We start from the raw sequence: 105,046 nt of genomic DNA on the forward strand, positions 1-105,046 counted from the left end.
CCCGACAACCCCCACCCCTGCCCTCAGGGCCCCCTCTCTCTCACAGCCCCCCTTCCCCTCAGGGCCCCGGTTCCCCCTCGCCCCCAGAGCCCAGCTCCAGCCCTGACAGGAGAGTCCGATGCCTCCTGCCTGGGTGTGCCCATACGCTCCTCATGGCGTGGGGTGCAGCCCATCGTGCACCACCCCCTGCCTCTGCCACTGCCCTTTTCCACCCGGGAGACACAGACCCCACCAGCCACAGCCGCCGTTTGGTGCCTGCTCATCACCTGCCCTGTGGGAAGTCCCCACGCAGGTTTCGTGCTGCAGGATGAGCCGCTCTGCCCGAGCTCCTCCAGGAAAACCACCTCTCTTGGCGCCAGCCAGCAGCTCTTCCACGCCAAGACCCTCCTTGCTCAGCTCAGCTCACCCCACTTTACCCACAGCCAAGCAGATCCTGGCCTGTGCCAGGGGCCTTTTCTACTGTTGGTTTTCAAGGCTCCTGCATCTTGCAATGGAGCTCATAACTGTGGATGCCAAGTCCTGGACACCGCTGCCAAACCTTTCCTATTTCGATGGTTAAAATCCCTTCCATGTTCCTTCTACCCTGAGGACTTGTTAGCAGCAGGTGGCCGGGCAAAGGTAACAAGACCACCCTCCTCTCCCCATAGAGATACCCATGAGGGTACCCTCACAGTTACTGGCCCAGGGTTTGCTGCAGGTAGCCCATTTCACACCACAGGCCGCGGCAGGAGCTTGGCTGTTGGAGCCGGCAGAGCTCAGCACACTCAGTCCCTCCCAGCTTCCCCACGGAGGGGGCTGAGGGAAGGCTGAGCTGGAGCTGGGAGCAGCCCCCCCTGCCACACCTCAGCCAGGCTCCCCTGCTCAACTTTGGGCAAATTGCTTAATACCTCATTTTCCCAATCCCCTGGAATTCCTGGGGCTGCTGTGAGCATCGATCACCAAGACCTAAAGGGCTGAGGTATTGGAGAAAGGCTTTGGACGGGGTGAGGGCGAGAGAGGAAATAAACTGCTCTGCCCAGAGCGGCGTTTGGAACGTGCGTGAGAGCAGAGCCCGGCCTCAACGAACACCACAGCTAAAAATAAAAGATGGAGCAGAGCAGGTCTCGTTTCAGTGAGCACTAACCACTTCCAGACAGAGGAGACGAGGGCCTTCAGGAGGGAACCGTGGCCGCCGAACAGAGACAGCTTTGTACCCCCCGGGCTCAGGGGAGCTCGCTGGAAAAGCTACGCGTGCAATTCGCTCCCGCTCGCAACTTCCCCTTGGGACCGCGCCGATCCACCGCTCATTTTTGGAACCCACCCCGGCCCCTCCTCGAGATTCCCTCTGCTGCGGCCAAAACCAAAACGGCTTCAGAGCCTGGTTCGAACACTCCCTTCCTCCTGCTGCGTTCGCTGCTCCGCCACGCCGCCGCACCAGAGCTCTTGTACCTGCTGCGAAGCACCCGCGGCCTCCACCCTGCGCTGCCTCACCCTCCTGCCTGGGTCCGCTCTGACCGCTGAAGCCATGAAGCGTGTTCCTGACTGCTCCGACGCGCTGCCGCACCGGAGCTCTCGTACCTGCTGCGAAGCACCCGTGGCCTCCACCCTGCGCTGCCTCACCCTCCTGCCTGGGTCCGCTCTGACCGCTGAAGCCATGAAGCGTGTTCCTGCGGGGAATGCTTGGGGACTGCAGGGGCCAGACCCTCTCCTCTCTCCAGGCTCGTTTCCATTATCCTGGGAACACACCTGGGGGTGGCTGAGATCTCCCCGTTCCTGATCTCCTGAGATCCTGATCCTGAGATCTCCACCTGTGTGCTCTGTTGCGCTCCCTCAGCTCCGCAGCGGCTTCTCGATCTTCACTGCTCCGGGAAAACCACGGGCTGTGATTGGCTTTGGGAGAAGCTCTTGGTGCACACCCAGATGACCTCGTGCGCTGTTAATTGCCTGCACTCGCTGCCGCCGACTCGAAGGAATGCTCTGCTGCTGCCTTCGGTCAGCGACGGGGCTCCTGTCCCCAGCTTTCTGGGCACCTGCTGTGCCGCCCCGCAGGAGGGCTCCTCTTCCTCAGCCCTTCGCTCTCACGAGTCCAGGTGGAAGAGCAGAGCAGGGAGCGCTGGCACACGTGCTGCAGGAAGATCTCTGGTGGGACAGCCACGAAGGTGAACCTCAGCTGGTGTGGTGGCAGCAAGGAGAAAGGCAGTGGCAGGCTGCTGGGGCAGCAGTGTTGGTGGAAGCCAGGACGGCCGGCAGCAGAGAGCAGAGCACGGTGGGCAGGAGAAGAGCAGAGGACGAAATTGTTCGGATTTAAGCACCTTTTCCCCCTCCAGAACTCAGTGAGGGGGAAGGTCTTTGCCATCCCCGCTGGCGATAACGATCCTGCAGTCACCTCCAGTGTGTTCTTGCCTTAGAAATTCTTGTGTTCCTGCGATGCCATTCCTTACGGACAGCACCTCCCCCACGAACACGGGCAAGGACCCCAGACATCAGACGCCCGTCCAGTCCTCAGACACACTGAATTTCCTACCAAAGCCCCCACGACTGCAGGGGCTTCGCACCGAGCCCGGCCCCTCCTCAGGTTGGACTTCAGCTTTGCATTTCCCTTTTCTTCCTGGTAAAACACCTCCTCTTACCTAAAACAACCGCTCCGTGGAGCTGGGATTGTCAGATCTAAACCTACCCCTTGCTCTGTGCTCTCAACCTATTTCAGCTTGTACTTAAAAATATTCCAGTGTTTGCTTCCCATCAGGTTTTTGTTGTTTTGGTTTGGTTTTTTCCACTTTTCCCCAGGAGCAGGAAGCCGAGGGAGCAGCAGCCCGGGCCACGCCACCTCTCCGTGCTCCAAAGAGGACTCGGCTTATCCAAATCCGGAAGCGGTGCCGGTGTTTTTAAAACAGACACTACTTAAAAGGTATTTACTTCAAAGGTATTAGCGAGATTGAGTGCGGTTGCCTTAACCTCGGGTGTCGGGCTGCGCCGATCCCAGCGGGCACCAGCCAAGGGGGAACCATCCTCCAATCCAAGCAGTTTTACCAGCTTTTATTAGAAACACCAGCACATTTCAAGTTTCCTCTTTTTGATCACAAATATAGTATTATTTTTTTTTTTTCTCCCCTCTTTTTAAGTACACAGCATGAGACACAGCATCAGGGCTTTCCATCTTTGTTTTGTTTTTTTTTTGTTTTCTTTTTATACAGCGATTTCTTTCGGACAAGCTTTGGGTTAAGTGTTCACTGACCTCACCCCACAGCCCCAAACTATTGACATCTTGAATTTGCTGAAGACGGTTGCGTGGGCAGATGAATCTGACGGCGGTGGAAAAAAAACCCCAAAAAACCAAAAAAAGGTACAATAGTTAAAAGTTTGCAAGAAAAAGTGTAAGCGGAGACCCTCTAACGAGTTAAAAAAGAAACGAAGCGGGCGCCGCAGCGCGCTCCCCTTTTCACAGAAGGGGGATAAAAGCTGAGATAAAGCCTTTGCTCCTCTCCCCCCTCCTGTCCCCCCCCAACGCCGTTCCTATGAAAACGTGAGGCTGGAGGAAGCGCTAATTTAAGGAAGAAGCCGAGGGTGCCCGGTGCTCCCCGCCGGGCAGGATCCCTTGCTGGGTTTTGCTGGAACCGAGAAGCCTGGAGGTCTGAGTTGATGGCGTTTTTTAGGTTAAATCGTGGGGTTTTAAGCTCACACCTATGCTGGGAAAAGTTTCCCTGGGCTTTTTAGCTCCCAGAAAGCGATTCATCGCGGGGCCGGGGGGAGGAGGGGCGAGTATCCCAGGAACAGGAGGGACTGGTGACAGGATATTAAAGGGAACATGTACATGATTTGTTATTTTTTATTCCACAGAAAACCCTCAAATCTAGACTCAGAGTTAACAGCAGAAAAATAGTGTTAAAGTCAATAGGTTCATATTTTACTGTAGACTAAATAAATTAGCCTAGAATTAACTCAATACTCTCTATTTTCCTTTCGTTGGTGATCCTTCTCTAAAGTAATGCAGTTTGTTTTTGTTGTTGTTTTTTTTTTTTTTTTTAAAAAGCGACGGCTATTAATAATTTATTCCAGTTAACCCTTTAGGGATGAACACCTGCAAAATAATTCCACGTAACGGGAACCATTCCCTCCCCCTTTTCTCCTCTCCCTCCCCGGAAAGGAAAACGATGGCTAAAAAGGGCGGTGTCGGACAGAGGTGCTACTACCTACAGTGCTCCAGGGATGGTGCCGCTCCTCGCGCTGCCTCTGGCTGCTCCGTGTCATGAGTGAATATATTCAATAGCCATGTCTTAAACAAAGAACATGATCCAAAAATATATAAATAAATAAAAACCTTAAACATTCTTACATGGATTTTTTAAAGAACAGAATACATGTTAAAAACTTCAGTAATTTATATCAATTTTTAAGCAATACTTTATATACAATGGAAAAAAAGACATGCATAGTCCAAATACAATGTTGAAAACAGCATTTTCATAACAAAAAAACCCAAACACTAAGTGTTAATACCATGTACATGAATTCAAGAAGGACCACCCTTTTTTGTCTGTTGCACACAGTTTATTTAACAATATGATATTATAAGTAAGAAATGAGTTTGTTTTTTTTTTTCTTTTTTTTCTTTTTACCATTCTATACAGTGATTGAATCTTCTTGGATTTTTTTTTTTTTCTTATTTATAGTAATTATAGCGCTTGCATGATTTACACTAGAATTGCTTTTCCTCATTTCAAGTTTCACACAGAAGAAAGAAAGAAAAGAATGCTTCTTCTCTATTCAAATCAGCACGGCCTAAGAGTGATCATCCCTAGTTTTCATCTAAAACCAGTTTTATCAGAGAAACAAAGCAACAATTTCTACATCTGCAAGACAAGGATTTTGGCATTGGCCAATGTGTGGTTTTTGTGTGCAAGAGTCAATTCCTATCTTTCCCGGGGTAATACTTCAAACGCCTGCAGAGTTCGCTATAGAAAAAAAAAAAAAAAAAAAAAAAAAAAAAAAAAAAAACTTCCCCCCACGAAAAATATCCAAGAACTTTGAACTGATATACATTTTTTCCCCAGAAGTATTTTGATTTATGTAATCTATATTTTGATCTATAAGTAAATAGTCGTTTCTCCTTGTTTATTGTCTGGCACAGTGTTCTCTAAAAAAAAAAAAAAAAAAAAAAAAAAAAAAAAATAATAATCTTCCCGCAACGTGTCAAAGTTACCGGGATACATTATAATGTTGCATTATTTCAGGAAACAGTTTCTGAATATTATTTTTTTGTTTTTTGTTGGTTTTTTTTTTTTCTTCTTTTAAACGCAAATGTTTAAAGTCTTGAAAATACAAATAAAAAATATGAATATAATGAACTTGTTTTCCCCGTTTAAAAAAAAGGTATGAGTCAACAGCAACAAAAAAATAAAAACCAAAAAAACCCACAAAAGAGACCAGATATTTTAACCGCCTGGCTTTAACAAAAAAATATATTCTTTGTATTGTTTTTGTGTTTTTTTTTTTTTTTTTTTTTTTTTTTAAACAGCAATTCATTCTTCCATGTGTAGGAAGCAGCAGTTCCATCTAGGATTCAAAACAACCCAGATGTCTGAAATTTTTCAGTACAAAACGTCCAAGAACACGAAAGGAAAAAAAAAAAAAAAAACAACAAAACAAAACAAAACCAAAAAAAGTGATGCTCCCATAATGCTACAAACCCTCCACAAATTTTTCTAATGTGTCCCCGGTGGTGTCACCGACCAGAGACAATTCGTTAGACAACGCACTCCTGTTGGGGGTGTTTAGTTGTGGAAGCATTGCACTCTGTTCTGGGTTGCCCAAGTGTCCCTGATCCATGGAGCTGGCCATTGTGACCGCGAGTCCCGGGTGGGGGGAACCAGTCTGGGGAGAGACGTGGTGAGGTGACGGTTGGGGCTGTATCCTGGGTGACGGGCTGGAATGTGGCGGCTGGGACTGGGGACGGGGAGACTGAACGGGTGCTGGGGACCGCACCTGGTTGCTGAGGGAGGTGGCGATCTGCTGGCCGGGGAGATGAGACGCCTGCGCTTGTCCTGAGAGCATGTGCTGCTGTGGGCTCATGGGGTTGGGCTGCCCGGGGGACCCTATCTGCTGTTTCATCTGCTGCTGCTGCAGGATGCGCTGCTGCAGGGCTTGCTGGATGTTGGGGGCCCCGTCCGCCCCCATGCCGGGCTGGCCCATCTGGTTGAGCTGTCCCATCTGAGCCATCTGTCCCATGGAACCCCCCTGTATCGATATGTGCTGCTGCATCCGCTGCTGCTGCATGGCTTGAGGGTAACCTCCCGGGCCTTGAGGCTGCTGGAACTGGTTGTGTCCTGCCATCCCCCCTGCCATGCCGGCCCCTCCTTGCTGCTGCTGCTGTTGCTGCTGCTGCTGCAGCAGTTGCCGCCTCAGGATCTCTCTGTACTGCGGGCTCATGTTGGCCATGCTGGGGTTGTGCCCGGGGTTCATGATGTTTATCGCTTGGCCCTGGGGATTCATGGCTCCTATCCCTTGCTGCTGGGGAGGAACGCTGGGTCTCTGCACTCCCGCTTGCATGGCGTTCATGTTCTGCAATCCTGCTTGGGCGTGCATGCCTGGCTGCTGCATGCCCGCCTGCGGCTGCTGCATCCCTGGCTGGGGCTGTATGCCCGCCTGCGGCTGCATGCCGGGCTGGTTAGCCACGTATTTGGCTGTTCTTTGCTTTATAAAAGCTGCCATAAGCTGAGGGTTGGATTTAAGAATATTAAGAACTTGCTGTTGCTGCTGGGGAGAACTCGGCGATTTCAAGGTCCTCAGTAAGTCCTGAAGTGCATTCGGGGGGATGCTGCGGGGCGGTTGCTGCACGCCCTGCATCCTTGGCCCAGCCACCGCTTGCGGCGTCGCCATGGGCATAACCGGCCTGGCCATTCCCGGCTGCATCTGCTGCTGCTGCGGCATCGGGGGCGACTGCCACTGCCCGGGCTGCATGTTGGACATCACCGGGCCGCTCACAGGGTTGGGCCGGGGTACATTCATGCTGACTTGCTGCATCTGGTTCACTGAACCCACCGTGGGGTTGACAAGTCCCGGGCGACCAGGAGGCAAACCATTGTTGATGTTGTTGACCCTGTAGAGCTGCTGCTGCTGCTGGGCAGCTTCTCTCTCGATCTGCCGAGCCGCTTCCACGGCGGCCGGCGGGGGCTGAGCGGGAGGAGGAGGTGCGGAGACCGGGTTTGCGGGTTTTCCCGTTGACACAGTAGTGGGGGGCTGAGTTCTGGACACGCTGGGGAAGCCGGCCGGTGACATACTTACAGGAGAAGGCTGGGGCTGGGGAGGAGGCTGCGGCGTTTGCGGTGTACTTGGCTGCTGCGTAGGGGTACCAGGCGTTGCTGAGGTAGGAGAAGGCAAACTTTGCTGAGGCACGTTTCGGGTGTTCATGGTGGCCATCCTTCTGCGCATGAGCTGAGCCTGCTGCAGGCGATGCTGGATCTGCTGCTGTCGGAGCTTGTGTTTGATATTGAGACAGAATGGCACGGGGCATTTGTTCTCTTGGCAGTGTTTGGCATGGTAGCAGCAAAGAGCTATGAGCTGTTTGCACACCGGACAGCCACCGTTGGTCTTGCGCTTGCAGCCCTTGGTGTGCTGGACAACCCGTTTCATCTTCTGGCAGGATGGCAAGGAGCAGTTTGCGTTGCGGCACTGACAGGCGTGGACAAGGGACTGAATGCAGCGCTGGATGCTCAGTCGGCGTGACTCCTGGGGGCTCTTGGACTGCTGCTCTCCTTGGCTGTTGCTCTCATCGTCCAGACCCAGGCCCCACTTAACCATCTTGTGGTCATGGCTCTTAGTGTTGTAGCAGTTAATGCAGAGGTCGTAATCCTGCAAAAGCAAAGAAAACCCGGGGTTCAGTTGTCTAGAGATCACCAGCCCAACCAGGAAAAGAGGAGGAGAGTAAGCGCGGTGCTGGATGAGCATCACGAGCCTGCTGTGGAAGCCCACTTTGGGTCTCAGTGGGTGCAAACACACAGCAGAGGAGAAGTAGGACAAGAGCCACACGCTGGGAAGAGCTGCCCCGTCACCACGGCAGAGGGAGAGGACCTTTGGGGCAGGGACCACCGGGCAGCCAGGGGCAGCAGCCACCTTGGCTGCCACAGCAAAGCGAGCCTGTGATCACAAGTCTTGACTATGGTGGGTAACAATGCAAAAAGGGGCTGTAATTGGGTCTTTTTTTTATTACATTAAAATATCTTGCAGGGTTTCACAGCAGAGGAGAAGCAGGACAAGAGCCACACGCTGGGAAGAGCTGCCCCGTCACCACGGCAGAGGGAGAGGACCTTTGGGGCAGGGACCACCGGGCAGCCAGGGGCAGCAGCCACCTTGGCTGCCACAGCAAAGCGAGCCTGTGATCACAAGTCTTGACTATGGTGGGTAACAATGCAAAAAGGGGCTGTAATTGGGTCTTTTTTTTATTACATTAAAATATCTTGCAGGGTTTGTTTGTTTTTTTTTTGTTTTTCCCTTTTGATAACAGGAACTGCTTACTCTTCTGTGATGTCTGGGGTACCTACACGAGGAGGGCCAAAACCTCCAGCAGACAAACCTACGCTGGTGCTTAAAGAACAGGGTTTGGCTCTCCATTTAGCTGTTCTTAGGGTAGTAATTATTAGTCAGTAATTACACTGAAATATGTATTTTTTTAGCCTCTAAAATGACCCTCAAATCGAGCGCGAGTTTCATGCTAAGACTGATCTGAAAACCTGCTCCAACACCCGCATTTTCACTGCCCTGACCTTTTTTGCTGGAGGAAGGGCACTCCTCACACAGAAGTACCCAGAAGACACCTAAAGCCATCCCTCCTTCCACCACTTCATTCCCCTGGTGTGTACGATCCGTTTCCTGCAGCCTTGCCTCAAGAAGCCCCGTTCAAGGCTTTCCTCGGAGGGATTAATTAAGACTCTTCCACCACAGACCTGGCAATAACTTGTGGTGTTAAAACTAGGCTGCACTTATTCACTATTTTTTTTTAATATTTTTTTTTGGGTTCAGCTGTAGCCAGGGGTCATTCCAAGCCCTGCAGAAGCTACCATATTTTTTTTTTTGGTTCAGCTGCAGCCAGGGGTCATTCCAAGCCCTGCAGAAGCTACCTCCTCCTCAGGTCCGCCGGTGTAACTCCGCGCATAATTGCTCTCTAGCACAGTTGAGTGGAAGTGATGGAGGCTGTAAAAGGACTGGTCGTTAAAAGCACTGAGCCGGGTTAGGAAGCAATTATTTGGGCTGATCTGAAGGGCAGGCACCCTCTAATGCTGGCCCGAAGAGACAATGATGAAGAGTCATGGCAGCCTCCTTGCCCAGCTCTGCGGCAGCCTGAACACGTGCCGGCTGCGCTCCTCATGACACAGACCACCACGGAAGAAAAGCCACCTTGCAGGAAGATACACTAACTTTTCTCCTGGACATCCATGAATGAGGACGAGACAGTGTCCTGCAGAGTCAGACCAGTCTGACACAGTCACACCTACTGCCCAGTCCTAAAGTTCTTTAATATTAAGTTCAAAACTTAGTAGAGGAGCCACAGTGGGACAGATAACACAGGAGTAGCCATTCCAGAGTACTGGTGTTTTCCATGTCAAGAAACTAAAGGCACTTAGTCTAGAAGAAGAGGTAGCCCACTGTGGTAGCCACCTTCCCTTCAGGCTTAGCAGCCCTTTTATCAGGACAGGCTTAATTTATTCCAAGCCCTGCAGAAGCTACCTCCTCAAATACTCAAATATGAGGAGAAACTTCTCACTCAAATATGAGGAGAAACTTCTTCACAGTGAGGGTGCCAGAGCCCTGGAACAGGCTGCCCAGGGAGGGTGTGGAGTCCCCTTCCTTGGAGATTTTCAAGCCCCGCCTGGATGCTCCTGAGTAACATGCTCTAGCTCTAGGCAATCCTGCTTCAGCAGGGGAGTTGGACTAGATGATCTCTATGGTCCCTTCCAACTCTAAAATTCAGTGAAATTCAGTGAAAATTTGGAGGAACTTTAGGCAACACCTCCCCGAAAAACCAATCAAGCTTGGCTGTAGGGCAAGAGAGAGCAGAAGCTTCCGGTGATATACACCTACCTCACAGACAGTGCAATGCCACCTTGTCTCCACGTGATGTTTGCACTCGTTGCACGTGTAGACAAAGCGATCCTGCCCTTGGGTGTGCAGTTCCACCAGCATGCAGAGCGTGGACCACTTGGATCGGCGCAGCGAGGAGAACTCCCAGTGCTTATCTCTGGCTAAGGTGAGGAAGGCGTCTCGCCCGTCCATCAAATCACAGCTAAGTAATGGATCAGGGTCCACAATGGGAGGCAGAGTGTTAATTACAGGCCCAGCGTGTAAATGAATCACAAAAAAGACCTGCAGATAAACGGGGGGGAAAAAAATAAACTTAAAAATCTATGAGGTTAGATAATCTTGCAGGAAAAAGCTCGTGTTCTGTTGCGGTAATGGTGTGCGCTACAAACGTTATCTAATTAACTTAGTTCAGGCTAATCCCTTCCAATACATCGTTATGCAACAGACCAAACTCTAGCGCCATCACAAGCTTTACTCCTCCTGATTTTTCAGTTCTGACTATCATCACGCCCGGATTTACAGGAACAACATCCTCTCTTTAGGCAGGGTATTTTGACAGTACCTCTTTATGCTTCTCCATGGTGGCGTAGAGCTTCTGAGACAGGTCGTTGGACACGTTTGGCATGCTGGGTTTCTTCTTGTTAGCTCGGCTGATGCTACTCTTATTCTTGTTGGTTTTTTTGTTGTTCTTTTTCTTGGCGTTTTTGCTGTCGCCCTGGCTTCCCTGCAATGAAGGCGAAGGAAAGGCGTTACACTGTATAGAGCCCTCTCCCATTCCCCGTAGCCGAGAGCGAAACGCTTCTGCTGGCAGTAAGAGAACTTTGTTCCAAGGCCTGCAAATCAGCCCTCCTGTGTTAAATATATCCTATCTTCCAGGAAAAAATCAAAAGCCAAACTGGCAAGGAAAGAAATTCAAATGCTGTTTAAAAATAGATTTTTAAAGTATGCATATACCTTAAATAATTCGTATCTTACATTTTTTTTTTCCCTTCTCAAACACTGTACTTCAGCTTCCACCGCTTGCTTTACAGGATCCTATAGATATTTGATGATAAAAGGAGTTACAAATCAAATGGACTGAAAAAAAATTCCAGGAGTGCAGTATTTTGCTTTGCTGTGCATTTGGGGTTTCACATACTTGAGATTTAATTTTTTGTTTGTTTTTATTGAACTAATGTAGGGCTAGCACACAGATAAGAACACGCAGGATTTGAAACTAACAGAATACATTATTCTCCATTCTGAAGACTTGCTCCAGGAAAATAAAATAAAATCCCTCAAATCTTCACTTGTGTTTAAGTTACACCACCATAGACCACGGTGACCATATACCAAGTACTAGAGGTAAGTAAAGAGAGTAAAAAATAGCAAATGATGCTATTTAGGTGACCTGTGAAAACAGAAATAACTTCGACTTCTCATGTCCTTGAAAAATAAAATCCCAAGCCCTCAGCAGGGAGCTTGGCGCTCAGGAAAAATCCACTCTCTAACTGCTAGAATGGTGGTTATCATGACATTAAATATAAGCTACTGAAATACTCTGATATATATATATATACACACACACACAGACAAGCAAGAAACTTTCATGAACACCGTGTACAAGAAAACCCAGGGTTTATCCACAAGCATATTCATCCAAAGAAAACAAAAATATTCCAACCAAAGAAAGCAATTCTATATATAACTGCTGCCATCATTCTATTCCATTAATTAGGCTTAGATAGAAACTCCCTGTCCAATCTTGGCTTTTCTGTAACTAATTTTATTTACTTTTTGACCAAACCTGTTTGGAAATTAAAATACTATTTTATGGGAAACCAGACAGAGCTCTACGTGATTTGACGAAATTAAAGAATGAGCTATTGTATATTCCTATCTTGACGACCCCCAAATTTTCTACCACCCTGATGGAATTAGGGCATGTTCTCCTTTGCTTCCATGTTCTAGTCCATCAATGTAGATTTAAAATTTAAAGAAATAGGTTTAAAACTTAAAGAATAGTTTGAAACTTAGCTGATAGTATAAATCTAAGTTTTCTTTCTACTCCACCTTTAACAAGGTTATATTTGGTCAATCCTACAAAGCTGTTCCAAGATGTTTTAAGCAGCTGTGAGATTGGTTTTGTACTGCATTATTTTGATGGCATTTAGCATATTCTGCCAGTTTTGCCAGAGAAGCTGACGCTACCATTACTCAGTGAGCCTTGTCCCTTCAGAGCCTTCTTCAAGAACTGCTGAACATTTATCACCTCTTTAGACTCTCTTTAACTGATACTGGCAGCACATGTTGACTTTTAAGAAGCTCTCTCTCCACATATACAAAGTTTAGGACTAAGAATTTAAGAAGAGATAGATACAATCAGTACCATCTCAATGGCAAATTGCAAAGATTCATTGCAAGAGGTCCATTGCTGGGCATAGTTTCCTCCCTAAAGTGACTGGACAAGTTCTCAGGCTTTTAATTTCACTCTCTTTTCTGAGCCCAGTGCCAAAGATCACACTGTTATGGTTTTTTTTGTTGGATTTTCAGATGGCATCTTAGCAATTTGGATGGAGATTTTGTTCCCCGACCCCCCCAAGCAATGTCAATGGCATTCAGTGGGAATGCAGGGATGTTACCAGCCAAGGCTGCATCCTCTCACTTTAGGCACACACGTTGGATGGGTTTCACAGTTAGCTGCTCTGGGCTTTTAAAAACACCTTTTTCCCCCCCCTTTTAGATGTAAATGTGTCACTGGAAGGCCGTGCTATGATTTATTGAAAGCAATGCTGTTAGCAAAAGATGACTGGACTTAAAACTCCAAACCTCGTCTTCCAGTTACTGTTACGCTGCTGTATTTGTTAAAATATTTCAATATTAAAAGTTACATTCAGAAGGAACAAGGTGAAAACTATTAACTTTATGATTCCATAAAAAAACCATAGCAACAAACTTATTTTCAAAACACCTTACTGCAAATCACAAGTAAAAGGGACAGTACCAAAGTGCCAAGGCCACTTGGATACAGATACAATCAAGACAGAAATAAAAATGAATATTAAGTTTCTCAGGAGCCTGAGAAAGTTTTGTTTTGTTTTAATAAACAAAGGGAGAACACTGGTGAAGGACCACCACCAACAGGACCAACATTTCACACCAGTGAAAAGCTTGCAATAAATACTTTTAAATTTTTAACCCCCTACCGTTGCAAACGACCGCAAGTACCTTTGCTTAAATAACAGCAAAATTGAATTCAGCTTTGAAAAATACAGCATCTTTCAAAATGCAAATACTGAAGGTGATTTGCAAAGGTGTGAAGCAGCAGCTCAGCCAAACGACTGCAAGCAAATGTAGCCGTCATGATGCAATCCAAAAGTAGCTGAACAGATTTCTCTGAGAACAGAGATGCTGAACTGACATAACTGACTTCTGATTCTATTAAAAAAACCCAACCCCAAACGAAGCCATCAGTATATTTGTTACCCAAGAAGAAAACCAGAAATTCCCATTAAAGGGAACCCTGATTTAACGTCTTGATGTGCATGACCTCCTTTCCTAGTTTTCTGCATCTGAACTCTCTAATTTATTGAAGCATTAATGGTCAACTTTGCGAGCCAGAAGGAAATGTAGCGCATAAAGTCTCCTCACCTCTGTTGTTTCACTCGCTGCAGTGCTTTCTTCCTTTTTCCTTTCCTCTTCCTCCTGCTCCAACTCCTTAATGCTTTCTTCCAGCACATTGGGCCAGAAATCACCTTCAAAGTAAGGCAGCTCCTTGGCACTTGTCAGCCTGTCCTCAGTTGCTTGTTTGAAGATGTCCTGTTGAGCGTATCGCACAATACCAAGAAGAAATAAATGAAGACCACTTAGGATAGAGAGGAGGACCAGAGACACGATGCAGGGCTGCTGTGCCTCCCTGACAGCCCAAGGCCTGCTCCTGGCAGGTCTCCTTTGCTGGGTGCAGCTCAAAAACCAGCCTGGCAATACTGATAACAGCCCACTCCCTGCTTCATCTTAGACAGACACCTGCTGAGCCTCTCCTGAACCTCCATCACACCATCGGTTCATGCTCCTGACATGATGGGAGAGACTAAGATACCCCTGGAAACCATAACAAAGCCCTCCCTGGTAATTACACCAATTAAAAATGAAGCCTACACCACTTAGCTTTTCCTACGCCGGTCCTAGACAAGCACAGGAGCTGTTCTAGTGACAGCAAGTGGGTCTCATCCACCCCTTTTCTTTATAAATTTGAAAGTCTACGAGCACTTCAGTGCACGTGTCTGGGCTGTGTCCCCAATGTGCAATAATCCCAGTATCTCCAGGAAGAATCGCTGAAGGCACCAGCCATTACAGACAGGAATATTAAGTAAAGTCTGGCTGTTGAAGGGGGACTGTGTGCAGCCCACACCCTTCACTGGCCACAGCTCTGTGGCCACCTGGCCACAAAGACTGGGAGGACCAGTGAGAGGAACAGGTATTCTGAAAAGGAACAGGTATTTTACCAGGAGGTGTTTTTTTGAGTGAATTGTGTTTAACAAGCAACACACAAGACTAGCTAATTTTCTTCTTCGGATCCATTTCAAGACCACCTTATTAGGAGAGACACAGATTTTCTAGCTCTTTGCTGCACTGGATGAGATGACAAGGTTTGCTATATGCTGTGCTGTTCCACACATTTAGTAACTGTCAGTTGCAATCAAAACATTAATTTTTTTACAGCACTGTCACTACCATTAAGAAATTCCTGTAAATTTTAGCATGTAAGGAGCAGCAAATGCTACCTTTACCATCTTTAACTTATTTCCTTGGGTACACGTGTGATATCGTCCAATTATGAAAATCATCCTTTTTCCTCTTCAAGTGAAAGAGCTGTTTATAAGCAGTTTTTTTGATTTCACACTGGTGGGGTCCAGTTCCACCTGGTCCTCCAGCATCACCAGAAGCAAACAGCTTCTATAAACCTTAACAAGTGCCATACTTCCTTCCCTCAAAGACTGCAGTGCAAGACAAGTACATGAAGGCAGGCTCTGGCACACTTCTATTAATGCAGAAACCAAACCTAAGGAGTTTTCAATCTGAAAATATAAGGAAATGAAGACACCGGCTGAGAATAAACCCCCTTGTACAACACTGCCACTGTTTCAGGTGTTATGAAACAGTATGAGCTACCTTCAAATTAAAAGCCTGTAAAAATTAATTTAGGAAGAGTAGCAAACCTTGTAGTCATGAATGATTCTCTCCGCAAACGCCTTGTCCAGCATCTTCTTATACCACTCTTGCAAACGTTTGGGTTTGGGTATTTTCTGATCAGGGGGGTGGCAATGAAAAATATAGTCATCTCCTTCGCTTGGGGGACAGGCCCAGATGTGTCCTGTCACATACCTGTGTTTCAAACACAAGGAAAAAACATCTTAACCATTTTGACTGCTATCTTAAAATTAACTCAAACAAATTGAGATATTAATTCAGACCTCTAGCTTTTGGGGGTTTTTTTCTTCTTCTTTTCATTTTTGTTTGTAACAAAGATGCCAAGGCAATGACCTCCCAAATTGAGATATTAATTCAGACCTGTAGCTTTTTGGTTTTTTTTTTCTTCTTCTTTTCTTTTTTCTTTGTAACAAAGATGCCAAGGCAATGACCTCTATTTATACAAGAGATGAGAAAAGGTCTGGGATATAATAATGAGGCTTTAACATCAAGTGAACCTCTGATAAAAAGAATGATACGCTGTCAGTTTAAGAATCCTAACACAGATAAAGCACCTTAGTGATAAAATCCAAATTTCTCTCTCTGCTGCAGAAGAGGCACATATTCCACGTATCTCAGAGAGGGCACAAGGAAAGAGAGACTATCCCCAGTGAAAAGCTATTTGGCATCCTGGATTAAAAAAAAAATGCTAAGAAAAAAGTTTTCTTTCTTTGCAAAGATCTCACTTACCCAAGTTTCTTCACGTATTCCAAGTATCCAATGAGGATTTCATGATAAACTGCAGTTCGGAGACAACGGGGGCGGAAGAAATGAATACTATCTAGATAGGATATGTACACACGCCTGCAGGGACCAGAGAAGAAGGGCAGAAAATCACGTACGGCTGAATGTTTTGCTTCCTGAGAACCAACTTCTACACTAGATACATCTACATCACACTGAACGAAGAAAAATTAACGATGACGTTATTTTAATGCATATTTAAGCATCTTAAAATGGTATAAACGATTCTCAAAAGCCAGCAATGGGTAGCATTTTTTTTTTAGACAGCAAGAACATACATTGAAAGGCAAAATTAAATACGTAATACGAAAAACTGTAACATTTTTGTTGTGCTATTTGTTATCCCGCTTCACAGTCACCTGCAGACCTAAAGTAGGACTTATTTGTGCCACAGAATTGAAATGTATCTCCTGTGTTTGAGAGGAATTGTCCAGTGAATGTAGCAAGCTGTTCTCTGCGCAGGCACCACCGACCCAGAAAGGAAAGAGTACCTTGTATTTGGAGGGGGGCAATCCGAGCCGTACTCCTGGACGTGCATGCCGAAGAAGCACACGTCTACTCCGTCTATCTCCTCAAACGCAAACAGAGCTTTGGTACGGTAAGGGAAAGACTCTGACATCTCCCCAGAATCCACAAATCTGTAGGAAAGGGTAGTAGGAAGGAGGGCAAAGAAACCCCACAAAAAGTCAATTATTAAACAAATGTCCTACCAGAACGAGGAAATCCTTTTCAACCTTATTTTTAACTAATTAGAAACATTTATGCAGCAGTTAAACAGGGTCAGATCACAGAATGAGATGAGGTTGGAAGGGACCTCTGGAGATCATCCTCCTGCCCAAAGCAGGGTCACCCAGAGCAGGTTGCACAGGAACATGTCCAGGTGGGGTTTGAATGTCTCCAGAGAAGGAGACTCCACCACCTCCCTGGGCAGCCTCTTCCAGGGCTCTGCCACCCTCACAGGAAAGAAGTTCCTCCCCGTGCTTAGGTGGAACTTCCCGTGTTCAAGTTTGTGGCCATTTCCTCCTGTCCTGTCCCTGGGCACCACCAAAAGCAGACTGGCCCCATCCTCCTGACACCCACCCTTGAAGTATTTATAAGCATTGATCAGATCCCCCCCTCAGTCTTCTCTTCTCCAGACTAAACAGGCCCAAGTCCCTCAGCTTTTCCTCCTAAGAAAGATGCTCCAGGCCCCTCATCATCTTTGTAGCCCTCTGCCGTCCCCTCTCCAGCAGTTCCCTGTCCTCCTTGAACTGGGGAGCCCAAAAGTGGACCCAGTGCTCCAGATGGGGCCTCCCCAGGGCAGAGCAGAGGGGCAGGATGACCTCCCTCCACCTGCTGGTCACACTCTTCCTGATGCCCCCCAGGATGCCATTGGCCTTCTTGGCCACAAGGGCCCATTGCTGGCTCATGGGCATCCTGTTGTTTACCAGAGCTGTATTATAACAGAGTCCTGTCAAAGCGTGGTCTGTTGGTATAAAACTCAGGGAAAGACAGTTTCTGTAATAGTCACCATACGACCAAACAGGCCACCATTGAGGGCAAGAGCGTCCTCAGCAACCACAGGCCTTTAAATATGGCTGCAGATTAGAAAACCTGATGCATTATGATGCAGTGATATCATGTAAACACTGTCTTTATGAATTAAAGCCAAAATACTTCATAGAATTAACCTTTTAAGCTTTTCACTCATGATGAAGCAAATAAAAAATAACTTCTGAAAGCTAAAGTATTGATAAAAACGCAGCAAAATGAAGGAACAGAAAAAACCCATAAGGCACAGAACCTCAGCAATGGTTTCAAACTAACTTCTGAATTCTGTAACGCTACCCAAAACGTGGCCAGACTCTCTCAAGAATTAGTAATGCAAAGTTATTATAACCCAAACGAGGATATTCCCATTACCCCTCTAAAACCAGTCCAAATACAACTGCATTTTGAATCTCCTCCCAGTTGATTTACTGCATACTGGTTTTCTTCCTTTCATAACTTTACTCATGCCTAAGTTTCAAAAACGTGCAAAGAGATTAAGGTGCAAATTGGCATAATTTTACAATATTTATGCAGGGAGACCTCAAAATAACAGATTCCAAGCTTGCATTTATTGTAATTAACAGAACTAACCTGGATTTCATTCCTGGTTTAACTTCTACTGTCTTATCTGAACTCGCTACCACTCTGACAAAGACCTCTCCAGCTTCAGGATGATTCTGTCGCCGCAAAAATTTATTTACTCTGTCTTCCAAATGGTTTCCTAAACGCGTCGTCTGTAGCCCTAGAAATGAAGGGGGAGAACGTGACACCAGAAACGTTAATACTGGAGAAATCATTGTTAAGTCTTACCTCCGTGTGAAAAATTGATGGTTTTATTTACGCAGCCAAAATTAAAAAAGCAAACCCATCTGTGTTTTCACCCGAGCCTTAAGTGTCTGTACCCCAGCACGGAAGCTAAAACCACTGCAGTGGGAAAATGACTTAGTAAGTGAACCAACAAAGGTGGCTTTACATAGCACTCTGAAATTTGCAGGCTTATTTTATGAACAGTGCAAACGTTTTCTCCTAACAAAACCACTATCTGGCTGTTTGACAAAGATTACATCACTTTATAGATCTGGCTCAACGCCACACCTTTTCAAGCAAAGCAAAGCAAATCAACAGAAATGAAAAGCCTTTTGACTTCAATGGCGATTTCATTGCTTTTTCTTTTCTTTTCAAGAGAGCTTTTAGATTGAACAGTTACAGTAATCTGCACATAAACCTTAAATAGTTCTTGCGCAGAGATAGAGGTCTTTAAAAGTTCAAGTCCACGTATTGTCCAGATGCCCCTCCCCAAGTCTTTACATTTACAATTAGCTTTTGTGGGGGACAGCAGCTTTTGTAGTATTACAGGATGTGACGGTTTTCAAATAAATCCACAACAAATTACAGAAATTAAGATGAAGATTTTGGTTTAAAGTCAGAAAACAGTAGTAGCACACTGTTTTGACCTGAAGATTTATGACGATGTCTCTCATCCTGCCGTAATTATTTTATCACCTAATATTTCTACTTCATTTTTATGGTCAATTTTCTATCTTTCCAAAGTGATGGTGCATTCTACAGACGTTCAGTTTACTAAAATCCATTTAATTTTCAGCTCTCCATTGCCTCAATTTTCAGTTGTTATTTGGCCACTGACACAAGGCTGTTGGGTTCTTCTTCCCGACTCCTGAGCTCAGACACAGAACACTGCAGTCAAATATTGATGCTAAAAATTATTTTAGGCTCCAATACTGGGGAAAAAAGCCACATATAATCGAAGGAGGATCTCATTTTCTAAGGGTTTATATAGTTAAAATTTAATTTTACAGCAGTTTATAGAAATTGCTCAACGCGGTAATTTTGTTTTACATCTTTTAGCCTGTCCCCTTGTCCAGTGAGATTCTATGGTTATAAACAGCACAGCATAATCTAAATATCATTTACCTGGGAGCTAATAATTAAATTTAAAGGCAGGTTAAATTAAAAAATACACCACGCTATGCCTTTTACCAAATACTGGCCTTTCCCAGTGTTTCCCAACCCAATACAATACATTGGGCTTTCCATATATAATAGAAGGCAGTTGATTTTCAAGAAAAATCAAATTTTAAAGGAAATTCACAGATACTTTCTGAAGGAATTATTTTGTTTTGTTGATTTCTCCAAACAGGAAAAAAAAACCAAAAACGAAACAGCTCAGTTTCAGCTAATGAGATGGTATATTTTTAGAAAGCCATTTTAGTTAACTCTACTGCCTTGTGTTTTCATTTTATCATCTTTCCAGTGCTAAGCAACCAAAGGATATCTGCTTCCTTCCTTATGCTGCAACGCTTTAAGACTTGAAAAACAAACAAACAAAAAGACCAGATAAGAAGATAAAAGAAATAGGCAGCATCAACATTATACACACTGTAAGTAAAGGATCTAAAACCTGCATATTTTGATATATTGGAATGCACAAATTCTTTTAGAAAGGAACTGGATTTTGGTTCTCGGACACCTCTAACTTATGTACTTCCAATAAAAGCTCAGGTCTCAATGAAAACTGCAGTGCAAATTCCTTAAAAGGCCTCCAAATCGATAACAACTCGAGTACAGAAGTTTTGTTGGGGCAGCAATGGCCAGATGCTTGTTACTGGATGAGAAACTGGACAGACAGTCAGACTTCTGGCTTATGGCTTTTTTGTCAGGAAACTACTTTAGGCGACTTATTAGTCAGGATATCTTGTGTCTTTGAATGTCTCTGCATCAGCTACTGGTTAAGTGATATTCGTAAATTTTCTTAGTAAGAAAAATACTTCAAAAGTTAGCAATTTCCCAGCATAATCCAGCTGTACACTGGTTTATAGGTTGTATTTGGCAAGCTGTCACCCAGCTTTACACAACTTACTTGTGATGTGGTTAAGATAACCAACTTTACTTAATATATACATTAGGAATATGAATGTTACCATCACAGCTGAGCAATAGCTCTCAGCTGAGGGACGTGCTATCTTGATTATCAGTAGTTGTGCCAGAATGCTTGAAAACATGTAGAAATATTGATGGCAACCCAGTAAGGGGTTTTATGGGGAGGGAGGGGGAGAGGAGAGGAAACATGTTAATGTTTTAAACTTTCATGGCTCATGTTTGGTTTTAGGTCAGTAGTAAGACCAAGGTTTTGACAACAAGAAGAGGTCTTTTCCTTCCCCATTCTTGTGATTCCACTAAAGAAAACTGGTCTCAAGAGCTGAGCCCACCAGGGGATTACAGCTGACAGCAGGACTCAAATCATCACAGGAAAAAGAAAACAAGATAACCAAAAACAGGGGAAGGAGGAGGAAAAGGAGATCAACGGGAAGGAAAAAAAGCAGTGTTATTTCCCCATCCAGATCCCCAAAGAACAGAACAGTTACCCTGAGTTAAATGTTGGTCACTCAAACTTTAAGCAACGTCACAGAACTGCAGACATCCAAGGAATCACATACTTATTTAAGAAAATTATATAGCATGTATGCTGTAAAGTCAGCATATAATGGAAGAGACATCTATTTAAAATGGTTCTCTGAAACTACATTTTTATTTCACCATTTTATTAATGTTCTCTTACAATCTTAATCTGTCTTTAATGAGGCTAGTTTTAATCTTTTAACAATACTTGCATGCGTCAGGTTACTCCAGAGACCGTTGTGATTGCTGTAACCTAATATGTCTCACACAGCGTTATCATCTCCAAATTATCCCCCTCCAAATCTCTCATTATGCAATCAACCACACACCAAGTTAGCAAGAAGTTAACATTTAATGCAAAAACCACTGCTTGATGACAATTTGGAAGATTCAAGCTTGCAAAGTCACAGTACGTGAGGGCTATGCCCAGAACTTCCCAGGACCAAAGAAGAACTAGGGAGGAATCAAGTGTAGCTGCAAGTTCCAGTTGTTCAAGTGTCTGAATCACCCTCTTGGCTTCTACACTCACTTTGTTTTTCTGCTCTTCTTTCTCCTCCACTGACGCTGCATTTCCAACGCTAACACCTACTCCCCCCGAAACGTGTATGAGTGAAAGTCATCAAATTATGTTCTTTGACACTTAAACGCGTGCAAAGAATTGCTTTGTGCAAGGATTGCTGAGGAGATGGAGACAACTCGACCTGGCATCTTTTTGGCTCTCTCTTTCGTGCACATTACAACAAGATCCTGACAATGGTTACTTCCAAGAAAATCTAGACACGCGGTACAATCGGTTACTCCTTCCAGCGGCCAGTTGTTATCACACAGCCCGCTCTCCAAGCAAGAAAAGCTCTTCAGCTACATTAGTACTTGGCACCACCTCAGCACACCTGAAACGCAGCGCAACTTGTCATTACACGTTATTTGAAGGGTGCAGAGGTGACAACAATTTACTAGAGTTTCAACGCTACATGGAAACATGGCTAAAATATAGCCAGTAAAGCGCAGGCAGACGTGTGTTTTCTCCTCTATTGTGTCCCCTCCTCTTTTTTTTTTTTTTTTTTAAATCTTAGAAAAATAAGGACAGAGATGCCAAATTCCTCAAGCGGTGTTAAAACTGACCACAAACACATACAGAGCAGGTCTTTAAAATGTTGATTAAAATTCTGACAGCTATGAAAGCCTTGGGCTACGCTACTCCCCATTTTGCAGATGTTCCTGTGCTGTCCATCGGGAAAACAGAAAGTCTCAATCAAAAAGCTATTAGGCATGGCAGGGAGAGGATGAAAGCTGAAGATGAAGATAGAAACAGAAATATAAAACTCACTTTTAGCACTGAATTTGTTCTCTTTGCGTGTTCTACCAGTTTTCTTCAGACAATTATCACAGACAAACCTATTGAGAAAAAAAGAAATTGCCAAAGATTTAGCATAAATCCATTATAGGCTTGCTTAAACCCAACCTCTGAACCCATAATTTAAATATCAGAGTATGAGATCTTTTTCTCTGTGTTTGAACAGTTTGTATTTTTTATTTTTTTATTTGTATTTTTAAGTCCCCATTTTTGAGGGACTTAAAGCCTCTGTGAGGTGATTTAATTCTGCCAAGCAGTTACACCTGGATTTGTGTCCTGAAGTACCCAACATTTACCTCCAACCAGCTGCCATTGTTCAGCAGGTCAAAAGAAACCACAAAAATCTGCGTATACAAATTGGTTTCACACATTTTCAGCTGCATATATTGAAATGAGACCCCAAACACCAAAAAATGTATTTTACTTAGAAAAACTTTGTCCTTTTATAATCAGTTCTTTAAGGGCAGTGACTACTTATTAAAGCACAAAGGTGGGAAGCCTTAATGATATAAACTACATTGGTCTTACTATAGAAGGGGTAAAAAACTAATAAACATCTTACCCTGAAGGCCAAATAATATCATAATGTAATACACAAATCTGGTGCATCTTCCGACCACATTCTTTGCAGTCAACAAACCTGAGAAGAAAAAACAGCAGCCAATCACTTCTGTTGGTAGGCAAGTCATTTTGCACAATTCAGCAAGAAAGAAGGACCTTCTAACCCTCTGCTAAGAACTGAATTGACTTCAGCAGCCTCAATTTATGTGCCAGTTAAAAAAAAAAAACCTCATTAGAATAGCTTCAGATATACATCTATCAATTTCATGTGCACATTATATATATGTATCTATATGAAATGTGAAACTTGTTTAAAAACGTGAAATGGGCTGTCACACACAACTTTTTCTGGGTCTTTTCTATCCTTTTCTAAGCCAAGTTTTATGTTTTCCCAGCTTCGCAGACTTTGCTCCAACAATACCTCCACAGATTGAGTTTTCAATTGTTGCACCAACCACGAGCTGACTAAATGGTTGCTCAACTTACTGTAAATGTAAAAACTAGTCACTCGTGAATCACTGTGCCCAGAAAACATGTATTAACTTGTTTTCACCTGCCCGGGTCTGCTATAGGTTTTGTTTTTTCGGTGGGGCTTTTATTTGGGTCAAAATAGTATGTCAAAATTCTTTTGTTGGATCAAGTCAAGACTGCAACATTGGTTTTGAAGCCCAGAGCACTGGGGTCTATCTCAGCCTACCTCTAAAGGTCTGGGGGAGGAGCTCTGGTGAGCATTTGCAAAGATGAGAAAAGGAAACAAGATGAAAAGATGTATTTGCAAAGATGAGAAAAGGAAACAAGATGTATTGCATATCAAACTGCCAGAGAACAAAGTAGGAGTAAGATAAAATCTCGTTTCAGCCAGTTAAGGACATTAGGAAATGTAGTGCATCGCTACTAAAGAAATGTTCAACTTGGCTTTTACTGAACTTCCTGAGGGTAATGAACACAAAGGAGAAGGACAGATCTTTCAGTGGGCCAAATACTCAAGTGAGGAGAAAAAACAGGTTTTATAAGTCTAGCTAAAGCAGCAGAGGAAACACAGAACTCGCCCACAGGTACTCAGAAAGCTCAGCAGAAAGACTCTGTACAACAGAGGGCCATTTTCAGACCACACCTTAGGAATTCCCCAAATCAACAGAACTGCCATGAAAACAGGCTGACATTTTCCTCTTGGATTATCAATGGTAGACATCAAATTCGTATGCTGTGCTATGAACTCTAGAGAATGATTCTGCAGCCCGTTTGGGCAGAGATGGGGGAAAGGAAAGTCTATTCACTGCCTGAATAATGAATTACACTGAAGTGTTGGCTAAAGGGCAAGATGAAAGAAAAACAAGGGTCTGGTACTTACGGCTCTGGATCTAGTGTATCGTTTTTCTTCTTTTCAAACTGATCCTTAGAGATGGTTCTAGAGACAAAGAGTTAATATGAAAACTCAGTAGTACCTTTATATCAGAGGCCAAGACAATATCATGCTTTTCTGAATTGCAGCAAATGAACAAACCTCATGTCTGAAGGAAGCATATCGGTATTTATTTTCTATTCAGAGAAAACAATTCATTTTATTTTAAGCTACAGAAAATATTATCACTTCCCATGCAAATTAAAAGCAAAATGAGAGGTAGCCCGGTATACACATAAATTTAAAATCATAAAGAACATTGGAAGCTGTCGTCAGTAAAGCAGCCACCTTCCAAAACAACTTGTATTTTTCATAAATCTTAGGACATCTTATTTTCTGGCCAAGTTAAAGACAAGCCATTGGTTTCATAAACAAAAGCTGTGCTTCAAAAGGTGAGACATCAGGATTAGCCGAAGTCTTTTATTTGAAAAGATAATGGATCGGTGACATTTATTGACCCAGCTTCCGTTCCCCCTGCCCCTTCCAACCATATTTAGTGTCTGCCACCCACTGCACCCTGTCCATGGGCAGCGCTGGGCACGAGTGACACTGTTGGGCAGATTAACAGCGGGCAGTGCTTGAGTAGCACAACTGGGCACGAGTGACACTGTTGGGCAGATTAACAGACCCAACACAGAAATAAATGTGTTATTGTAAAAACCTCCCATTAGTAAGAAAAAGGGCATTTCCCCACCACCGGCCGCAGGGTTTAACTATCACCTGAGGATTACACATCACCCCTCCTCTTTAAAAAGGTGTCGTGCAGAAGAAAGGAAGCGACTTACGTTTGAGGCTGGGAAGGGTCATCACCCAGGGTGACATTCTCCCCCTGGATTTCAGTGAAACACTTCTCACAGAAGTGATACCTGTCAGCAAGAAGGCCATATTTGGGTGAACTGGTCCAGCACAACATACAGCCACCCAAGCACGGAGCCACCAACCAGAGCAGGGCAGATCACCACGACGAAAGGGGGGGCGTTGTTGGTTGATTGATGGGTCAGTGTGGACAATGAGGAGGAACAGAGGGGAGGGCAGGATTAGAGAACAGGGGAGGGAACAAACAGCACAGACGTAAGAGGTAAGACGCAAACACCAAGACAACACAGAGCAGAAAGCCAAGGCAAAGCACAGATTAGCATTCGGTCTCATTTTACACAGTACTAACAAGTCGTCGGGCGTCAAATTCAAAATTTGGGGAGGATTAAGGAAGTAGCTACCAAGCGCTACGTTTGTATCGGCTTCAAATTTAAGAATTTGGATTTGATTTGCATTACTTAGGAAAAAAAAAAAAGTGCTCTTTGATTCCAGGCTTGCGGCTGATTGAGTTTCCTTTGGGTAAAAACAGCCTGTCAAAAAGCTTTAAGAACACATTTATTACAGATTTAAGTAATTGGAAAATATGCTGAAAGCATTTACTGATTGTCAGTAGAAACTGCAAAAGCAGAAACACTTGGTATTGAAAAAAAATGTATAAAAATATTAAATTCAAAAGTTATTTGACTATAAGATTAAATGTGACCAATTGCTCAAATAATATTATTTAATATAAATGAAACCAAATCCATACTCTAGACAAACATTTAACAGAAATGCAATTATGGGTCAGAGTTTCCAGCCATTTATCTATACAAGTACAATATATGTATATATGTGAACAACATTTAATATTGTACATACATACAATATATTTATCAGGTACATTAAAGACGTGGAATTAAGCTTTACAAATTGAATATGAGTCCAGGTACAATTTTTGGTCACTAGACCAAGGGCCAATCCAAGTTAAACTCAGCAAAACCAGTTGCAGTTTAACAAACCAAGCTGAGTAAATTGGAACACAACTCTATAAAAATACAATCTGCATTTGAAAAAAAAATAAAATCAAAGTTACACAGATTTTGGGGTGGTTTGTGGTTTTTTTGGGTGGCTTTTTTTTTGTTGCTGTTGTTTGTTTGTTTCAGATGAACTGGAACCAAAGTTGTCAGGGTCATTAAAAAAATAATAATAATAATAAAAAAAAGGAGGCTAAACGTTTGGAAAGGATATGAATTCACACATGAACAAAGGTAACAAAGAGAGGCCACAGCTGTAAAATGCAGGAAGGCCACAAAGGGTCATCAAAATAAAGGAGCTGTATGGAGGATCAAGAGTGAGAGAGTGTAAGCAGCAATGGCAGCACAGTAAAACGCAGTTTTAGTACTCAAACACTACAACCGTCAGAATGGTCAGTATAAAAGGCATCGAACGAGACTCAACGTCACAATGAACCAACAACTGAAGGGATGGAGATTAATAAATACAGCAGCTTGCCCCTCCAAACACGTACTCATACACTTCAACTACTGTAATCCAGGTGATGTCTCCAAGGCTGTGCTTCCCTGGAGACAACCAAAAGCCATTTCTGGGCAGGTATGGAAACGTATGGCTTGGAATTTCCTCCTGCAGCACTCACTGGCCATCGTGTCACCAACTACAGGGTTGTGAAAGGGAGCGAGCCGGATGAATGGGGGAAAAGCCCTTCTGCAGGTCCGTGTTACCAAAAAAACCTGATTTACAAGAGCCTGAAAACTTTGGCAAACTCTGCCAGCTGGCGCGGGCTCCAAGAGCCACTCTGCTGGCCAAGAACCACTTCAACGCAGCAGCGCGTTGAACCCTCTCTACTGTGGGGCTGACACAAAGAGGAAAAAGGTGTATTTTATTCTAGTTAATACAGCCCATACTGACATACCCACGTCATCATCTCGGCAGCGGGGCAGCTGCCTCTTTGAGAGCCACCACGTGAGGCCTAACGCCACGCTCCCTGCCCAGAGGGCTGCGTGCCAGCCCGCTACCCGTCACACCGCAAGCCATTTGACTTCTCCTGGGTCAGCTCAACTAGGATTAAACACATCACCCTCCCAAGTCAAAAACAACAAGGCTTTTGGAACTGATAACGCAACAGAACAAGGCCAGGAGAAAAAAATAAATAAATTCCATTAATTTGTAATCATTGGGAATGATAAATATAGTCAGGTTATTACAGAGCAATATTACAAGAGAACTTCAGGAGTGGATACTGACACTGCACATCTCATTTACACTGACTTGACCTGCCCCTTGCCTCAAACCCCTAAACTGATACAGTATTGTCTAATATATTTTAAAAAACCCCAAATGTAACAGATTTAGAGTTTTATATCCTTTTACACATTGTCCATGTCCTTTTTTTCTATAACGTACTACTTCAAATTTTTCTTCAATTAAAAAACCCCACTAATTATTTTCCTTACTAACAAGGTTGCTCATTTGAAGAGTCAGGTTGGGAAGGACTGAAACACAGGAGGACCCAGAAGCAGGAGTGAGAAGTCAGAAAAATCCAGTCAAGGCTCCTATTATACCTTGCTCCATTTAAACAATACTCGAAAATGGTTAATTCTGATCCATTTTCAGAATAATTTATGGGCTTTCAAAGCACTCATGAAACTGGGCAACAAGGTTGCCCCCTATATTGGACTTACATGGCAGGAACGAGCCCTTCGGCTCGGCAGCGTGTTAAGCACGTGCTCCAGGAATCCCAGATCCAAACGGGGAGCACGGGATTTCACAGGCTGCAGAACCAGAGCCTAATGCTAGCAAGAGTCAAGCCTTAAGCCACGATATTAAAATGAGGAAATAAAAATTGAAATACAGTGAAAATGAATCGCTTAAAGATCATGAACCATTTGTCCATAAAATAACCAGGGTGAAACAATAGCTAGAACTTATTATGAATATGGATCCTTAGAAACGGAGACTTGCTTGTAATCCATTCACTTTTGCACGTCACCACAAATATCCAACAAAGCCCATGGAAAGCATACAATGTTCTAGTTGTAACAGTCACAGAAAATACAAAGAATGTACTTCTTGCAACACATCAAAAATGAAAAGCTTTTCAAATGCAGACTGTTCAGGTGACTGATTCCCATTTATCAAAGACTAAAACATTAGAGCTAAATACCAAAGTCCAGAAAATGCTCAATCTCTGCCTTAACAGGTGAATTTCCACCTGTAATTAAGTGCATTCAAAGGAAATGCTAAATTAGTAACTGGATGCTAGGACTGATATGGAATACTGATCAGTTTTCTCAACTGGATAGTCACACATGAAGTATATTTTATGAAGAGTTACTTTAACATAAACTTCTGCCTTATGGAAGCCAGAGAGTTCTATACCAGATAATTAACTTTTAATCACTGAACTGTAGTGCCAGAATTTATTTATTCAATGATGTCTAAATATTCTTAGTTGTAATAGAGTTATGGGATATGCTGGACTTCAAGTACATCCCATTTTGTCTGTTTCGTAAATGGAAAACGACAAGAACATTTGACCAATTAAAGATCTGCTGGAACTACAGAATTTGGCTTTTTTCACTACTTTCATAGAATCACAGAACGGTTAGAGTTGGAAGGGACCTTAAAGATCATCTTGTTCCAACATCCTGCCCTGGGCAGGGACACCTCCCACCAGACCAGGCTGCTCAAAGCCCCATCCAACCTGCCCTTGAACTGAATTTGCTATTCAGTTAAGAAAAATCTAAGATTTGAAGAGCACTGTCACAAGGAATAGTTAATTTGACTGTTTTAGAGCAATACAGCTGATCAATAAGAGCCTTCTACGGTCTGAGAGTCCAAATACATCACCCCTGCCTCCCAACTCAACACCTCCCCAATCCCCAGCCCTTTCTCAAGACACCTTGGTGAAAAGAAATCTCCACCTGCTTGGCCTACTGATGCCGAGAGAAATCACCTCCCTTTTATTACTACCCTTTCAGACTAAATTCAAATTTATTACAGGTAGGAAACTGAAATATTGCATCACCCAGTCCAGAGGAATCCACGGCCCCACCATCCATCCCTGTGCTTCTTGCTCACAAACACCACTGCCTTACATCAAGTAATCCAAATGATTTAATACTAACTTAAAAAAGGTATAACTTAGAGGAAAACCACCCCTTCCTCAATTATTTTTGAGGTTGCTTTTTCCCCAATACAGTACTAGCTGGATGCCTAATACAAAAAGTATTTGAAATTCTACCACAGAGAGTTGCTATTTAAGGGTTATTTTATCCCCACTTCCAGAACTGAAATGCTATCTCTTTAAATACACTTTAATGGCTTTATTTGTCTTCAGACTGCCTTTTTCCCCCCCCCAGAGTTCACAGTGGCTGTACATAACTTTTTATGAGAGCTCATGAATTTACATTCCTGTGTGTCAATACTCCACGCCTCACGAAGGCCACCTAAGACCCAACACACGATGGAAGACGACACGTTTCCATCTCCCACACGGTGCTGCTTCACCTGGGTGGTTCCCAACTCTCCTGGCACCACTTCCCAGCGTGTTCGGGGATGCAGGGATCACCCCAAGAGAGCCTAAAGGCAGGCACCCACTGTCTGAATTAGTCCTGTAACTTCACTGAGACAACAGTCCGCTGCCCACTTCAAAGCTGGCAAGACTTACAGAGTGCCAAGCCTCTGGAAAACAATCCATAACTTTGTTTAAAGAGAGAAAAGGAAGTTTGTGTCTTAGTCCGTTTATGTTTTTAAATTTAGTTTTTGGGGGGGAATCTAAGCAACCAAAACCAAAGCCTAGTTTGCTTTGTTTTTCAAGCACTGTTGACTTAAGCTTTACATGGAAAATTAATATTACAAAAATTGTTTAATCATACAGAAACCAAATCCTAATATTAATTAAAAAAATAAAATAAAATCTATTGTTTTCATAGCTTCTTAAAAAGAAATAAAATCTATTGTTTTCATAGCTTCTTATGGAGTCTGGGTAGTTTTCAATGCTAATTCAAAGCTAATTTAAGTACTAACTAGGAAGAGAGAAAGCAAGTCTTGCAACCAATCACTGTATCCTTTATGTTGCAAATTCTGACACTAATTTGAAAACCAACCTGCATATTTTTACAATTCTCCCAGAACGTGATTTCTCAGTGCCTTTTTGCAGTTCTGCCCTTCTCCCCCCCAGCAAGCCTGGCTACTTGTTTTGTGGAAAACATGGAAAACTTCTTTTCTGAAGTGGAGCGTGGTGCAGCCTGGCTAACGGCAAGCACTGAAGTACAGTGTGTGTCAAACTGTAGAACAGGAAACTAAAGGGGCATCTACAAAAGGACAGCGTGCAAGTATATAAAAATAACTTTTTCCTGAATTAGTTGACAAAGGGAAGAAAATGTTAATAATCCTCCTCCTCCTTATGCGCAGAGAACTCAAAAGGATCTCACTTCTTCAATAAGGGGGGGAAAAAAAAAAACCCAAAATCGAGGACTTACCTATTCTGGTAACTGTAGTAGGCTGCATCGCGAGGAATAGTACACAGCTGCTTGCCGTAGCAGCACAAGGTCTGCGGAGAGAACTCATACTGCAAAGCAAGAGTGAGAAAAGCAGCTTTAAAATGTAATCTTATGTTAATCAAGCACCTATTAGGCAAACCTGACACTTAGGGGTATCATAATACATTGTTATGTTTATCACATTTTCCCAAGCTATTGTAAATATATTAGCACAGCTCTCTTAATTTAATAGAAGCTACATAGCTGACCTTCTAACCAGTACTTCAGTGCAATGGATATGGGAAACAAGCAAAGCTTTTTAATACTGCTTATAAGCAAAAAAGGTGTTCTGAGGGAGAAAAATACAACAATAATAACAGAAGAGCAGCAAAAAGGACGCTATCTACCTTTTTAAGCTCTTAGCGTGCTTATAATAAAGCCAAACTTTTACCAACCATTTCACTAAATATTTCAATTTTTAAAAAGAGTGTACAAAACGTGCTTTTTATCTGATTCAAGCTAAGCTCTTTGGAAGAACCCAGCTCCATTCTGGGACCACGTACCTTGCGCCCACAACAGTAGCCAAGTGATTGCATAACGGGATCAATCTCTTGTTCAAACACCTCCGCCAGTTTAGTGCAAAACTTATAGACCCTGGAAGTCTTGCGATTGTAAAGCCAGGCGTTGTTAAACATCAGCCAAACATCGTCCACGTATTGCCAGGGTTCTTGGTACTGCCCAGTATCCAATTTACGTTTGATGGTTGAAAGATCCATAGGATTCTTCACAATGTCAAAGTAGTCCTTCAAACACACACACAAAATCCGTTATTTTTAAGATGTCAACTGGTCATATTATGTTATACACAAAAAATTAAGTGTTGCAATGAGCAAAGACACAACACAAAAACATTTTTTAATTTTTTTTTTAATGCCAACTCACCGGAATCCCTAAAAGCTGGGGATCCACGGGCTGTCTAAAAGGTAGAGACTCTGGGTCCTGCCGGTACAAAGCTTCAAGGGTAGGCATGAGAGCCTGGCGCAGCTCCTCGGGTTTGAAAACTGTTAAGGAAAAAGTCAGAAAGGTTAGAAAATTTCCTTCCAGGTTTCCTAACCTCTTCACTCCCCTGAAAAAAAATTGCAAGAGGGATTTCCTGACCAGTATAGCTGATGAGAGCCAAAGCTTACAATCCAGAGGCTACCCACACAGCCTTCACGTTTACTCTAATCACAGCAGGTGATACTCCCAGAATAAGGAGACAGGAACAACTGTAGCCCGTAATGATACACCTTCTAGAGCATTTAATAAAAAAAGAACTTATCCAGAACCAAATTAATTCAATTGTTTCAACACGGATGAACCTGAGCTCTTCAGAGAGGAGACTAAGCATATTTTCCCCTCCCTCCCTTCTAACCTTGTTTGCTGTTTCCAAGCCAAAATCCTTCCAGCAAAACCCACCGTAGTGGACAGGGCCGAAGAGCCAGCTCTACAGAGAGCAACCAGATGTCTCGATAGCTGGCAAAAGAATTTTCTGGCCGTAGTATACAAACAGTCCTGGTCGGATGGACTGTTAATTGATTTTGAAAGTGTTAATACTTTCAGATTTCCACGCATCATTACAATCCCTTGGCAACAGTGGCATGGCAACAGCCATGTTTCTTTCAAGAGTGGATGACAAGGACAAGAAAGGTAATGCATTTTCTGAAAAATAATGATAACTTGGAGAGCTCTTTGAACATCTCAGCAGTGCAATTACATTTATTTCCTTAGGAACAGAGTCTTTAAATAGGGAAGAATGCCTATTATTGAGAGAAAAAGACAACTAAGGAAGCCAGGATGGCATCTAATATTTATTTACCTGGCTGAAGTGAGAACGATACCAGTAAGAGGGAGCAATTAGGAGTTCTGCTGAAAGCACTTAAATCAAAAGAGCCACAGTGACCCCTTCAAGGCTGATCATTACCTTTGTCACTCAAACGGTATTTTGGTAAGATATAAATTGCTTTTTGGGACTTCCAGTTAAAAAAAAAAAAAATAAATCTATGATTTTTTAAAAGTTCATTTATTTTTTCTTTTCCAGTTTCTGAGAGGAAGCCTTTTCATCTCAACTACACTCACCGCAATTACATGCAAAAATAAAGCAAGACAACTTTTTTGAGTAGTGCCAACTTAATTTCTTAAGTTCTTTTTTTTTTTTTAGCCATTTGCAGATGGCTGCGCTCCTGGAAATTGTTAGCCAGAATGAAAATTTGAGTTTGAGTCCCCAACTAGAGAGAGGGGTGCTGCTCACGTACACAAATGGCAAGACACCACCCAAGTCACTTAAATCACAGCAAAGGACTCGGGAAGCTGCCAGAAGGGCTTCTGCAAGGGCTATGCCTTACACAGAGCCATCAAGATCTCACGCTGCTGCTACTGAATTCAGACCCTCCAGATTAAAACCGAGATGAGCCCAGGAGACCTACGCTTCTTGTTACAACAACGAACGCAACTCGATGATCCTTTCAGCTGTTGCCACAATCTCAGTCCCGATAAAATGGCAATTTTCTCTTCCTTATTTATCAATATCATATATGCAGGCACTTTCCTATGAAAGGAACCCTACCACATGCTCTTAAAGTTTTATGAACAACTATTAAATTGTATTATGGGATTCTTGAGAACAGAAGGAAATTTAGAGTTCTGTTCATGAGAAAAAGTATTCTCTATTGCTTCTGGAACCATCTTGCTCTGGCTCAAGCCATTCATAACCTACTAATCTAAATTATTTCATTTAATGGAACATAAAGGTCAAAAAGCACCTTCCAATAACCTGTTCTGGCCACCTACTTGACATTGCTTTTAGAATTTTCCCTGTACCCACCCTTGTAACAACACACCACTGAGCTAGAGTATCTTTCAAAATAAATCCAATCTTAATTTAAACCCAAACTACAGAGGTCCAGCACAATTTTTGCCAAGCTCCTTGAAGCCTAATTATCTTTGCTGATAGAAGTTCACAACCTACTTTCATTTTGAAGTTTGAAAAAATAAATAAAAATCCAGTTGTTGTTTCGATTTAGGATTCACCTAAAAATGTAAAGAAAAGTTGCCTTCATCTTTAGCAGTAAAAAAGCTGCTCTGCCTCGAAGGAATATGACTAATAATGGCACATTTGATCATTGGCTCTCCCTATTTGCAAATTTTACAAGAAAGTTTCTCTCCTCTTCCCCTTTTCCACAATTAAACGCTCTCAGTTCTCCTCCAGTAGTGAGAAGATCTTTGTAAGGAGCTGGCATCCAGTTATCCCGTTTTGTCTTGGATGCGTGGGTGGTAAAAAGAAAATGGGAGCTTTGCCTGAATCATGATGACGTATTATCTGCCAGAGAAGAGTATAATGCTACCTTTTTTTACCTTTTAAAATTTGTATTTCTTTCAGAGGAAATCCTGCTTATGATTACTAAGGAGAAAATTTGCAAAGGAAGACAAAGACATCTTCAAAATAATAAGGACATTACAGTGAAATACCCCCCCCCAAACCAAGTCCTTGCAGGTTTTGCATTATTATGTCTTGTAAAGAAGGGAAGAAACCAGTAAAACTAATCTTGAAGGTGAAACTAAGGCAAGAACAGGAGACAGGAGCTATGCGAACAAACATTTTACTCTTTCTTTGAGAAGACTGCAAGGGCAGAGGCAAGGAATCAAACCCCTTCCTTTCTTGCTTACATCAGATTCACAGGAAAAAAGCAAAACTAGCCCAATGCCTGAATTTGGAAGGGTTTGGTTGTCCCCATTTCTGAAGGCAAAACCTTGATGAGGAAGAACAGCTTGCCAAAGGGGTGTCTGCAATTCTCCAGAACATCTAGTTATATGAGGCGAGCACAGCCAAGCCAACAGTGTCCACCTGGATGAGATTCCACCTGCACAACATACTCCACTTGGACCCAGAAAAACCCTCCTTTAGGGTTCAGATGAATCTTTTCAAATATCAGGTACAAATTATTGCATATCCAACTCGTGACACTTCCAGCTGCGAGCCTGTATCTGCTACGTCCCAGGTTTCTGTGGGGAGCACCTGAGGAAACTGGCCACGTGGAAAGGAAGATGATTTTGCAATACTTTTGTAACCCATGAAAACCTCCAGATGAGCCTCCTAAGTCACTTTCAAATATCATATAACCCTTAAGCACACTTCACAGTGTTTGCTCTCGAATATCTCTTGGTTTATTTAGCATTTTAATACAAACGGCTCTATTAAAGTTGGACAAACTACTTAGTGAGAACATGTTGCCATTTAAAATTAAGCATGCTGCTGTACCTGCCCATACTGTGCATCATTATACCATACAGTTACTCCATGTGACAACATTTCCAAAATTGTGTTACTAAAAGAGGTACTGGAAATAGGCAGTAACCCAGACTGAATCAGCAGAAGAACAGCGCGGCTCTTCCACGGCCTAATTCTGCAAGAGCCTTCTTCTTTCAACCACTCGCCTCGATTTAGGTGCAAGCTCACTCCTTCCAACAAGCAGCACCGATTCCTTGCACTGGGAATAAACTGGTTTATAAATGCTAATAAGGTTTTCACTCCCTATGTCACATTTTGTTCAGAATTGGCTCTGCAGTGAGTTCTGCAGCGCACTCTCATTTGGCTGGCCCACTGCGCTGCAAACTGAAAATATAATCTACAGGAAAATGCGTTTCATAGCGGTTTATTATAAAATATTATGTTTAGTAATTAAATGGAACCCAAGGCATATAAAAGAGATCAAAATTCAAGCTGCACAAACTTTAAAACTTTATGATTTCCTGATCTCATTCTGGAAAGCGCACACCCATAACGTTCTCCTAATGCAGTTTCCTTTGCAAGGGAAGGAGAAAAAACAATAATGAAATGGATCATTACTTTCCCTTTTTGATATTTGTAGCATGTTGAAAGCTTATCTTTGGTCAAAACCGAAAAACTAACCACAGAAAACGTCATCTCATAAAACAGGATGCCAAGAGACAGAGGTCCCTAAACAGCTAAGGTTTCAGAGTCCCAAAGGCTCCAAACAAAGCCTGCACTACAAATGCAGTTATTTCTTCCTGCCTCTTTTCTTTAAGAATCTGATTCACTTCTTTCTTACTAACCCAAGGCACACAATTGTTTATGTGAGTCCATTCAGAATCTGTAATATCACCAGGTTTCCTTCTGGAAAAATACACAGTACAGAGTCACCCCTAAATCTATGCTGAAGCTGTAGATTAAGAGATTACTGACCTAACTATTTCTGAGGAGAAAGCTTTCGAACGAAAACTACACTGAAAACTACAACAGGCTTCAAAGTTTAAGGCTGCTGCTGCAGAGCAGCCTTGGAGGAACAGAGATGCAGGAGAAGAGTTCAAGCACCCGATTCTCAGAGAAGCAAAGGCTAAACCTCAGCATGAAGGTGGTGTGTGCAGCCTCTGCCAGAAAAGCAAAGCAATGGATATTCTCTGTTTCTAAGCTCCCTCGAAAGAGCACTGGCCGAGGTGTACTGGAAGGGATTTGTATAAATAATTTCTCCAGCAATCCCTGCCTTGGGCCTTCTGGGCAGAAACTGGAAGCTGTGAGAAGAGCGCTGGGATGAAGACCACAATGACCTCCTTTTCTCACCTGTGATTCATACAACACGAATGGAATGCTACTTTCAAAAATAAAGTATGCAAAGTGTGGGTCTCCTGGAGCTCCATGTGCTGGAACACGTGTGTAACACAGACTTCCCAGAAGAGCAGGGAAAACAAATGCTAGTAAAACAAAGTACATATGAAAAACTCAGTTTTCACACACATACTTTTTTTGCGGGGCTGAGATGGCGATGTGGATTGTGAAGTGGTTCCATTAGTGCCACTCTCCTCTTCCTCTTTAGCTTCTGCTTTTATTTCAGGCTTCTTTTCTTCTATTTCCATTGGCTCCTGTTTCAGTTCTGTTCCATCTGTTTCTTCTTTTATTTGTGAAGATCCTTGTAAATCCTCCTCCACCTTAAGAAAGGATGCAACGAGATGTACTGTTACATCTATGACCCAAACCTGAGGCATCAAAATATTTAGTTTGAGATTGTCAAAGCACTCTCCGTCCATGGCTTTCCTCGGGACAGTTACTTTCCAGTAACTACCCTCCTCTCGCCCCTTAGCTCACCAATTCCGACACGTCATTAAGTGCTTTTATATCTATCACTGCTTTCAGTTAAGCTGTATAGAATCTCATTTACCTCAGTCTTAGCTTCCACTTGTGTCTCACTAGTCTCTGGCTCAGTTTCTTCAGTTTTAACTTCTGATTTGCTTTCTAGCATTGGTGCATCTGGTCCTAGTTGCTGGGAATTCGTATCAGCACTAGCAACTGAGGCAGGGGTGGGGACCCTGTTATCAATACTAGCTGCTGCCTGGGATAGCTGTTGTAAAAACAGTACAAAAGAAAGACACTGCATATATAGAAATATTTTCCTTTACTAAAAATGAACAGCACAAAAGAGACATGAGATGATATTCTAAAACAGTGCAGAACATGGATACAGGAGCTCACTGTAGCCAAGTTTCTATATAACACATTAAATAACTCTGCTTTACAGAGGAGAAGCCAAGGAAGAATTCTGCCCCAAAGAGGCTTCTTTTACAGAGAAAACACCTGCCCAATAAAACACTGTACATTCCTTGACATGTGCATTCATCCTGACTAAAGCTTAAAGAAAAAAATTATGCAAATTCCATGATCGAAAAAGGCCGATTCTCATTAAGGCCAAATATAGTATTAGGCCTGTTATGCCTCATCTTTCACTGCTGCCATTTTTACTTCGAGCAGTTCAGAGTCATTCCATACGCCCCCCTCCTTCAAACAATGCTGAGAACATCTCAACACACACACACACATTTTTACACATCTCTATAACGGACCCTTTGGTCTAAAGTAGAAGCTACTATTGACAACTATGGGCTCTATACATTCAGGACATGGTGCGACACACAGGGGGAACTCTTGTGGAACACCACTACACAAGAAAAACGCAACTAACTGGTACTTACTGGAGTGCCAGGTGGCTGTGCCTGCACAGATGTTGGCTGCTGCTGAGATGGCTGTGGGGTTGGCACAGACTGGGGCTGAACTGGGGTCTGAGGTTGCGGTGTGACTTGAGCCTGTGCCGCAGTCTGCCCCGTGGGTGTGCTTTGTGTCTGTGTCGCGTTTGGAACCGAGCCCGGCGTCGGCGTCGGCGTTTGTCCTGAAGATGAGACCGGTGTCGATGGCTGAGTGGGCGCTGCTGGCTGAGGAGGAGTCATTCCAGTTGGCGTTTGGTGCTGAATAGGTGGCATCCCAGCAGCAGTGGACACGGGGGGCGTAGTCTGATGTAGAGGTGGCTGGGTCACCGGTGGACACGGTAACTGCCCGCTCTGCGGTCCCAGCATGTTCATGGAGTTGGGAAGAGCAGCACTGGGAACCTGCCCCTGCTACAGAGAAAGAGATGGTCTCACATCACAGCACTGCAGTCTTCTTTAAGAGAATACTCTAAGTCTGAACACGAGACACGAGCCATAAATAAACGTTGCTCTTGCAAATGACTGTGCTCTGATTTCTCTAATCGTTTCCATCAGCTCTTAGTCAAAGACCTTGCTCCTAGACCTAGATGTGCCACGCGCGTCTCCTCACGTTAATTCTGCTGGCACAGAGAGGGAATCCTCCCGCTCCCAGTAACGCAGGCACCCGCAGGCAGACACTCTCTAAACCACGCCAGCAGCTGGGCAAAGGTCAGACTTTGCATACAAAATGGTTTCGAGCAAATACACATTTCAGGCCAGGAATCTAGAGCTTTAAGAGTCTAGGAGTTCAATGCATTTAACACCTGCCCCACTGCATAGTGCAAGACTTATGAGGGATTTTCTTCTTTTCTTTTTTTTTTTTCCTTTGGAGTCTAGGAGTTCAACACATTTAACACCTGCTCCACTGCACAGTGCAAGACTTATGAGGGATTTTCTTGGTTTCTTTTTTTTTTTTTTTCCTTTTTATTTTTACATTTTAAATTGACTACTCCAGATGCTTAAGAAAATGGTGGATTTTGGATGTTTTTGGAGCAGCAACAATAAAATATTCTGGATGCGCACAGACTTTTAAACTATATATTTTACCCAAGACTGCATCAGGTAACTAGTGATAAAAAGGAATACTCTACTCTCAGATGTACCTCTTCCTCTTCAAAATCTAAATCAATTAATAGTTTCCTGCAGAGGAGGTTTAAAATTTAAAACATGCTTCTATACTGCCTGTACATACTTGGTTTTATTGAACTAAGTGCATTAGTAAAAAAATGTTCACTATAGAAGTGGTCCAACAACTGAGCAAGGGCCAAGAAATTGTAGCTGCTCCACCCTGAACACATTCCAGACTTGCCTCCGAGCCCTTCGCAGCCTGATGGAGGTTATCCCGCATTTGAGGATGGATGGGGCTGGACTTGAGGGCTCTGGAGGTCTCAACTAACCTAAATTACTTGGATTCTGAGTTAAATACCAGGCCTTGCCCTGGGGAAAAGCACGTACTTTGACATCACAGGCACTGCTGCTGCTTCACTGACCACTACTGTCACAGGAAAACGTTACAGATAAAAACCCACCCAATTTCCTTTTCAGAAGTAGAGAGGTTAAAATAAACTTTATGAGATCTTCCCCAACCACTTTATTGTAATTCTTCATGTAAAGTTAGCTACTAAGATCCCCACAAAGACAAAAGCATCTGCTCATAAGTGTCCTATAACCTAGCTCCTGATATTGCCCCTAAAAATCTCAATGACGTGGTTTTTTTTAACATTTTAAATCAGGAATTACAGGCATTGCCCCCCAGTTAACATATGCAGATAGGTTACAGAAGAGCTTATGAAGAAGGCAGATGGTAACCCAGGATCCCCCGAAGTCAGAGGTGACTACAATGAACAATGGCTATATAAGTATAAATAAACAAACATACATAAAGTAAATTAGAACAAAATAACTAAGAGTAAATAACTCAAGTATTTGAAAATACATCTTACCTGTGCCACCCCGGCCTGGGCTGTTGACTGACCCATGCCCACATTGTTCACATTCATAGCCCCACTGGATGCTGGAAACTGGTTCTGGGGCAGGAACTGGTTCTGGGTAGGAGCCTGACCCATCATGTTGTTGGAATGAGCTCCCATCATGTTCTGCGGCTGAGGCATTCGGGAAGGAGACATTGCCATCTAAAAATGAACACCCAAATTGAAGATATTACCACTTAGTATTATGCAGTAAGACAAAGGAAAATATCCTCAAAAAAGAAAAAAAAAAAAAAGGGAAAACTGGCTTCAGGAAACCAAATGGAGTAGGCACATACATATAACTTTAGCATTTGTTCCACAGTATTCACAAGGAAGTTATTTTTAAACAAGTAACATTCAAAACTCTACTAAGAGTGTTAAAGCTCTGTTCTGTTCTCTGAGCTAATGGAGATAATCCAGTGAAACTGAAAATATTTTTGTTTTTCTAAAGTATCAAAACATGTTTTCATGGAGGAATAAAGGAGGTATACATACTGCATAGACACAGTGTCTGAAAGAACTGGAGATTATTGCATCTCTGGCATTTACCTCTCTGAAGTTGAGGTTTGGGCTTTTTTTTTAAAAAAAAAAACAAACAAAAAAACCCAAACAACAAACCACCTGTAAATATTGAAAACAAAGGCCTCAATAAAGGCATGACAGGCTCGGCACGTTGCTGTGAAATTATCCTACAATTTACAATACTACTCTCTGACATGGCCTTTTCAGAACAGCATTAACAACTGCTAAATGTAACCAACCAATTCTGAGAAGAACTTGGAAAGAAGGAGTACGAACCGCAGGAACGGCGCCCATGTTGTTCATTTGTACAGGGTGGTTCATCGGGGAAGCTGCCCGGGGTCCCATGGGTGCTTGGGGCATCTGTACATTCCCTATGGACATGGGGTTAAACTGATTCATTCCTGCAAATGCACCCCCAAAACAACTCATTAGAAACAAGTAATCAGAATGTATCTATAACTCTATTAAAAAGTTAACATTTATTATGACTAAAGTTTAATTCCCTACATCTCGTCTTTTCCTTTTAGCTTTGTTCTAATTACTTGGTTTAAGAGACAGATCAGGATGCAAGAAGTATTTAGAGGAATACCACTCAGGGTGAAATATAACTTGGCATCTAAAGAAAAATAAAAAATAATGCAAAAAATGAAGATTGTGGATGATCTGCAAAGACAGGATGCTATTTGTAAATAATACCTCTCTTAAAAATTAGGCATTTGCTTTGAAACAGCAATGTCTTATTCAGGCCTCACTGAAATGATTCAAGAAAATACGATAAAAATACTTATTGTGTATATGAAGGTAACGCCTACTCCCAAACCAGGACAAAAGCTGGCAATGTGCTTAAACAGCCGTTGTGCTTTTTATACAAAACATTTAACCCCTCCAAAAAAACCTAAACTTGCCTAACAAGAATAAAGGTGTAAGTAAATAATTATAGAGCTATGCTTTCTATCAACTTTTTCACCCACTGAAATGAATTTTAAAAGGATGTTAGCTTCTCAAGGACATTTCAACACAAGTTTCAACTTACTATTAACTCTGAACCAAGATATAAAATAATTAGGGACACTTTTCTGGAGGAAGCTTAAGCATCTAAAAATCACAGAGTTTCATTTTTCAGAAAAAAATCACCCAGGAGCCCACAGCAGCCTGTATCAGTGGCAGCAAACCATCAGGGCTACGAACAAGCTACGAGGCTCTTTTAGATGCGTTTTGCATCAGAAACCAAGAAAGGATCATTCGTTATGAGAATTAACGTGCTAAGTTTCCAGCTACTGATGAAAACATCCTTGCCCCTGCCGTTAAAGTGTTTTAAAATGAGACTATTCTTGCTTGTGCTCTCCTTTTTTTTTGAAAGCACTGAATTACCTCCCAGCCACTAGCAAAGAACTGGGTACATATTGTCAGTTCTTAAGAGAAGACTGCACTGAGAATAATGCTAAAAAAAGGCAGACCCAAGTAGTTCCCCCCTACCCCAACTCCAAAAGGAAAACAGAAGATTAGCTTTTCCCCCTTAACAATTATTTTGAACCCACAAATTGCAATTAGAAAGGAAAACATAAATACCTTGAGAAACCTGCATACGACTTATAGGCACAGTTGGCATGGACATAGGCCCATCTGCAACACAACAGATGAAGGGTCAGCAAAAAACAATTTAAAATATGAACTTGAGATTAGCCTGAGAGCCCAAAGGCACAGATTGTGAGGAGATACAGCTGAAAAGCAGAAGACTCTGCTACAGAAGTACTTACTGGGTGGCCTCACGGGCTGTGCCTGGCCCATGGCAGCAGCCACCTGTGGGATACCAGGGGGCTGAGGTCCCGGGGTCTGTAAGGCCGGCTGGTTCCCCAACATCCCTTGTTTGTGTAGACGAGACCTCCGTTTCTCCTCTAGCTCCTTTTGAATCTTATAGATTTTCTCTGCTAATAAATGATAATATTCATCCTAAAAGAGAAAAGAAAAAGCACTACTCAGTGTCAAGTGTAAGAAAGCAGCAGCAGAACTCATATATTCTACCAGAATACCACCTCCTGGTTTGTTCTGGGGTTGGTTTTTTTAATCTATACACCTGCCTATTTGAAAAAGAAATATTTCTTTTCAGAATTCTGTTAAATTGAGACAATCTCATCAACACTTTAATGCAGAAAAGGAAAAATAAAGCTTCCAGAAGACATAAAAGAGACTTAACTTCACTACCCTTCATATCTGCTCTGAGAAGATGAGCAGCCAAAAGACTGTAGGTTCTGTGTTGCCTCAACAAAAAAACAGGAAGCTGTGATTTAGTTTCTAAGTGTTAATGATTTTTAAATGTTATTTTCATAATAAACATTACCACTAACCCGCAGACCAAAGAAAAAGATGTTTCCAGCAACACCGTTACGCTGAATAAACTTCAGGAGACCGATGTTACTGGCAGATCAATTTTTACATAAAGAACGGAACCACTCTCTTCCTCAAGAGTCTGACTACCCGCAGTCATTGCAGGGAGTAAACAAAAACAGACAAAACCCCAAAGGAATAGAGGAAATCAGTGAAAAATAGTCCACGGGCACAGACAACTAAACACTACATCTCGACAAGATGAAAAATCCATTTTACTCAATCCACATTGACAACAGATCAAATAAGGCAGTCAGAGTGCACAGCAAGGTAGGCAATTTTGCTTTTCAGAAATTGCTGGACACACACGTGCCAAGTGCATGAGATTATGCACCCATTAAAAGGCAAAAAAATCTCCACAAACCCTCAAGATGGCATTTCTTTTGTTGGGTCACCTGTGATCTTAAAACCCAGCGTAACATGGAGCAAATGTTGAGCGATGCTTGTTCCACAATCATTTTGTCTTCAGCCACTTCTCGTCAAAACTAGAATTTGTTACTACTGGAAGTCTGATTTCATTTCAGAAAACTAATATGAGGAAGTATTCCTCACCAGCCTTGTTAAGAAGGCCCAGTGTTGCAATACAAAGCTTTATTTTTAGGTCAATTCCCTTCTCCAAATGTCTCAAAAAAAATCCATCAGCGCAGACACTTTCTGCTGCCCAATTTAGAAGCACCACAGCCCCTTCCCTCCTCTTGCTCAAAACACTTCACCTCTAACTTCCTACTTGTAAATTTAATATTGTGCTACTTTCACGCTGCAAAGATTCCTGAAAAGGGATGTGTTCACAAGGAGCACACACTACTAAACCAAGGTCAAGCTGCTTAGTGATACCTCACACTAATCCGTTTTTCAATGTCAAAGTAGAGCAGATGCTCCTCAAAAAAGAAGGATGCAATTCCACACGGCATCGTTAATACATTCTGAACTACTGCCTTCTTCCAAGTTTGCTGCTTGGAGCCAAATACGTTAGTTGAATTCCCATAAAGGAGACTTCTGGCAATAAGGCTCTGACAGCTGTTTGAATGGGTGAAGAGAAGATACTTCTGGGTATTTGTCTGGCTTAGAGGTAAGAAGACATTTAATTTTATAACCAGAATTCTACTACGCTCATCCTTACTGAGAAGGTATTCAGATGCCTCTGTGTGTCTATGAAATCCTTGTTCTCTCTGAAGTTCTTCTCTAAAGCTGCCAGGGTGATCCAGGGTGATCACGCACAAGTCCTTCCTTGCTAAGCAACCTCCTGGTAGCCACGAGGAGATGATGATAGTCACTGACCAACACTGACACAGCAGCAGCATTACAAGTATGGCCACTGCCTATCTACCTCTAGGAAATAGAACTTGTATTCCATCTTCAGCTCTTCTGGGAGACAATCTGAGAGGGCAGACTAAGTGTTACTGTCTAACTGGATGATTAGCACCTGAAAGGCCACTAATTACTCTCCTTAGATACTCTTACCTTATTTTAAGAAGATTCTGATCAGGTAAGACCTCACCAGCTGTTATGACTGCTACTAACACTGTCTTTACCTGACAAAAACTTCCATGGAGTGGTTCCTTCAGGGTAGAATCACTACAGTGCCACAATGAACAGTACCCTCAGCATGTCAATCAACAGGGGGTTTCTCCCTCTCAGTTCCAGAGATTTGAACTGACACCTCTTTGCTCAGAGCAAAAATCATGAACAAGACCAGGACTTCTGTCTCTTTTCCCACACACAAGGGCAATGCAGACAAACTGACTTTTAATATGTTGAGATGTGAAACAGCAACATGTCTTAGGCAAAAATCATTCTTGGTGCTGCTGAGAAGAAGAAAAAGAATTCCAACAGCGCAGATAAAGAAGGGTGAGCAATATAACAACACTGAGTCCTAAAGAAAACCTCCAATGCTGGTGAGGCATTAAGGAAGTTTTAAACCCACTATCTACACAGACTTCCAGAAAGGAGAAAAGTCAGCAAGGGAAAGATCAAGAATGGCAAGCCTTGCTCCAGCCTTCCTGCACGTCACCACACGTTCAGGAGGAGCACAAAGAGGGCTGGGATGATGCTGTTGGGTTTTCACGGAGCTGAGGGATGTGAATCAGATGGTTTGAGACTGCAAACACTGTCACAGACAGGAAGCACAGCCTTCCTCATCCAGAGAGCAGTGAAATGATTCTCTGTGGTTTTCATTGTGCTCGTAAGATTTGTAGTATTTGCAGTAACTGTTTGTTCCTGAACACACAGGGAATCCCTGGACTGAGGCAACATACCCTACTGTTAGCAGATTCATACATATCTCCTTCCACCTTCCTGGCATAAGCCACCAGGTTCTCCATGCGGCGATCCTTCAGTGCTGCCGGATCAGGAGTGGGGAAGATGGCTTGGACACTATGGAAAAGGAGAAAGAACCAAAGAAAAATTTTTCAGAGAAAAAAAGCTAAATAATTCAATACAGCTTTATAATATTCAACCTGGACATTCCTTCATACATCAGGGATGTAAAAACGTATCAAAATTGCTTTTAATAAAATATCTACATTGCATTACTCCCTAAAATTACAAGATTTGTAATACTTGCAATAACTGTTCCTGAACACACAGGGAATCCCTGGACTGAGGCAACATACCCTACTGTTAGCAGATTCATACATATCTCCTTCCACCTTCCTGGCATAAGCCACCAGGTTCTCCATGCGGCGATCCTTCAGTGCTGCCGGATCAGGAGTGGGGAAGATGGCTTGGACACTATGGAAAAGGAGAAAGAACCAAAGAAAAATTTTTCAGAGAAAAAAAGCTAAATAATTCAATACAGCTTTATAATATTCAACCTGGACATTCCTTCATACATCAGGGATGTAAAAACGTATCAAAATTGCTTTTAATAAAATATCTACATTGCATTACTCCCTAAAATTTTAAATTAAAGCAAATTCAATGATGAAAAAAATGTGAGGTTTGACAGTTTGGAGTCTAAATACAGCAGAGCGAATTTACTAGCAATACAAACTGATTTCATGCCCATTCCTTAATGAGCACAAAGAACGAACTGAAGAGGAAGGTTAAAGGTAACGGCTCATCCCCCGTGGCCCAGTATCAGAGAACCACTACCAGTAACTTCCTCATCAATGAATTTCCATCTTAATGGTAGAAATTCTACAGTACCGAAATTCTTTAAAAACATTAGGAAAATAGATGGTCTTGGTGAATACTTACAGTTTATGCACTAAATGATTGCGCAGGTCCTGAGTGACATGTTCATGCCATGCTTTCCTTACCCCGGTACTAGAAGGAGGTGCAGCTGTTGGCATTGAGCTGAGGTTTCCAACATTGCCAGAATTTGTGCCATCATTCATTAGTGGGCTAAAATAAAAAGAAAAGGGACTGGTTTAGTACAGAACACAGAGTTTTGTTGTATGTTTGATGCTTGAAGTAATTTTTAAGGAATTTGTTTCATCTCTTCTAGCTACTAGGGAGCTAGAAGCTCCACATCTCCCACTAGGAAGGTGATTCAAGACAGCCAGCATGGCTTCACCAAGGGCAAGTCCTGCCTGACCAACCTAGTGGCCTTCTGTGATGGAGTGACTACATCAGTGGGCAAGGGAAGAGCTATGGATGCCAACTATCTCTAAGGCCTTTGGCATAGTCCCTCACAACACCCTTCTCTCTAAACTGGAGAAATATGGATTAGATGGGTTGACTGTTCGCTGGATAAGGAATTGGCTGGATGGCTCAATGCCCAGATGGAGATCGGTGACATGCGGTGTCCCACAGGGGTCTATACTGGCTCCAGTACTGTTTAATATCTTAAGTCAATGACATAGTGGGATCTAGTGCACCATCAGTGAGTTTGCAGATTACACCAACCTGAGTGATGCAGTTGACATGCCTGAGGGACAGGATGCCATCCAGAGGAAACTGGACAAGCTTGAGAAGTGGGCCTGTGTGAACCTCATGAGGTTCAAAAGGGCCAAGTGTAGGGTCCTGCACCTCATCAGGGAAACCCCCAGTATCAGTCCAGGCTGGGGAATGAAGAGATTGAGAACAGCCCTGCCAAGAAGGACTTGGAAGTGCTGGTGGGAGAAAAGCTGGACATGAGCCAACAACATGCACTGGCAGCCCAGAAGGCCAACCCTATCCTGGGCTGCATCAAAAGAAGCATGGCCAGCAGGGTGAGGGAGGTTGATTCTGCCCCTCTGCTTCACTCTCCTGAAACCCCATCTGGAGTATTTCATCCAGCTTTGGGGCCCTCAGCACAGGAGAGACATAGACCTGTTGGAGCAGGGCCAGAGTAGACCACAAAAATGCTCTGAGGGCTGGAGCCCCTTAGACCAGAAAAATGCTCTGAGGGCTGAAGCCCCTCTCCTATGTGGACAGGCTTCTCCAGGATGTTCAGCCTGGAGAAGAGAAGGCTCTGGGGAGACTTTGCTGTGGCCTTTCAATACTTAAAGGGGGCTTATAAGAAAGATGGGGACAGACTTTTTCAGTAGGGCCTGTTGTGATAGGACTGTGGCTTTAAACTAAAAGAGGGGAGATTCAGACTAGACACTGAGGGTGGCGAGACACTGGCCCAGGTTGACCAGAGAGGTGGGAGATACCCCATCCTTGGAAACATTCAAGCTCAGGTTGGACAGGGCTCTCAGCAACCTGGTGTAGTTGAAGATCTCCTTGCTTGTTGCAATGGGGTTGGACTAGAGGAACTTTAAAGGTCCTTTCCAACCTAAACTACTCTATGATTCTACTGCATCATTCGCCAAGTGAAATTTTGATATCAGCAAACTGCAACCCCCACAGCAGCAAAGCTCAGACGTTTGCAAGACAGAGTATGAACAATAAAGAATCACAACTTAAAAATACAAAATATTCTTCCTTTGGGAATTCATTGCCAACTCTTAAGTATTCTGGGGCTCTCTAGGGAGACAAAGCGGTAGATACAGAACTGAAACAGGAAAGAAGAGCGTGGCTATAGATACGACTGATCATTTTCATGCCAGTACAATTAGTTTTTAAAGCACGCTCTTTATTTACATTCATAAGCATGTAAATAAATGTTTAATTGAGCAAGAATGAAAATGTGTGCATTACTTATTTGTCCCAAGGGATGTTGGAAGAGCAGTTTCAGGAATTAGACTAGCTTGCTGGTCTGTTGTTATTCCTCCTGTGGGAAGGTTCATCTGGTTGGCTCCTTTGGGACAAAATTAAACATCATTGGTACCCAGTTCACAATTTTGACAATAACACGGCAAAACTACACTTTACTGACCCAACTGATTAACAAAACAAAACGGCGTATCAGGTAAGTACTTTTATGGTAATATCTGCTGTGGTACATATACACAGCTGCTTATGGAATCAAGTTACTTGCAGTCTGAACGTTTTCTTTCTACAAAAACTAGAATCTGAAGTTAAAATTCATAAACTCTTAAGATTAGTTCAATAAGCTAAAAAGAAGATAACACTAACAATTAAGTTCCAGAAAGAAATTTGAGACAGAATCGTCTGCTTGAAGAAGTGAAATACTTGTTAAAGCAAAATCCTTCAGCAATTCTGTTTAATCACTTCAGACAACAGTAAGCTACGGACTGTATTTTAAAAGAAACTTCTGCTATTTCGCAGAAGCAATATATTCAAAGCTTTCTAAAAGTCAAAAGTAAATGAATGGTAGTGTGTATAAATAGTATAAATTTAAGTCAATAATCAACACAAACAGAAAGCCACTACTCTGGTTCAAGTGAAATACTAGACTATCCTAAGAATTCAACATTTTGGTTTAACACCTTAGTTTCTTGGTCTTTTTTTCCACCTACCCAAAGCGTTAATGGTCCTCATTTGCTGGTGAGCCTGGGGCTGTGCGGGCTGCTGGCCTTGTACCTGGGGCTGCAGCTGGGTCTGGGGCTGGTTGCCATAGGGCAGTCCCAGCGCAGCGTAGGCTCGCTGCATGGAGCTGGGGTCGATGGGGTTAGGGTTACTGAGCGATGGAGTATTCTGCTGGCCCGTGCCCACAGAACCGATGGAATTCTGGATTCCACCAGCCGGAGACCCTAAAAGGGCTAAAAATTAAAAAAAAAAAAAAAAAAAAAAAAAAAAAAGAAAAAAAAAAAATTACTGCTTCGTTATTCCCCTTCCATTTTCCTAGATAAAGCATTCATAGCTTCTTCTCCAAGGTCATCATAACAACATCCAAGACAATATGCTTCTCTCATTCTGTTAGAGAATTTTTAAACTTAATTTCCACTGTATTTGGACCTTTATTCTGTTGTACCATCATTCAATTAATATTATTTTTTCTAAAAAGGGTAAAAAAAAAAAAAAAAAAAAAAAAAAAAAAAAAAAAAGGATAAGAGAAAATTGAAAATTAATGAGGACAAGAAAAAAAAAAAAATCATGCCAAGAAATCAACAGAACGTGCATATGGTTTTATGGTATATGTTTTCCTGCCAAAGGACAGAATGATGAGTACCCGAGATGCCAAGTGGGGAAACTCAGCCTTTGATTCTACAGGACAGAAACCACCCTAGCAATTAACACATGCAGTCCAGAGAGAAGTGCTGTAAATTTCAGGCAGATAAGCCCATAATTGCTGAAATATACATAAGGTATAGGCTCCAATATAAGGCTAAATAGGATTTTCATGCTTGGGACAGTACACTAAGGGGGAAAAAATATATTAATTCCTCTACTTCCCTCTTTCCCATCAATCCCATATTAGGTCAAAATATTTGGCTCCAGAATGGAGATCCTGAGTTCAGCAGAAATACTGTGTCCTTGGACACAAAGGTAATAGTGAAGATCTGATGGCAGAAATTTTCATTCCAAGCAGTCACTAGATGAATCCTCTGAAGGCCAAATTACCCTAAAACCCAAGTTATTCAGAGATATGAAATGCCCTGATGGGCTTCAGATGGTACTGAATCTAAAATAATTTGAAGAGTCAGAAAGGGGCTGATCCTGCCACAGGTTTTGGTAAACAATGTAAATGATAATATTTAGGTATTCATTAATCTATACGACCACCACAACCAACCAATCTCTCTCACCATACAGAATGTATGGAAAAATAATTTCCATTGTAGGCAGGAAATTGAAACAACAGGGAAAAGTAGATTTTACTAAACTCAGAAGCGAATAAAAATCTGCTTTCCGGTCCTCATTTTAGCTGCCATTCTAAGTAATAACATGCTCCATTGTGAATGACACATGGAGTAAGTATATCCTTCACTGCAGAGACACTGCATTAGTGAATGACACATGGAGTATATCCTTCACTGCAGAGACACTGCATTTTGATAACCAAGACTGTGGTAGAAGTAATGCTAACACATACTCCACATTTTCCTCCTCAAGTGATTAAATATGCAACGTGCACTAGAAATTTCTGGGCTAAATATAGCGACAATAGTAGCTATTAATATAGGAAACAATAGTTGTTTTACTGAAATGTTAGGAGAGACACACGGTTAGGAAAAAAAAAATTAAGGAAAATAAGACTTCTAAGACATTAAGAGCATAATCCAGACTTTCTTAAATCCTTATCCACTATGGAAACTGGGAGAGAATCACTGAAAAAGATACACATTCATCTTCCATCCAAGGGAAAACACACACATTACAGAGTCCAGCCACTTCCCTCTCCAGATGGGAATTCAATTTGATCTCATTTGCCAAAGAACTACAAATAAACAGTCAGAGATTCCCCCCTCTCCAGAATAAGCAGCCCCACAGAAAACATCCTTCTTCCCCCCCAAGGACAATACATGGTATTTTTGACACTGGGTTTACCATGAAAATTAGGTTTACATATGCTTACATTTTGTGGACAAGTTCATAATAACTTTTGAACTCACTGATCATTTTCAAGCACGTTTAAAAGCAAAGTCAGAAGCTGATTGAGATCCTATCAATTTCATTAAAAAAAAAATAAAGGAAGGACATATTAAAGAGCAACTGTATTAATTTCTTGTTGGACTTGCACTTAGCACTCTGGATTTGCACAATTTAAGAGAAATAGGCCTTTAAACTAGTGCAAGTCAAGAAATAGGAAGTCTCTGGAAAAGTTCAATAGCACAAAACTTGTGGCATCTTGTAATTTAAAAGGCTTCAGAGACCGTTGTGACAGCAAAGGATCAACTCAGGAGCTAATAAAAATTCCAGCTAATTCTATCAAGAGGATGGTATTTCTCTGGAAAAGTTACAACAAAAAAACCCCATACACTTTCAGTATTGGCTGTAAATCCAAGGTGGAGATGGTAGAATGACTCTGGAGACGGTGGACTGACCACAGGTGAAGGCTGGGAAAGGGAGCCATCCCACCGAGGATAGCCAAGTGTCTCGCCATTCCTAGTGTTTTTCCAGGCAAAAAAGCTGGCCCTGATCTTCTGAGGACTCCAAGCTTGGCTTGAAGCTCACACTGAAGCTAAGGCAGAGCTTGGAGAAGTCCACCACCTCTTGCCCGTGGCTTTGGGTTGAGCTTTGGTGGCGGTATCTGTTACTAAGAAGCCCAAGTTCAGCCCTCGTGTTGGAGCAGCTTCAGGAACCACAATCCAGCCCATTCTAGAGAAGTCTACTTTGGTGAGATCAGATTTCCAGATCTCTATTTCTGCCTCAGTTTAGGTATTTGTCAGAGCTGACAGTCTGAATGTCACTTTAGAAGTGAAAAGATGGACAACGAGTCTATTCTGAACAGGGAAAAAAACCCCACTGTTTCTTCAGAAAACTAGCAACATTATCATAAGGGGACAATGTCTGAAGACCACTATTTTGACTTGCAGTTTGAAAAGATGAAATGTTTGAAATGATCTCCAAGAAGTGCCACGTGTGCTCATACCAGTTCAGGCACACAAAACTCACTGAAGCTGGTCAACAGCCAAACAGTCCAACTGAAGTGTTCTGATTAGAGGACAGATTGTGTTGATACAGCCAGCGGTTCACTTACAACACGGACACGAGTGACTCTGCTGACTTGGCCTTGGCTTCTCAATACTTTATAACTCCATAGCACACTGTATTGAGTATTTTCACAATACCAGGAATCTAATTTTGAAGGGGTTTTTTTGTTTTGTTTGTTTGTTCATTGGTTTTATACGAATGCATGACATTATCTCAATCTGTCAATGCAGAAGATGGAGGGAGAGAGTATTAAATTTCCATAGTGGACAGATCAAGTGCAAACACAGTCCCTTCTGTGGCAGGTACCAAAGGAAATCAAGTCAATTAAAATAAATACAGCACTGAAACAAACAGAAGTTATCACATTAGGCCACTGCTACATGAAGAAATGTCTACTGTGATTTCTTTTTTTTAATTAACTGATGCTTTAGACATTGATGAGCTCATGACAGAAGCTACAAGGATGAAGACAAATCTGTATAAGACAGTTCACATTCTAAATTTGGTCTCTTCTTCCAAGTCACAGGCGATGGGACAAGAGGAAATGGCCTAAAGTTGCACCAGGGGAGGTTCAGATTGGATATCAGGAAAATTTTTTTTATTGAAAGGGTTATTAAGCCTTGGAACGGGCTGCCCAGGAAAGTGGTTGAAGCACCATCCCTGGAGGAATTTAAAAGACGGGTTGACATAGTGCTTAATGACATGGGTTAGTGATGGTTTTATCAGAGTTAGGTTGATGGTTGGACTTGACGATCTTAAAGGTCCCTTCCAACCCAGACAATTCTATGATTCTAAATGCTTTAAAGACAACTGAGCTCCGTGTGTCCCACTGTTACAAACTCACATGTGTTTATGCACCTTGAGAGGGGAAAGTTCAAATTAGAATTTACACAGCCCCAGAACTTCCTGAACAGATTAGATTCCAGATTAGACCCTCTTGGGCACATGCATTAGGATGCAATCGAAATGACCAAACACTTGTCTCCAGGATTCCCGTTTCAGTGTCCAAAGATAATGCTGCCTTAATGAAATTGCATTCACATCTTCTACTGGGGAACACTCTGCCCCTCCAGGTGATTAGAATTCATTTGAAATGCAGACATCCTAATGCTATTTTAAGTATGAATGCCCAGCACTCTTCTAACCTGACCAACCCAGTGAAAGAAACATGTTAACCCATTTTGGGGAGGTCCAACCTAAATTTTTAATTTTGCTTCCAAATTCTGGAATTGAGACTCATTCAACAGCATTCAAATGCTCTGTCCTGCAGCTCCTCGCTCTGCTCCTTACAGCCATTCTAGCTCAAAGGGGCTGGAGCAAAAATTCTGTTGGTAACCTTGACTCACCTCAGCACAAGCCCATCCTACACCCCAAATCAGGTGGAATACAAGAGGTATGGGTAACACAATCATTGAATTAAAGGCTCTATCATGAATCAAATCACGGGGTAAGTAAAGATTTTATGAGCAACCTAAAGGTAGGAAGCGTCAGTATTCAACTTCACCACCAACGTCATTTTAAAATTAAGCATTAAACTAAAAGCCTCCACATTAGAGCATCCTATTAGTCAATGAATGGAAGTTCTTAATCCGTGGGCAACCCATCCAGCACGGGGCTCAGCGGAATAGGTGAGAGCTGATTGGTCACCACTATGTATCATTTCCAACTCTTGAAAAAAAACAAGAGACATATTTTGTTTGTAGATTTTACAGTTACTGACACCGAGACTTGAGCAAACTGGATTTCCTGGTTGCCTGGATTTACAGGAAATGGGCTTCAGTGAAGAAGTTGCTGCCTACTCTTTCTGAACACTTTTCTGCACAACAACGTGCTTCTTCCTTCTCTACAAATGGTCAGGTCCCAAATGTTCTACCATCCAGGTCTTCTTTCATTTATCAGCCCATGCTCAATAAACTCCTTCCTCGGCCAGCTAGAGCCTAGTCCTTATTTCCCTTTCCTTTATTAGAATCCTACCCCCTTCATTCCTGAGTCCATATACTCCAGAATTTCTGGCCCAGCCCTCTTTAAAATCATATTTTTAGATGACAATTAGTAGCCTCTGATTTACTCTCTCAATCCCGCTTTTTCCTCCCTCACTGCATGTTATTTAAAATTTTCCTTTGAGGAAAAACATAGGAGAGACCAGCTCCACGTTCACAACTCCACCTTCCAGTCTCACTCAGCTGAATAGGGATCCCAAAGATTTTCTAGAGCCTAAATCCTGGAATGAAGGACATCAAGTATTGCATGAGGGTGGTCCAGATCACAGTAGCTGATGAGCAGCGCACAGCACACCTATCACCTCTGGAAGCATGGCCAGGAGCCTTTGGTGGCACAATACACACCCACCCAGGCCAGGAAACAAAGAATTAAGAAGCTCAAGTCAAATATTCAGAAAAATAACTGTATAGCTATATAGAGCTGCAAGAGCTATATAGGTAGGAAATGTATCAACAGCTGTTTGCAAGAGTTTATCACTCAAATTGTGATGGGCTCAGCAGGGAGGAGTAAGTACTTCTTAACAAAACCAACCCTCCAACCCCAAACCATTTCTACCAAATTTTAAGCCATTACTCCAAAACACGGGAGTCACTGGCCTATTCAAAAGAAAAGCTTAGTATTTCAGCATGTCCAAAATAACTTGTTTTTTGTGGTTTCCCCTTACCCTCCCAGAGGCAGACATGGTTTAATACAGAAAGAGCCATGGGGAACAGAAAGTTTCAAACTTGTCCCAACATGTCCTATTCACAAGTCACATTACAATCAACAAATATAATAAAAGAGAGTTCAGGATTACTTTAAAAAAACCAAACAAACCACTAAAACATGGAGTAAGATACCTGGAAAGAAGATCAACAAATATAGTAAAAGACAGCTCAGGATTACTTTAAAAAACCAAACAAACCACTAAAACATGGAGTAAGATACCTGGAAAGAAACAGCTCCATGGTAATAACCTAAAACTTTTTGCGGCTGGCAGAGGGAATCCCCCAAGGAGCAGGAATAGATAGTGACAAAGAGCACAGAAGCCATCGCACACGGGAGGGATGGAAGCAAGTCACCAGATTGCAATGTTTGCCACGTGCTCGACTGCAGAACTTACTAAAAGGTGGGCACAGTTTGAAGGAGCCACTTGAAAGCCCAGCACAGGCACAACAGGAGGCAAAACAACAATGGTAAAATAGGCACAAGCACAGAAAGGGACATTCTAAGACTCAAGGTCTTCAATGACCATCCTGTGGTTGTTCATTCTGTAAGGATGACAGCCTGACAAAAGTAGGGAGGGTCACTATGCCTCTCATTTCTTTTTCCCTTTCTAAATATTCTCATCATATTATGCCAAACACAGACCCCCTTCTCCTCCCAATTTAGCAAATGCTATAATTATTTATTCCTAAGAGAGCCAACATTTTCTTCAAGTCTTAAACTAACCCAGCTTAGGTTAGCTCTCACCTGATCAGGCACAGGCTTTTCTAACACACCTATTAATGTTAACCATTTCACAAAGGTTTTGGAATGGCTAAAAAGGGGTATCCTTCGTAATACAGTATTATTATTTTTAGTGTTCATCTTTTACCTTCAAACAAACCACAAGGTGTTACGTGTATGACTCAGAGACATAATCCAGAACAAAGAACCTTTCACCTCAGCACAAGAAACTGCCAATTTTCACGGTTACTACCATTGGATTATTGATTAATTGAATACAAGAAAGAGATTTCATATTTATCTCCCCCACATGCAGTAAGAGACCCAAACTCCACACTTAGCCATTGTAATTCTGTTGTATTCAAACAACAGCCTATTTGATCCCAAAATGAAATTAATTTTAAGGACCGTTCTAGTTCAAGTGCTTTCTCGTTCAACAAGTTGTATGAATGACGTAAAAACAAATACTGCACAAACTACTCTGCAGCAGCTTGTATTGAAAAAAAACAATTCTGTTGTGCTAGATGTTGTTAGCACTTTGATAACAACTGTGTAATAAGGATGTTATGCACAAATGGACCATGTCATATTAAAAAGCAAAGCTTTCAACACATTTTTTGAAGGCCAAACGTAAGTAATCACTTACAACAAATTACTACTTTCAACACACAAGATGTATCTTGTTTACCAAGGAGAAGTTTGGTGAAATGAAATCAAAATCCTTACCTCTGTGTAGCTCTATATTATACATTTTTTTTTAGTTTTGGAGGGGAAAAAACACCCTCCTGAAACTATGAGAGCATCCTCAATGGATAATGTGGACACTTGGCTACTCCAGCTACTTTCTCCTCTACCTTAATCTCCCCTAACCCTCCAGCCTCCACGCTTATTAGCGTTCCTCACTCCAGTCTCAGCCTGAATGGAAATGAGCAGAATGCTCCCAACACAATTCAGATGCACAAGCTTTGCAAGTCCTCCAGCTATTTTCCACTTCTTAACCCTTATTTAAATACACTTAGGCATAACGTTACTTAGACTTCCAGCACTGCTACATCTATGCTGTAAAATGTTCTTTTCAAAGGATTTGATGAGAAGCAAACCTCCCAACTTGAGTTCAGTATTTTCTGTTTGAGGGCAAGAGGGAAGAAATGCACTAGAAATGGACTGTCCCCAAGAATCAGGAACAGCTACGCTCTTATAAAAAACAGGCATGGGCAAACCCACTGTGATTTGCAGAACTTCAGCTGGTCTATACCAGCATTAAATACACTTAGTGATTAAGACCCCCCGACCAGATCTTTCTGTGCATAAGATTCTGGGTTTTTTACAAACATTTTTGATTATTCTTAATGACTAGCATGTAGACGTAAGTTGTTTCTAGCAGCAAGAAAAATAATGAAGTAGTTTGTATCTTCCCCAAAGCTCTACCTACATCAAAAACTGTGTTAGAACTGGGATCTATTGACCTACCTTACAATAAAACACCAGTTAGGAGTTGCCACGCCCTTTAAAAACAGATGTATGCTGGATGCAAGACTTTCCTTTTTCAATTCTTGTGTATTTAAGTAATAAATTGCATTCAGTAATCAGAAAGGAGAATTCACTAGTATATTAATCCTTATACAAGGTTATTAAACAGCTATTTAGTTTGTTGGGACAATGTAGAAATTTATTGCTACACTGCACATCTGATCAACTTTATTTTACCAGTATCATTTCCATTGTGACAGCAGTAAAACAACTACTTACGTTGTTGATTTCTTTTGTCACTGGCGTTTTTCAAAGGAAGGCACACAGGACAGTCGTGCCGAGTACAATTCTTCCAGTGGGAGATGATTTGTCTCGAAGATGCACAATGAGCAACTGTAACAATGAAAAGCCATATAATTACAGTCACTCCTTGGCTTTCACTCCTTGGTGGTTTTGAATTAACTCATTTCATTTTTTTAGAGCAACTCCATTATTTCACCTTTATAAGCAATAGAGTATGCAACTAAACACAGCTAAATGCAACTAACATTTTTTGGGACACACCAATAATGCCATAACAAATGAAGGAAACTAGTACTAAAAATCTAAGACAAAGAGATGGTGGATATTGCACCCTCTGTACAGAACAGAGGAGATGAAAAAGACACCTAGAGGGCTACACTGGTACTTGCCTACTTCTAAACCAACAACCCAACTCTCCCAGCCTGTCTTCACAGGAGAGAGCTGGAGCACCTCTCCTATGAAGACACAGTGAGAAAGTTGGGGGTGTTTAGCCTGGAGAAGAAAAGGCTCCAGGAAGACCTTATAATGGCCTGCCAGTACCTGAAGGGGACCTACAGGAGAGATGGTGCGGGACTCTTGATCAGGGAGGGGAACCATAGGACACGGGGGAAGGGTTTTAAATTCAAAGAGGGGAGATCTAGATGAGATCTCAGAAAGAAATTCTTTGCTGTGAGGGTGGTGAGAGCCTGAGGTTGGCCAGAGAAGCTGTGGCTGCCCCATCCCTGGAGGGGTTCAAGGGCAGGTTGGAGGGGGCTTGGAGCAACCTGGTGTGGTGGGAGGTGTCCCTGCCCAGGGCAGGGGGGTTGGAACTCGATGACCTTTGGGGTCCCTTCCAACTCTACCCATTCTATGATTCTAAAGGGCAAATATTGCATTCTTGCTTTCTAAACTGACAACTGTGAAGAGATCAGAAATGGAAACTGGGCAAAGGTAATGAAAAAGGGAGCAGCTCTTTAATTAAAGAACCAGTTTAGGCCCTCGTTTGTGCCAGGCGTAGGGATCTTCTCGAACAAGAAGAGAAACGCTGCTGACAAACACGCAAGAAACCTTACACAGCTCCTTTGCAAGAGCAGCTTCAGCAACGTGCCCTCACCTTGACAGGCCTTCCCAGCTTGGCAGTGCGTCATGTGGTTGAGGACGTTCTTCATGGTTCGGCAGTGGGGCAGAGCGCAGGCCCGCACCTCCCCGTTGGCCTGCTCCCGCCTCTGACATTTGTGAGCGTGAAGCAGCAGCACCAACTGCTGCTGGATCAGTTTGCGCTTCTCCGGATCCGCCGTGGGGCCGGTCGCCATCGCCTGCGTCGGTACGATCCCCACTTGCTGGACTTGGGTTTGCATCTGGGACTGAGAGAACAGGTTTAAGTTCAGCATCGAGTCTGCAAGGCTCAATTCTGTAAAATAACTCGAGTATCACAAGGCTATTCGCCAAGCATCCTGCCAACCCTGGCTACAAGGATTATCACGCCAGGCTCTGCAGCATTCTCAAACCTTGGAACAGCAAAAAAGTACTGAGAGGTTCCTCTCTTAAGACATTTACAAACAATAGTTTAAGTAATGAGACATCCAAAATCTTCTGTTTATTAGACAGATCATAATTCCAAGAGGAATGAGCTCTTACCACACTTGGAGATGGAATTCAAGTCTGGTTAGTGTTATTTTTTCATATTACAGGTTTTATACACTTCAATCCTAGTTTCTTGTCCCCAACAGAAAAGGAGTCTGATGGGAGAAGACAGTCAAAATTTTGACTGCCTCTGTATATTACAGTGAAAAACAGAACAGATTCTTCACGTCTAAAAAAGCCTTTCTTCTGACAAGTGACTGCTGATATTCCTCTCCTAGAGAAAATCTCCAAGCAAAGATGCATACAGTTTTCTCCCAGAAAGGGCCACCTAAATCTGGATTGTGTTATGGCTACTGAAGTGAACTAGAGTTAACTACAAAAGGTTGTCTCAGCTTGTAAAATCCTGCTTTATTTCCAGCATCCATTCTCTACGGACACACTTCTGTAGCGCTGCCCGAGAGGCTCTGCGTACCCGCAGAGATCTTCAGCCTCAGACACAGCTCGTAACAACGCAGAAGAGAAAGAGCTTCCTTAACATGTCATTTCTTCAGCACAGATTTAGAACCTTTTCTACCACCTTCTAGGACCTTTGAAGGACAACAGATGTAGAAACCCGATTTTCAACATTAAGCACATCCACAGCCTGCACCACCTCCGTGAGCAGTTACAGGACTGCAAAAATGCTGAAATCCCCGTGATTTGCAGCCTAAATTAATCTCATGGACAAACATGAAACTGGCCCAAGAATCACTTTGATTATACACTGTAAATACGGGTTATCGCTGAAAAGCTCACCAACTTCCAAGCTACCTAAGGAAAATCAGCCATTCAAAACACTTACAAATAGAATATAGGAAGAACAGGATTATACTGGAGAGTTCACAGAGGAAATAATTCAGTGCTGTCTACAAAGCTGCTGACCAAAGCCCACTTACTACATTTGAGGAAAAAACAAAAATAATAATAATAATAATAAAAATCACACTTCAGAGATGAAATACACCATTTGTAGCCCACTTTGCTTTTCACCTTTGAGAAGGACTCCCCAGAAAATTCCACAGCCTATGAAACACAGCATGTAACAGCAAACCCCCTCATTTTCTTAGGTCAACAAAAGGTCCCCTGGCACAGGTTCTCAGATTTAAAACCTGATGTGCAGGTGGCAAAGAGCTACCTTTTCTTCTGGAGAACGAAGCACACAAGATTAAGTAGAAAACACAATGACTGGTATTTGATGAAGAAGGTGGGAACTCTGCCGCTGATAACGATTACAGTAAGTCTCAAACAACGAGGAATTGCTGTGTCTGTTTGTCTTGAGCTTGTGAGAAACAGAGCAGTAAAAGGAAAGAGGGTGAAGTAAACTCATACACTTATGTTCCCAGTGCATGTGGCTGAAGTTCAGTCTTCCATTTCTTCTGCAAACAAACCCGCAAGAGCAGACAGGTTTTGCTGAAACAATTCTTGGGTCGCAAATAGGAAACAATTAGTTTGGCCAATCTGCAGAAAAATACAGAGACCGTGCCAAAGAAAATCTTGTTGGAAGTGATGTTTTCATCCCAGTCAAAGAACTGTTTTCCCAAGCCAAAGTTCTCCTTTGGTTACTACCCTACAGTCAACAGACATGACTACAGCTGTACCACCACAGACGCTCTGATCCTGAAGCATTTCTTGAAGATCAAGTATCAAAAAAGCAGAATCATTAAGTATCAGTAGTTAGAAGAACAAGCATCGTCCCAATGAGAGTGTCTGCAGGTAGGTACAAAAAAAGAGCTCTGAATATTGCTCTATAGAGTTATGTTGGTCACTATTTCAGCCTTGTAAAGTCCTAAACCTGCAAATATAATGAATGATCTTTCCACCATTTTACTTTCAGGACTGTTGACTCTTGGAGGAAGTTGATCTCATCCCTGTTAGTTTGTCTTTTAAGACCAGTGGTCTGTGGGACCAGTTCAAAGCAGGAGATATGGGAGGGCACTGCAGTCACTCCAAAGCTGCGTAAATCCTCCATCCACAACAGAAACCACTCCACTCCAGAAGGAGCAGGAGGCTTCACGTTGCTTCACCTGAACAACTAACAATTTTCCCGATCAAGCAGGAAATTCAGACACTTCTGCCCATACAAATTAAAATAAAGATGCTTCCTTCATTAACCAGTTTTCTAGAAACAGAGTAATACACACTTCTACAGTGCAAAGCAGTTATTAATACTATTTGAAATTATGGAAACTATATATTCACATAATACACACTTCTAGAGTGCAAAGCAGTTATTATTTGAAATTATGGAAACTATATATTCACACAAGAAAAGAGTTCTGCCCTGTCCCTATTCTGAAGAGTAAAAACTTCCTGTGCTTCTGGACAGCACAAATGCAGAAGTATCTCATCTTCATGGACTTGGATGGATACAAAGTTCCCTGGAGGTTTTACTTTAGTGAAATGACCAGTCATTTCCATGTTCTTTCATTCTCCTTGGTAAGAAAATACCACCTTCTGGAGCCACTGTATTAGGAAAAATCCTGCTTTTAAAAAATACCTTTTAATTCTTTAAGACAATATCTCATCTTCATGGACTTGGATGGACACAAAGTTCCCTGGAGGTTTTACTTTACTGAAATGACCAATCATTTCCACATTCTTCCATTCTCCCTGGTAAGCCACTGTATTAGGAAAAATCCTGCATTTAAAAAATACCTTTTAATTCTTTAAGACAGGTTTGTAATCAACAGTGGACCCTTTGTGAGACAAGTAAGAATCCACTACCACAAAGGATTACTATTTTGATAGAGGTGTTTGTTTCATAGGCCTTCCCTCACCCTAACCAGAGGGCAGGTAGCACTTTGGGGTTTTTCTCAGTCTGTTGACATCCTCGACTAGAAAAGGGATGTTATTTGACAGTGACAAGAGATTTTTAACTCGTCACCCACATTATGGGCACATCCAGTCTTATCAATTAAGACTTTAAGAAAACAACCCTTGCAGTATCTGCAGAGAGTAAGGTTGCAGCCCACCTTCACTCCTGCATGAGTAGGTAGGGTGAAACATACCCACACCTCGTCGGTTCCCCCTCAATCCCAGGCTTTGACTGTGATCCTGAGGGTCCCTTTCAGAGAAGGAACCAGTGACTACCAGATAGATCTTCACTGGGAAAGCGACACAGAATCAGTTTACACTTCCTGCAATCCACTCTGATATTCTCCACGTGCATGGTGGTTTCTCTGGTTCCACCAGTTACCTTGAACAGGCATGATCTGAACAGGCTGGTCCTATCCATACAGGACACCAGGAATGTGAAGGTCTGTGTTGGCTGGAGAAGTCCACACACACACACAGAAGAGGCTGACACGAGTGGAAGTACAAGCACAAGCGCTTGTATTTGTGCCCAATAACCCTGCATCTTCTCATCCAAGAGGCAGAAGGAACCAGAGCCCGAGTCTTTCTTGGATAAATTTTTGGATTTTCATCTTGTATGTATAAACTTTCAGATTTGAAGGACCAGGAAATGACAGGAAACGTGAAGAAGTGTTTCAAAGCAACAAAAAGGAACAAAGCTTGACATAGGAACCTGCAGAGTCCAGCTCTCACACCCAGGAAATTCAGTGAACAAAATTTTAAGAGAGGAGTATTTTAAGACTGAGGAATGACCAACATTAAAAAACTCAATCTGTGGATAAGAGACAAATAAGAAGTTTTAAGTGAAGGAAAGCCATGCTATCAGAGTGCTGGCTGTGGAGTACTTCACCTCAGCTGCTGGAACAGAAGAAGAAATGGCAAGAGATATTCTCCATCACATATATTCATATTGGGAGGACTGAAGAACGGAACACGAGCCAGAGGACTGAGGGAAGAGCAGATCCTCTTTTTCAGCTTGCTTTTGCAGCCTGGCACTATTATTTACGGATAGTGCAAAATTTAAAACGTTCCACCATTCAAAGCAATACATTTTCCCAGGATGAACTCCTGTACAAAGACAGAGCAGGGATGTCTCCTTTGCTCCCAACATAATAACACAGTTTCTCCAGCACTGGACTTAATATTAGTTAGATTTGTTTCCAGGTTATTAAGATCTTTTCCTTTAGGAGGCCATGGCTAAGCATCCTGGACAGGAGCTTTTCCCAGCTCTTTGCTCCACTTAAAATCATGTGGGGTATTCCCGAGGAAGAGGAGAAGAGAAAATGCCTGGGGAAGAGAAACTTTCAGAACGTGGGTCAGGAAAGACACAGGGAATATGAGCACAGCAAAGAGCAAGCCCAGCAGAGGCTGGGAGGCTGCTGCTGAGGGTGGTAGGCAGACACACACCGTCCCAGACCTTTCTTGCAGTGAAAGAGAAGACTGAGTTTGCTGCAAGAGAGGAAAAAAAAAAATCACAGAAAGGTTAAGAAAGCAAGCCTTCCTCACTGTGAGGGCCCAAAAGAGATTTTTTCATAAGGCCTTTTATTTCTGGTCTGTAAAATAAAATAAGAGTTGTCTATTTTAGGTAGCTGCAGTTCTACTTATTCTAATTAAACTTGACCTCCCAGTTTAAAAGCTTTCTTCCTTTCTCTAGGAGGTCTGCAGCAAGGCCCACCTAAGACATCCTCATCCCCCAGTCATCGTTTTCCTTGCTTCTGATCGAAATCTGTTAATAAAGAAACCCAAGGGACATAAAAAGAAACAGAGAAACAGGGAAGAACACCAACAGAAAACTCAAGATGTAGTTTAATAAGAGATCGGGAAAAAAACGCAAGAGAAGATGAGCTGCTCCAATTCCAAGTCAAAAGAACCGAGAAGAAACGATTTCCTTCGGTTCCAAAAAGCACTATTCTCTCAACTCCATCTGCTGGTCATAAGGATAACTGTGAAACCAAGCTGGTGTCTGGGAGCCAAACTTCACACATTGTACTCCTAACCCATGTAGAAATACCAGATTTACTGGTATGTCCATGACAAAAGCATTCATCACCACCCTTGGAATATGCAGCACTGCAGACACTGCAAAGCTTCAGTAAGTTTGATGGAAAGGTCTAACGGGGTTTCCCCCCACCAACAGCACAGCCCAGAGTCCAGGTACTGGGAAAACCAGAGGCTCCTGGCTCCTGTACAGGTTGCACACTGTGCTGAGTGCCAAATTGCAGAGCACGGCTCCCTTCCACAGCCCAGAGACCGTGCATGATCTCACCGCAGCACAGTACTGCCAATCCTGCAGCCAACAACTGGAGTGACACTGAATCTCGGTAGCGTGTCACCGAAACTTCCAACAACGTCACAACATCCTTCTTTTGGAAACAAGTCAGTCGCTCAAGATTTCAAGCTGCCCACTCTGCAAGGAAAACTAGTTGTATTCTCCAACAGTCATATTAAGTAAAAGCTGATCCATAGTTAGGGAAACAAAACAAAACAAATCAATCCATCTGGCTGGCACTGAAAATTAATACCTTAATGCTGACCTTTTAATCATATTAATAACGTAAGGTTTGTTACTTCTTTCCCAATTAAAGAGATTAAACCAAATGTGGTTCTCAGGGTCTTGGAACAAGGGCTGGGAGATGCACTAACGCTTCCGAGAACAACTTCATTTGGGAGGCAGGGGGAAGAGAGAGTGTGTTGTTCTGAATTTGGATTAATAAAAACAATTCACTGCTGCAGCAGAGACTTATCCTGGCTGTCAGCGTGAGGGTTGTGCCTGGCAGCAGGAAAACCCCTGGCTAGTGATTGGGACAGGGGTGCCACATATAATGATGCTTAGAATGATGTGGGGTAAGAAACATACTCATCTTCTGCTTTACTTTTGCAGTGCACATGCAAGGTTACAGAGAAAGGCAAAAGACAGAAAGGAGAATTTTAAAAATGTCTTAAATGCTTTGCTTTTCAGGACCAAAGGGTCTCAAGACAACGGCTTCACCTTTATTTCCTCTTCTCTTATTTAGATATTCTTAGTGGTAACCAAGGTGTTTAACATCAGGCTGAAATCTGGTTTCCTGCCCCAGAGATGCCATATAGTACCAACATTTTCATTCACATGGGCTTGTTTCTCACGTGGAATAGTACTTTTGGGGCACGATATGTGGTTCCAATCATCTCACAAAAAACCCTGGAGATCTTTTTAAAATGATGTAGCTGGTCTTTCACTTATTGTAGTAGATGGAGGTTGAACCGATCCTCCACAGGTTCATTTTTGATAGATGGGTAACATGACGCTTTACTCTTTTCCACTTCACTCCTGCCTCCTCCAGGAGACGGGACAGACCCCACACAAGGCCAAATCCATTAAATCAAACCCCCATCCTCAGGGTCCTAAAGCATCTTGAGCCACAGGAAATGGCAGAGGGATTGCAGCAAGAAACATGGCATAATGGTTCCAACACCGCAACTCTGCTCGGCGGAGCTGCCTCTCTTGCAAGCAACTTTTCACAAGTGTCATTTGGGTCATATTTTACTTGCCCAACGTGAGACATGGACATCACTTCCATGAGTTGTGGGAGCACACATCTAACCCATGTGAATGGTATTTTACCCTTAGATACTGCCTTAACACATGAAATGAGGAAGTCTTCAGCAAGCCAGAGCCTACAAACCTCAAGTTCTGAGTCAGCAGATTCTTCCAGTCTTACTCTTTTTGTGCCTCTCGGCCTCACGTTTAAAACTGGGGCATCTTTCTCTCAGAAATGCACTGTGAAAATTAACTAATCCAAAGTATGTGCCCACTCCAGTGATGACTGCCACGGAAAAGACCGTTGGGAAAGGGCTGGCTGAGTGAAATGTATTACTACGTACAGTCAAGAAGGCCCAGGGCTATACACTGAGCAGTAAAAATAGGACAAAATGTTGACTATGTGCTCTTTTAGAGGGCACCGTTCATACTGTACACCGAATAAAGCAAAGTCCCTGTGGAAGGAATAGCATATGGCCATGTATGTAATATTACCAAATAATTACACTGCCTTACTGCTGCCAAGTAAAGGTTAAAATTTAACAACAAGTCCGATGTTTCCTTTCAAATTCTTGGCTTTGCAGTAAAAATGTTTAGATGGAAACTTCAGTTTTTAAAGAGGAAAGTTCCACCCCCATCAGGGTCGCAATCAAACTCTAAACACTGTATGATCCATGAGCAGGGCTGAGACCTTTTGGCTTGACAGTACTCACGTCTGTTGGCTGAACTGGTTAATACTCTCCCTATTGCCCTGAGGGAGAAAAAGATATATTGGACGTATGAAGCTTTTGACACTTGAGAAACAACGAGAGATGGTTTTGATTGTCCTCTCAGGAGACAACTTGTATTTTTTACATTTTAAAGAAACTACAGTTGATAGTACTGGGAAAGTAACTTTCCTTTACTTTTCCTCTGTCTCTTGGACAAGATGGGAGAAAGGAAACTGAAAGTTCTTTTCTTTGATTTCCTCCCCACCAGACAAGCCTTGACAGAAAACACCTTTTTAATTCCACCTGAATTATTTGCCATTACATCCTATACTAGTAAACGAGTTCACTAAGATTTAGGATTCCCAAAACCTGACATTTAAATGGGACAAAATCAGGCTTCAGAATCAGCCAGTCCCCGAGATGAATCCACTTTAATCAGATTTGCAGGTTCTCCACAGAATCAGAGCAATAATTCATTTGCTTTACACCTGATCCAAACTTAAAGTATTTTAAAAACAGAATTAGAATAGTCATGTAGCAAATTGTCTCTTGTAAATATTCTGCATTGAGTGCAGGTGGTATTCTGAACATGGTCTTAATCCTAGTCACCAGCTCCTTTCCATAATCATAAGCAGTAAATGACAAATGATATTAAAGGAAGATTTCACAGTGTAACTAAAAGAAAATTAGTTTCCCTCCCTCTAAAATCAGAAGAAAAGAGGAAGTTTATTACATCCTGTTCCCTCTCACATATAGCCCTGTCAGTGATAGGCAGGTAGTAAACTCACTGATGGAAGGACAAGCATTGCTTGTGCCAAAAAATAGCTGGTTTTCAAGTTAAACTAAAAAATAAGCAATTTGCATCTTATGGAAGGTTTGACAAGTTTCTATAGTAACTGCTATCATGTATAAGAATATAACATGCAACAAGCTGGAGTTTCCATAGAAACGACACAAGCAGTTTGATTAATACGCAGAGGTACTGAGACAAATGGGAATATTTAATCTCACTTCATAAAGAAAACTCTAGTAAACAGAATACTACAAACTTGGGCCCGATGTCCTAATAAGAACTATTCTCATAAACTTATAAGCTGCAAATCACACACAATATGAAGTGCGAAGGCTGCGGTGTGTTTACTGTATTAGATTCAAAGGATAGGAATTTGATGATGTATCCAACACGTTCTAATTGATTTAGGAATTTAAACCTACAAACAGCACTTACAGAGAAGACATTTTCATCTTTGGTTTGGAACTAAACGTACCAGACAAAAATGAAAGGATTTAATGCAATCCTTATCACAAAATGCTGTGATGGCTTAGAAAGTTAAAATTACTGCATAAAAACATACACTGCAGAGTGGTCTGAGGAATCACGGGGCAAATCTGATGTTTAAATGACCAGGGAGTATTTGTCCACTCATGTTGCAGAAGCCGTATCACCCAGGAGTTTAAAATACACTACCAAAACATAGGGAATAAGGGAAAGGGGCAGGTAGAACTCACCATATTTGGCACACTGGTGACGGGAGTACTCTTGATGTCGGCAGGAAAGGGAGACAAACTATTCGCCATGCCCGGCTTGTTCGGTAACTGCGGATTCACTCCCGTAGCTCCCATCTGCTGCCCTCCAGTTTGACTGAAAGGCTGCCCAAAGGGACTAGTGTTACCTGCCATTCCCATCTGGAAAAAGAATGAATGAAATTATTATCGTTTCCTTGATTCCAAAGGGACATTTAAAAAAAAAAAAGAAAAGAAAAAAAGAGAAAACATATGTCAAATATCCACCTTTGCATTGACAGAGACCAAATTCCAGTTTAAGTTGCTCAACATTAAATGTTCAATTTCACAACTTTAATCAAATCTAAACTCTTAAAAACTATTTTACAAATTTACACAACTGTGCGTGCCCGAAGTCTTGCAACTTAACTTACAAAATCACTGTGCAAACGCAAAGGAGAATAAAAGGATTATTCTTCCCAATCTGCATTGACAGACCTTTTGGCTTGACAGTACTCACGTCTGTTGGCTGAACTGGTTAATATTCTCTCTAGTGCCCCGAGGGAGAAAAAGATATATTGGACGTATGAAGCTTTTGACACTTGAGAAACCAAGAGAGATGGTTTTGATTGTCCTCTCAGGAGACAACTTGTATTTTTTACATTTTAAAGAAACTACAGTTGATAGTACTGGGAAAGTAACTTTCCTTTACTTTTCCTCTGTCTCTTGGACAAGATGGGAGAAAGGAAACTGAAAGTTCTTTTCTTTGATTTCCTCCCCACCAGACAAGCCTTGACAGAAAACACCTTTTTAATTCCACCTGAATTATTTGCCATTACATCCTATACTAGTAAACGAGTTCACTAAGATTTAGGATTCCCAAAACCTGACATTTAAATGGGACAAAATCAGGCTTCAGAATCAGCCAGTCCCCGAGATGAATCCACTTTAATCAGATTTGCAGGTTCTCCACAGAATCAGAGCAATAATTCATTTGCTTTACACCTGATCCAAACTTAAAGTATTTTAAAAACAGAATTAGAATAGTCATGTAGCAAATTGTCTCTTGTAAATATTCTGCATTGAGTGCAGGTGGTATTCTGAACATGGTCTTAATCCTAGTCACCAGCTCCTTTCCATAATCATAAGCAGTAAATGACAAATGATATTAAAGGAAGATTTCACAGTGTAACTAAAAGAAAATTAGTTTCCCTCCCTCTAAAATCAGAAGAAAAGAGGAAGTTTATTACATCCTGTTCCCTCTCACATATAGCCCTGTCAGTGATAGGCAGGTAGTAAACTCACTGATGGAAGGACAAGCATTGCTTGTGCCAAAAAATAGCTGGTTTTCAAGTTAAACTAAAAAATAAGCAATTTGCATCTTATGGAAGGTTTGACAAGTTTCTATAGTAACTGCTATCATGTATAAGAATATAACATGCAACAAGCTGGAGTTTCCATAGAAACGACACAAGCAGTTTGATTAATACGCAGAGGTACTGAGACAAATGGGAATATTTAATCTCACTTCATAAAGAAAACTCTAGTAAACAGAATACTACAAACTTGGGCCCGATGTCCTAATAAGAACTATTCTCATAAACTTATAAGCTGCAAATCACACACAATATGAAGTGCGAAGGCTGCGGTGTGTTTACTGTATTAGATTCAAAGGATAGGAATTTGATGATGTATCCAACACGTTCTAATTGATTTAGGAATTTAAACCTACAAACAGCACTTACAGAGAAGACATTTTCATCTTTGGTTTGGAACTAAACGTACCAGACAAAAATGAAAGGATTTAATGCAATCCTTATCACAAAATGCTGTGATGGCTTAGAAAGTTAAAATTACTGCATAAAAACATACACTGCAGAGTGGTCTGAGGAATCATGGGGCAAATCTGATGTTTAAATGACCAGAGAGTATCTGTCCACTCATGTTGCAGAAGCCGTATCACCCAGGAGTTTAAAATACACTACCAAAACAGAGGGAATAAGGGAAAGGGGCAGGTAGAACTCACCATATTTGGCACACTGGTGACGGGAGTACTCTTGATGTCGGCAGGAAAGGGAGACAAACTATTCGCCATGCCCGGCTTGTTCGGTAACTGCGGATTCACTCCCGTAGCTCCCATCTGCTGCCCTCCAGTTTGACTGAAAGGCTGCCCAAAGGGACTAGTGTTACCTGCCATTCCCATCTGGAAAAAGAATGAATGAAATTATTATCGTTTCCTTGATTCCAAAGGGACATTTAAAAAAAAAAAAGAAAAGAAAAAAAGAGAAAACATATGTCAAATATCCACCTTTGCATTGACAGAGACCAAATTCCAGTTTATGTTGCTCAATATTAAATGTTCAATTTCACAACTTTAATCAAATCTAAACTCTTAAAAACTATTTTACAAATTTACACAACTGTGCGTGCCCGAAGTCTTGCAACTTAACTTACAAAATCACTGCGCAAACGCAAAGGAGAATAAAAGGATTATTCTTCCCAATCTGCATTGACAGAAATTACTTTTTCCGACGCCGCACAAAATTCCAAAAAACCAAACCAACCCCAAACCCTGTAACACTTTGTGCATTCTGTGCAGAAAGCAGGACTTTGTACAGGCTAGAAATAGAGGGGGGGCGGAATATTTAGAGGCATCTAGCAAATGCTTATCTACTTATATTTTGGTACATGAGGAAAAATGTCTGAACAAAAGGACATCTATCTAAGGCTGACACCCTGGATGAATTACACCCCCAAAACTCCTTAGAAATAGGAAGTGGAAATACAACTGCCCCCAAAGAAGTAAAGAGAACACTGTCTATCCAAAGAGCAATCTTGCCTCAAGAACAATCTCCCAAGAGAAGTGGTGCAATCTCTGTTGCTTGAGTCAGTTAATATTACTCCGGATAAAAGGTCCTGAACAGGAATTTACTTCTTTCAAAGAGAACGACTAAGAGTAGGACCCTCCTTCCTCCCTCCAAAAAAGGGCAAATAAAAGTTGACAGATCATGTTTGTGCTCCCCCCTGCCCCGCACTGGGAGGATTTCTTGACGACTTTATCACCTGTCAGAATGTCTTAAATATCAAACCAACCACTGAGCAAGTCTTTATTTGAAATATTCAATCCTGTTTTCCCCTTTCCTTTGACCTCTCCAGCCTTTCCTTACACAACACACTGGTTTTCCATGGTCCTGCTCTTTTCACTTCCCTTACCAGCAGGGATTCAGGAGGGCTATTCTGGTGGCTGGAAGAGGGACGGCACACGTCAGCTTATCAGTGGAACAGCCTCCTAATTGCTCAGTGGTTGCTTTTCCGTGCTTACAGGAATCAGACTGAACAACCAGTTGATGAAGCACTGGTTAAGAGCAGTAAATTACATCGGGGCAGAGTCCAATAAACACAATTTGACTGTGCCTCGTCCTCTTGTCAGTGTGTACTTTGTACACTGGGGTTTCAGAGACCTGACTCAGCCACACTCCAAGTAGCTTTACATTAGGACACACTCCCTTAACCTGTCCCCTGCAGAGTGGCGCTGCCAGATTCCGGCCTTTTTCTACTAGACAAAATGTTGTATCTTTTACAGAAGAATCTGACCCACTATACACACATTAAAAAAAGAGAAAAGCTGTTACTTGGACAAAGTAAGAAGTTATCACGTATGTTGTGTTCCAGCATAACACTGAAAAATTCAAATAGCATATGAGACCAAAAAACCCCCAATTGCTTAATAGCATTAAAAGCTTAGCAATTAAGACAGCTTTTAATGAAAAGTGGTACTGGCTACTATTACATTGCACAAATATCAAGGATTTTATTTTCTGTATTTCTGTTTGGTTTTTAGGACTGTATGTTCAAAGAAATCAGGGCTTTTAATTATTAGTTATTATAACGTATTTTGACAGCTTTTCCCTGAAGAACTAATAGTGAAGTATTTAATAAACTTGCACACTCATCTTAGCCCACTACTTCAGACAAGGTACGAGACAGGATCATGAGATATCTACAGCTATTCATTAATAACATGATGGTCCATCAGATTAACAGGGAAGAAAACCTCTGAATCTAAAAGTGAGATTCTAAGAAAGCAGCCTATGACCGACTATTTAAACCTTTCAGAGGCCAGAAATAGCAACATGAGCTGTTTGGCTGTTATTCAGTTTTCCCTTGTGTCTAAATCCCCAACTTCATTTGTCTGCAGAAGGACATGGTCCTTCAAGTTGTTTTTGAACTCGCTTGCAGGTTTGGTGGAGTTTTGTTAAACTGAATAATATATTGCCTATTCTGGCAACCACCACTGTGCTATGACTTCCTATGGGCCCTACAGCCACCGCCACCACCACCACCAGGAAAGCACAGCAGTGAGCCCAAACTGGGAGAGAAAAATGCTGCAAACACATGAACCTATTTCCACAGCTCTGCAAAGTCCTCCTTAGACCTCACAGCTTAAGGATGGAGCATATTCAGCCACCGGGGAGGAGACAGAAAGGACTCAGAACAGACAACGAAGCTGCCCAACACGGATGTGCCGAGCTTTGCGCAGTGTAATGCTATAAGCCTCTGGCAGAATCTTAAAACACAGCCAAATTTTCCAAAAGCAGAAGAGAGATTTTCTTTAGGCAGTGAGAACGCTAAGCAAATTTTACACCAAATTTAAATTCTTGCTCCAAAAGAAACGGAGATGTGCTCTTCATCTTATTATCAGGGAAGATTAATTTTTCTCAAAGGAAAAATATTTAAAAATAAATTTTTCGCAAAAATATTACAAGTATTTCGGTCTCAAAAGAAAAAGAACAGAAAATTTAAGTTTGTTGAAATTCTAAACCACGAGAACACCCCTAAAGCACCAAGGAACTGCAATTCTAACAGGTACCACATGGTTGGTTTATCATATTTTAATATTTCCTTTTCAATAGATCTTGTTATTAAACATATTACAACTCAGTACAACAACAAAGCAAACCTTTCAAGTCTTCCAAACTGAGAGCTTAATACGAGGAGGATAATTTTTCCTTTTCTAGGTGGTCATTAAGTAATACACTTGATTGAAATTTTAAGAAATGCCTTGCTGTGCTTTGAAATCAAGCTGGAAGCAAGGCAGCTTCTATTTGAAACCTTGTATTTTTTTAAGCCTGTTCTCGCCATGTGGTATTTCAATGCCCAAAGCTGCTCTTCAGTCAGTGAAAGGAACCTAAGGCTAAAGAGTTACATCAGCCTACCACTTTTTTTTTTAAAAAAAAAAAAAAGCAGCAGATAGTTTGCTAAGATTGTAAAACATCAGACGTGCCCTTTAACCTACTCTTCATTTTTGCAAATTACTGCCACTGAAACAAACTGCCAAAGACTTTTTTTTTTTCTGTTTGAAGTCCACCTTAAAAAAAAAAAATTTTAAAAATGTGAAAAGGTGGAAAGACTTTTCTTTCTTATCTGGCGATCCCTGAAGTGAATATGGAGACAAAAACCAGGAGGGACCATACACAAGATGAGTTTATTAAAGCTCATAGATGTTTGCAGTTTCAGGGTTTTTTTTTTTTAAACTCAGTTTTGCCTTGGAGGAGTTAAGCTTATTAGCAGGACTGCGATTTCCAGAGAGCAGGAGAAGTAACAACACAGCACAGGAACTGCTCTAACCAACTCTTCGCTATTTATAACAGTTTTCAACCAAGGCTGGGATCGACGAGGAGTTTTAGAGGCAGAACCTGAGGCCAAACACCATTAAGACCGGGAGTGTTTCAGAGCCGTTACTGGGAACTCGAGGAGCAGCTGGGCATTAATTCCGGCAGCATCCACCTCCAGCCAGCACAGCCAGGGAGGGACTCCAGCAAAGCCAACCACCAGCAGCTCCTCACCACTGGGAAGGCAGCACATGGGAGGAGGAAGGAAAGGAAAGACCAGGCAGATCCCCTGCAAATGCAACACTGAAAGGCGTCCGAGCGTGCATTAACCGGGAAATGCCGGTTAATTATCTGAACATTAAGATCAGGTGACCTTCCGTAAAACTTTATCTACGCCACTAATTGGAATCTCAAAAAACGACTGGCAAATATAATGAGATGACTGAGCATATACATAGTAAGGTTTTACACCGCTTATTCATTCTGCAAACTGAAACCAGCGGCTCCCAAGCAAACGAGTCAGAAGGCTCAAGTGCTGCGGCTCCTGCCTCTGCCCCCAGGTTTTTTCCTGTGTGAAATGAGGGGGCAGGTGGGGGAAAGGCAGATACTCAGAAGACCTTTGTTTTTATATTTCTGAAACAGAACTCTGATCCCAAACTAGGTAGTTCAGGGAAAGATTACTAAGTGATTACAAGTCGTCAAAGAAGATAAACCAGCAAGAACAGGGGAGTTAGCAACCTGGTAAGAATGGTCACTTTCACATGGGACTCTGAGCCATCACAAAGACCTGCATTTTGCTTAAAGTTTGTTAAATCTACTTTCCTGAAAGGAACGAAAGCAAAAAAGCAACCCACTGTGAGTTGTTCCTATTTCCAGCTGCAACGAACGGGCACGGATCCGTACCACGGGCTACTCAAGCTTCAACATATCAGCCAGTGTGTTTCCCTTACCACAAAAGCAGAAACCTCCCCTCTGGAAGCCTTGGTTATGCTCCCATTCGGTTCTAAGCTTAAGGATGTTCCCCCTCCCCTGTTGTCTTTTCCTCTCTATCAGCTCATCTCCTTTCCTCTTTGCCTGATGCAGCCACCACTTCCTGCAGGCCACGTTCTCTGCACCCAACCTTGGGGTGGCTCCTTTCATCCCACCTCCTCCTCCTCTGGCTACTTACATTTTACACTTATGTTTCTGGGTTACAATTTTGTGCAACTCCTGCTTCGTGCCCGTTTCTTTGTGGTCACAACTGCAGAGACTTGTGATGGAGTAAAGCAGACTTTTCCACAAGCAAAGTGTTTTCTAGGCAGCGGTTCCATCAACTGCAATGGGGGAGATGCAGGGGTGCTATAACACAACCCCCCCAGCACAGAAACCCAAGCCAAGGCTAGAAGTTCCTAAAGAAGTAACGGGATTAATGCAGGACACCAGCTTAAACACATTATTTCTACTCTAAAACAGTTCTTCTCAGACCAGCTTAAACACGTTATTTCTACTCTAAAACAGTTCTTCTCAGAAATATGATAATGCTACTCTCTTTTAATGGAAAAGATGCATTTAATTCAATAATTCTGCTATCCCAGAAAGACAAGCAGGTTCTGTTCCCTTTTTTATCACTATGGCAACTCTCTAAGATACTGGAATCTATTACTGAGTGTGGACAGGAAACAGGGTATTTTGCTCTACTCTCACAGGTCCAGGAATGTAAAACTTCTGAGCTGAAAAAAACCCAAACTTAAAACCTTTGTTTAGCTGCCTTGGACTACACAAGCCATCCCCACTGCCATATTTTGAGCCGCAGGTGAAGGAGGCACTTCTCTTTGGTTTGCTTTTTAGTTGTTTTCAGAGCAGAACAGCAATTCAATTTCCTCCAGTTCCTGGAGTTTCATAGATATTATAGATCAAGTCTGGGACCAAATCTATATCCCTCATCTGATGGTGTGACTCAGAGTTGATACAACAAAAACGAGAAGGTCACCAATCTAATCTAAAAGATACCTGACTGGATCTTCACATGATGCTTTTTCTTCCATTTTTAAAGCTTACTCTTTTCCTCCCTTCTTTATCACTCCTGACATCCCACAGTACTTCTTCCTCTAACCCCGCATCAGGGAGCTACTCCCTCTTTGCACACAAAGCATCTGGGCCATAAATAAATCCTGAACTTTCCTCCCAACTCTAAGTTTTTATTAACTGTCCCTTCACCTTTGCCACTACAGCCAGGTCTCTCATTGAAGCAGTCAGAGTTACTTCATTACCACATATTCCTCCGTGGCTCCCAGGACACACAACCAATACAACATGCTGCAAAACCATTCACTGTCACACACACACCATTTCCTATTCACAATCCCTTTTTGAGCTTCCCCTCCAATGTGTCATCATAAACCACAGACCATACACACTTCTGCTCCTCACTACCCCTTTTCCTTTGGGAAGCTCATCTCTCCTCTGCTGCCTCAACCCACTTTTCACTTTCCAAACTTAATAAAAGGTCTGGCAGGACGGGCTGAGCTCACTGTCAGTTTTCCTGCAAGAGAGAAACCACCCTCATTCGCAGGCACAAGACAGGGAGCAGCACCTACCTCTGACAACACTCCTGTTTTTCCATCTTGCACCCCTGCTGCCTACAGAAAGATAATGCTAGGATTTATTTTCTTTTTTAAATTAGTTGGTCCAGACAGATTAGTCCAGGAAAAAAACCTCAACCCTCATCTTTAACTTAAATGTTGTTTTTCATTAAGTTTTGAAGCGCTGACTCTCCTGTACAAAAATGGAAGACGGTTATTCTGGCCAAGTATTTAAAACCAAAACAAACCAATAGCACCAGATGTAGACCAGCCTGACAGCAGAAAAAAAAAAAAAAAGAAAGAAAAAAAAAAAAAAAGAAAGAAAAAAAAAAAAAAAGAAAGAAAAAAAAAAAAAAAGAAAGAAAAAAAAAAAAAAAGAAAGAAAAAAAAAAAAAAAGAAAGAAAAAAAAAAAAAAAGAAAGAAAAAAAAAAAAAAAGAAAGAAAAAAAAAAAAAAAGAAAGAAAAAAAAAAAAAAAGAAAGAAAAAAAAAAAAAAAGAAAGAAAAAAAAAAAAAAAGAAAGAAAAAAGAAAAAAGGAAAGGTTGATACAGGGAATCAACTCAAAGCAGCATGGGTTCGGGGGAAAATAAGCCTGGCTGAAGTAATCTGATTATGATCCAATCCTGTAAACTAAAAATAGTTATTGTTAATATTCAATTGGGTACCTACTAGATTTTTAACTAGAAAACAGTCCTAGAAAGAAAGGAAGCAGACTAGACGAGCTTGGCTGGGCTTCGAAAGCTGCGAATCTGCGAAGTGCTTGAAGAACAAATGTGAGCTCTCAGTATGACAGGAGGTACGAGGAGGCGACCGGGTAAGTGTAAAGCGACATCTTTCTGCATTTGGCTTGATGTGAATACTATTGTAATGGTGATGATCATCCTGCATTAGTTCTTCATGAACTGACAGGATTCAGAGAGGCCTCAAGAGCTATTTAAAGGACTAAAAGGCACGATGGCTACAACAGACAATCTAATTGCAATCTAACAGCCTAATTTATTTAGCTTACTATTTAAGCTTATTAATTTGCTTATCTTACTGAGGCAAGGACTGAAGTGACCCTAAAGTATCAACTTTGGGAACAGAAATATTGTAACACGAGTATTTTCTATTTAGCAAAAATGTATCAACAGGTAAGAGCTGAAGTTCTCTAGTTTCAAAGTAAAAACTATTAAAAAAATGTAAGTGACCAAATACCACTGAAATTCTTAATCTAATCTTTTATTTGAATAGTGTGTGCTTCTATCAACAGGAATCAATTCACAAAAGCCATATGGCTTATAATCAGAGGTATCATGTCTGACTTTGTATCACTGTCATTTTCAATGCTTAATTCTTCATCAAATGGAACCTAATAACAGAAAAGGAATAGAAAGTTCCCTTCTGCTTGTCTAGAGACAAAACAGAAAGGTGAGAAGGAAAAGTTACCTCAGGAAACAAAAATGATCTAAGACCTTGACCAAGCTGCCAAGCCCATTAACCAAACCCAGAGACAAGTCTCAAAGTCCAGGCAGGCAGAGGTGCAGAACAGGAGCCAAAAACTGCATCAAACTATTGTGTCCCCCTCTGCGCTGCGGAACCTCGTTAGACTGAGGGTGGCTCAGAGCAACTTCAGCTGATTGCTCTCCTAACGACACGAGATCGGAGACAGGGTGGGCTGCAAGACAGAATTTGATTAATTCACTTGATCCATCGGCAATTAAGTTGCCTCTTCAGACGGACGCTGATTGCAGGATCACAAACCCAGCTGTGGTGTTAGGTAGGTATCCTAAGGAAACAGGGCTTGAGCAATGGCACTGTCACAATCACCGTCCCATCTCCTCCCCCTTTCCTCAAATCAATTTTTCTCTAATCACTTTGGAAATCGCTGGTCAATTTGACCCTTTTTTTTTTTTTTTTTGGTTAAAGCTCTCACAGATAATTAAATTCCTAAGATTGCTGAGTAGAGAGACAGAGGGGCAGATTATGACACTCGGATTAACATCTCCAGGAAGAAAAGGCACAAAGACCTCTGCTGTTCCCCACCACGTCTCACAGCAGCCGGCGTATCCGCGAGCCCCCGTTACTGCCAGCCTTGTCCTGTCAGCACCTCGGGAAGATTAGCTGAGGACACGGGAGGGAGCTGAAAGCACCATCGGAAACGGCTTACAAGACCCTTGGGGAGGGGTGCGGTGAAGAACTGCAGCCTCCACAGCGGCAGCGTGAGGATCCACACAGCCAAGACACTGCTTATGGCACTCTTGGAGCTGTTTTGACAATAGAAAAATAGGAAGGGCAGAGCCTTTTTTCCCCACCAAACTGTTCCCATACCTTGGAATCTGACAAAATTGTTACAGGAGGAAGACGCAAAGACGGCCTTTCAGTGAGCCACCACCATCCTTATGTTATTCTGGACCTAAATCTATGGTACAAAAGCTAAAATCAATTTAACTGTAAGCCCCAGATTAATAATTTAAATTATTTCAGAGAACAGAACATGCATGTCAATTAAGGAGAGAGCAGAGACATACTAGATATGATCTGCTTTGACAAAAGGCCAGATCTTCACAAACTAACAGTGGTGTTGAAGACTTGCATACGTGAGAGCCTGCCTGCTCAACAGGATGTGATGCTCTAGTAAGAAATATTTGTCACTCACTACTGCTTTCTTCTAAATCCCTTGTATTTGCAAGGAAGGACATTCCCCCTGCTTCCTCCTGTTTTATCACTGAAACAACCCAGTGCGAAATAACATACTGAATGCTTAGGAGACAGTAACGAGTTCCTCCTTTCAAAATTCACTTTTCTGAATGGCTGAGCTGTAACTTTTGAGTTATACCATAAGCAATAGCTGTAGGTTGACAGAGCAACATAAATAATCCAACCTTTCTAGAGCCACTGCTACTCAGCACCTCACATGCTTCACGCAAAATCCTATATTACATCACCGACACGTTGGGGACACTTCTCTCTCTCTCTTTTCTCCACTCCTCTCAATAAAAAGAGCAAGCTGGCATGAAATGGAAATTCTGCACTTCCCACTACAACCCACAGATCCAAGAAGCATCCTTTGGGTTCGCGTGAACAGAATGATTTGGTATACAGAAATACAATGGTATATTACATATATTATATACAGAAATGGTTTACTGCTCCTGCCTCCAAGCTATCACTGTCATAAGTCACTACAGGACAGGAATGATTCCAAGCTTCTTCTGTACTTGCTGTCACCAAGCCACGCAAATCTTTACTCTCCTCTTCTATGGGCCTCACCAAAACCAGCCAACTTAATGCTCCATTATTGGCCTAAGCCTTCAAATGCCCTGTCAAATTACTACACCTACTTCAAATCCTGGCTTTCAATATGCAACTTGGTTAAAAAGCTCGGTATTTTGTCCCTCTTCTCTCTTCCCATCCATTGAAATGTTTTTGCTACCAAGAAACGTGCCACCTTGCTTGGCTTAAAGAATTTCAACCTTCTTCCTTCTGATTTTTCTTTCTCTCAAGACAAGCAAATTGAGCAGTCAGGTTTCTCAGACACTGGGGAGTTATCAATTAAAGCGTACAAAGTACTGTGAGTGCAAGAGCAGATCTGTTCTAAGTAATACAGGAACGTCAGAAATTCAGACCAATGGACAATTCAGCTGCTTTTAATACTGTTAGTAATTAGCAGTGGAAGGGGACAGAACTGCCTTCAAAAGGCTTTCCAGCGTGGTAACTCAACAAGAGACGGAGACCTGTGCTCTGCCACCTGCACCACTTCACCACCGGTTCCCAGATGAGTGTAACACACACGAGTTCCAGAGCTATTGTGATCTGGCACCAACCCCCTGGAGTTAATCCCCCCTCGGTTGCCGTGTGCCGTTGCCACCACTCGGATCCACGCTCGGTACCAAAGAGCAGCTTCTCCAGCCAGGCACACGCCGAGGACTTCGCACTTTGGACTCTTATCTCCCTCTGGTATGAAACACAAATCTCTGACACGAAGCAAGGTCCACCTGACCGATTGAGGCACTCAGAGAAGCGTAAAAGACAGGTCCGTTGGGAATTTATGTTCATTTGCAAAGTGGGAAAAGACAGGCTTTCTTTACTATGTTGGCATCATCTTCTATCTGTTTACTGACAAAAAAAAAGTTAAGTCTCTACTAATTACTATTTCATCCTATAGTAACGTGTTCCAAAAGAAAGTCACCATGGTGCTCGGTATGTATATGCCAGAGGGACAGATGGAGAAGCAAGGAAAAGATTAATCATTTTATGGCAGAAAGCCAGTGGCGTTACCAAAAAAAAAAAAAGTGAATTCAGTTTCAGCACAAGAATGGTGGCAATCCCATTATCACAGCAGAGGTGAGAGCTCCTCACCTAAACCAATCTGCAGATTGGGCAATTTGACAAAAAAACCCCTAATTTAAAAATAATAACTTTTAAAAATCAGTGAGTAACAAGAATGCCTTAAAACCCCAAGATTTCAAGAATCAGTTTTGAGAATTAAATGATGATCTGGTTACAGCACTCAGAGGAAGCCTGTCTTGTGCTTGAAGTCTCCACTCTCCCACCTCTTTAATCTCACTGCTCTAACAAAAGCCCACCCCAACAGATTCATGAAGCATTTAGAGCGCCTGGCTCTTCAGTAGTAAACTAACTCAAAGAAAAACACTCCAATGCCCAGGAATAATTGTAATTTACTTCATCCTTTATTACAGGAGGAAAGATTGTGTAAAGCTAGAAATAAAATTTTTAAAATCCCATTAAGAGGACGGCAGGTGTTTTATTACCACTTGTAATAAGATTTGAAAACCTCTTCCAAGCACTTCACGGAGGTCAAAGACAAATTTAAGTAATTCCAAGGCAACAAGACCACTTAAAAAAAATGTACAAACGTTTCCACATAATTACTGAAATACAGAAGACAGAAAATCGTGGGAAAACGCTCTTTACAAGTGACTGAATATATAAAGAACACACTCTTTTAATACATTTAACTAGAAATTAACCTTTTCCAGGGGAAAAAAAAAAATGCCTAAAGAAAGAAAATGTCTCCAAAATTCTGCACAAGCCGGAGGGCTGATACAATGGGATATACTATAGGAAGAATCAAAGTCATTTCTGCACTAAGCACCACTGTTGTACTTACAAATCAAAAATAAAGCTCAGAAGGCTTACTCTGTAATGAGTGTAACCTCTGCAAATAAAAACTTCAAAGCTCTAATGGATAATTAGCCACAACTGATCAATGTGTTCCAATTGCTTCAAGAGCTTCTATGAGTGCCAAGCAGAAAAAGTGGCTTTCTTCAGATAAACAAGAACTATTCTTACTCCGTAAGAACAGAAAGTTAACCCGAACCGCACAATTAAGTAAAAACGTTTCAAAGGTTTGTTTCATCAAGAAAATCTAGTTTGGACACAAACAGTAATTGAACAAAGACTTAAAAAGAGTATTGAAAGACACTCAAATACCCTTGTCCTCCCCCAATTGCTATACTTCATCACCATTAAGCTAAATGCAGGTTTCTAAACCAAACACAAATCTCAACATAAAGTCTGTGCTTCTTCCTTTACTTTCCGTATCTAGATGGAGCCTTTTGAGATGGACCCAACAGGCCCCAAAATAATTTACAGATGTGTCTGCCAGCACCTCCGCAGTTCTGAAGCTCCTCTAGTTGGCCAGAGACAGCCAAGTAAAAGGAGAACACGTCATGCTCCAAAAATTTAGTATTACAAAGAATAAACTGGGCTAGTAAGAAAAACAGTAGCACTGTTTTAAGAGATTCTTTCCCATTTTTCTCCCAGAAGATACATTACGAGAGGTGGGGGAAAAGTTCTACGGAGAAACAGCAACAGGAAAGGTGTCTCAAAAATATAATGAAAAGAAGGACTCTATTTCCTTTCTTTACAGTATGTCCTTTCCTTGGCAGACATGAATCCTAAAGGAAAAGCAGCCACACTGAAGGGAGAGATTGTGTTTCTGAAAGAAGTAATTATTCTATTTCAATCCAGAACGGGGAAGGGGGGGAAATCAAATAGACACGAAACAAATTTACACTAGAGGTTACATTAAAAGAAAAAAAAAATAAAATCAATATAGCTTGCTGAAAACAACCACTTAGCAAAAATACCATAGCCTGCCATTAACAGTAGCTAAGGAGAAACATAAATAATTTACACTGTTGAAATAATTTTTAAATAACTTTAAGAGCCCAATATGTTTATTTTGAAGCACCACACTGACGTGAAGAGCTACCTTGAAATCTCCAGCCTTTCTGTAGAAACATGCTCTGCTCAAAGATTTAATTCACGTGAAGCTATCAAGAGGCTTCTCAACAGGTTTTTAAAGGAGGTATGATGGTTGTCTTTGAGCAAAAATTGAACAGTGTGAAGAAAACAGGCCTAAATACACACTTCTCACTAAAACAGCCTGCACATAGTATTATTCAGAAATTGTATTTTAACCTAAGGTGCCCAGTATCAGCCTCAGGAAACAAACACAGCTCGTTCCAAGAGTGAAATCCCACCTTCAACTCGTGGTGTTCTAACACTTTTCTACTTGCAGGGTACAAAGATCCTCCCATAGTAAAGGCAGTTATTTAATTTAGTCAATCTGCCAAAAGTTTCAAAGGGCACTTGTTTTGTTTGTTTGTTTTTAAAAATCCCCTTAAAAAAATACAAGAAGGGAGAATACCCTACAGATAGGACAGATGCAGTCCCTCTGAAAACACAAAACCTTTCTGCCCCGAAACAGCAGCATCTCTCGGGGACTGCTAAATAATCTATTTACTGCTCTCTTCCAAATGTCTATTTCATAGACACTTTGGCAAGGACATTCCTATATTTAATGTGCTGTATTTTCATTATGATTCATCCTAAACCAAAGGCGCTACCGAAGCCCTTTTATGGCACATTATGCTTCTTATTTGCCAAACCTAAAGCAGATTTGTACATAAGCATCCCAAAGAATACAATTGTCACTCTGGGGCTTGAGCATCTTTAGATCTTGTAAGTATTAACATTTCCAGGCCCTACTTAGATGGTGTTCTTGTAGTACCAGGAGTTCAAAAATCATCTGAAGTCCTCATTCATCTCAATCTCAGTTCTACGAAGTTTTTCTGGTCTTAGAATTAAAACCTTTCTTGGGATTACATAAAAACAGTTAAAACACAAACAACAAACTTAGTATGCTACAGCTTGCCTCAGTCAGGGCAATTTCTGGAGTAAATATTCTTTACTGTAGTGGCAAGAAGGAGGGTGGGGAGGAGAAATGAGCGGGTGCAATTCACAGTCGATGGGGAAAGGTGCAGCAAACCCTCTATCGATGCCACCCACACAAATGGACTTAGGCTGCCAACCAAAAAACAACAGGCATTTCCTCCAAACATCCACCAAAAAAAAAAGGAAAACAATCTACTATATTTTGCCATTACTTGTACTGGGCTCTGCAAAGTAAACTAGCGAATGTGTCACTACGATTTCAGAATGTTTTTTTGAGATGCAGGGGAAAGTGTGTAATGAAACATCCTTTCTACTTTGAAAGTTAATCTTTAAATAAAGGTGGAAAACAGCCTGCTTGCTACAAAGTAGACTTGGGCATGCTCTGTGAAGACTCTTGCATTAAAATTTCAAGCCCCCAGGTAAGTGAGGGGATTTCAAAATTCCAAAGCGCAACTTTCAAACATAATGTTGTATTTTATCTGAGGGTAGAACCTGTCCCATCTGTACTTTCACGTGTGGCAGCCACAGATGGAGAATGGCTGCCCCTCACTGCTTCTCCACTCCAGAGCCATTCCTTAGCTCTAGGTTGGCACAGTATACCATACTATATGTAATTTTCCACGTTCCCTGCATTGCCTTTTCTTCTAAGGAAAGAGAGCACCAGCATTTAGTTTTCAGACCATAATACCAGGTGTTCTGACACACTTCTGTGTCTACTTCCAATTACAGGGTTCCCAATACAATCACAGCTCATTGTCAAGTGCAAATACTAAGTTTATCTTTTAAGTAAGGAGAACTTTTGAGACTTGCTGAAAGGTTTTGTCACCAGAAATGCTCCCATGCAATAGCATCTATAGGTATGATTGGTCTCTATTAGGAAAATTACTAAGACAAAGACATTTCCTCCTGAGGGAAGTAACCAGGCATTTCATAACTTCTACACACCAACATTTTAAGTTGGCATGTTTTCTTTCCTCTCAACATCTGAATCATTTTTCACCTGTGTATTTAAAAAAAACACCCCAAAGTATGAACAGCAGCAGGAAGGTATATGAAAACAGCCTAAAAACTAGAAAGAAATAATTTCAGTCACATTTGTTAGTAAGGACTTGGAAGCTTATTTTGTCTTTTTAATAAGCCTTCTATAATGCTGGAAATCTTGCTTTTAATCTGTGGCTTCCAAAAAAAATTAAAAATCAAACCCAGTGGATCCATTAGATTCACTTCCAAATCCTTCTTTCAGATACACTACTTAGAAATAAAACAATAAAAACTGAAGAATTAAAAGATGGTAACCAACATGATTTAATGATAAAATCCTTAATGTTTGTGTTGCTTTACCACAGTAGAAGCTAACGGCACGGTTCTACTCTGAAAAGACACCTTAAACATTTCAATTTTTGTCTTCCTTCTACTACTTAGAAATAAAACAATAAAAATTGAAGAATTAAAAGATGGTAACCAATATGATTTAATGACAAAACCCTTAATGTTCGTGTTGCTTTACCACAGTAGAAGATAACAGCACAATTCTACTCCGAAAAGACACCTTAAACATTTCAATTTTTGTCTAAGCCAAGGCAAGTGAACAGAGAGGGACTTTGTAACCGCCCGAGTTGGAAGCAGGAGGAGGGGAAGCCCCAGGAACCTGTCTCTTCCGTTTCTTGCAGCATTTACCTCGCAGCCCTAGAGCCAAAGCGAACCCAGATCCCTGCTTAAGCAGCTGATAGGAGCCAAGTGACTATCGCTTCAAAGATCTGCAATGACATTGCACAACTGCAAATGAAATTTAACTCACGTACTAGAAATAGGAAACAACCCAATTTCAGGTGCCAGGAGTAATAGTTGCGGTAAGCAAGCTTTTTAAGTCACCAAATCTCTTCAGTGTATCAGAGTAAACTCATCTGTGGAGTTCCACTTTGCACGGTCATGTTTCAAAACAAAACTGCCTCACAGATATTTTAAATTTTACTGCGAGTCAGTGAGTTTTTCTGTTATGTGTTTCCATGTATTTATATCCTTCTTCTGTTTGTATTATTATAAAAGCACATATGTCTCTTCTCAGTAAAAAAAAAAAAAATTAAAAAAAATGCTGTTTTGGTGATAGTTATTCAACAGAGAACCGAGTGACTACGGTCAAGCCTGTAATATTATGAAGAGTCCCCTGAAACTGGGAAGCAGCGTTATTTGGAATAAGATTCGGTCTGGCTACTTGTGATTGCCAGAGGCATGGTCTGCTAGGAGACAGGCAGCTTGGCAGCCTCCCTCGGACAACTTAAGGGATGAGAAGCAAATTAACTGCAAGTCATGTTAAAGCAATTCAGGCAGATTCAGACAGATTGAGAGTCACCAGAGAAACAAACAGCACCAGCAGTTTTGCTAAAACACACAGAACGGCAAAGGAATGAGAACATCTTCAGCTGACTTAATTCACAATCAGCAAGCGTATCTAAATCTGGTACTTTGCAATATCAACTGGGGAATCTGCTTAAATAAATAGTTTGCTTCATTTCTTTCTCACCACGAATTTTCCTTAGTATGAATTCCTCAAAAACACTGAGTTGAGCAACACACCTACATACACAACTGAAGCCTTGTATCGGAATTCTTGCTCTTTAGATTTGTTTGTTCTCTTATTAAATTTACTCAAACCAACATCCAACACCAAAACACCACTCAGTGAACAACAACAGGGAGCAAACCTGTGAATGTGCCTGTCAGAGGCACATATATTATATATACACCCAGCCCAGAAATAACAAATAACGGAATTCAGTTCTTTTATAGCTCAACAATAAAAAAAAAACAAACCTGAGACAATTGGTTATTCTCTTCATAGACATAAAAAATGGTTTTACTGTTTTCAGTTCACTTCTGGTAAAAGTTCCTCCTCCTCCTCTTGAATCTGAAATTTCTCCTACTGCAAGATGTGGCTATTTTGACTAAAACAAAGTTGCAAACATGCACTATTCAAATTAATTAGCCCAATACAGATACAAGAAAAGATTGCTCTGAATTTGTATACAGAAATCCAGCTTATTAAGTCTATTTTTGCAGTTAGTGATATTTTCAACCTGGAAGATTTTGGTGCCCATCCTACTACTGGTACCAACTTCCAAATATAGAAATGCACAAGGAACACTCATCACTCGTACACAGCACTTTGAACTCTGTATCTAAACTCATTACTACCAGATCATTTCCTGAAATACTCCACTGGAAGATCTGCCAGGCAAAACACCTTTTTCTATCAGTTTCTCCCTGACAGGCAGATTCTATTTTATATCAATACAAATATTTTCCTTTAGAGTTTTCAAAATATGTAGAATGAGGTTACTTTGAAATTTACAATCTTGAGAAGGCATTTTACAAAAAAAAAAACAACCCCAATAATTCTGCAATCATCATAACTAGGTAGGAAAATAAACAACCACTTTCTCCTGATTTCTTTATAGATTCAGACTAAGATCTGATCTCACAATTACATCCTTTTACTGGGAATACAGAGCCCAGTAACACGTTAAATTGCACCTTTCGGAAAGAAAACTAAACTTGTGTGGGTTTAACTAGTCCTATAGAGAAAACTACTTTGGAAGGGAGCAGTTTCACTGCAGGTTACAATCAATGGCTTCTGCAGATCATCAGCCATGCACAACTCCAGGATTTTTTTCCCAAGTGTCTGCTGCTGGGTACCAGCACAGCTTTCCTGGAGTGATACGGCTCTGAAGTTACTGAAGAAAAGGTGATTCCTTCTACAGAATTATATAAGGAGGCATTACACCTTGGAAACACACAAAAAAGAAAACACTCAAGAGTCCTACTCACCTCAATGGGTCTTAACTACATCTTAAGGGAAAGAGCAGAAGTACTAAATAGTTGTATTACTCTCCAAAACTCTTAAGAGAGAGCAAAAAGGAAGACTGAGAACCCTACCAAATAAATGGGAACTTCCCAAGATTTTCCTCTGATTTTCCACAAGCTTTGATAGCAGTACTAGAAGGAGGGGAATGCATCTCCGTGACTATATAACATCTAACCTACAGAAATACAACTTCAAGCTCCAGCTGCCAGCCACAAGGAACTATACGAAGGCTTCACCTCCCTCATTTGAAAAAGATGAACTCCCAGAGCAACAGGAGAGTATTAGGCACAGAGCAAGCTTGGAAGAGAGTACTCATTTCTATGGAAGCACCAGACCATCTGCTTGGCTTTTTTCTATTGCTTAGAGTGTTTGACAACCAACAACCTTAAAAAACAAGTCTAGTTTATAAAGATTTTCTAGATAGTTTGAATACATTTTCTACACTTAATGGACTTTACTTAATGTTGGTGCAACAAAAAAGGACAATTCTGCTACTACTGGAAATGACAAGATGATCTGTCCCCCTCCCCTTCACAAGCGATAATCATTCAAAGAAGAATCCTTCTGCTTTTTTAAGCTTTTTTAAATCTCTTAAAGAACTTCAGTCCAGTCAAATGAAAACTATCATTGTAGTGTTGTCCAAGGAAACAGGGCCATTACTTTTAAGCAAATCTCTTAAAGAACTTCATTCCAGTCAAATGAAAACTATCTCTGTAGTGTTGTCCAAGGAAACAGGGCCATTATGCCACAGTTACAAGCAAAATTGTTACAGGAAAGGGGTCCAGTAAAGAAGGAAGCAGAAAAATACACAGTAGCACAGAAGAGAGGTTTCCTCAAAGGTTTCCAGAGGATCTCAGACAAGTCAAAATCACAAAGTAGGAGCTCAAAATAAATCTGAACATGCAAACTGCACAGCTTTGGTCAATGAAGAATTCAAATCCTTGCTATAGTAAGTTGTTGTATCTTGAAATTTACAAAACCCTCTTGGGGACTACTCTAGTCCCTATTTCCAAAAATATTCTAGGCTGTCAAGAACACGATATACACTCCCAAGAAAACACAACTATGGCTTTAACAGCCACTCTTTAACTTGTATTGACAGGCTGCTTCTTCTGGAGGATCATATGAAATCTACTAAATCCTTTGCTCACGTCTCTATAGATTGAGGAAGTATTTTGCTTTAATCTTTCCCTACCAATGGAAAAACATTTGTCTTGATGTCAGCACCTTATCGCCCTCTGACACTGAGAATCACTATTTTTCATTGCTTTTCAGTCGGATCGGGGTAAGATTTATCCACCACTTTTGGCTTATGCAAGCACACAATTATGAGTTTGAGTTCCCATGCTCATTTCTGGAACACTTTTCATTCTTTCAAGGGCTGCTATAATAGTAAGTCCAGCTCAAAATTAACAATATTGGTTTATGATGCTCCAGATGAAATGAATCCCAGTTATTTCTAAGAGCAGGTAAAAGGATCAGATTCTCAATATCTTTTTTTTCCCCTCTTACAAGTAAGAATGCTTATAAAAACATACCACAAGAAAGAAAAACAGAAAAAGCAATGGACTTTCCTTGATCAGTCATTTACTAAAAAAGGATTAGAACAAATCATTAAGGAAGCAAGGTCTTGCCCAACAAAACCGATCCCAAACCATAAAGGGTCATGATTACACTGCATGTAAACACAGCACATTGAGAAAAACAGCCTTCTGAGCCATACTTGAATGAGGTTAATCAGTGATGCACATCACTTATTTTAAACATAATGAGAAAATCTTGGTTTTAAAAGTTCCTTTTGATTTTTTTTCTGCATTTCTATTTCACACCTCCTCCTTTCCCTTAGGACACAGTGCTACAGTCACCGCCTGGAGATGTTGCTTCCAGCCTTGACGCAGCTCTTCAAGCCTGATGGCAGCTACATTTTAAGCCATTTAGTCTTAAAATTTAGTCTTGAAATTGCTCATATTCACTATTAAGTAGATCAGCTGCCTCACCACTTCTATTGCTGCTCTTCAGATCTTTTAAGCTGTATACTTTAAGTGGCAAACATCAGGGAACACGAGGGGAAAAAAAACCAAACTAACCTACATCATCCTTCAGCAGAAACTGCAGTTTCAAAAGAACAGAAACTCACTGAAATGTTTCTTCACTTTTCTTAAGAACTTTCAACACAACTGGAAAATCAAGAAGAGAAAAGGCTAATACACAATGATGGCTCATAATCCTATTAGGACACTAAACCAGGGGTGGGAAGAGACTGGAAGAGGATGCCAATCCCCAAATGCCTATTGAAAAGAATGGCAAAAATGGAGAAAGCTTCTGCTCGTCAGGAGAAAAATCAGGGAGGAAGTGATTTGTTCCAAAATGGAAACACAAAATATTGGGCTCACTTGCTCTTTTTTAAAAAGAGAAAATTAGGACATGAAGAAAGAAAAACTAAAAAAAAGCCACACAAACCACCCCAAAACAAACAAACAAAAAAACCAAAACAAAAACCAACATGCAATGCTCTTGTTCAGCATGAGACAAAGCCCTGAAAAACACTACATTTTCTTTTTTTCTTTTTTTCCAAGTAGGTCCAATTTTTAAAACTGTTTTAAGTGCTAGCACCTTCACAGAGACACCATTTTATTACTGTCACTAAACGGCCTTTGCTTTTCAGCTTCTACAGACAACTTTGTGTCTAAGGACTTCTAGAAGAACTCATTTTACTCCAATTTTTTGGAAAGGCATCACCAGTGCCAAGCACAGCACTACCAACAAGGACTACCTAACGATTTGAGTAACAGGGATGCTTCCACTATTCTTTGGCAACATATTCCTTGTCCAAATTAACTTTTACTTTATTTGTTGAACATACTCTGAGGAAGTCCAGGTCGCCTTCCCAAGCTGGAGAACCCCATTTGAAGCTGGCGTCAGGCTAAGACTGAAATCCTTGAAAAATGGGATTTGTCTGAGTGCTGGCCTATTCCCTACCAGGGGTGGGTTTCTTCTTGAACACACGCTGAGAAAGTCCAGGTCGCCTTCCCAAGCTGGAGAACCCCATTTGCAGCTGGCGCCAGGCTAAGACTGAAGTCCTTGAAAAATGGAATTTGCCTGCTGGCCTATTCCCTACCAGGGGTGGGTTTGTTTAAAATAAACCAAGACATCACAGGTTCAAACACACTCCACCAGACGAAGACCTTTGGCAATCCCCTTTAGGGTAATTCTACTTGAGTTAGTCCCCATAGAAAACTAGCAGTTTCACCACGTAACTGCATAACGGCTATGAAAAATCTACTCTTAAGAACTTTGACAGCCGTAAGTGTATAGAAATAAGCCAGCTCATTAGAATTTGTCACTCTTCCCACAAATTTCAAAGAAAAACAAATGAAAGATAAGTCGATTTTCTTCCTGTGCAGAACAATTTGCTTCACACAACAAATTTAGCCCATTTGGAGGCTGGAGACAGCTATATCCACTTTCCCATGCTATGACCTGCCCTCAGACCACAAACATCTCTGCCTTAAGCAAAGGGATCCCCTTCACTGCAGAGAGAATACTTCTTTTGTTTTTTACTTTAAAAAATTAAAATCAACTATACAGTACTCCACAATGATGTCAGCATTTCTTATAGAAGATGACATACATTTTTATATCAGGCAATGCAATTTTTTTCCCCATGATTCCTAACACATCAGTGAATTAACATTTATGTGTTAATAAACTACAATAATAATGACTAGTGATATATGAATAGATAAAGTGTCAAAAGATAAAAAAAATTATCTTTTTCATGTCAGAACACAGTGGGTTTGCCAACCAAATTTCAGGAAAAATGTGTAGCAAAGCAGACCAGAGATGAGGCCCACTGCTGGCCAAAGGAAAGGCAGGAGAAGCAGCAATCACAACACTTCTCTAAGCTCACACCTGGAAAATGAAAAACTAAACTAAAAAGCAATGACTATATCAAGCAGGGATCAGAGCAGTGCCTAGGACACCAGCCAACACTTCCAGGTGTATATATTCTCTTGTCCTGATCTCCAACAGCCACCAAATTAAGACTTCTTGCCCAGACCCTGCCCTTCCCTATCCCAGAGTTTGCATTAGCTCGGCAATGTAGGCGAGGTTTGAGGTTTTCAGATCAGTTCCTCTATATTTGAAAAACACTCCCTGCCCAGTTGTTGACAGTGGTCCTTGAGGAGAGGACTGATTGCTACCCCTCTCCCTTCAACCTACAGACCTTTCTCTAACAGTTTTCACACTGCTTTAGAAGATACTGTTGCCTGGCAGCTAAACTGATTTCCTGCACAGAAGTAATCATCTGCTTCCTTTTTGCAGGATTACACTACTCTTTTCTAATTCACCCTGCTAAAATCCCAGCCAACTTTTCACTTCAAGGATCCCTTTTTCAACAAGTGCTTTCATTCCTGATTACATGACAAATACTGTTTCAATTATCTCGCTTTACGTGATATCACTGGTGACTGAAAAAGGTAACTACAGACTCCAGAAAGTGCATTCTTCAGTTTTGCTCCAGGAAAGAATCTACTACATTTTCTAAACACCTGTATGGAGGAAAAACAAGTGCAACAAATAGAATATATGAAATGATATGTACATACTTTAGTCATTGCTCCTGTCTGTGCTGTGTTCAGCCCGGTGTGACCAGCCATCTGTGGAGATACTTGGGTTAAAGTCTCTGCCAGCACACTGCCTGCATTCCCCTGCATGGCAGGGGCAGAATATTGCATTCCTGCTCCCCTTCCTCTTCCAGCTGCCCCAAGAGATCCATTCATTACCTGCCCTTGTCCTTGCTGAGGCTGGTTCATTAAACTGTGACCAGAATTACTGTTGAGAAGGCTCTGGTGTGTCTGACTGAAATTAGTATTCATACATATCCCAGGTCCAGTCTGTGATGTTGCAGGGCTGCTCGTCACCATCCCCACTTGTTTTTGTGCTTGAGAGTTCAGAGTTTGTGACGCAGGTGTGGTAGGTCCAGAGGTGCTGGCTGCTTGCTTGGCCAGGCCTGAAGCAGAAGAGTCTCCCTGGTTTAAAGGGCTCTTACCCATAGCACCCAGATTACCGATATTAGCACTGTTCGGCTGCCCTTGAACTTGACTACCAACTCCCTGCTGGACAGGGCTGTTTGAGTTCACATTTCCAATTCCTGGGTTTAAGGAAGAGCCGCTGCCTCCCCTCAGAAGTTCAGAAAGTTGTTTGTGTTTGGAAGCTGCATCTGGAACGAGGTTCCCACCGCTGTTTAAAAGGCCCAACTCGCCATTGGGGATCAGCTCATCAGGAAGATCATTTTCCAAGTCGAACAAAGATCCAAAATCTGCAAGTTAAAACAGAAACACAGGTGAGAAAACCATGACAAACAAGTAACTAAAATAGTCATCCACATTACTCTGTACGAGTCCTAAATAATGACATGATTAAGGTACATCTTTACCCAAGGCTCAATAGCATCAGCAAGTGAGCGAGGGGTCCCCGAGACACGAACTCCAGAGCCTTTCAGAAAGCACAGTTGTTGGTACATACTGTGCACACACAACCACACAGGGTACAGCACTGGCCAGCTAATAGTTTTTTTGCAAGATGTTTGGCAAAACATTCTCACAGCACTGGCCAGCGAGTAGTTTTTTTTGCAAGATGTTTGGCAAAACATTCTACCAATCTTCAGAAACTAAGGTGGCATGAATATGATGATCCGACTCCTAAATTTCTCTTGGTTTAGTTAAAAGGCGGCAGCGGAATATCAAGAGACTTTTTTTTTTTTTCCCCTATTGATTTACCCTCCCAAAAGAGTGATTACATCACCTTCGTCAACCTCCTTGGCGTTAATCCCAAGTCACTGCATTTCACCCAGCAATCCTACCCCAACCCTGTCATTTATGCTTGCGCATGCCCAAAGAACACCTTCCAGCGAGGCTCCGAAGCTCGATCAAAAGACAACTCCTCCTTCAGTAGTTTGATCCCAATCTCACTTATGAACACGTTCAATATCACTTTCTAGTCCTTGATTTGTAGGATGATCCACTACCTCTGAAGATCCCGAAAGACACTCAGCATTTTCTCCTCCTAATGCCTCTCGAATCAAGTCACATCTCAATCTCTGAAAGGCTCAAATAATTCCAATTGCTCTCTAAGTGCCCAGCCCTCGTTTATCATGCCCAATATTGACAAAGGTAATCCACACACTCTCCAGATGAGCAAAATAAATCAATCAAATCTTCATTAAGCCACTTGAAGGAACTGCTCTGCCTGGCTGGAACATTCAGACTGATAAAAAGCGGTGGGTTTTTTTAAATGTGTTTTTTTAAAAAGGAGCAACTCAGGTTCACTAAAATATTTTATAGCACATCATAAGCAGCGTCTGTGTAACAATGTTATTTTGGTATGTAACTAGAAATGGAAAGTTACTTGACTGTATATAGGTACTTCCATGTGAAAATAGAAGTTATATATTTGAAGGCATAAATATTAATAAACATGTAAGCAGACTGGCCTCAATTCATCAGTAGCCTGAATTCATCATCTGATGAATTCAAACATGTAGCACGTCAGAAAAGTTTTCCAGTCCAAGGATGTGATCTAAACCAACCACTTTTTACTGTAACACAACAGAAATCTATAAAAACTTAATTTTGTGTCCCCCCCACCAAAAGCCAGCCCTGAGAAACCCTAATCCCTCAGTGAGCAACAGACAAATCAATTTTTTTCCATGTTAGAGCAAACTCAAGTTCTTTTCAAAAGAAGGTCATCCCAAAAGCTTCACTGTTTTAGAGTTTAATTCACTCTTCAACCACAGAAAGTTGGTGTGAGACACAGGTTGCAAATGTGGCATAAAATCGTCCAGCAAGTGACAGCCTGGAGCACGTTAACTGCATTGAAAAGAAACAACAAAATCCAAACAGCAGGTAACCTGTATCACAAAGCCAAGATGCATTCCTGTCACATCTCACTACATTTAAATACAATGCCTTTCAGCAGCATTTCAATTTTCAATGCAACCTAACTGAAGAAAAAGGAATACAAATTTTCAGATGTGTTGCAATGACCAGCAAATTATGTAAACAGTCACAGTAAACATACACAAAAGTGTTTAATTCTGCCTGGTTTGAGGTGCTCACAGCAGCATGTCCTTTAGGACCCTACATCTTGCCATCATTACCTACTGAAGTCAATAAACTCTGAAGAATCCCTCCAGGCTTGCAAGACGTTGACCACGACAAAATACACCACAGCTCAGGAACAGATCTCCCATTCCCTTTCAAGCAGGGAAGTAACAAACTAACATTCTCATTAGCTAGGTTCATTAATAAACTAACATTCTCATTAGCTAGGTTCATTAAAGTATTCTTAAGTTCTCTGTTATTTGCTGCCTTTCCCTTCAGCTGTTTAGTTCACCTTTTCAGCTTGTCTTTTACAGAAATTCCTGGTGTACCTTCAACTACATTCCTTCTGGCAATGGCTTCATCTCTCCTCCCCTTTCCCACACAACCACGAGATATTCACTATGCTGCAATTTGTGTCTCTTGCTATATATTTTGGTTCTACTTTCCTTCTCCCAAAATTTGACTATTTTTGACCTTCCACCCATCCATCTCTAACCCCCCTGTGATGAAAACCCTTGCTGGGAAGTTCAAGGTTTACAACACTTTATAGACAACTTTCTTAAACCCCCATGAACAGCATTCTTCCAAGCTTCTGCACTCAAATTGTTAATATTTCATGAACAAAAAGTGTGTATTTGTGTGTGCACATGTGGGGCCAGGGGCAGAGAAGTGACAAAACGTGGAGGGCGAAGATGTTGCTTAAAAAGAGTATTTTTTTCCAGTTGTATTTCAAAATGGGACGTTGGGAGTATAAGCGCTCAAATGTTTTTGTTTGGCTGGCTGGACTCCTAACAGTCTTGCCAGAGCCAAGGACTGGAAATGTTTTTGCAGTTTACAAAAAGAGGGAAGAAAGCATTTGGGAATACTGCCTCTTAAAACCTAAAATAATCTACCACTCTTCAGCTCCTGTAAGAAGGCTATACGTTAAGGTTAGGCACAGACAGTTTACAGCTCTTGCCAGCAGGAAAATAAAAAGCAGGTAAACAGCTTAGCACAGCGGCCGTGTAAAAATTCACTGAGTATTTAAATGTTCAGGCAATGATTAATCTTCCTGCTTTTATATTTTAATCTTCCTGCTTTTATATTTTAATCGGAGTTGTGTACGTTAAAAACATCAACACAAGGCACATTTTACAACAGCTATAAAATACAACAGAAAACAAAAGTCTACTTGAACATGTCTGCCACAAATTCATAAAGATAAGATATTGGTTTTGGCGGCTATAAAAATAAAAAAAATATATTTATACACTTACAAAAATCTGCTGTAGTAAGAACGCGGCCTGTGTTTTGGTAGCAAAATGAAAAGTAACCTCAGTCCCCTCACCCTCACAAGAAGAACATAATTGATGCCATTCTCAATGCTTCAACTATTTCTCAAAGTCAATGGCAGCTACCAAGAGTCTTTAAAAAAAAAAAGAAAGGAAAAAAAATGGGGAGATGCTTTTGCCATTACATACAGTCATCTGAAGCAATGCTCAAAAAATACCTATACTGAGGAGTCCCTTTCCAATTATCGAGCTTTATACCTGCTCCATCTCTCAAAATCCCAGCTTACATGCAACAGCACAAAAAAAGGGGGTTTTTAAAAGAGGCCAGATTAGCTAATAATGCTCGTATGTCCAATGGCAACGCTCAGGAAGCACAGAGCTAACCAAGGCTGACCCACCTCGCAGCGTCCGGGCTCTCACGTGGCACTTCCGACCCTAAACCTCACACCTTTCATTATCTCCCTTACATAAAACCAAACGGCCTCTTAACAGCAGAGCCCCAAAAACCAGATAACGTGTCTTTTCGGAAGGGATGGAAAAGCACTCGGCAGCTCCAACACCCCCACTCCTTCCAAAGAGCTCCTCTTCCAATTTGAGAATTTTGCATTCTTTGAGCAGCTATTTTCACACATAGAAGATAACCACACTTGAGACACACTCTCTCCTAATTTCAGTTTTATGAGCTTAAATGTCACAGTTTTCTGCCTTCCTGGACAACACTTTCAGCAACCAGAATAAAAAAAGATGTTCTCTTTCCTTCCAAGCCTTCTCATAAGAAAAAAGACTGTGCTTCTCAGGCAGAACATTTTCATCTGCATGACTACTTGCAACTGTTATCAGGAGACTCTTTCTTAATATACATATTCAATCAATTAACTTGCTTCAATGTCACCATTTTTTTCCCTTCATCCCGGTCTGGAGAGGTGACAAACATCCTAAGGTATTTCTTCAAGCGATTTATTATCTCAAACGTATCACACAGCAAGCAGGAGGAGAAGTATCAAATTCAGTTCCATTTTTTTTAGCGGCATAATCTCCACTTGAAACGTGACTGGGAGTTTTCCTGTCCCAAACTCCGAGTGCCCATCCGCGGAGCAGGCGCTGTAGTCCCACTGCACTCCCAGTACACAAGCAGTATTTTCACCGGGCCTTTCTTTCATGCCAACATAGCTGTTACATTTCAGTGAGCCCAATTTTGTTTTGTAAGGCTTCTTTCAATCATGCCAGACCCCAGCAGACAAAGCCTCAACAGTTCCGAGCTCCAGCCATTCCCTAAAATCCAATGTCAGGTAACCTAACTCAATAGCCAGACTGTTTGCCGCAGTCGGCAATTACCGCATCCATTCCAACCTCCTTTCCAGGTTTGAGGATTCTATAGTTTATCGTTTCATAAAAAGACAATTAGCGCATTTAGAGCAATTAAACAACACATTCATAGATTAAAAAAAAAAAAAAAGACTTCCAGTAAGGAATATTTACATTAGCATCTTAACCTAACGAGACAGGCAGAAAGATTGCGGACTGACGTGCATCTGACTTTGGCTTTCAGAAGAACAGCATCACTTTTTCAGAACATGATGCTTTAACAACCAGTTTGGGAAAGGCAGCGATGAGGGACCTGACTGGGCCAAGGAGACCCTAGAGACTGGGAGGAGGAGGGTGAGGGGGGAAACGAGAGATCTAATCGCAAGCATCTGGATGGGTCCCAACAAATCATGGCTTCTGTAATAACAGATTTGGATATTTAACTAAATTTCTTTCTGCCTGATCTTTTGAACTACTTGCATTTGGGATGGAAAAAAACATACAGTTTGGTTTGCTCATTCCTAAGTCAGTGCACTGGTGAAAATTTTCCAATATATCAATACACAGAAACAAGCCTCATCTTTAGGCATTTCAGGCACCTGCCTCTAGGAAACTCATTCCAATAATTATCACAGTGCTCTCTCACTTACAGACACGCAGTCCCTGAGGATGGAAGGGACATCAGGAGGTCTGTACCCAGCCCTTCAGACCCTTCTCCAAGGGAAGTGCTCCAGCCCCCTGAGTCCCTTGGTAGCCCTTCACTAAACTCACTCCAGCTCCTCCACGATCTTCCCAGCAATGGAAGGCAGGCTGACTCCTCTGCAGTCACCTGTACTGCCCTTTTAGCCCTTGGAAATGGGGGTAACACTTGCCTTTTCTTGCTTTCCTGTGGCTGGGATTTTCGGGATTGGGAGACCCAGAGGGAGGCATTCATTCTACCACACTTCCTTTGCAACTTTTTTGCCTGGCAAAGCATGATTCTCTGTAGGATGAATACCATTCAGGGTACAGACATGCAACTAAGCAGCAACACAGCTCCTAAAATCAATTACATTAGATTCATTTTGTGCATCCCAATAACCAAAAGGGACACTATCAGCTTAGAATCTAGTTAATCGAAAGTCAAACTAGCTTCAAGCTCCCAAAATCTCCCCCAACCCATTTCTGTAAGGCTTCAGCAACGAAGTGACTTTCCAAAACTGAAGCTCATTACGCAGAGCAAACAAATCAAGAAGCTAATGAAAAAGAATCAGTTCTTTTCTAACCTCCACTGCAATACTACCAGTATTATTGATTCCATTTTAAAAATGCTCCTGACACCAGCCCTACAAGTCAGGAAGGGGAAAATTAACGTATCTATATATATAGCACAACTAATGTGTGCAATAACAACTACCTGATACAGGAAAGACCAACTGTTCTCCCCCCAGTTTCCTTCTCACCTCCCTGAAAAGAGAACAGTGCAAACTGAGACCCTTCCTTGCTTACTCTGAGTTGAGGTCCCAGCCTCTCTTTCCACCTGCACGTTGTGTATCACAATGTCATAACCTCAGGTTTCTCTCTACTGTACTTACCCAAATTGTCTCTACCACCTCTCTTTTGCTGTGTTCATAACAAAAATACAATCTGTGTTGAAGGTCCAGAAAAACTTAAAATAACTTAAAATACTTACTACTTTTCAAATAACCACTGTTTTCAGGTCTACTTCTACTACCTTTCCATTAAAAAAAATAAATTAAAAATAATCATCACAGAATACTTGAATGTTCCTCTATTAAAAACAAAGTAGTACATAAGGGAACACTAAATGCACCTGGTAACAAAGTTAATATACATAAATAAATATGAAAAATGCATTCAAGTAATAGGCTAGCCTCTTACCTCTTTGCAGATGCCAGAGGGGAAAAAAAACCAAAATAACCCCCAAAACATGTGGTAGAAGCAGCCTGACAAGAGCACTCACTCTGGCCTGTCCTAGGAAGCATCAGATGGCAACTGATGGATCGACTCTGCTTTCCTCTGCTCCTACCGAGCCTCTCCACAACCATTCTTCCTATTAACTCTTTCCCAAGGTATCTTCGCTATTGACACTATTGTTCTTGGGAGTAACTTTAAATCCTACCCAGTGGCTTCAACAACATGGACATGACTATTGTCCCATCGCATGTGGCAACCAGGCTACACACACCTACTGAGCAAAAGGCCTCAGTAATTTACTTGGCCGTAAGAACAGAGATCTAGCCAGAAGGAAGAGGAGGCTACAAATCTGCCTACAGACTGGGTGACCACTGCACTGGTAACATCAGGTTCTCAGTCACAAGGTCATCCTGATGAAGATTAAATATTTTAGGGTTCTTGGAGCATGTTAACAGAAGCAAGAGCCCCTCCTCATCCTGTCACAAGCACACACATCTTTTCTGTTGCCCTATTTTAACAGCCAACGAAACATTTAAGTTCGGGATGACCCTTCAGAAAGGAATCAAGTGAGAATCCGGTAATTAATAGCGGGCATCTGCTTAAGGCAGGACAAAATGCACAGTTTGTACCAAAACAGAGTGTTTGCATGTGAATGCCTTCAGTGAGCTCACACAACAGACAGACCCACCGCTTCCCGTTAGGGCTGTGCCACGCTCACTGCACATCTGGGGAAAAATCAGCAGATAACACACAAAAACGTGAATTATCTTGACAAACAAACTTCAACCATGACGTTCTCTGGCCATGGACTTCTTATTAAATACACCAGTCTATACAAGGTGTTTCAAATCTTAAATTGTTCAGTCCTCCATCCTCCCTGCAATGAGTGACAGCATCGGTGGGAAGAAGTCCACGCTCAGCCTTGTCTTCTAACTCAGGCTGCTTCAACACCCCCTTCCCTCCAAGTTCCCACCTTTATGCACCTTCTGTAACAGAAGCACAGAACAGGCCTATTCCGAAGACTAAAATAGCAATGATTAATATGCACTTGAAGTAATATTAGGAAACAAACAAAAAGCGTTACACAAGATTAGTCTAGGAAACAGGAGAGTTTTGTGGCTCCTTTATGATGTATAAAAGCTGCAAAAAGGGTGTTCCTGTTCTCTTGGTTTTAATGCCACTTTTTCCTCCCTATTTCTGATACCAAATTGTAAGTGAAGGGTCATTTGCTTGGCATCTCGAATTCAGCTGGGCAAGAGCACACAACATAAAATAAAACAAATGTGCGTAAGGAAGCAACAGCAAACACATTCTTGAAACTAATGGTTTTTATAAATTTCACTCTAAAAAAAGCTTCCAACCGTAACTGACTGAATACAAACCTATTTTACTTTAAAGCATTTATTTCAGTGAGATGAGGCTGTTCTGAATCATTCTCATTAATACTTTCCTTAAAGGAGTTTATGAACCTTAGGAAAAACTTCACAGGTACTACAAACCAGATTTACATTCAGTACTTACTGAATTCAAGTCTCTTGGTAATTTCCACATTTCTTTGCTCCATTAGACGAAACTACACAGAGGATGACACAGAAGCGATGTCATCAACGACGCCCACTAAAACAGCTATCAAAGTACCAACTGTGGAGAAGTTGAACAGAGCAAGAAAGATGCTTGTGCTCTTCAGGGGTGACACACACAGACAGGGGTTGGAATCTAATATTCCATTTCCCTTCTCACTGTTCAGGTCCAATGTTTGCCTCAGATGTCCAACAGCAGCAACGAAATAACATCTATTTGTGACACTGGGAGGCTTTTCTAGGCTTTCCCCTAGAAAGAGCAACTCATTTTGACAACATTGTCTTCCTGAGGAAGTTCCCACAGCATTAAAGATGATCCTCAGAGAAGTAGGAGATTATTTTACAGACTTACACACGTATAAATAAAGATACACACACACACAAAGCTATTGCAAATCAAAGATAGTGTATTTATCCAATGTTCCAAATAAGAACCTTATTTCTCAATGGTGGTGAATGAGAAAAGAGGAGAAGCAAGATGAAATGAAGCTTTTGAAGAGTATACGTTAAGAGATTTAGATTCTGAGTTATGATTACAAATTACCAGTGATAATAGAAGTTTCAGTTTGCTTTTGATTCACGCTATGGTTCTGCACAATACTTGATAGTATTTGTTGAGACATCTCTATTAAAGAGAGTTTTCCGAATAAAAGATTTAGGTTCTCTCTGTATCTTCGACATCTGAGAAGACAGATGGAAAACATAACATATGTTAAAAGGAAGATTTACAAAGCAAAAATTCTTGAAAGTGTAAACCAAATTAGGGTGGAAGTGTCAGATTTCTAAGCTATCCCACATGCTTTTTCGTTGTATAAGAACAAACCCCAGAATTTTTCAAATCCTGTTTTTCAACTACCCCCTCCACCCCGATTTCCCATGAACCTGCAGTACTTTGCTAACAGACTGAGCTTTTTATTCACATCCTTCTCTATTAGCAGATAACAACAGAGAGCAAAGTCTCTAATAAAAATAAACATGAAGAATAGGTGGATTTTTCTAATGTGAAGTTGCAGATGCAATAGCGAAACACAGCATGTTGCTGTAGAAATAATTAATGGCACTGGACTACGACTCCAAGGAACGTTCATCCAGAACAGAGAGTGAATAATCTGCAGCAGAAAACTGGGAATCGTTTCACAAGCTATCAAGAGATCTCTGGGGTCCAACAAAGACTGACCCCCCCGAGCACAGCCTTTATTCCTGCCTGCTGTTGGGCAGGGCTTCCCCAGGAGCTCGATGCCACAGCACAAGACAACATTTACCGCATTAATTTTAAGTCTGATGAGGGGGAATCAATTTAATAAACTCCCAGGTACCTATGCAATTATCACTCAAAATATGAACTTCAAAAAAGGAAGGGGCACAACTGTAGGGCTGTGGACTGACATATAAAATCAGGCTGGCAGATCATCTGCTCAACTTTTCATCTCGCACAGATGTTAAGTGTCAAACTCCGTGGAGAAATCTATAAAAAAAACCCCAAACAATGAAAAAGTATACAATAACCTGCTATCAGCAACGCTTCATGAATCGGTAAGAATGAGCTGTGCTAGATTCTCAATAAATGAGTCAATTTCTAATCTTACAGCTCCCCTGTCCCAGATTACAGCTGCAGGCATAACGTTATGCAGGTCAGTCACTCAGGTGCAAAATATATATATATAAAAAAAAATCCAGCTTGTATCAAACTTAACACAGCTCAAAGTAAACACTTTTGCTTGGCATCATGGTCTCCCATCCACCACCCCCATCATTCCATGTATACGGTAAGTCTTAAGAAACAATATAGCCATGAAATATCACACTGGGTTTTTTCCCATCCCTGCTAGTTATGCTACGAAACACAGGACACTGGTGTGAAATAATTACAACTACACTCACTCCTTCACCTACGTCTTTGCAGATGAAGCATTTCTTCCCCCCAGTTTTCTGCTTATAAATCTACCTCTGTTCACTTAATGGCATTACCCTTTTTCTTCTTATTCCAGGGAAAGACAGGGAAAGCATATGTATAAAAGTGATTCTTACTGTCACAGTGTACAAATGACACCAAAGTTTTGCACAAATCACGTAAAACAAGAGCAAAACAATTAAACAGGCTTCCATGAAACTTTTCAACTATGCAGGAATGAACCCTTCTTAAACAATCATACTAACGCTTTCGTGTAGCACAAACAAAATCTGGTTTTAGATCACTGAGACATCAGTCCATTTGAAGTGTCGGCTAAGTATGTGAACATCAGCTTAGAAACCTTCACTGTCTCTCCTTAAGCTACTTTGGTTTAAAGGCAGCCCACCTCTTTTAAAACCAAAACCCAAATCCACTGAAATACATCTATCTGGGCTTTGGCAGAGAGTAAGATCAAATCAGGCCGCGTATCGACACAAACTCCCTTCTGTGAAGTCCTGCAGCTCGCTGGGAGCTCGCCAGAGATCGCCTTATCTCGGCACGTACAAAGGAACGTGCGACGAGGCCAGTCTTTCCCCAATTTCAAAACGTGGGCGCTGCGATGCTAAGGAGGAGGGAACTACTGGAGATCTCAGCCCGCAGCTTTTGCAGCAGCAGCCATACAGTGTAATCTGTTTATCTGAAGTTGTGGAGGGGGGAAAAAAAAACAACAACAAAACACAACGCAAACCAAACCAAGCCACACACAAGAGAAAGTATAAGGCAAAAATGCAGGTCTGATGAAGTTTTGAAGCCGTTCAACGCGCTTTCTTTCCAACTTCACCCACTTTAGGAATCCATTAACTCATAACGCAGGTAAGGACACCCTCTGCTTTGGCTGAAATTATGATCTGTCGTTACTGGAACGAGTAGAGCACAGAGGAAGGCTGCGGGGTACGTTACAAATGCAGACGGAGGCATTACTTGCTACAACACAGACCGGCACCGAGCCACCTGCAGGACCACGGCGAAGGGGCACCTGAAGAACACCAGCTTTGCTGCTGCTCCCTTCAAGCACGTTTTTCACCACCTTCAGACCAAGACCAGCTCAGGAACGCTGCCAGTTCACTGTATGTTCTGCTGAAGGACCGATGCCAGCAACGTACAAAGTAATCACGACACTCAGCGTTAAAATAATGCGCTGCCATAACCAAAGTTACCGTAATCCTGCTTTTTGTACAAGTCCCACGTTTATTTTGCAGCACATTAGATGAGACTGTCTCGTAACAGTCACAGAGGAGACATACTTAGGTATGAAAAATACCGTGTAACTAATAAAGCAGTAATTAGACAAAAGCACTACTCCCACCTTGCTAGACAAGGAAAAAAATCTTTCCCATGGACATTTTACGGCAGGAGTCAGCTCGCTCGATACCACACAGCAACGGCAAGCTAAGTTAACAGCCACGAGTCTTAACCTTCCTTATTGATACATAGAGCAAGGGGGCAACTGCAAAATGGGACTATCGTGAAACTTCACAACGCTCACAGTACACATTTCTGTTATCCTTTCATCTCTACTCCCTTCTCCCAGACCAGACATTTGATTCAGCCGCTCAAGTTTACCAGAAAAGGTCATATTTTCAGAAGAACGTCAGACCAATTTCAAATCGCACAAACTTTGCTCCGGTGAGCTGAGGGGAGCTATTTTTATCAGAAAGATTAAAGGCAGCTAAAATTTACCCTGACAAAAGGAGTTGCTTCACATCACCGCATCAAAGCAGGAAAGCGAGATATAAACAAGGCCGAGGAGCTGCTTTCTGCCGAACGTTCCTGCCCGCCGTCGGGCCCTTCGCAGGGCTACGCTGGGTTACGAGCGATCGCAGGCTCCGGGGCCTGAGCGTGCAGCGGCAGAACGGCACAACCCGGCCTAACGCAGCGCCTTCTCGAGCACGTCCCACTCAGACAAGCTGCGGCATCAAACAGCGCGGGGCTACGGCTGCAATTAGGATTCGGTTCTCCCAATACACCCAACTAAAACAGGCTGCTCGCTCGGGGCCTCGAGCCCCTCTGCCCACGAAGGCAACTTTTCCAGGTTGCAACACAACTTTTTTTCCTTTGAGGCCGGGCGCAAGGGAGCAGCCTGGTTTAGGTTCAGGAGCAGGTACGCGATGGCAATCGCGACTCAAACTGTTTGTATTGCCTGCTACAAGGCACAGAAACACTCAGCAACCTTTCAACAAGCTGCATTAGCTGCTGGCAACAAACCCAAAGAGATTATTCTTTCGGAAAAAGCCCTTTTAAGCGCAAAAACGTTACCTGCACTCTCAAGCAGAGCGGTATTTTTGCCTGAAGAACAGCGGGCGATGTCGACGAAACGCTACAGACACACTCCTACTTGTTTCAAAATACAACCTGGGCTTTGCTGTCCCTGGTGACCAAAGGCCCCCTCAGCCGTGCAAAACTTTATGCAGATGGCGGAGTTTACATATCTAGCACTGCACAGGGCTCACCGAGACGCATAAGAACTTGCCGAACAGGACGTAATTATGTCTGAAGCATTCCAGAACAGACCAAGGAAACTTCAAAAAAGGAAAAAAAAAAAAAAAAGACACCGCTTCAAACATCTTTCACTGGCTACCAGTAGAGTCTGAAATGTCTAGGTGAAGAATGAGAGGAAAAACTCTGCTTTCCCTGAGTTACTGTGGTGCATTTCATGGCAACTTGCATCTCAGCCTTCCGTATGATACTCCGCCGCTTCCACGAAAGGATTAGCGTAGTTCGATCACAAGACCTCACCTAGATATTCTCTGCCAATTCTTACTCTCAATACGGTTTCTTTTTGGCATGTCTCATTTAGTTGTAGGTTGAGAAGAAAAAGATTCCATAAAAAAAACCCAACAAACAACCCACCAAAAGGACTGAAGTATCTATAAGCTATTGCCAAATGCAGATTAAGCAAACCGAAATAACCCACAGAATTTATCAGCTCAATTATAGTAATAATTTTTTCAGTCTATAAAAACACAGCAGGCATAGCATGATTAACTTATCACTGTCCCTTCAACAAGATTCATTAATCTCTGAAAACACAAAATGCAAGTCCAACACACTTCTTTTCCCCATAAAACCACTGTTTCAGTGATTAAAACTGTTGGAACACTCAAAGACGTCAGTACACGCACACATGCTCTTATGCACACACGTGTGTATTTACAACAGGCACACGCTTGCTGGAAATGAGAAATTTTGTTGCCTTTTATTACCTACAAACCCATTAGGGTTGGAAAAAGAAAAAGAAGCAGGCCGAAGACACGACTCGAGTCGCAGCGACTGCCAGCCTGCTGGGCATTTCACCACGCAAGCAACCCCACAACTTCAATTACTATCTGCCAATTATTCGTTTTTTCAAGGGAAAACGCTCCCCAACAGGTCGGGTCGAGCGCCTTAGACCAGAGTCACAGGTGGGAGGGTAAAAAAAGCAAAGTATTAATATGCTATTAGGGAGTTTTTATTCCATGGTGTCTCGGGAAGGGACTGCCTGCACAGGGCTGTTAGTTGGGGACGATATATGGGTTTTTAGGAGCGGAGAGAGAAGCAGGGAGGCCGGTGTTTCCGCTGGAGGGGGTTTTCCTCCTTCCCTGCCCGCACCCCGCTCACCTGGGCACCCCCAAAACACCGGAGCCGAGGCAGAATCCCTCCACCCTTAAAACAGCCCTCGATGATGAAGGAAAGAGAAATTCAACTCAAAAAAAAAAAAGAAGGCCTCAACCGTCTCTCTCTCTCTCTCTCCCAACCGCTATTTATAGCCGGGACGGTACTTGGCGTACGGGTCCCGCCCGGTAACTTCGACTTGGGAGGAGGCCCAAACGCTCCGTGAGGGATCTTTCCCCCCCCCAAAACCCCCCCAAACTTCTTTTCCCGGCACCTCGCCAGGCCGGTTCCCACCCCCGCCAGGAACCGAAGAAGGGCG

General features: G+C 41.9%; 1 protein-coding gene across 1 annotated transcript; it reads right to left on the reverse strand.

Moving 5' to 3' along the window:
• Positions 1-5,453: 5,453 nt before the first annotated feature.
• Positions 5,454-99,845, reverse strand: CREBBP (CREB binding protein). The gene is made up of 31 exons (XM_014936593.1): positions 99,730-99,845; positions 90,617-91,329; positions 68,816-68,992; positions 57,698-57,947; positions 56,581-56,694; positions 48,324-48,566; positions 47,602-47,701; positions 45,733-45,879; positions 45,147-45,264; positions 41,907-42,099; positions 41,719-41,772; positions 40,426-40,550; positions 39,601-39,789; positions 37,610-38,029; positions 36,802-36,981; positions 36,385-36,571; positions 31,532-31,650; positions 31,153-31,392; positions 30,590-30,678; positions 25,076-25,156; positions 24,240-24,296; positions 22,890-22,967; positions 22,301-22,368; positions 18,148-18,298; positions 16,518-16,664; positions 15,973-16,086; positions 15,252-15,417; positions 13,684-13,851; positions 10,616-10,777; positions 10,054-10,335; positions 5,454-7,827 (listed from the first exon to the last, which is right to left on the reverse strand). The coding sequence occupies exons 1-31, from the start codon at positions 99,806-99,808 to the stop codon at positions 5,659-5,661; spliced, it is 7,380 nt and encodes a 2,459-aa protein (XP_014792079.1). The 5' UTR covers positions 99,809-99,845; the 3' UTR covers positions 5,454-5,658.
• Positions 99,846-105,046: the final 5,201 nt, after the last annotated feature.

Source organism: Calidris pugnax, unplaced genomic scaffold, assembly GCF_001431845.1.
Source record: "Calidris pugnax isolate Ruff unplaced genomic scaffold, ASM143184v1 scaffold17, whole genome shotgun sequence".
Classification (NCBI taxonomy): Eukaryota; Metazoa; Chordata; class Aves; order Charadriiformes; family Scolopacidae; genus Calidris; species Calidris pugnax.

Coding starts and splice junctions, on each gene's coding strand:
- CREBBP (XM_014936593.1), bottom strand. CDS start 99,808: ATGTCTCAACAAATACTATCAAGTATTGTGCAGAACCATAGCGTGAAT. Junction 68,993..90,616: donor AGACAGGAGCAATGACTAAA/GTATGTACATAT, acceptor TTCTTTTTCCAG/ATGGGAATGGCAGGTAACAC. Junction 40,551..41,718: donor TCGTATGCAGGTTTCTCAAG/GTATTTATGTTT, acceptor GTGCATTTGCAG/GAATGAATCAGTTTAACCCC.